At 57.5% G+C, this 134,700-nt stretch overlaps 9 protein-coding genes across 17 annotated transcripts in view; 5 read left to right on the top strand and 4 right to left on the bottom strand.

The window, feature by feature from the left end:
- ZNF526 (zinc finger protein 526) overlaps positions 1-3,488 on the top strand; it is a 4,811-nt gene extending 1,323 nt beyond the window's left edge. For 2 of the 3 annotated variants that reach the window (XM_079906506.1, XM_079906507.1), the window contains exons 2-3: positions 636-736; positions 826-3,488. In XM_079906506.1, the coding sequence (XP_079762632.1) occupies positions 843-2,876 (2,034 nt within the window). In that variant the 5' untranslated portion in view covers positions 636-736; positions 826-842 and the 3' untranslated portion in view covers positions 2,877-3,488. The remainder of the gene's footprint in view (positions 1-635; positions 737-825) is intronic. The other variant, XM_079906508.1, reaches the window with a different exon arrangement.
- Positions 3,489-5,564: 2,076 nt separating this feature from the next.
- GSK3A (glycogen synthase kinase 3 alpha) lies at positions 5,565-15,389 on the bottom strand. 2 transcript variants are annotated; one of them, XM_079907589.1, is made up of 11 exons: positions 14,804-15,389; positions 12,837-13,024; positions 11,430-11,513; positions 11,150-11,260; positions 9,374-9,504; positions 9,169-9,275; positions 8,118-8,215; positions 7,944-8,039; positions 7,371-7,557; positions 6,940-7,032; positions 5,565-6,354 (listed from the first exon to the last, which is right to left on the bottom strand). In XM_079907589.1, exons 1-11 carry the CDS (start codon positions 15,084-15,086, stop codon positions 6,281-6,283), a joined length of 1,452 nt encoding a protein of 483 aa, XP_079763715.1. In that variant the 5' UTR covers positions 15,087-15,389; the 3' UTR covers positions 5,565-6,280. The 2 variants fall into 2 exon arrangements, with proteins under 2 accessions (XP_079763715.1, XP_079763716.1); XM_079907590.1 differs by having other exon boundaries at positions 9,374-9,456.
- A 4,166-nt stretch (positions 15,390-19,555) lies between these two features.
- ERF (ETS2 repressor factor) lies at positions 19,556-27,176 on the bottom strand. The gene is made up of 4 exons (XM_079908249.1): positions 27,024-27,176; positions 22,369-22,603; positions 21,875-21,990; positions 19,556-21,768 (listed from the first exon to the last, which is right to left on the bottom strand). Exons 1-4 carry the CDS (start codon positions 27,043-27,045, stop codon positions 20,465-20,467), a joined length of 1,677 nt encoding a protein of 558 aa, XP_079764375.1. The 5' UTR covers positions 27,046-27,176; the 3' UTR covers positions 19,556-20,464.
- An 8,734-nt stretch (positions 27,177-35,910) lies between these two features.
- CIC (capicua transcriptional repressor) lies at positions 35,911-62,851 on the top strand. Its single transcript, XM_079908181.1, has 22 exons — positions 35,911-36,018; positions 36,101-36,355; positions 39,176-41,965; positions 53,838-53,987; positions 54,075-54,309; positions 54,394-54,523; positions 54,619-54,801; positions 54,882-55,047; positions 55,888-56,090; positions 56,186-56,411; positions 56,882-56,985; positions 57,260-58,487; positions 58,579-58,766; positions 59,134-59,255; positions 59,353-59,519; positions 59,621-59,911; positions 60,008-60,330; positions 60,598-60,851; positions 60,950-61,101; positions 61,179-61,310; positions 61,611-61,742; positions 61,831-62,851. Exons 3-22 carry the CDS (start codon positions 39,187-39,189, stop codon positions 62,196-62,198), a joined length of 7,533 nt encoding a protein of 2,510 aa, XP_079764307.1. The 5' UTR covers positions 35,911-36,018; positions 36,101-36,355; positions 39,176-39,186; the 3' UTR covers positions 62,199-62,851.
- Positions 62,852-63,660: 809 nt separating this feature from the next.
- On the bottom strand, positions 63,661-67,870 carry PAFAH1B3 (platelet activating factor acetylhydrolase 1b catalytic subunit 3). 3 transcript variants are annotated; one of them, XM_079907297.1, is made up of 7 exons: positions 67,618-67,870; positions 67,404-67,480; positions 65,779-66,199; positions 65,483-65,572; positions 64,683-64,799; positions 64,482-64,604; positions 63,661-64,016 (listed from the first exon to the last, which is right to left on the bottom strand). In XM_079907297.1, exons 3-7 carry the CDS (start codon positions 65,854-65,856, stop codon positions 63,726-63,728), a joined length of 699 nt encoding a protein of 232 aa, XP_079763423.1. In that variant the 5' UTR covers positions 65,857-66,199; positions 67,404-67,480; positions 67,618-67,870; the 3' UTR covers positions 63,661-63,725. The 3 variants fall into 3 exon arrangements, with proteins under 3 accessions (XP_079763423.1, XP_079763424.1, XP_079763425.1); XM_079907298.1 differs by lacking the exons at positions 67,404-67,480; positions 67,618-67,870 and adding an exon at positions 66,397-66,417 and having other exon boundaries at positions 65,779-66,259; XM_079907299.1 differs by lacking the exons at positions 64,482-64,604; positions 67,404-67,480; positions 67,618-67,870 and having other exon boundaries at positions 65,779-66,426.
- Positions 67,871-68,807: 937 nt separating this feature from the next.
- On the top strand, positions 68,808-70,446 carry PRR19 (proline rich 19). Of its 2 annotated transcripts, XM_079906533.1 has the most exons (4): positions 68,808-69,038; positions 69,200-69,463; positions 69,701-69,824; positions 69,911-70,446. In XM_079906533.1, the coding sequence occupies exons 2-4, from the start codon at positions 69,206-69,208 to the stop codon at positions 70,381-70,383; spliced, it is 855 nt and encodes a 284-aa protein (XP_079762659.1). In that variant the 5' UTR covers positions 68,808-69,038; positions 69,200-69,205; the 3' UTR covers positions 70,384-70,446. The 2 variants fall into 2 exon arrangements, with proteins under 2 accessions (XP_079762659.1, XP_079762658.1); XM_079906532.1 differs by having other exon boundaries at positions 69,200-69,824.
- A 1,934-nt stretch (positions 70,447-72,380) lies between these two features.
- TMEM145 (transmembrane protein 145) lies at positions 72,381-80,244 on the top strand. The gene is given in 16 exon segments (XM_079908248.1): positions 72,381-72,549; positions 73,315-73,389; positions 73,506-73,583; positions 73,666-73,752; positions 73,845-73,946; positions 74,047-74,131; positions 74,238-74,309; positions 74,423-74,491; positions 74,819-74,899; positions 74,988-75,066; positions 75,213-75,306; positions 76,056-76,228; positions 77,101-77,221; positions 79,267-79,822; positions 79,825-79,862; positions 79,947-80,244. Coding segments are annotated over 16 exon segments (2,082 nt in total). The 5' UTR covers positions 72,381-72,426; the 3' UTR covers positions 80,196-80,244.
- A 969-nt stretch (positions 80,245-81,213) lies between these two features.
- MEGF8 (multiple EGF like domains 8) lies at positions 81,214-122,831 on the top strand (the record flags this gene model as incomplete). 3 transcript variants are annotated; one of them, XM_079906720.1, is made up of 41 exons in its annotated part: positions 81,214-82,102; positions 87,069-87,232; positions 87,472-87,678; positions 88,507-88,687; positions 88,769-88,857; positions 89,455-89,870; positions 90,293-90,438; positions 90,567-90,689; positions 92,799-92,953; positions 93,290-93,409; positions 93,752-93,896; positions 93,979-94,142; positions 97,512-97,712; positions 98,105-98,305; positions 98,752-98,988; positions 99,843-99,961; positions 100,051-100,182; positions 100,271-100,384; positions 100,890-101,138; positions 101,647-101,846; positions 102,167-102,377; positions 102,475-102,724; positions 103,242-103,374; positions 104,879-105,126; positions 105,217-105,327; positions 105,479-105,597; positions 105,972-106,179; positions 106,710-106,890; positions 107,448-107,611; positions 108,371-108,515; positions 109,735-109,966; positions 111,128-111,251; positions 111,393-111,606; positions 111,757-111,971; positions 116,628-116,835; positions 117,029-117,188; positions 117,615-117,807; positions 118,273-118,443; positions 118,605-118,735; positions 119,237-119,369; positions 121,563-122,831. In XM_079906720.1, exons 1-41 carry the CDS (start codon positions 81,916-81,918, stop codon positions 122,829-122,831), a joined length of 8,370 nt encoding a protein of 2,789 aa, XP_079762846.1. In that variant the 5' UTR covers positions 81,214-81,915. The 3 variants fall into 3 exon arrangements, with proteins under 3 accessions (XP_079762846.1, XP_079762847.1, XP_079762848.1); XM_079906721.1 differs by lacking the exon at positions 98,752-98,988; XM_079906722.1 differs by lacking the exons at positions 102,167-102,377; positions 102,475-102,724; positions 103,242-103,374.
- A 5,188-nt stretch (positions 122,832-128,019) lies between these two features.
- CNFN (cornifelin) lies at positions 128,020-130,254 on the bottom strand (the record flags this gene model as incomplete). Its single annotated transcript, XM_079907625.1, has 4 exons — positions 128,020-128,964; positions 129,061-129,197; positions 129,655-129,762; positions 130,218-130,254. The coding sequence occupies 4 exons, from the start codon at positions 130,252-130,254 to the stop codon at positions 128,875-128,877; spliced, it is 372 nt and encodes a 123-aa protein (XP_079763751.1). The 3' UTR covers positions 128,020-128,874.
- Between the last annotated feature and the right edge of the window lie 4,446 nt (positions 130,255-134,700).

The following is a 134,700-nucleotide window of genomic DNA, read 5'->3' as shown; positions in this document are numbered from 1 at the left end:
CTGTCCTTGGTCAGTGGCTTTGTTGGTGACAGCAGCCCCTACAATAAATCAGACCTGCCCTGCCGGCAGGCTCAGTCTGGTGAGAGGAGCACAGACTCTATCCCAAGTTCATGATATTTGCTGTGATGGAAGTGGCACGGTATACTGTAAGAACCCCAAGGAGGAGGGAGTGGCCACCACCCTGTGGATGTAGAGTTTGCTAGAAAAGAAGAGAGAACTTCGTTGGCAGAAGGAATAGCAGCATCAAAGACTTAGGGTTCAAAAACAACATTTCTGGAGAATTACAAGTAATGGTTCTATCTAAGCATTACAAAGTACCAGGGACTTTGTGGTCAGTACTACTTTTAGTCCATTTCACAGATGAGAATGCAGTCTCTGAGAGATGAAGTAAGTAGTGGAGTTCAGATTCAACCCAAGGGCAGTCTTGTCCAGAGCCTATGCTCTTAAACACCTTGCTACATCTTTCTGTGTACAAGTAGATAGAGGAAAGATGCTGCACAGAGAGGAAACTGCACAGGCCAAGGCCAAGAGACCCCAAAAGACACATTCTGTTCTTGGAAAGGGTGTGACCAGCCCTCTGGGTAAGGAGGGTGGCATCAGAGGCCAGACTGAGAAGGGCTGTCTCTCTTCTGCAGATACCTGGCTGCCATGGGGTGCAGTTCAGCTACAGGGTCACAGGCTCACTGAAGACTGAGATATAAGTATTGGATCCAGACTTGCTGATTGTTAGAGGCTGGTGAGTGATGGGATGGGCAAGGGAACTCCTGAGACATCCCCCCTCCCCTTGAGTTCCTGGTCTCACTAGGCACTCCCTTCTTTCTCCAGGTACTGCCTTTCGCACAATGGCAGAGGTGGTGGCTGAGGCAGCTGAAGTGGCTGAGATGCCAACACAGATGTCACCAGGGGCAGTGGAGATGTCAACACCGACGTTAGGGGAGAAAATGGAGATGTTAACGGAGGTGACTGAGATGACACCTGGCGAGGCCCTTGCCTCATCCCTCTTCTTCCAGTTCATGTGCTCTGAATGTGGCAGCCTCTACAACACACTGGAAGAAGTCCTGTCACACCAGGAGCAGCATGTGCCCACTGTCACAGAGGAGGAGGCGCTGACCACCCAGGACACTGGCCTGGAGCCGGAGCTGGTGCCAGGCACTGAGGATGGGCCTTTCCAGTGCGGTGAGTGCAGCCAGCTCATCCTCTCCCCCAGCGAGCTCCTGGCCCACCAGGATGCCCACCTTCGGGAGTCTGCAAGCCAGATCCAGTACCAGTGTGGAGACTGCCAGGAGCTGTTTCCCTCGCCTGAGCTGTGGGTGGCTCATCGGAAGGCCCGGCACCTTTCTGCTGCTGCAGCAGCTAAACCTCCGGTGCCGCCTCCTCTGCCTCCCCTCCCCTCCCCACCTCCACCCCCTGCTCCACCCGAAGTCAAGATGGAGCCCTATGAGTGTCCTGAGTGCTCTGCCCTGTGTACCACCCCTGAGGAGTTCTTGGAGCACCAGGGCACTCACTTTGACTCCCTAGAGAAAGAAGAGCGCAATGGGCTAGAGGAGGAGGAGGAGGGTGAGGATGAAGAAGATGACGACGAAGAGACAGAGGACGAGGAAGAGGCAGCAGCAGAGGTTGGTGATGATGCTAAGGGAGCTGACAAGTCCACAGCCAGCGAGGCCCAGGGCTGTGGGGATTGTCCTCAACGCTGCACCTCAGCAGGGGCACGCCGGCGCCACCGGCGGGCGTCCCGTGGCCCAGCGTCAGTGGCTCACCCCTTCCACTGCAGCCAGTGCCAGCGCAGCTTCAGCTCGGCAAACCGGCTTCTGGCTCACGGGCGGGCCCATGTTGGTGGCACACACGAATGTACGACCTGCTCCAAGGTCTTCAAGAAAGCAGCCTCACTGGAGCAGCACCTGCGGCTGCACCGCGGCGAAGCCCGCTACCTCTGCGTGGACTGCGGCCGTGGCTTCAGCACAGAACTCACGTTGGTGGCCCACCGGCGGGCCCACACCGCCAACCCACTGCACCGCTGCCGCTGCGGCAAAACATTCAGCAACATGACCAAGTTCCTCTACCACCGGCGCACTCACGCCGGCAAGAGTGGGGCACCTCCCATGGCGGCGGCGGCGGCGGCGGCGGCTGCCTCCCCGGCTCCTGCCGAGCCCACGCCCCCCGCGCTGCCCCCTGCCCCACCTGCCCAGCTGCCCTGCCCGCAGTGCACCAAGTCCTTTGCCTCCGCCTCCCGGCTCTCCCGGCACCGGCGTGCGGTCCATGGGCCCCCTGAGCGGCGACACCGCTGTGGTGTCTGCGGCAAGGGCTTCAAGAAGCTGGTCCATGTGCGCAACCATCTGCGGACGCACACGGGCGAGAGGCCCTTCCAGTGCCATTCCTGTGGCAAGACTTTTGCTTCTCTGGCCAACCTCAGCCGCCACCAGCTGACCCACACGGGTGTGCGTCCCTACCAGTGCCTGGACTGTGGCAAGCGCTTCACGCAGAGCTCTAACCTGCAGCAGCACCGGAGGCTGCACCTGCGGCCAGTCGCCTTTGCCCGTGCGCCCCGCCTCCCCATCACCGGTCTCTACAACAAGAGCCCCTACTACTGCGGGACCTGCGGCCGCTGGTTCCGTGCCATGGCGGGCCTGCGACTGCATCAGCGGGTCCACGCCCAAGCTCGGACGATGACACTGCAGCCTCCCAGATCACCCCCTCCTGCCCCGCCCCCGCCCCCCGAGCCTCAGCAGACTATCATGTGCACCGAGCTCGGGGAGACCATTGCCATCATCGAGACATCCCAGCCACTGGCACTTGTGGACACGCTGCAGCTGTGCCAGGCGGCACTGGGGGCCACTGAAGCGAGCGGGCTGTTACAATTGGACACGGCCTTTGTGTGACACAGCTGAAGAGCAACAATAAAAGAGTTTGGTTGCAGAATCAAGTGTGGGCACCTCTGGGGAGAAAGGGGGCCACGCCCTGGCAAGCCACTCTGGCGCCCACCGGGTGCCAGCATTCACCCACCCTGGCCTCTTACCCACTCACTCCTCAGAATGGCCCCACCAGGCGTCACCTTTCTCTGCCTGAGGGGACGCTGAAGCTCTGAGACACGATATGATGTGTCCCGGTCACCCCACTGCGTTGCAAAGCGGGGTTCTCCAAGGCTCTTTGCATCACCCTGGTGCCCAGCAACATCAGGTAACCTTTCCTGAGCCCCAACCATGTGCCAGCTCTGCTGGGCCCTGTCACATACCTCTTCACATCCTCTGCTTGTCCCCCCAGCCCTAGCCTTCTCTGGACTCTGGGCTCCCAGGACTTGGCTCTGCCTGGTGGAAGAAGGCACTTGACTTCTCTGGGCTTCCTTGATCTCACTTTTGACAACGTGGAGGGCAATCTGTAGGTACCCCGGTATTCAGCTGCAGGTGGGTGATGTTGGAAACCCAGGAATAAGTCAGACGTGGGCTCTGCCCCAGGAGCCACGCAGTGTGGTAGGAGGAACACCCACAAATACAGATGGCCTTGCTCTCTGAATGTCTTGTTGATTTATTCAGCCTGGGTGTTCTAAGGCCTCCCTCCCGTGTGCTGGGGGCCAGAGACGAATCAGGCCTCTGCCCTGCCCAAGTGGGGGCAGATGGATCTCAGCCCCAGGACCCTCAGAGCTGCAGCGGGGATGTGCAGGGACAGTGGGATCCCAGAGCAGGGAACAAACCTCCATGGTAGATCAGGAGTCAGAGACTTCCTAAAGGAGTTAATCTTTGAAGAAAAAGTAGAAATCTGCTAGTGGAAGACGAAGAAAAAATTCCAGGCAGGCAGCACCGCAAGGAGGGTGAGTTCTTGCTATACTTGGAGGTCGTCCAGTTATTGACAGCTACAGTAACAGCAAACATTTGACTGCCCGGCCGTGGCAGGCACTGCAGTTAGCACTATACATGTATAATGATCTCAGCAGGCCTGTGAGGTGATCTCAGTATTATCCCAAGTGAGAAAACGGGGACAGAGACTCACCCAAGATCTCATAGCTGGGCAGAGGCATTGGCCAAGATTTGAATCCATGGGGTCCTTTTAGCCCATATCTGTAACTGATACAGCTGTGAACTGACTGTGACCTGAAACCACTGCAGGGGGCGGGGGCTCAGAGGAGGAGTCATGGTAACTGGAGGAAAAGTGAGCCATTGTCACAGAGCAATTGGGGTTTAAGGGGCCTCAAAAGATAAAACGTCTTGGCAACAGGAAGGAATCCCCAACCTTTTCAAAGGTTACCTGGGCTGACAATCCTTCCCTCTCCAAATGAAATTAGGTGATTTATGGCAGGTCCATCGGGAAGGCTTGTCTCGGGCCTCTGCAGACCAGGGTACTCAGACAGGTGCAGCAGGACGTGGCTGCAGCTGAGCTGTCTGGGAGGGAGGCTGGGCAGAGGAGGGGCGACAAGGCAGGGAAGGAGGGAAGCCTAGACCTGGGAAGGCCTTGAAAGCCAGGCTAAGAAGTTGGGGCAGTGTTGGGGATGGGATGGGGTGAGGGTCATAGGTGGGGTTAGGGCTCCCTGGCATCAGGGTCGGGCAGGAGAAACTGGAGATGGTCCAGGAAGTAGAGGATGGGGCCAGACCTGGGCAGAGGCCATGGGGGTGGGAGGAGGGTGTAGGACACCCTCAGTGACCTCATGGCCCACTGGGTGTGAGCAGCCGGAAGGGGTCCCCAGGAGCCCGAGGTTAGCCCCTTGTCCAGACCAGCCCTCCTTCTCTTACCCAGTTTACTTGCTCTATGTGTTCATCCTACAAACAAGGTGACATCTGGATGGCGTTGAGCAGGGCGGGCCAGGGTTTGCTCTGGGCAGTATACAGATGCCCCTGGGGCTTGCCTACGCAGACAGCGGAGCCCAGATGCTACAGAACAGTCCCCGAACACCCTCTGGGATATGTTCAAAACTCTTCTCCCTTTTTCTTCACAAATGGAATCCAGTGGAGGACACGTCAGTTGCTCCTGTCCAGGCTCCCTTTTACTTCTAGGGCCTCCTGCCCTCGCCTACCATTGGCACCATGTGGAGGAGATGCCATTTTCCTCTGCCCATGGCCCCACCACCTGGCCCCAGCATGTTTTCAAAGCAAGAGAAAAAACCATACTCTCTGCGACACCCTTCCCAGGGTTGTCACTTCCCAGCATCCCTAAAGAGGTGGGCCAGGTGGGGCCTCGTTTAAGACGGATATGAAGGCTTGGGGAATTGCTAGGGTTTGGGGACAGCTCCTCTGCCCCCATCCATGCCCACTAAGAGTCCATACCAAGGTTGTCTTGGCCTGAGTGACCCACCTCCCATCATCCTGTGTCCCCCTGAAGTGGCAGGTAGCTCAGGCTATAAGATAGGGAGCCCTTTGTCCAAACCTTGACTTTGCCACCTATACTCTGTGGCCTTGACCTATCTGATGGCCAGTTCTCTCACCAGTCACCTGGGAATGACAGTGCTTCCCTCCCTCAGTGGAAGCAGATGATTTGTGCTGCAATGGATAAGCCAGAGCTAGCTCATCACATGTGCAGAGGAGGGCTGGAGCACAGGAAGCTTGGGCACTTGAGCCAGGGCCAGCCTGGGTTCATCCCACCCTGTTCCCCTGCCTGAGATGCAGCCCACTCCTGTCCCAGGAGAGCCCCCCAGGCACCTCCCTCACCTCTGTGAAAACAGGTGTCCAGACAGCAAGCAGGTTTTCATGCCAATAATTTATTGAACGGAGGTCTGTACACAGGCAAACCTTACTGTGGAAACTAAGACATCAGGGGCTCCCCCACTGCCCCTGCCCTCCAGGATGGGGAGAGGAGGGAGGAGGCCTTAGGGGCAGAGGACAGGACGGGGGGACACAGCTGTTGGAGGGGAAAGGGCCAGTTTGGACGGTGCGAATCGACATTTTCTTTAAGAAAAAAATTATAACAATCTATTTACACCCGGGGGCCAGGGAAGGGAAGAGGAGGAGAAGGGCTGGTCTGGTTCTATTTACAAGGGATACAGGAGGGGAGGGGGGTTGGAGGAGGTGGAGACCTGGGGGGAGGGGAGGGAGCTGAGGGGGTAGGAGGTCCTCATGCCGCCCCCCCCCCAAATCCCCGGTCCTTCCTTCTCTTCCCTCCCCACAACCAGTTAAAATCCTCTTAAAAAGCCCACCACAGGGGTGAGGCTGGTGAGGGAGGGACTGGAGGTGGGGATAGGGACTCATTTACCTCTGCCCTCTAGTCTAGGGGCCCGGTCAGGGCAGGAGCTTGACAGGCTATGGCCCCCCTTCCCAGCCCCACTGGGGGCTCCCAGATGGAAGGGTAGTTGGTGGCGCCCTCAGGAAGAGTTAGTGAGGGGAGCTGTGGCATCGGTCGACTGCCAGTCTGGGCCGGTCTGAGCCTCACTTAAAGCTGAGGGGGAAGGAAGGAGCAGACAGTTAGCCTTTGCCTTTTAGCCACCGCCCACCCCCCCCCAAGAGTAGGAAGCTGGTGTGAGATGCTACATTAGAAATGGAAAGCTGTCACTTTAGGTCTAGGGTTGCAAACTCAAATGCCAAAGGGCCAGGTTGGTCATTGAGTGACTCACCAGAAAGCCAGGCCCCACAGAACAGGGGCAGCTGGAACTCAGCTCCAGCTGGTAATACTGCCCTGAGCAGAGGCAGGCCCAGTGCTGCCCAGTCTTATTTTCTTCCCCAAGAGAAACAGGAAATCTGGATTTGTACATAAAATGGCCCCTGTTTTTTACTGTGAGCAACAAATTTAACTTTTTGTTTGTTCAGGCTAAACTTATGTCTTTGGTTTTCCAGTTTGCATTTAAACACAAATACAGGCTATAATGCCTCACAAAGGTGGCCATTCACATGTAAAATACACTTTCTGTCAGAATGTCTACAATTTTGCAGGAAACGCAGTGGTTGTGAGAACAGAGAACAGACCCATCCCCACCCCTGGCAGAGAAATGCAGCTTTAATGCTCAGAAGATGGCCCCCAACTTACCTTGTGAGGATGGGGTAAGGGAGGCAGTGCCCGCCGGGGATCTCAAGTGAGGAGGGATGAGAATGGCGTTGAGAGATGGTTGGATGGTGAGTTCTAGAGACAGGAATGGACATGCCTAGTCAGGGGACAGGGCACCTGGAGACCCAGTCGGGGTTAGAAAGGGGCACCAAATAGGGACCCAGCTCTGGGCAAGGCCAGTTGCCTGGGACACACGTAGCCACTGAACACTTTAAATGAAAAACTGGCAAGAGCCTAACACAGGAGGATTGCAGAGTGCAGATGAAGTCGGTTTGGGTCTCCCGGAATCGGGGGTATTTCCTGAGCCCCAGGACTGCCTTGCAGCCCACCTCCCCACTCCTGTCTTCGACACCAAGCTCTTCACAATCTTTGGCTGCCCCTCCAACAACCCAGATCCCAGGCTGTGCCCTCACCGCCAGGACTGAAATTGAAGAGAGGGGGAAGCGGGCGGTTGTTGGGGAGCTGGGTTCCAGGACATCGCAGTTCATCAAAGAAGCTGTGGGCACAGGCTTCCAGCGGGGAGAGCCTTGAGGACGGTGTGTACTCCAGCAGGCTAGAGCAGAGCGCGATGGCCTCAGGTGGCGTTCGGGATTTGAACACCTTGGGGGGTGGAGGGGGCAGAGGTGACAAGGGTGAGACGCCCTGGGCCCTGGTATACTCCTGCCCACCTCCCAGAAGCCCACTTTCCACATGAGGCAACTGAGGCCCGGCCTCTGAGGGGAGGTCAGTTTGTATCAGATGAGCAACCTGCTCAGGTCCCATGACTGTATGGGCCCTGCCGTGAGCATGTTTCCCCACCAGAAAAACAGGACTCTTGCATTTACTGTGGGTCCTCGACTTTCAGAGTATGGGACATTCCATAAACTTTGAAATGTGATGAAATTTACTGACCCACTACTGAGCCATGACTCTAGCCAAGTCCCCAGACCGGTTGGCCTCCAATGGGGACCTCAGCCATGCTGCCTGAGCCGCTAGCCCTGCCTCACCTTTGTCCAGGGGTGAGCTTTAATCTGGGGGAACTTGAACTCCGTGTAGTTGGGGTTCATCTCTCGAATCTGTTCCCGGGTTGGTGTTCCCAGCACCTGTAGGGAAAGGGAGGGGTCTGAGCCAAGGCCCTTAGTGCTTAGCCCAATCCCTGCCCACCCTGGCCCTGCCCTCACCTTGATGATCTCCACCAGCTGGTCTACCCCACTGTCCCCAGGGAAGATGGGCTGGCCCAGGAGGAGCTCGGCCAGTACGCAGCCAGCTGACCACACATCTGAAGAGGAATGGGGCAGGGTCAGAGCTACCATGCCCATCCCCTGGCATACATTTCTGTCCTTCATGGTCATCCTGAGAGATGCCCGGGAGCCCCATTTTCTCAGCTCAGAGAGGAAGTGCCTTGCTCAAGGTCACACACAGCTTAGGAACACAGGAGCCTGACTTTGAACCTCCAAGTCTACCTGACTGCACTGTACTCTCCAACCTAGATGTTTCCATTGCCTCTCTCCACTCTGTGACCCCAATAAGCCTTTTCTCTGCCTCTAGCTTCAGAGGACAGATCAACAGGCCAAGAACAGGTACCTGTGTTCTTTGGGCCTCAGGAAGGTAAAGCATTATGTGGGCTGCCTTACTCACTTCTGGCCTCTATCCTGCCCTTGGGAATAGCTATAGGCCGGTAGTCACCCCTCCCTGGTCTGAACCTTGACCGCCACAGCACAAGTTCACATCTAGGGACCATGAAGTTTCCTCACACTGCTGATGACTTCTCTTCCAAACACTTTCACACCCTCTCCTAATGCCTGGAAGTTGGCGCTGTCATCCCCAGCAACAGGGAAGGACATGGAGGCCCTGTGAGCAGGTCACACCCTCATGATGGCAAAGCCTTACCTCCCGATTCTCCCAAGGTCACCGTCAGCCCCTCCCCCTGCCTGAGAAGAGAGGACTGACTGGGAGGTTCCAGAGCTGGTATGGACTCTGGAGTCAGGTCAGCTTTCAAAGCCCGGCCCTGCCCCGTCCCAGCAGTGTGACTGCGGGCAGGTGGCCTCACCACTCTAAGCTTCAGACTGCTCAACTGTAAAATGTACGCATGACAGCATCACCTTCCTGAATTTGAGGACTGGCTAAAAGAACAGATGTTAAGCTTTTATCACCGAGCCTGGCAGACACACAGAAAGAACTCAAAACCTGCCATGACTGCTATTCCCACCCCCACCCTCCCTCAAATCTGACCGATGGACGAGGTGTAATCAGTGGCTCCGAAGATCAGCTCCGGGGCCCGGTAGTAGCGAGAACAGATGTAGGAGACGTTGGGCTCTCCTCGGACCAGCTGCTTTGCACTGTGGGAAGATATGCGTAGGCGGGAGTCAACACAAGCCAAGGGCCGGGATCCCTCCTCGCCCCTTCAGCCACCCAGCATACCCCGGGTCAGGCCCACCTGCCAAAATCGCAGAGCTTGAGGACAGCGGTGTCGGGGTCCACCAGCAGGTTCTGGGGCTTGATGTCGCGGTGACACACACCCTGGGAGTGGATGTAGGCCAAGCTCCGGAAGAGCTGGTACATGTACACCTGGGGCAGGCAGGGGACAGCAGAACTCCAGCCCAGCTCTCCCCGCAGAGCACATCCCTGCTCCACCATCTTGGCCTGAAGAGCCCTTCCACCCACTCTCCCTGACTTGAAAACAGTTTGCTGCCCCTTGGTTCTCAAACTTTAGCGAGCACCAGAATCACTTGGCGGCCTTGTTAAAACAGGGACTGCGGACTGCTGGGCCCCACTCTCAGAGTTTCTGATTCAGTCGTTCAGGATGAGGCATTTGCAACAAGCCCCTAGTGCTGGTGCTGGTCCATACTTTGGAAACCATTGCTTCAAGCACACACTTCAGCAGAAGCCTGATGAGTAAGACAGATACATCAGGAAGGCCTTCTTTTAAAGCAGGCCGGGGAGCCTCACCAAATCCACCGGCTATAGGAAAGGCTCAGCCTCCTCTGCCCACCAGTCACAACCACCCACGAGCCAGCCCCTCTCCAGCTGGATTTTCCTGCCACCCTCTTCCCTACTGACGAGGATGTAAGTGCCAAAAGAGCAGGGATCTTTGTGGTTCCATCACTGCTGCATCCCCCAGGGCCTAGACCAGTGCCTGGCACATAATATCTGCTCAGGGATGCTTCTTGGGCCCCCTCCTCCTCTGTTCCCAGTGCCCTCGGCCAGAGATGCCACTTTCTTTCCCTGTGCCTGGTCTCCTCCCAGAAGACTTCCTTGATCCTTCTCACTCCCAAAGCAAGCAGGGCCTCTGTTTCCAGAATCCCTTGTGCTCCTTCCAGTACGGCAGTTGCTAGTAGTTTTATAGTTCTCTGTGATGACACCTGTCTACCCTGTTAAACTGAGAGCTCTGCAGGAGCAAGGCCTGGGTCTCAGTCAACTGGGCCTCTAGAACTGCTCAGTGCTGGCCCCGGAACACAGGCAGCCACAGGACACATTCAACAAACCACACCACTGCCTCCCAGGAAGCGAAGTCCCACAGCTCCCACCACTGGTAGAGCCCCAGGGCTCACCTAGGCCTGGGGTACTTAAAGCCAGCGGGAGGAAAAATGGGGCCCCATGCAACCTCCAACGAACTCGCACCCAACCTCCGCCTTCCAATGCAGCTGGCTGCTCCAGCCTTGTTCTCTACAGACAGCATCCCTAGCCCATACACTCATCCATTCGTTCAAACACCTCCTTACGGATAGTATCATACAGGGCACAGCACCCAGCACTGGGGAATAAGCCTGCACAGGTGATGAATTAAGACTCATGCGTTCCTGGCTCTGTGGGCACTAACCTTTCCGCGACCCTGCCTCCTTCCCATCACCCCTCTGCCAAGGCTCCAAAGGCCAAGACTCTGAGCTCATCGTCTCCCCTCTGCATTCTAGTTCCCCACCTCGATTCTGAGCTAACTCCACCAACACTAACTGGTACCAACGGGCTCCCAGTATGGACCCAAGCAGCCTCCCCAGCCTGGTCAGCTGCCTCCCTGATTGAGTCAGGCCTTGGGTGGGGCTGCCCTGCCTTTGGCGAGCTCCATCTCTGGGGGTATAGGGACAAGGGCAGGGAACGTGAGGCCTCCAGAGACCAACGTAAACTTGGAGATGAGGGAACCCACAGAGGCAGGAGTGTCTGTCTGGAGCTCCTGGCTTTGTGAGCCTGGGCCCCAGCAGCCTGCCTGCCTGCCTACCTTGACATAGATGATAGGGATGGTCAACTTGGCCTTGGTAAAATGGCGGGCCACCCGGTACACCGTCTCGGGCACATATTCCAGCACCAGATTTAGATAAAGCTCGTCTTTCTGCAGAGAGCAAAGAAGAGGTGTGGGGCATTGTGAGAAAAGAGCAAGGAACCGGGGAAGGGAAGGTTTGTGGGGAATAACGGGGGAAGAGGCCAGCAGTCATGAGGAAGGCAGGCAGGCAAACGGGTGGAGTCAAAGTGGAGGACTCCTCCACACACTGAGGTCTCACCTTCTCCCCACTGGAGTAGAAAAAGTATCTCAGCCTCACGATATTGCAGTGGTCCAGCTTACGCATAATCTGCAGCTCTCGGTTCTTGGGGGCAAAGGAAGGCAGCCTCAGAAAACCACCAGCTCTCCCTGCCTCCCCTCCCTAGCACCCCTCACCACAGCTCTACTCCCCGACTCCTGCCAACAGAGCCAAGCAGCTGCTCCCTGTGTCCCAGCTCCAAGGCCCCATGGCGCAGCCCCTAATTCCTCACCCCCAGCCCACTCCCCTCACACACAAGCTGTGGGCTAAACTCAGACCACTTCTATGTGCTTTCTGCAGCCTACTTTTTAAAGATGCTTGATTTTTTGCTGAGATTTACCATTCAAATGACTTCATATATCATCTAAATTTTCCAGCTTCTCTTTAAAACTCAGACGATGTGGCCACATGAGGCCCACCTCCCTGCCTGGCACAAGCAACAACAGACAGGAAGTGGCCATCCAGTTCACCCTGGTCCCCACTCCTCCCCACTGCTTTCACTAGAGGCATCTGAGCCCTTGGACCCCGGCTTGGTTCCAGAGTCCCAGACTCCAAGCTTCCAATCCTCATCTTCCCAGTGGGGATCCAGCCTCAACCTCTTCCCAGGAGACCCAGTCTCAGCATTCTTCTCTATTCTCTGTTCCCCTCAGGGCCTCACAGCTCCCTATCCTCAGATCCCTCTCACTTCTGGGACTCAACTATAATCAAATTCTGAGCAGCACCCTGGAGCTCCCCTGAGAGTCCTCACTGCCCGGGACCTAGGCTCTGACCTGGTTCCCTTCAGCCTAGGCTCAGTTCTCCTACATCCAGAGTAGCCTAGGATCCAAGGGGCCTCTAGCTCACAGGGCACCTCTGTATGAATGAAGAAAGGGTACTCCTTCCTCAGACAGGACAGAGCCCCAAACCAAGGCATGTGCAGCACAGGCAGGACGTCTCCCTGCACCTGTCAAACCCTTAGGGCAGAGCTTGACCTTCGCAAACATACTCATTAGCCCCACCAGCTTCCTTTCTCCTCTGGACAGGGGTGTAACTTAGTGGTTAAGGTGAAGGGCTTGGGAATCAGATTCTAGTCTTGACCTTGGGCAATTCTCTCATCTGAGTCTCAGTTTCCAGTTTCTGCTTACTTAGAATGGGAATAACAACAGTACCTACCCTCAGAGAATCTTTCCATAAGTTAAACTCACCTATAAAACACTTACAGCAAAAGCCCAATAAAGTCAGCTCTGGACTCTCCTGGAATCCACATTCCCATCTTCCACACAACTCACTCCCTTCTCCTCTGGCCCATGCTCAGGCCCCCCGTGGAAGCCCAAGTCCAGCACTCTTGCTGGAGTTCTCTCACCAGTCATGTGCAATCAAACCTCCTTGTCCCCGTTCCCCCCAAGCTACCTTGAACCTCTTGTCCTGGAGAACCTTCTTGATGGCCACCAATTCCCTCGTGTCTGCCAGCCGTGCCTGGTACACGACCCCAAATGAGCCACTGCCAATCACTTTGATGTCTGTGTAAGCCACCTCCTGGGAGCGCTCTGGGCCTTGGCCTAGAGTGGCTACCACTGTGGTCACCTTCCCACTGTCACCTGGGGAGCAAAGGGAACACAAGATCTACTGACCTTTCCCCTCTGGCCACCACCCCATCGTGGGGCTGTGAGAGGGAGGGGAGTCACTACAGGAAGCTCATTGGGGGGGTTCTTTGTCCCTTCCCCAATCTTCAAAGATGGCTACTGGATGCCTCCCAGTGCCCTTTCCCCTCTACCCTTCATGGAACCCCAAATCCTGACTCCTCCCATAGGGGAGGATACTGACACATAAAACCTCTTGCTGTTCAAGGGTTGGTGACCCCTAATTTCCACTTCTAGTAAGCAGCAAATGAATGGTCCCTCCTGATCTGAGGAGGCACCAGCACTGCCAGATGTTGAATCCATCCACTAAGAGCTAACTGCCTTGTGGCCACTCCTCACTGAGGGAAAGCCTGACCTAACCTCTTCTGCTTGAGAGCGGTAACCCTGAGGTAATGCTACTTTAGGAAAGCACTAACCTTTCTCACAGCTCAGGGTATAGTGATCTCTTAAGTCCTCCCTAAGTGGTACTGGTAACTTCACCACTGGTTTCTGGTGACAGAAATGAATGACTCCTCCAGTAAGTGCTAGTACCCTAATTCTCACGTTAGGGGGACAATTAGCTCTTACCCAAATACTTTGGGGCTAGAAAAAAAGCACTGGCCTGACCTCATCTGTGAGGTCCAGAGCCCCAGACCCCATCCTGTGTGTAACTGGTCCCTAATGAACAAACACTTAATAGTGAGAATGGTGAACCTGATCTCTATCACCAGGGGGCTATCCCAGCCTCAGTGCTTTCAAGGAAAGCTATAATTCCCAACTCCATTCTGTAAATGGCAACAAAATTTGGCGGCATTCTTGGGGGATAGTGATCCCTCTTCTTTGGGTAACTGATGAAAGGTTCCCCAAAGAAAAGGGGTCAATGATGAATCAAATCCATTCTGAGGGGCCAGTGACACCATCTTTTGGAGGGAGATGATCCTACATAGCTATTTTTCCAGAGCCAGTGACATCATTTCTCAGAATAATGAAATAGGTATAACTTCACATCCCTATTCTATGGGGTGGAACTGGGACCCTCCCCTGCCCTCATTCCATTTCTGTGAAAGGAGACCCACTGACTCATCTTTTTTGAATAACACTATGGACTTGGTCTGAAAAGTATGCTGACTTCCAATCTATCCTCAAGAAGCAGCAATTATTAATTTCTACCATTGGGGGTACAATTCTACATATTACGGACAGATAATGATAGTAGACATCGTCTTTTAAAACAGAAGATGACTATATACCAGGTTTGGAAAGCCCTGGCCCTGTTCTTTGGGGACACAGCAAACCCAAATCGCTGTTTCTAAGTGATATTCACTCCAAATCCCTATGCTCTGAAGGGGAGCACATTCAGATCGCTCCTTCTGGATGGTGATGATATTATTCTTCTTCTCTTAGGAAACAATAACCCTTGAGCCCCATTTGCAAGCGACAATAACCCCTGATCCCGTTCTCGAATGATTGGCAACATCGGATCCCTGTTTTTAAGGCTCACGGACCCAAGACTTCGGTACTGGAAGAACAGGAACCTGTGACCCCTGTCTTTTAGAGGATTACTAAATCTAATTCTAAACTCCAAGTGATGGTAACCCCCCCAAATCCCTTTCTTTGGGATGGGGGAGAGCTCAGATCCCAGTTTGGGGAGGCACAGTGACCTCGAGCTCCTCTCTAAGCATAAAGAAAAACCTGATCGACGTCTAAGTGACTTCAGGGATCCGATCTCCACCCGCCACGGGCGACGCTAGTACTCACGGCCCAGCTTCACTCCGGGCGGCGGGAAGCTGGTGCCCGCGCCGGGGCCGCCGCTGCCTCCTCCGCCGCTGCCGCTGGGACCACCCCCGGAGCTCGAGGCCCCCACGCCCCCGCCCATGGCTCCGACTGACGTCTTCCCGCCGCCGCTGCCGCCTGGGCCAGAGGCCGAACCCCCGGGGCCGCCACCGCCGCCGCCGCCACCGCCGCCTGGCTCCGCGAATGAGCTGGTCCGCGCCCGGCCCGAGCCCCCAGGGCCGCCCCCCGAAGGCGCGCCACCGCTCATGGCGCCGAGCGCAGGCCCAGGCCGCGGGGCTCGGGCTGCCCGGGTTGCCCCCGCCGCTGCCGCTGCTGCCGCCTCCCCCGGGATCCGGCCTCTTCCAGGCCGCGCCGCTCGGGCTCCGGCTCCGGCTCCGGCCCAGCGCCCGCCGCGCGGCACGCCGGGAGATGCAGTCCGCCGGCTCTGCGCGCCGCCGTCGCCGCTGTCGGCCCTCACAGAGAGCCGCGCGGCACGCCGGGAAATGGAGTCCGCAAAGACCTCAGAGTGGACCGCGGGGTTGATAGGTCGTTCTGCACCTCGGGAAACACAGTCCTGGTCAATAAGTTGGCCGACTGTGCCCACAGCGGACCCTGAAGCACTTTCGGAAGTAGGATCAGAGTCGCACACTCACTCCATTGCGGCAACCGCGCGTCCCTAGGTGTGGCTCAGAAATGTAGTACTCCATCAATGAGCTATGTAGACGTGATGCAATCCGGGAAACGGAGTCCAGTCGCTCACTTAGTATATTGGCTGTATGCCGACCAGCGCCAGGTGCCCTCTGGGAAATTGAGTCGGAGGCCGCGGACCCGCCGCAATCGGGCCGTGAGGCAAGCCGGGAAATGGAGTCATCGCCACGCCCTCACCGCATTGCAGGTGTGAAGCTACTCCCAAAGCACGCCGGGAAATGGAGTCCCATGTGATTCCCTAAGCCCCAAGTGGATACTGCAGTTCCGGAGATAGGCTAGGAAATGGAATAGCATTCCTCCTCCCTCTTTCGCTAGGCCGCAGTCCCCGCTGGAAAATGTAGTCAACACCGAGGCTTCAGAGCAGTTGCTACAGCGAGCCTTTGTGTCTTCTGGGAAATGGAGTTCAAGGCAGCCTTCCCACTGACTTAAGGGGAGGGATCTACCATGATCCTGAAGCATGCTGGGGAATAGTCCAGACCGGATCCCGACCCTTTGTGAGACGAGACTGCAGAGGCTTGCCGGGAAGTGTAGTCTAATAGGTACCTTCGGGAGAGCGTGAGCGAAAGGTGAAAGACAGCAGTCGCCCAGGGGAGACTGAAGAAAGTTTCAACGCCTCCTGCCCCGCCGCCAGGTCCCAAGAAACAGCCGAAGTCTATCAGAGGCTGCTGGAAAATGGAGTGCAAACACTCCAAGTTCCAAGTTTCCACAAATCCGGAAGGAAAACCCTCCCCGCAAACGATTTAGGAAACAAAGTTTCCGGTGGTTTCTCAGGACAATACAGTCTTCGGATACTGTCTAGCTTTTTCTAGCAATGTAGGTTGCACCAGCAGGCTGAGCCGAAGTTTGAAAGAAATGAAAATATAATTTTTCTTGAACCCCCATTAAGCTTATTGCATCCTCACGCTTCCTAAATCACAGGATCCTGAAAGGCCCAAAAGAAGGAAGCCGGCTGCTAGGAGTAGCCTTGGGTTTTGTGCATGCATTATATCGCCCCACTTATCGATTCATACCCGGAAGGACAGTAGCCCCAAAGCGCGCTGGGAAAGAGAGTTCGTGTGTGTGTGTGTGTGTGTGTGTGTGTGTGTGTGTGTTCGTGTGTGAGAGAGAGAGAGAGAGAGAGAGAGAGAGAGAGAGAGAGAGAGAGAGAGAGTGTGTGTGTGTGTGTGTGTGTGTGTGTGTGTGTGTGTGTGTGTGTGTGTGTGTGTGTGTGTGTGTCCCGGAAGTACTTGGAACTAGAATGAAATCACCCTCCGCCCCTCCTGCCTTGTGGAATGATGGGAAATGGAGTCTCTAGACTTCACTTTAATCAGATCCTGTGATCACACTAATTGTCCTCTCCTTTCTGAAGCCTGCAGAAAGTCTCGTCCACTCGGTCTGTAGCTGACCGCAATTCCCAGCGGACACAGACCACTGGGGTAGGACAGACGGTAGCGCTAAAGCCTTTTCAAACTGCATTAACCAGAAGGCAAAGCGCAGTCACACTTCCGCTCTCTTCTCAATGAATGAGGCTGCATCACGCACAGCCCAGAGCGGGCGCTTCTGGGAATTGTAGTAGTTTCTCAGTCAAACAGTGTCTGCTGCCCTCTGGCGGCGGCTCGGAGTCCACAAGCAAAAATCCGAGTCAAGCTCCAAAACCTGGGGAATGCTAAACTGGACCAAGAAGGTCTGCAAGGGCAGAAGAGCAGGGCGGAATAGCAGCGGTTACTTAAGGGCCAGAACCCGTGGGACATGCGCAGTGGGCCGCGCGTGGGCAACCGCCAGAGGGGATTGGGGTCCGTCGGAGTCAGAGGGCGTCAGTCTGAGGGAATCTTACCCGAATGTCTGTACGAGCTGAGAACGTTTGTTGAGGGGTGCTAGAGCGGGTTGTAAGTGGTTATGAGGGGCCTATGGGTGTCTGGAGGTGCTCAGGGGAGTCTTTGAAGAGGTGAACTGGTCTTCCTGGAGACCAGTGAAGTCAGAGAGGACTTGGGGTGTCTGTAAAAGGTCTGTGGGAAACTGTGAGAAACTACTGGTGACTGAGGGGATCTCTGAGGGATGGTTGAGAAGCATAAGGAAGGACCTTTGGGGGACTGTGGGAGTACTGAGATTATCGGTAAGAAGAGGGTCTCTCATGGGATGAATTAATTGATGAAGTGTCTTGAGATCTATAAAGGGCTTTATAGTTGGTTATCAGAGATCCCGGAGGATGTAGAAGGGAGCAGGGGTATGGTCTTGCAGAAACCGTGAATAAATTTAGGTGGGTCATTAAAGATTAGAGGAGCCGCTGGAATTTTCAAGACCGGATGCCACCTGTGACATCCCACGCAGCCAGAATTGGGGGCAGGAAGTCTGCTGGGGCTGTGGAATAACCTGGAGAGCAGTTCTGAAGCTGAGTGCTTTTAAATCCACGATAGACCCGGTTTAGAGGTGCTTTGAAGGCACTAGAATCAGGTGCTGAGACTACTAGTCAGGGTCCTCCCTCCTCCCTCCAATGATGACATCCCTCTTTCTCCATCACACCACCACCACCACCAACTCAGCTGCATCTATGTTGCCAGGAGACAGGCCTCATCCCAACTTCCAGAAATAGCCCAGCGGCCCCCACCCTAAGGGAATGACTTACATCACCCAGGAGAGGGAGCAGTTGCCCATAGGCCGCCACGGGAGCCTCAGTTTCCTGCCAGTACCCCAACCCTGGATCGTCTCTTCACTGCCAACGGGCATCATTTGGGACCACCCACCCTGGGCTGGCATGAAATGAGGATGAAAGGAGAGTGGGTAGGAGTTTCCAGTTCCTTTCCCCTCAGAGTTACACAGGGTGAAGTTTCATGGTGAAGCCAGTCCACAACAGGCCCTGAGCCCTCAATTCTCACTCCATCTCTTAGCAGCTGTGTAGCCTTGGGGAACTCCTTCCCCTCTCTGGGCCTCCAGCACCTCACCTGCACTGAACGGGTTGCGCTGTCTCTAAGGGCACCTCTAGCTTGGATTCCTCCTCTTGATTCTTTCATCTCTGATTCAAGCTCTCCAACTTGGGCTTCTAGCCTTATAAGCTCACCTCTCAGATCCTATGATATTGAGATCCTGGTCTAGATCCAACGATCCTGGCTTTAGGAGAACGCAGTTGTTGAAAGAACATGGGGTTCAGAGACAGACTTCATTTAAAGTCCTAGCTGGGCTTAAGGTCTTGGGCAAGTGATTTACGTGAGCCGCTTGCCCCTACCTTGCTGGATGTTGGAGATAAAGCGCTGCAGCTCCCAACTAGGTACCTGGCACACCGTAGGTCAATCAATAGCAACTATGATGAAGCCAGTCCCTTCTTTTTTTTTTTTTTTTTTTTTTTTGCGGTACGCGGGCCTCTCACCGCTGTGGCCTCTCCCGTTGTGGCGCACAGGCTCCAGACGCGCAGGCGCAGCGGCCATGGCTCACGGGCCCAGCCGCTCCGCGGCATGTGGGATCTTCCCGGACCGGGCACGGACCCGTGTCCCCTGCATCGGCAGGCGGACTCTCAACCACTGCGCCACCAGGGAAGCCCTAGCCAGTCCCTTCTTAACTTGCTGGCAGAGAGTGTTTCCATGGTTTGATGAGAAGATCACTAAGGTACCTTGCAAGGTCTACATTTCAAGAGACCCTGCAAGCCTGTTGCCAAAGGACTCCCAGATTAATTCATAAGCGCCTCTAAGGAGAGTGATGTGTGGGAGAACACCAGACGTAGCGCAAAAGGAGCTCCAAGGAGGCACGACTAGGAATTCACAGAGAGGAAAGGCATTGTAGGCAGGAGAGCAAGGGCCATGGCGTGGTGTTGAAGAGCCTAAGGGGCTCCCAAGGATGAGCAGATCCCCCATGGAAGAGGGGAGCAGACAGAGGGCCAGAGCATGCCTGAGACCTTCACCATCAGGCCCAGGGGTTAAGTGCCGCCCCAGGTCAGTTCATTTCCCAGACCTGGATTTGCCCCATTCAGATGGGGTTAGGCCCTCTGGCCATAGGTCCATTTGGGGGTCCAGCCTAGGTCCCTGTCCTTAAGAACCAAGCAAAGGCTGTTGCCCTGCAGTGGCTGCACCCAGCACCCAGGACAGATCACTGCATCCAAAGGTCCAAAGTTTTATTATTTTGAATACATTCTCCAGCAGCCCCCAACTTCCCTCCCCCCAACCCTCCGTCCCCAATACAGAATAAGGCTTGACCACAGACCCCCAGCCCAGGGGCCCCAGCTGGGAGGCAGAGGGGGCTTCCAGTTTGGTTTCAGGGCACCCCCTTCCCACCTGCCTGCCTATGGGCTAGTCCTAGGAGCAGCTGGGGGTGAAGGGGTTGGACTGGCGCTGGGGTGGGGAGTAGGAGAGGGATAGCAGGCACTTGTAGAGATTTGTGGCCTATGGGCGGCACCCCTCACCCTCCTCCACCCCCAACCCCCCCCCCCACAGAATTTTTGGTTCATCATAAAATGTTCCTCCCTCCTCTGCTGCAACCCTGTGGGGGGGTATGAGAAACCCAGGCACTCATGGCCCCTGGAGGGGCAGGGAAGGCAGGATCGGGGCTGAGGATGGCCGGGGGTGGAAAGGGAGAGAGGTACAGGAGGCAGAGAACAGGGAGGGAGACAAGGCTTTACTTCCTAAGCGATTGTAATAAAAAAGTTCCTGGGCTTTGAGGCCAGAGCCTCAGTTCAAATATAAATTCCCCAGAATGGAGGTGGCCCCTTAACTCCCCCCTCCCCCCTACCACTCTGCCCGGAGCTTAGAAACCCACAGAGACAGGGGACAGCCCCCAGCCCTGGGCACCCACCCACCCTCACAGTTAAAAAAAAAAAAGAAATTAAAAGTTTTATACAAAACGTGGGGGAGGGGAAAGGGAGGAGGCAGGGAAGAGACGAGAAAGCTGCCCTCACCTCCAGGGAATGGGGGGGGTTAAGGCAGCAAAAGAGGCATGGGGGGGGTGGAGGGAACGGGGGTCCCCTGCCCACAGCCCTCAGGAATCTCGATGCTCCAGAGAGAGCTGGGCTGTAGCGTGCTGGAGGTCAGAACTCACCCGCCTTGGGGTGAGGGGGCCCCCTGCCTCCCCAGGCCCCTCCCCACGCACCTTCTTGTCCTCTCCCTCATCCTCGAGGCCCCCAGCGGGGCCCCCACCCCCCTCCAGGCGACAGTCTTCACTCCAGCGCCGTTTAAAGCGCAACTTGAGGGGCATGCATTGGGCTGCCCCGGGTGCCTCGCCGGGGTCGGGCTTCGGGGGTGCAGGGGGGGCACGAGGCGTCTTGAACACTTCCCCGTCTTCCTCATCCTCGTCGCTGATGTCAGTCACCTCCACCTCCTCTGACTCGCCTTCCGAGATAGGCTCCACCTTGATCTGGGGTGGGGGGGGCGGGGGGGCGGGGGGGCCCAACACCCCGGCCCCCTCGGCCAGCCCGCCTGCGCTGCCACCACCACCGAGGGCACCGCCACTGCCCTTGTCAGCGCCCACCAGAGCCTTGTCCCCAGCCGCCCGCTGCCGGCGTCCCAGTGGGGGCGGCTGGAGCTTAAACTTGAATGGAGAGGAGGAGGAAGAAGAGGAGGACGAAGCTGAGGAGGGGACTGGTGGGGTCTCGGGTGCCATGGGCGGCAGCGGGCACTTGTCAGCGCGCTGGGGCTGCGGCACCACCAGCCCGGGGTAGTGCAGGAAGGCGCGGGGGCTGAGGTGGTAGTTGTAGACGCTTTGGGTGTGGGCCTGCAGGTACCGTTTCATGTCCTCAGGGCTGAAGGAGAAGTGGGAGCCTCCCCCCGAGCCGCTGGGGCCCCCGCCACCACTGGGGTACATAGGGCTCAGCGTGGGTGAGGGAGTGTAGGCCAGGTGCGTGGGTGTCATGGGCAGAGCCGGTGAGAGCTGAGGGGGCAGCAGGGAGCCAGGCCCGGCTAGAGGCGACACAGGGAAAGGGCTGAGGGGCTCAGGGCCACCCCGGGGCCGGGGGTAGACACGGAAGACACCAGGGTCATGGGGCAGGCGGGCCAGCGGGGGCCCGCGGAAGGCACCCAGCTCCGGGGGGCCAGGCGGTCGGGCCCGGGGGTCCTCTCCCAGTGGCTCTTCCAGCTCTGACGTGCCATCGCTACAGTCACTGACAGAGCCTCGGCCCAGGCGTCGGGCCACCACAGCCGAGAAGAGGGAGGATGAGGACGAAGAGCAGGCCGGTGGAGAGCGGGGGTCCTCGGTGGGAGACAGCACCTCGGAGGGCGTTGAGGGAGGGAAGCGGAAGTGGCTGCCGCCTGTCGGCACTGGCGGGGCGCTCTGGGGCACCGCACCCCCTGGTGGGAGAGGGGAGACACGATGTCAAGGCCCCCAGCCTCGCCTGGACATTCAGACAGACCCTGCCGTCCCTCTGAGGCCATGCTTACCAGCCCTTGTACTCACCAGCCAACCCCACATCGATGAAAGGGTAATTAACCAGCACCAGTTTGTTGAAGTTGAACTTGTAGGTGAACCGTTTCCCCTTAGTCTTATGCAGAATACGTTTGTTGTAATAATAGCTGTGGATGTAGAAACACCATCGGACGGTCAGTCACGCGGGACCCAAGTCCAGACCCCGAACCTTGACACGTGTGAGTGCTGCTCGCAAAGGGTGACTGAGAAACACGGGCCACCCGAGAGAAATCAAGGTCCAGAGGGTGGAGACCAGCTCTCCCCTCAGTTCTGGGGCCAGACTAGAGGCCACGTCCCTGGTTGTATTCTCTCCTCAGGACACCTCGGTGTGACAAATGGTCTCAGAGAGGGGCTGGGACTTGCCCAAGGTCACGCAGCTGTGATCTGGACCCAGAGGGCAAACCCAAAGCCTATTCCCGTGGGCCAGGGGCTCCCAACCAGTGGGGCGCTGTCCACATCTGCCCAGGGACCTCTGCCCTCCTCACCGCAGGGCCCGGCTCAGCTTGTCATAGTTCATCTGGGGCTTGCACTTGCGGACGCCCCAGAGCCGAGCCACCTCGTCGGGGTCCTTGATGACGAATTCCCCGTAGTCCCCCTGCCAGGCGATGACACCCTGGTACTCCTCCTTCCGCAGCAGCTCCAGGATAAAGTGCCACAGCTGGATCTGCCTCGAGCCGGGGGACGACTCCGGCTTGTAGGCCCAATCCGGGAAGGCAAACCCTGGGGACAGGAGGCAGGGGTGCGGCCTCGGGTCAGGGCGCCAAGTCTGGGGCCCTGGGGCCCATCCCAGGGTCCACCCCCTACCCCGCCCTTAATGTGGGGAAATCCGTCTCCCCCTGCCAAGCCAGGACCTGGTTAGAGGGAGACAGTGTGTGTCTGTCTGTGTGTGAGGGGGGCTAGACAGGAGCTGGGGGGAGGGGAAGCTGGAGCCTGCTCCAGCGACACCGGGAGAAACAGGAAACCGTCGGCGGCGGGTCCCGGGGCCAGTGCCAGGGGGCCAGGCACCAAGCCAGGCCGGCGGGCAAGGCTGCCAGTGGGGGAGGGGCAGGAAGGGGCACACGTGGCCAGACGGGTTGGGGCGAGCCCCCCCCCAGCCCACCCGCACTCCCGTTCAGGGTCAGTCACTACCACGCCGGCCCCCCGCCCCCACCACACGACCGTCTCTGTTCCCCTCCTAGGAAGGTACACTGTCTCCCTCCCAAGACCTACCGGAGCCCTTACTCCCACCCTAGGCCCCGAAAGGAGGATTTTTTTTTTTTTTCTTAAAAGGACCAGGAGGGGTGGGGTGGCTGCTTGACGATGAGGTCAGCGCTTGCACACACAGAGGCTTCTGTCTTCCCTGGAGAGTGAAACCCAGACTGTCTGAGAGCGCGCCCCCCCGCCCCCCCATCAAGCCCTGGACCCTCTGTGCTGCACTGCCCTACCCAGACCCGGGCGCACGGACCCAACCTGGCTGGAGGGCCTCAAGACTGAACAGTCACCGCTAGCTGTAGCCTGCTCCCCCTTCTGCCTTCTCATCCTCAGCTTCTTCCCTGCCCACCTACCTACCCGCCCCCAGCATTAACCTTGGGTAGAGGTTGGTGGTGGGCTGGCTGGTCCCTAGAGGTGATGGGCAGCCTGGGGGGGAGAGTTGGGGGGGCTGCGGTTGTTGTCATTTCCCAAACCCCCGGGTAATCAGGGGTCATCAATAATTCAGCACTAGGCAGCCGGTAATGGAGGGGCGGGAGGAGGGAAAGGGAGGAAGAGAAGGGGGGAGGCAAGACAGAAGCCCTGGTGCCACTAGAGGGAGAAGGCCAAGGTGGAGAGCTAAGGATGGGCGGGGTCCCAAGTCCCAATCAGGCTGCAAGGGTCAGCCTCCCTCCCCTGGCCCTGGCTCACACCACAGCTCAAGCAGGTACCAACCAGGCCTGGGGCAACATGGAACCTCCCCCAAAGACTCCACCCAAGTCTGGAATCCAACAGGGGATCCTTCCCCATGGGGACACAGGGGATCAGCAGTTCCTATTCCCACAGGGGCCACTCCCTCTAAATCAGAGCTGACTCTAACCTCTACTGGGACCCAGCTCCCTGACCCCTGGCCTTGGGTAGACTGGGATGGCCAGCATTCCCCACCTGGTCCCTGCCTCATTCAGAAATTCCAGCCTCAAACCAGCCCCCCGGGGCTCCAGGGATATGACCATATGACCTCCAGCTGGTCGCAGACCCAGGGTACTGTATGTACCAGCAGCCCCTGCTCCATTCAGAAGTGACAGCCCCTGACAACACCTTCCATGGACCCCGGCATCCACAGACCCATCCCTCTCTTGGGAATCCAGGTGTTCACCCCTTTACGCTCACCCTGCTAGAGAACCCAGGTCCGAGGGTCTTGTTCAGGGCCCAGAGGTCCTTGGGAACCCAAGAGTCCGCCCGCTCCACGTACCCTCCAACCTCCTCCAAACTCCTGTCTCCCTTCAGGGCACCAAGCTTCGCGCTCCCCCCCACCTAAACCCCAATCTGGCTCTCCGACTCGGGGTGGGGGCCGAAGCCCCTGAGACATCAGTCTAGAGCTGGGGTGTGTACTGATTTCCACCCTCCCCCCAAAATTAAAGCCACCCTTCCCAGCCCACCCGCCCCAGCCTCCTTGTCCCGGTAACCAGGCAACGTGTGTGCAGCGACAGTCCTGGGAGCGGGGGAGCAGGAGGCTAAAAATAAACTTTGCAGAAGAGAAGGAGTGAGAGAGACTACATGCAACACAAAGGGAAGGGAGGTGGGGGGCTCTGGAAAGGCCTCAAGCTGCATTCCGGGGACTGACCCAGGCCCCCTAGTTAACCCCCTCCCTGAACAAACCCCCTCCCGGGCCAGAACCCTGGCTCCCACTCGTGGCAAGGGCCCTCCCTATTCCCAGGCCCACCCCAAAGCCAGCTTTCCTCATCGGACATGGCATACATGAGGGCCTGTTCCCAGCTTTGGGGGGAGAAGGAAGATGAGGGGTGACGTCAGGGTGTCTCAATGGGGCTCTGTTCCCCAGGCTTTGGAGCCAGGAGCCAGGCACGGGCAAGGGGAGCATGTGTGAGTGTGTGTTGTGTATGGGTCCACGTGCTTAAAACAGGGAACCACCCGGCTCGCACCAAGAAAGCTTGGGGGTGCAGGACCTCTGGAGCATGGGAGGACAGCGAGGCAGAGACAGAGCAGCTGACACTGAGAGAAGAGCTGAGGACATTGCCAGACAGGGTGGAGAAGAGGCAGCAGACAGGAAGGGCTGGGATGGCGGGGTCCCAGAAGGCACACCTGGGTCCCACGGAGGCGGGGTAGGGAATCTCCCAGACAGACTGTGGAAACCTGGGAGCAGGGTCTGCAGAATTCTTGGGCGCCCCTCAAATTCACATAACTGCCCAAACTTTTTTTAAAAGGACTCTGGGGTCGGAAGGGAGGGGTAGTGGTAGAGGAAGAACACGCCGGCCTCCTGGGGGGCCCCGCCACCTCCCCCAGTCCAGGCAGCCTTCGGTGGCGCCAGAGCCGGGAAGAAAACAGGAAGTGGGAAACAGCCGCGGCAGAGGAGAGAGGGGCCGGGATGGAGGATCGGATGGAGGGGCGCGCAGCGGCCAGCCAGGAGGCAGAGGGACCCATGGACCGACTGGGAGACCAGTACAGGCCCCCGCCCCTTCCCCCAGCCAGAGAACCCACACGGCGCGGCCCCAAGACTGGGTTGGGGGAGCTGCCCAGCCGGTCCCACCAGGCGAAGGCCCGTAGCAGGGAGGGAAGACGAGGCGGGGTTGTCTGGGTGCCTCGGCCCCCTCCTCCGGCGAGGGGAGGCTCCTGCTGCCCCCAAGGCCCAGCGGCCCTGGAGCCTTTGGGAGCCAGAGAGTATGTGGGACGCACGTGACTGACCCTACAGCACTCCGAACCCCTGCCCCACGCCCAGCCCCCTCCTCGGTCCCAATCCCCAGGCGCCGGAGCCCGGCTCGGAGCCCTTTAAGAGCCGCCCCCACCCGCCGAGCGACGGGGGGGCGGGGTGGGTGGGCCGGTCGGGGCACACACCCTCACACAGGAGCCCTAGCCGCGGCCGCCGCCGGGGGAAGGAAACAAGTTTGAACAGCGGCGCCTGGCCCCCTTCCCCCTCCCCCGTCCCCGCCCCGGGCCGGATTCCGACGGGGTAGACGGGCAGGGGGCGGCTGGGACCCCTCCCCCAGCGCGCTCGGGCGCAAAGTCCAGCCAGCGAGAGCCCGGGGGCGGCGGGGGAGGGGAAGGGGGAAAGTCCGGGGGGGGTTAATCCTGCTGCCCCCCGCCCGCCGACCGGGGGGGGGAGGGGAACCTTGGCCCCTTAAGGAGGAGCAAGTTGGCGGGGAAGAGGGGGGCGGAAGGAAAAGACGGCCGGTTGAAAGAGAAGAGCTGGATGAGGGAGGGGGTCGAGGGGGGGAGCCTCCGCGTCCACCCCCACCTTCCCCACCCTCCCCAACCCCGGGTCCCCGGAGGCGAGGGAGGAGGGTTCCCAGGTCTCTCCCGAGCGACCTTAAAGCCGCGCGTTCTAAGGTCGGAAACAAAAAGTTCCTTTTTCGAACGTTCGGGCTGCGCTTTGGAACTTTGCGACTCGGCGCGGGCGGGGGAGAGAGGAGCCGGCGGAGACGGGCGGGGGAGGGGCGGTGCAGCCCGGTCCCCGAGTCCCGGGCTCCCCACTCACGCCCTCCTCCTAGAGGCCATCCTGTATCCCCCTCTAAGCCGGTGCGGGGCACGCATCGCGGTGAAGGTCACGGGCCGGACCGCGCAGCGCGGAACCTGGGATAGCGGGCCCTGTGGACAGCCCCCCCGCACACACACGCCCCGCACACGTCCCGGCCCCCAGAGTGCAACGTGACAGAGCGGCGGGGAGGAACCCAGCCACCCCCGTGATCCCGGGAGTGAGGGAGAGCCGAGCTTTCGGGGTCCAAGCAAGGAGAGAACCAGGACTCGCAGCACCCATACCACTGCGCCCACAGCCAGGAATTGGGGGTCCGGTGCACACCCCCGCTCGCGCCGCAAGAAGCAACAGGTCTGGAGTGCTTGGGGGTCCCCCGGAACTGGGGATCACTCGGGCTCCCCCAGAACCCTTCAGCCCCCCCAAAGTTTCTCCGCCTGGTTTCCCGGGGCAACAAGTCTCCCCCACACGTGCTGCCCCCGCCCCCACCTGTGTCCGCCGGGGTCTTCATGCTGGGGGGCCCGGGGCGAGGCGCCCCGACTCCGGGCCGCAGCTCCCGGCGCCCGCGCTGCCCCGTCCCGTCCCGAGCCCGTCGGGCCGCCCTCGCCGATTCACCCGGCCTCGCCTCTCAGAGCCTCTCCCCTCCCCGCCGCCGCCTCCCGGGTTAATATCGCACTCCGGGGCCGGGACGCCCACGCCCCCCGGCCGGCGACGTCACCGCCGCGTCGCCATGGAGACACTGCGCCCGCCCCCTCCCCGCGCACTCACACACACACGCACGCGCGCGCACGCACACACACACACACACACACACACACACACACACACACACACACACACACGCACACACACACTCGTCGGCGCGCAGCCACTGAGGACCGGCCGGCTCTAGGCTTAAAGGGGCCGCGCGACGGGGGAGGAGGGAAGGAGGGGGTTGGGGTGGGATGGGGTCCGGGGGGTTATGACCCTTCTCTGAGGCTCCAAGTCTGAAGATAACTTAAGTCCTCAGGACTCGCGACCTGCCGCCCCTCCTCCTCTCCTGCCCACTGCGGGGTCCAGATTTTCTTTGGAAGCCTGTAAGAGGGGTTGGGGGGTACCTTCTGATGAGTGTCAGAAACTTTTGTGAGGAGGAGTATGGACCTTTGGGGAGGAGGCAGAATTTTCTCTGCAGGGGGGCCGGGTCAGGACCTTGGAGGATGATCCAGACCACAGCATTTCCCAGGCTGGGCTCACCATGTCCCCCCACCAACGATCCTGAGCCTGAATGGGGGCAGCTGTCCAGGGGTGGGGTGGAATGGGTGGGAAGCATTTCCCAGCATCGGAAATAGGGAGGCGGCTGTGCCCTCCATTCCTTCAGGGATGGGGTCTTGGCCTTCCAGATAGCCCCAGTCCCAACTGGGGAGGAAGTGACCAGAGAGAATGCACGCGGGAGCCCGCCCCCCCATCCCCAGACTGCAGCTGTCCTGGGGACACGGCTGGCGCCGGAGGTACCCCCACCTCCACCTCCAGGGCAGGGGGTTCCGGGGATGGGGTCAGGATGCGAGGGGGTGAGCAAAGTCGGAACAAATGTGCTCCCAAGGGGCACTGGGGGGTCGCCAGGAGAGAGGAAGGCAGGGCTTAAGGATGAAGGCCAGCGCGTAGGGCAGTGTTAAGTCTGTTCTCTGCAGCTGGGAGGAATGGATGAAGCCTGAGGCTTTGGGAAACAGGAAATCAGCAATGATCCGATGGCCAACAGTAGAGGGCAAATCGAAGCTATAGTCACAGAGTCTCAGAAAAGACTCTGAGGTACCAAAGGAAACGAAGCGGGGAGGGCGGGGGGAGATGCTCAGAGAGAGTGAAATCAAGAAGACAGAGACGAACAGGCCACAGAGAGGGAAGGCCTGAAGGGTCAGGCTCTGGGTGCTTAGGGCTTCAAGCCCAGCCTCTGTTGCTGGGTTCCTACTGGCGTTAGAGCAGATCCTCACCAGTGCCTCAGAAGTCTCAGGCCTCTTCCACAGGGAGACCAAGTCCTCCCAGGAAGCATCACCCCCCTGGGGAATTAATGTAACCTTGCCTAGGGACAGTGCAGCTCCCCCACAGATATTGTAACCCTCTGGGAGCAGTGTGGTCCAGCAATGATAATCATCATCACTGTTATTATAACAGCTCCCTCCCGAATTGCTAACGCTCAAGATGTGCCAGGCACTGGGCCAAGCATTGTCGGGACATCTTCTCATTCAATCCTCACAAAACCCCAAAGAAGGGAATTACTATTGTTCGCCCCATTTACAGATTAAGAAAATGAGGCTCAGGAAGCGTTGGAGCCAGGATTCAAACCCAGCCTATCCAATTCAAAATCACCACCCTTAACCACTATATTTTACTACCTGTTTTACTGCCCCCCCCTCAGAAAAAGATGATGCAAAGTTTAAAAGATAATAGGTCTATAACAGCCTCAGTGACCTCCATACTCCCACCAGCAAGACAGAGACTGGGGTGGCAGCCCAAACTCTGCTATTTCCTGTACGTGACATAGAGCAAGTGAATTTATCTCTTTGAGCCTCAGCTTCCTCATCTGTAAAATGGAGATATTGATAGGCCCTACATGATTAGGTTGTTGTGAGAAATCAGAGATTTGAGGTAAGTACACAATAAATACTGGTAATAATTATTAGAGTTACCTCTGTGGATGAGGTAAGCACCCCTCACCCTACAGACTCCAACTGTTGGCAATAAACCACCCCCAGGGATGGTGAACCCCACCATTCCTATGTGAAACACCTAGATGTTGTGAACTTGTGATGGAAACTGTCCATCACCACTGGTCATTCCTTGAAGATATACCATCCAACCAAGGCCATGTGAACTCCAATGAGCAAGGATCACCCCGCCCCCTTTCCTCAGTTCACTATGGAAAGCCTCCACAAATGCCCCTGGGGCTGGTAAAAAGCACAGCCTCTCGCAGACCTAGGATGTGCCTGGGATGAATAGTGTAACACGCCATGGAGAAAACAAGTCTGTCTGCGCAGTAAGGACACCCCAACTCCCATGGACCTAGTAGTTCTTGTTCCAGTTTACCGTCCTGACACATAACTTTTATCCTATTGTTGTCAGGCAAAGGCATGGACAGAACCTATCCCCACAGAAGTCACAACTCTTCACAGACTTCACACCTAGAAAGGAAACTGTGTGGACGATAAAAATCATAATGGCAACCCACCCATTACCCATATAAGCAATAATGAACCACTACTACTCTATTGTCATTCCCTTAGAAATAGTAGGACCCACCCACACTGTTTAGAGAGCAGAGCCACCTAAGCAGTGTAACCATTGCCAAACAGAAAATGTAACCCCTTTATAGTATCACCCTTCCTCATCTCCCTGACTTGAAAAGCTGAAGGGTCCCAGAGCTCAGTCCCAGGTCCTCTTCTCTTCTCCATCTACACCCCTTCCTTTGACAATCTCCACCAGGACCACGGTTTCATATACCATCTCTATGCTGATTACACCCAAATTTCTATCTCCATCTCAGGACTCTACCCTGAGCTCCAATCTCACATGTTGAACTGCCTCATCAGTGTTTCCATTTGGATTTCTCGAGTTTTCCAAGTCATAATGGTCTTCTGGATCTCCCCCAAACTATCCCCCCACCTCCAGTCTTCCCCATCTCAGGAAAATGCAACTCCATTTTGCTGGTTGCTCAGGCTGAATAGCTTGGAATCATCCTTAATTCCTTTCTCTCATCCTACATCCAATCTGAAGGGAACTCTCATCGGCTAGCTCTTCCTTCAGCTGTTTCAGAATCAGCCACCCTCCCCTGCCACCACCATCCTGTGCTCTATCGGCAGCCAGACTGGTTTTAGTCAACTACATGACATCCCTTTGCTGCCCCAAACCCTCCAATAGCCCCTCTGCTCGCTGGGAGTAAAAGCCAGCTCCTTGCTTTTACAGCTCCTTGCCTGCAAGGCCCTTCCTTCCTGATCTCACTTCCCACCTTTCCCCTTCATTTCTTTTCCAAATACGCTCCAGCCTCTTTGCTGTTTCTAGAATATGCCAGGCATATTCCTCCCTCGGGGATTTTGCCCATGCTATTCCATCTGCCTTGAAGACTTTTCCCCCAGAGGTCTGCATAGCTCTGTCCCTCAACTCTTTCAGGTTTTTACTTAAAAATCACCTTCCCGGGAATTCCCTAGTGATCCAGTGGTTAGGACTCCGTGCTTTCACTGCTGAGGACACGTTGGGGAACTGTGATCCTGCAAGCCACGCAGTGTGTGGCCAAAAATTAAAAAATAAACAAACCTCCTTCCCAATACGACTATGTCTGACCACTATATATACATATACATATATATATATATATATATATATTTTTTTTTTTTTTGCCACACCATGTGGCATGCGGGAATCTCAGTTCCCTGACAAGGGATCAAACCCCTGCCCCCTGCAGTGGAAACGTGGAGTCTCAACCACTGGACCACCATGGAAGTCCCTGACCACTATATTTTAAATTGGAGCCCCCTTCCTAGATCCCTGTGTCCCTTCTATGCACTGTTTTTCTCCATAGCACTTAGCATCATCTGACATATATTTCCATAATGTATTTGCTTGTCATTTGAATCCCTCCTCCATAATATCAGCTCTAAGAGGGCACGGATTTGTGTCTGTTTTGTTGCCTGTAGTATCCCCAGAGCATGGCAATCAATAATGAATGGATAAGCTCATCTTTGGACAGTGAACTCCCTTATGCCCAATGTAATACCAATAAAATGCAGCTCCATACACACAGAGAAACCCTCCTGGACAGTCGATGCCAGTGCAACCCCCTAAAGAGTGTGAATCCCGACGTGAATCTCGTAAACAGGGAAACCTCTATACAAGGTGAACTTGTCCTACTCAATGTCAGCTCCACAAAGACAGGGACTTGATCCGTATTCTTCACATTCTTCATTGCTTTATCACCAGTGCCTAGACCAGGGTCTGTCATAGAGTAGGCTGGTGATATGTATTTGCTGAAGTGAACTGAGTCTGCATACAGCTGGTATAACCCCACAACCAGATCCCATAGAGACAGTGTCCATACTGATGTAAACGCCATATACAGTGTGACTCTCACATGGACAGTGTAAACCCCCAATAGACAGTGTAATGCTTAAAAACAGTGTGAACCCAAATATAGGCAGCATGACCCTCATAAACCTTGTCCAGATAGGCTAGCTCTCATAAATGATCTGGGCCTCATCCAAAAGTACTTCATAAACTGTGTGGACCCATATGACAGGGCAACCCACATAAACGGTGTAAACCCCACATAGGCAGTGTAACCCTCAAAAACAGTGTGAGCCTCATATAGATGGTGAGAAAGCAAATGAACAACGTGCACCCCCCCATACAAATGGCTTGTCTCCTCTTTTTTTTTTTTTTTTTTTTTTTTTTGCGGTGCGCGGGCCTCTCACTGCTATGGTCTCTCCCGTTGCGGAGCACAGGCTCCGGACGCGCAGGCTCAGCGGCCATGGCTCACGGGCCCAGCCACTCCGCGGTATGTGGGATCTTCCCGGACCGGGACACGAACCAGTCCCCTGCATCGGCAGGAGGACTCTCAACCATTGTGCCACCAGGGAAGCACCCCCCCTCCTTTTTTTAAAATAAATTTTTTTATTTTTGGCTGCATTGGGTCTTCGTTGCTGCACGCAGTCTTTCTCTAGTCGTGGCAAGCAGGGGCTACTCTTCGTTTCCGTGCATGGGTTTCTCATTGCGGTGGCTTCTCTTGTTGCGGAGCATGGGCTCTAGGCGCGCAGGCTTCAGTAGTTGTGGCTCGCGGGCTCAGTAGTTGTGGCTCACGGGCTCTAGAGCACAGGCTCAGTAGTTGGTGGTGCACGGGCTTAGTTGCTCCGCAGCATGTGGGATCTTCCCAGACCAGGGCTCTGTGTCCCCTGCATTGGCAGGCGGATTCTTAACCACTGCACCACCAGGGAAGCCCTTGTCCCCTCCTTAGTGTGCGCTACCACAGAGGCGGCATAAGTTGTTTAACGTTGTGTTGTGTGAATTCCTCTAGCAGTAGGGTCAATTCCCACAACCGGGTAAACCTCACATGCATAGTGTAGTGCATGTGAACAGGATTACATATAGTGCATATAAACAGGATTACCTCAGTAAGCAGTGTGAGCCTTCATGGGAATAATGTAGCCCCGTAGTCAGCATGACCTCATGCAGGACATTGTGCCCCCGCGTGGACAGTGCCACCTGCCCGGGTGGACCACTCTGTGAATAGTGTAGACTCAACCAATGGGTGTAATAAACCCCAATGTCACTGTCAGTTTTATTAAGTCATGGATAACGTAGCCCTTTCCCGTAGACAGGAAGAAATTCCCTGTTCCAGTTAAACCCTCTGGGCTCAAACAGAGGTGGCCAAATAACACACCTGGCGAATAAGATGTAAGAAGTACGGGTTGAGTGGGGCTTCCACAGAAGCTTCCAAAAGGTAAAAGATTCAAAGTGTCAAACCCTTATGTCCCATATCGCTGCTTGGAACTTGGAGTGGGTGGCAAGAGCTCCAGCAGCCACTGAGGCAGAGGAGCTAAGTATGACTGAAAAGACCAGAAGGTGATTCAATCTCTTCAGAGGTAAGAGAAAAATACATCTCTACTTTATTTAAGCCACTGTTGTTTGGATTTCTGTTACTTTTGTCTGAAGTGAAATCTAACTGATAATAGTTATTAAAAAATTCACTAAAGTTGAAAGACTGTTAACATTAAAAAAAAAAAAACAACCCTCTGGGCTTTTGTAATTTTCATACAATTATACTAATCCCCCCCAACCCGGAAAGTCTTAACTCTCCAATAAAAAGTTACCCAACTCCCCTTCAACACACACGTATTAGGATAGTATGACTCCCTGAAGGGTGGTGTTACCCATCATCGACACTAGGCCCCAAATAAAGGCCAAGAATTGGTGACTTCTTGAATGGCAGGGATTTCCCAGAGTCCAGTGCAGGATAGGGCATATAAAAATCACCGCTCCCATTTATTGAGCACTTACTATACGCAAGGCCCTAGATTCAGCATCTCATTTCATCCTCACCTCAACTTTATGAGATAGATATTCTAATGATCCTCATTTTTCAGATGAGGAGAGTGAGAATGAGAGAGGGTACAGGCCCAAGGCTACACAGCTAAAAACTGTTACAGCTGGGACATCAAGCAGTAGACCATAATGCCTCCTGATGGATTGATAAATGCCCCACAGATATGCTGAACCCTGGAATCCTTTCAAAAAGCACCACCACCAGCACCACTACAACACATACAAACTATACCGACAGGTTACCAGTAAGGTTGTGACAGCATAGACTCTTCAGGCAGTGATAAGCTCCTTCTGAATAATAATAATCACAGCAATAGTTAACATTTTTGAGGATTTACCCTGCTAGAGACACAGACCTAAATGCTTTGCACATCTTAACTCATTACATCTTCATAACAACCCTATTCCATAGGATTAAAAAAAAATTATCCATTACAGATGTAGAAATTGAGGCATAGAGGGATTAAGTGATTTGCCCAAGGTCACACAACTGGGAAGAAGCCCAGCTCAGTTTGACCCTGAGCAACCTGGCTAAGCCTGTGTTATTCTTCCTCCTGCAACATCACCCCCACCCCACATGAAAGTTTAATTTCAATGAACTGTGTAAGTTAACTACATTTTATGTAATTGTTCCAGGGACAGGTGAAATAGGCCTTGGACTGTGTGGACTCCCACAGATGGGTCTCCTTTATGCATGGTGTAACTCGAATAAGCAGTGGACATTAAAAACACACCACAGCCAGAGACAATCCTGAACAGACAGTAGAGACCCTCTTTTACCGCCTGTACTTCCTAGGCAGGGTGAATTCCTTCATGGAAAGTACAGATCTCCCCATTGAGTCTAATTCGCCCTCACACCCGACGTGAACTGACTGTGGAACATGAAACACCATCCCAATCAATGGAAATCCTCCCCCCCCCCAACACAATGTAAGTTGTCACGGGCAATGTGAACTTTCACGCAGTATGAGCCTCCCCATGGCCAGTATAATTAATCTCTTTCATATCTGTGACAATGTTAACATGGACGGTGAACATGTCCATGCATGGGGAACTTTCTGTGGCTGCTGTGAACCCCTTGTGGGACAGCACAAACCATTCTCCAAGGGCCTACCTAAGTAGGCTGTGGGAACTCTCTGACGAACATAAACTTTGCTCACACCCAACCCCTACCCAATGGGCACAGTGTAAACAGCCCTGTAAAATTTCCCTCAACTCAGGGCCCACTCAACGTGGAAGTGCAAACTCTCTTTTAGAATGATATTAAAATAGTAGTTATAATATGACAGTATAAGATAGTATGTCATAACATAATAGCATAAGTAACAGTGTAAGATTCCTCTCCAGTGTGAACTTGTAGACAGTGAAATTTCCCCCCCTCTCAAGGCAAACCTTCTGTGGACAGTGCATAATGTGAATCTCATGGTTAACATGAATCTCCTTCATACTCAGCGAATCCCATTGGACAACTGATACTTCCCTCTAGCCCAGAGTGAACTGGCCACGTCACAGTATACTCTCTCACCGGTAGTGCGAATGTTACAGGCATTAAGAACCTGCAGTAGGCTGGTGGCATTTTCCTCACACCTGGTGTGAATCCCTTGTGGATACTGCGAACCCATCAGACGCAGTAGGTGAGTACGGCCCATTACCGGCTAGCCAGGGCAAATGCAATGTGCAGAGTACGGATGGAGGCACTGCCAACAGGTTCACAGCTGGTGTGAATCCCGTATCTGGGCAGGAGGAATCTACTACTGACAGGACATATTCCTCTCCTCCCAACCCCCAGTGTGATCACCCCACCTTAAAAAAAAAGAAAAAAATCTTGCTCCCGCCAGGTGTGAACACCTACAAAGTGTAGCTCTTCACTGAATGCAGTGTGACGCCCCATGAAGCACTGTACTTCCCCATCTCGTGCCTCCCCCCACCCCATGTCTAGGGGGGCTGTCAGAAAACTGCGCCGCCCTAAATGTCAAAGTCTTGGAGGAGGTGGCCTGTCCCCAAGGCCACCAAGCCCCAGGCCACGCGCGTAGACTACTCTGCAGCGCGCGCCACCCCTCAAGTGCTCGTTCTCTCCCCTCCCGGTGGCAACAGGGCTTTCCGCGGGGCCGCGCCAGACTTTCCGAGACTGTTGATTGGTTGTAGTCCCCGCCACCCGGCAGCCAATCAAGCGGGGGAAAGGTGACATCACTTATTCTCCTCCCCTCCCCCCCAACTTCCCTACTCCCGGCTACCGGCAGCAACAACCACGTGGGGGAGGGGTAATAGAGTAGAACCCGGTGAGGTCATTGCGCCGCCCCGGCCGCTGCTGATTGGCCGCGGGCCTCGCGGGTGGCGGTTGGCTGCTCCTCGCACCTCCCCCTTGTGCCGCTACCGCCGCCACTGAGAGGAGCCAGCAGCGACGCCAGAGCCGGGAATCCGGGTGAGTCGGGGCCCTGGGTCTAAGATGCTCCTGGCGCCCAGTGAGACTCACGAGGAACTGCCCTTTCGACTTTTTCTCCTAGCACGGGTTCTTCGGAGCGCCAGGCACTCTGTCACATGGGAGTTGTAGTCTGCCATGTACTGTCGACTATGGGCCGGAGACGTAAGAAGACTACCATTCCCAGCAGGAATTGCGACTAGCCGGTCAACAAACGCTGAGGCCACGCCTTCTGAGCTTGCTCATTGGAGAGCCTGTCCCTTAGCCCCTCCTTCTTGCATTTCATTGGCTACTGTCCCTCGCAGAGGCTGGGTTCCGGCCTAGAGTGCAAGACGACAGGGTACTGTATTCGTCATTCTGCACTAAAACGGTCTGCGATTGGTCAATGCTGGTGTCCATTACTTATTGTAAGGCAGGACCCTAGGCTGATCAGGCGGTCGTAGGCTCAGGTTGGTGTCGGTCCCAGAGGGAGGCCGATCTTGGACTTTGGCCCCTCCCCCTAGCGCTGCCGGGTGGGCGCGATTGGTTGTGGCAAGCGTCGCTCGTCGTTGAGAGGCGGAGCCGACTAGGCTCCGAAAACCTATTGGTCTAGGACGGCGCCGGTCAGCGGGGTTGTGGCCGCTGATTGGCTGGCTGCTCCAGCTGTTGCAGGTCCATTCACCATTTTGTGTGTTGGAGTAAAAAAAAAGGGAGAAACGAGAGGGAGAGCCGGAGGGGGGCGGGGAGGGACCGGACCGGACCGAGCCGGGGCCACGGCCCCCCGCCCCGTAACCCCGCTGAGCCCGAGGTGAGGGGCGGGGCCAGGGTTGACACGGGCAGGGGGGATTTGGGGTGCTGGGGGCCGAGAGGGGACAGGTGGCAGGGACGGGGAGGGGGTACAGGGGAAAAGGGGTGAGCGGGGTGGTGGGAAGGGGGGACAGAGTGGAGGAAGTGGTGGGGAGGAGGAGTGACAGAAAAAGGGTGACAAGGAGGGGGTGGTGGGCAGAGAATGGGTAACAGGAATGGAGGGGTGACAGGACTAGATCAGGGTGACAGGGAGAGGGAGGGGACAGAGTTGGAGGGGGTGACAAGGAGAGGTGATGGGGAGAGAAGGTGACAGGTCCAGAGATGGCTGACATGAGAGTGACTGGGAGGAGGAGGTGACAGAGATAGATGAGGGTGACAAGGAGGGGGTGACTGAGGAGGGGGCCTAGGGCCTGTGAAGAGAGAGCTAGAGATAGAGATGGTGACAGGGTGGGAGAGAGAGTGGCAGAGAAGCTGGTGCCAGGAGGCCTGTTGGGAACAGAGGACATGAGACCCTGAAAAGCCTGGGCCAGCCTGGGCTTCAGGAGTTACTGCTCAGATCCTGAGGGAGGTGAGGGCCCACAGGGCCTTGGGTGGGAGTTATCCAAAGAGGTGTGGACAGGAAGAGAGTAGGCCCCAGGGGAAAGAAAGAGGCTTGGCTTCTGGCGTGAAGAGGCTGGGCCGGGCAGCAGGGTCCAGGGGTGCCAGGCAGTGTGGTTGTAGGCCCTGGGTGGGGTATGCCCAGGATGGTGGCCCAGCAGGTCAGTGGGGAGAAGGTGGTGGCGGCTGCCCAGCTCCCGGGTACTTGGGTGACTGCCCCAGTGTGAGAAGCCCCGGGCCCTCCAGCCTTTGCCTGTGAGGACCCCAGGATTGGCCCAGAGAAGGGGCATCCTGGGACTGCAGGATCCTGAGGAGCAGCAGGCCCCGAGTGGGAGAGGTCACTCTCCCATGAGGTCAGCGGTACCATGGGAGCCCGAAGACGGCGTCGGGGTGCCTCTGATGGTGTTTGGCTATGGTCCTGGATCCCCCAACCCTCCCAGAGGCCCATTTTTGTCCTCTCAGGTTCTCTTAGTCACTTCAGAGTAAAGTTTTTTCCCTTCTCTTAGGGCAGCTTGAAAGGGGGCGGGCAGTAATGACTGTTCAGGAAGTGGGTGAGGTTGGCCCGCTGGGCTTGTCCTGCTTTCTTTGACCTTCTCCCACTTACCCCACCTGGAGTCTGAGGGCATATTTGGGGGCCAGGGGGGCCCAGTCGGCTCAGCCACCCTGTTAGAGCCAGCCCAGTCAGGGCGGGGATGCAAGCAGACCAGAAGGGGGGTGGCTGGGCTTTTGGGTATCATGCTGGGTGCTGTGGGGGGAGGGGCAGGCTCCCATCCAGTGGGACAGTGAAACCCTGCGGTGTAGCTCTGTGTCCCACTGTGTGATGACGTGTGTGTGCCGTGTGTGTGTGTGTGTGTGTGTGTGTGTGTGTGTGTGTGCGCGCGCGCGCGTGTGCGTGTGTGCTTATGCACGGCCCTGTCATAGCACTGGGTATGAGCTATTGCCCCAGACGTGCCCCTGCCTGTTCCCTGCCAGGATCTGGGGAGATGGCTATACCTGGCAGGCCTGGGGTGCAGAGCAGAGTGGGCAGCTGTCCCTTGGGACTCTTAGCTGCCCACTCCTTCCCACAATGCCTGGCCATGCCAGGCTGCCCGGGCAGGGGTGGGGGGTGGTAGAGAGAGGCTCACATCACAGCCCAGTCATCTCCCTTTCTGTGACTGTGTGCCTGTGCATGTGTGTGTGTGTTCTCTGGACAGTGACAGCACAAGGATCATGTGACAGGCAGCACACTGAAATGGTTAGGAGCACAGACTCTGGAGCCAGATTGCCTGGGTTCAGATCTTAGCTCTGCCATTTCCTAGCTGGATGAATTTGGACAAGTTGCTTGATCTCTCCGTGCCCCAGTTTCCTCGAGTGTAAATGGGACTGATAGTAGCATCTGCCTCTTAGGGCTGTTGTGAGGATGACATGGGTTAATAAAGGCAAGTTTAGCCCAGGGCTCGGCTCCAAGTGAGTGCTCCAAAGACGTGAACCGTTAGTGCTTCTCACGTCCCCTTGGGGCAGTCAGAGTGTGTGCATGCACCTACTGTCCTCTGCAGAGGAAGCAGATCATGTGAGGGTCCCCAAGGACCCAGAGCGTATAGCTCAGGGGACGCGAGTGCCAGTCTGTGTCTGGGTGCTGGCCAGAGGCCTACGTGAGTTGAAGACAGCCAGGAAGGAGAGCTTGGGGACCGTGGCGCTGAGGCAGTGACCTCAGCAAGTAGGAAGTCTTGGGGGCAGTGGGTGTGGAGGTGTTCCCGAGTCGCTCCCAGTGACCCGTGTCTGGCCTCTCACCCTGCAGGTGGACGAAAGATGAAACCAATGAAGAAGGCGTGCGCCGGCCTCCCAGGTTCTGGCAGCGGTGGCAAGTCCCCCCCAGCCACCAGGGCCAAGGCCCTGAGGCGGCGAGGGGCTGGGGAGGGTGACAAGCCAGAGGAGGAAGATGATGAGGCTCAGCAGCAGCAGCCGGGGCCAGAAGAGGCTGAGGAGGGTGAGGAGGAGGCCGAGCGGGGCACAGGGGCTGAAGGGCTGCCCCCAGAGCTGCACCCCGACGACCCGGCCCCAGGCCCAGCCGAGGAACCCAAGGGGGAGGGGGAGGCAGGCCGCTGGGAGCCCTCACTCAGCCGAAAGACGGCCACGTTCAAGTCACGAGCGCCCAAGAAGAAGTATGTGGAGGAGCATGGGGCCGGCAGTGGCAGCAGTGGGGCGGCTGGTGCCCCTGAAGAGCGGGCACGGACCCCCGAGGAGGCGGGCACCCCAGGGGTGCCTCCGCAGCCACCCACCTCTGCCCGCTCCTCCTCCACCGACACAGCCAGCGAGCACTCGGCCGACCTGGAAGATGAGCCGGCCGAAGCTGGTGGTTTAGGTCCCTGGCCCCCTGGCAGCACCAGCGGTGGCTATGACCTGCGGCAGCTGCGGTCCCAGCGGGTGCTGGCTCGGCGTGGGGACGGTCTCTTCCTGCCGGCTGTGGTGCGCCAGGTGCGCCGAAGCCAGGACCTGGGTGTGCAGTTCCCTGGGGACCGGGCCCTGACTTTCTACGAGGGGGCACCTGGCAGTGGTGTGGATGTGGTTTTGGATGCCACGCCACCGCCGGCTGCGCTGGTGGTGGGCACAGCGGTCTGTACCTGTGTGGAGCCCGGTGTGGCTGCCTACCGTGCCGGGGTGGTGGTGGAGGTGGCCGCCAAGCCAGCTGCCTACAAGGTCCGCTTCAGCCCTGGCCCCAGCTCCCAGCCGGGCCCGGCGGCCACCCCGCCGCAGCCGCCGCAGCGTGAGCCCGAGGACGCGGTGTGGGTGGCCCGCTCCAGCCTGCGCCTGCTGCGGCCCCCGTGGGAGCCCGAAGCCCTGCCGAGGAAGCCCCCGGCGGGTCCTGAGGAGGGACAGGCCGAGCCGGGGGCTGCCCTTCCCCCCTGCCCTGCTGCCCTGGATCTCAAGCAGCCCGAGGATGCCGAGGTCTCCAAGATCAGCTTTGGTGGCCACCTGGGGGCTTGCGAGGAGGGTGAGGAGAAGCACCCGCCAGCCCTGGGCACCCCGGCCCTGCTCCCACTGCCCCCGCCCCAGCTCCTGTCACCGCCACCCAAGTCCCCAGCCTTCGCCGGCCCAGGCCGCCCTGGCGAGCAGCCCTCGCCCTGCCAGGAGGGGAGCCAGGGTGGCAGCCGCAGCAGCAGCGTGGCATCCCTGGAGAAGGGGGCTGCACCGGCCGCCCGGGCCCGCACGCCACTGACAGCAGCCCAGCAGAAATACAAGAAGGGAGATGTGGTCTGCACACCCAATGGAATTCGAAAGAAATTCAATGGCAAGCAGTGGCGACGGCTGTGCTCGAGAGATGGCTGCATGAAGGAGTCCCAGCGGCGGGGCTACTGCTCCCGCCACCTGTCCATGCGAACCAAGGAGATGGAGGGCCTGGCGGACAGTGGCCCAGGTGGGGCTGGGCGGCCAGCTGGTGTGGCGGCCCGTGAGGGCAGCACCGAGTTCGACTGGGGTGATGAGACGTCTCGGGACAGTGAGGCCAGCAGCGTGGCAGCCCGGGGAGACTCACGCCCACGCCTGGTGGCCCCTGCTGACCTGTCACGCTTTGAGTTCGATGAGTGTGAAGCGGCTGTGATGCTGGTGTCACTGGGCAGCTCTCGCTCGGGCACACCCTCCTTCTCCCCTGTCTCTACGCAGTCACCTTTCTCGCCGGCCCCGTCACCCTCACCCTCACCACTCTTCGGCTTCCGCCCTGCCAACTTCAGCCCCATCAACGCCTCGCCAGTCATCCAACGCACTGCTGTTCGCAGTCGCCACCTGAGCGCCAGCACCCCTAAGGCAGGCGTGCTGACGCCGCCAGACCTGGGCCCTCACCCACCCCCACCTGCCCCCCGAGAGCGCCATTCCTCTGGCATCCTACCTACCTTCCAGACCAACCTGACCTTTACTGTGCCCATCAGCCCTGGGCGACGGAAGACAGAGCTGCTGCCCCACCCAGGGGCGTTGGGGGCCCCTGGTGCAGCAGGCGGAGGAGCCGCCCCAGACTTCCCCAAGAGTGACAGCTTAGACTCTGGTGTGGATTCGGTGTCCCACACACCTACACCCTCCACACCGGCTGGCTTCCGTGCTGTGTCGCCCGCCGTGCCCTTCTCCCGCTCCCGCCAGCCCTCGCCGTTGCTGCTGTTGCCCCCACCTGCTGGCCTCACCTCGGATCCTGGGCCTTCCGTGCGCAGGGTGCCTGCCGTGCAGCGGGACTCACCCGTCATCGTCCGCAACCCCGACGTGCCGCTGCCCTCCAAATTCCCTGGGGAGGTGGGCGCTGGCAGTGAGGCACGGGCCGGGGGACCTGGGCGGGGCTGCCGAGAGACTCCGGTGCCGCCTGGGATGGCCAGTGGGAAGCCTGGCCTGCCTCCACCTCTGCCGGCCCCCGTGCCCATCACTGTGCCTCCAGCTGCGCCGACGGCCGTGGCCCAGCCGATGCCCACCTTTGGCCTGGCTTCCTCGCCCTTCCAGCCGGTGGCCTTCCACCCCTCACCTGCTGCCCTGTTGCCCGTCCTGGTGCCCAGCAGCTACACCAGCCATCCTGCCCCCAAAAAGGAAGTCATCATGGGCCGGCCTGGGACAGGTAAGAGGTTCAGGTGGATGGGCTGGGCGAGGGCTCATTTTGCACAGGGCCCCTTGCAAACTGGCTCTCAAGAGAGGTGAGCTCCCCACCTTGGGTGGGATTCAAGGGGAGGCTGGCCTCCTCTCTGCACAGATGTTCCGGTGGGAATTCACGTGTTAGGCAAGGGCGTGGAGTTCTTCTTTTTTTTTTTTTCCGGCCGCACCGTGCGGCAAGCAGGATCTTAGTTCCCCGACCAGGGATCGAACCCGTGTCCTCTGCAGTGGAAGCGCGGATTCTTAACCACTGGACTGCCAGGGAGGTCCCCGGGCGTGGACTTTGAAGGCTCAGTGCAGTGTTTCCAGAAGCCTCCTGTTGGGAATGTACTCTGAAGGGGTCCATCAGTCAGCACACCTTTCCTGAGTGCAGGCTCAAAGCCAGGCCGCCACAGAGCTGATGGGGTAACAGAGATGATAATCATGTTGACAGCTCCCACGCCTGGAGGACTGGCAGGGGTATCACTGTGATAAGCACTGCAAGTGGGTTATCGCACCTAACCCTCACACCCACCCCTTAACGTAGCACTCACAACATACTGAACCCTGCTATGATTATGCTCATTTAGAGGAAACTGGGAATTTCCTGGTGGTCCAGTGGTTGGGACTCCGTACTTCCACTGCAGGGATCCGGGTTCGATCCCCGGTTGGGGAACTAAGATCCCACAAGCCGTGCAGTGCGGCCAAAAAAAAAAAAAAAAATTAGAGGAAACTGAGGCCAGGTTAGTAACTTGCCCAGAGTCACATGGCTAGTAAATCCTGGAGCCAGCCTTCAAACCCAGGCAGGTTGGCTCGTGACCAACCTGCCTGGGTTACTGATGGGAAGACTGAGGCTCCAACAGGTCCTTCTGCCAGGTGGTGGCAGGACCAGGACTGGAGCCCTCATCTTCACCACTGCACCTGGTAAATAGCACAGGTGTGGTCAGTGCCATGGCGGGGAGCTGAGCGTGAGCTGGGCATGCTTCCAGATGTGAACCTAGTCTGGCTGCCCTCAGGAAAGGGCGTGTAAGCTGAGAGTTGAAAGATGAGTTGGAACTAGCAACCGTGGGACAGGAGAACCTCCTAGGAGGCCGTTGGGAAGGCTCCGAGGCCAGAAGGAGCACTGCTGAGCACAGCCAGAGTGGCTAGAGGGCTGAGGCCAGGGGTGGGGGGAGAGGCATTTCTGAGATGGTGCTGGAAAGCCAGCTGGCCTGGACCTTGTCAGAGCAACTTTCATGGAGGGTGACAGACCCGTCACCAGCCCCTTCCCTAGCATCTTTTTCTTATTTACTTATTAATTCACTGTTGACTGAGACCCCCTCTCTGTGCCTGGCCCTATGCTGGCTGATGCTAAGGACACAGCTTTGTCCTCAAAGGGCTCATGGTCCCTGGAGTAAGACAGACCTGTCCCCAGATAGTAGCTGTCCAGAGTGGTCAGGGCTGGGGTGGAGGAAGCCCAGGAGGCCATGTGAAGTCAGGGAGGGCTTCTTGGAGAAGGGGCCAGTGAGACCTGCAGGGTCTAAAGTGAGACCTGCAGAGTCTAAAGTGAGACCTGAAGGGTGTGCAGAGGGGAGCCTGGCAAGGCCGGCAGGAGGACCTTCAGGCAGAGGGAAGAGTGTGCAAAGGCCTTGAGGCGAAAGCAAGAATTTGAAGGAAGTTGAATCTGCTAAGTCAGGGGCTCTAGACAGTGGGTGAGTGTTGGGATGTGTGGCTGTGTTGGTGAGCAATACATCAAGGGTCAGATCATAGAGGGTCCTTCTAAGACTTGGGAACTTTATCCTGAGAGCCATGGAAGGTTTTGAGCCGACCCAACCACGGCTGTACCATGAAGGGTGAGTTCCAGCCCCTGAGACCAGAGGCAGGGAGACCAGGGGGGAAAGAGTCTGGGCTGTGGATCTGGGTAGGAGCTGCTGTGTCTTAGGCTGGTGCAAAGACCAATGTAGGAAGGGGCCCAGACCCTGCCCTCACTGAGATCCAGCCCAGACCCGGGCAGAGGGACACAAAGACTACGCTTGCCCCTCATGCTCATATACTGAGGTTGTGAGCTGTGTTTTTTGCCCCACCCCCAACATTTTTTACATTTGTTATCGTCGTTGATATGAGCAAAATTCCACAAAGTGGGCACAGCGGGGATTCCTATCCTTAGGCAGATGAAGAAACTGAAGCAGACGGACTCCTACCATCCCCCTCAGCCCCCACCCCCGCATGCCTACAGCCCCCGACATTGCCCTCATACATAGCATCGGTCAGTCATGCCCCTCACTGCTGCCCTGTGGGGAGGGATGGCACGATGCAGGTGACCTGAGACCTACCAGGGTGGTCGGGGGTGGGGGGTGGGGTTCCTGCCACCATTTTCCAGATGAGGAAAATGAGGCCCTGACAGAAAAAGAGTCCTGATTAAGGTCACCCAGCTAGGGAGGGGCAGGACTGGGCCTTGAACCAGGTCTCTCAATCTCTAGATCACAGGACTCTTCCTACTAGAAGTAACAGTAATAATAATTTATTGAGTACCACCCATGCATGTGCTTGGCACACTGCTCAGTGAGCGCTGACTGAGCCTTTACTCACTGAATCCTCACAACAACCCAGGAGATCAGCACGATTATTAGTTCCAGTAGACAGAGGAGGAAACTGTAGCCCGAGAGGCAAAGTGACTTGCCCAAGGTCACCCAGCTAGGAAGAGGGAGAACCAGAGTGTGAATCCAGGCTGTCAGGCTCCAGAGCCCAGGCTCTTAAGCACTCTCAATTAGAATAATGAAAACAATAATAGTAGCCCACTTTATTGAGCATTTACCATGCGCCCAGCCTCATCGCAACGTCCTGATGCTATGAAACAGGGATTACCAGCCCTGTTGTCAGGGGGAGGGGGGGAACTGAGGTTCAGGGAGGGGAGGCCCCTTGCTGGAAGCCACCTGGTCGTCAGAACTTGTCCAGTGCCTGTCCTGGCGGTTCTGAGCAGCGCCTCCCAGACTACACCCATGCTGAGGTATCCAGGCTGCCCTCAGGTTCCCAGGCAGCAGGCCCTTTTGTTCTTCTCTCAGAGGCCTCCCTAAACCCTTGGGAGGTAGGCACCTTGGGGCCTTCTCCCTCTGAGGCCCAGATAGGGCAGACTGTGCCCAGTGGAAGAGTGAGGCTATAGTCCTGGCCCCTTCTGCCCGCCCATGCCAGGGCCTGACCCTCAGTCAGGGCAGCAGGTGTGAGGGGGTGGCCCGGGGCAGCCTGCCTGCTTCTGCCCCCCCGCCAGGCATTTGCTTCCGCTGGGGGACTTGCCGGAGCAGGCGGGCCGGCATTCTCTACATTCTGTGCATGGCCGGGCCAGCCAGCTGCCATTGCCACCTCCCTCTGACTCTTCCCGCCTGCTCCCCAGGAGAGGAAGCCGCCCCAGGGCCTGCAGCCCTGGCCCAGGAGGCCAGATGTCTCAGCCCTGTTTCTGGCATGGCCTCCCTTCCAGCTCCCAGCTTCCGCCTGGTTTCCCCATATTGACAGGCAGTGCCCCTTCTCCTGGGCCTGTCTGCCCATCTGCCTGTTTGAGCCACTGTATGTTTATCTGTCTCTCTCTTGGGTTCCTATGTCTGTCTCTGTCTAGGGCTCTGTTTCTGGCCCCGAGTCTCTCTCTCTCTGGACTTCTGTCTGACTTTCTCTGAGTCTGGCTCTCTATGCCTTTCCAGGTTTGTACCTCCTTAGACATCAGTTCTGGTCTGAGGCTTCATTCCACCTTCTTTCTGTTGTGATTCCCCCATCTTGGAATCCTGTCTCTGGTCCAGCCTTGGCCTCTCCTCTGGCCCTCCTTCTCCCATTCTTTAGACAGACATGTTTCCCCCATCCTAGCCCCCACCCCACTCTGTGCACATCAGGTACTCTGTTCCTTCAAGTCAGTGGATAGTTGCTAAGCACCAGGTCTCCTGCTCCTTGGGGAACAGGTGGGAGAATGGGGAGTGTTGGGAGAATGTCTAGGCCTGGGAACCCCCGCATGTCCCTTGACAAATTAAATGCCCACTAATGTCCCTGAAACCTGCTGAGAGGTGTTGGGGGCCATCCTGCAGACTCATCAACACCCAAGCACCTGTTCCCAAGACAGGCAGGAAGGCGGGGGCTTTTTGGGCCAAGCTAGGAGATCCGGCTGTGGGGGAGAAGCAGGAAAGCAGCTCCTGTGCCCACCCACCTGCTCGGGGGCATGACCCAGATCACCCCTACCACCACCACCCCCATTGCCTTTCAGGAGACACTTCGGTGCCAGCCCCATTTAATTGAGTCCCACGTGCAGTCCACCCCAACCAGTAGGACCTCAGAGACCAGGCGGCATCCACCAGCTATGCTTGGGTGCGTCGGGAAGATGAGGCCCAGAGAGGAGCCAAGGGTGTCCTGACTCCCCAGATCCAGATCCAGATTCTGCCCACCAGAATTTGTTTTGTCTCAAACAGTGAACCCCTTCTCTCCCACCAGAAGTCACTCCTCATCCCTCTACGAGGTCCAGGCTGAGCAGCCCTGGGATAAGTGGGTGGGGAAGGCAGATGTGGATACAGGCACCGGCAAGGATGAGCAGAGGGAGATACAGAGCCTGGGGAGGCCCGAGGAGAGAGAAAACTCTGTGGCTTAATGCGAGGCGGTGAGGAAGGTTCAGGTAGGCTTCTCACTGGAGGTGACATTTGACCTGAAGCAGGAATGAGTGGATTTCAGGGTAGTGAAAGAAAGGGAAGGGCCATCCAGGCTTAGCCACAGGAGCAAAGGCCAGGAGGGATGAAAGTGCATGACCTCTGAGTGGCCAGTTAAGGCTGGAGCTGACATGAGCCTAGTCTTGGCAGAAGGGTGCCAAGGAGGACAGGTCCAGCCAGGCCATGCTTGAATGTCAGCCTGTGAAGAGCCGAGAAAGGGTTTAGAGCAGAGGGCAAGGGTTGGATCAGGGTGTCAAAGATCCCTGGAAAGGAAGGAGACCTAGGCTGGGAAGAAGAGGATGATTTGCGGGAGAGAGAAGAGGCTTTTTTGAGGTAGCAGGAGTGAAGTGAGTCTTGGAAGAGCCCCCAGCGCCAGGCACTGCAAGGGGTCAGGCTGCCTCCTGCTGGCGGCGGGTGGCGGGGCTGCTGGCGCGCGCATGCGCAGCGGCAGGGTGGTGTGTGTGGCCCTCAGCCCCCGGCGCCCGGCATTAATGGCTCCATTAGTGGCCGAGAGGGAGGCGCATTAGCGGCGACGACGGCGTCTGGCTCCCATTACCACCGGCGGCAGCGGCTGCACCGCAGGCGGCTGGACCCTAGCCTGCCGCGCCGCCGCCTCCGCCCGCACCCCGTCCCCTGCCTGTTCCCGCTCCGCTTGGGGGCCTGGGACTGGGAACCCCCGTCTCCCCATTTCGGTGGAAAAGCTGATTTCTGAAGCCAGGCAGACCTGGGCTCGAATCTTGACCGTGCCACCTCCTGACTGCGAGATCCTACGCCCTTCTGAGCCTTTTTTTTTGCGAGGCAGCCCGGGAAACAGGGTGTACCCGGGGCTTTGTGGATCCAGACGGGCACCTAGTCAGCGCCGCGCCCATTCTCGCGCCCCAGGGGGTAGGCCCGGGGCGTCGGGCCTCCGGCCTTCCCATTGGCCGCTGTCGCGCCCGCCGACGGCGATTGGCTGAGACTTGCTACCCTGGCCCCTGCGTCATTAACCCTTGCGCGGCCGCGTCCTTGGGCAGGGTGGGGGTACCCCCCCCCCGCAGCAGACAGTTCGGGTGCCAGCTGACCCGCGCACCGCCGCTGCCCGCGTGGGTGTCAGGCCGGCCGGGTGCCCGCCCGCTCTCCCAGCACAAAGCGGCTTTGTGGGGCCCGACGGGAGCTGGCTGGGGGCCAGGCGGCGAGTGGAAAATCTCGTGAGCTCGGGGCTGGGGAGGAGAACGCAGGGCGGCGCCCCCTCCTCCGCCCAGGCAGTGGCCCCTCCCTCAGCCCGCGGGGACCAGCCCTCGCAGCCCCGGCGCCTGTACACGCCCCCTCAACCCCCTCTTCTACCCCCAAATCCATATCCCGCCCTCCATCCTATCCCGCCCATCTTCCAATCCCTGGGGAGCCTCCCCCGCACCTCTCGCTTGCCTCTCTTTCCCTTCTGGTCCCCCTGCCTACCCCAGCCCCACTCACTGACTCACCCTGGCGCTATTTTTAGGCCCCCATCCCTCCCGAGCAGCACCAGTCCAATCCTGGGCTCGTTCCCCAGGCAACCCTGGCCGTCTCCGACGCCGCCCGGGGTGGGTGGGTGGGTGTGTATGTGGAGAGCGGGTGAGGGGAGCTGGGGACACTGGGGTGGTGAGCCGAGGCGGGGGACCCGGGCCTGGAGAGCAGGGTGGGGAGCCGCAGGCGGCGGGGCACGGTGCCTCTCGTGCTCAGTAAACGGGGGCCCGTGAGTTCAGAGCATGTCTGCCTGTCCCTCAGCTTGTCGGCATCCCTGGCTGTGCGCCCCAGGCCTTTGGGCAGGGCCTCAGCCTGTGCCACCCTGGGTGGCACTTGCTGTCTCCATCTGGGCTCCCTGTCCCCAGGCTGGGGTGGGGTGGTGCTGTGCGGGCTGTTTGGGGCCAAGCCTTTTGTGGAGTTGGCTATGGGGTCGTGCAGGGGGTGGCTGCACCGTAGTTCTGCCTAGTACCTGCTCTGAGTGAAGGATGGTGATGCACCCCCTCTCTGATGGGGCTGGGGCCCTGGTTTGGGGAACCCCCCTCAGACTTTTCCAACTAGGGAGGCCCCAGTTAGGGTTGGGGGTGGCTAGAGATATGGAGCTGTCTGGGGACAGGACCTGCTCCCTCTTCTCCACTCCTAATCACCCCCACTCAGGGTTCCTCCATTCCAAACAATGGAAGCTAAGTATAGGGCTGGCCCAGTGCCCAGGGCAGGGGGGCCCTTCCCGCCCAGATTCCGGCCCCTCCCTGCTAGGCTGGGCCCCCACTTGGCTGTACCCTGCCCTGTAAGGGGCCTCTTCCCATCCCTCCTATGTGGGCACTGTCTTCTACCAGATGTGCAACCCTCCCAGATGTCTGGGGCCCTCTTTCCCTACTGTGCCAGGCTTAGCTCTTTTTCTCACCCAACAGAAGTGGGGGAGCTGGCGGCAGGGCTCCTCTGAGCTCAGTCCCTGGGCTTCATTGCAGTGGGGAAGGGGTTAACTTGCCAGTAGGTGACTCACCGGTGGGGAGAGGAGGGGGCAGCGGTAGGGAGATAGAGCAGGCCACATTGATTTCAGCCTTGATTTCTGCTTCACATTGCAGTCCCTGGGGCAGTGAGGTAATGGAGGGTCTGAGTCTGGGGCTGCATAGGGAGGAGGGGGCAGTCACCTAATAGTCCCTCTGTTGGTCTCTCCAGGCTCACAGCCAAGTGTCTGGACCTGTAGTCTCTGGAGGTCAGAGGGCTACAGACCTTACCCTTCCCTCTGGGCCCAGGTTACCCGGGTTTTGCCCCCTCTCCATGCCTTCATCTCTGTCTGTAGCTGCAGAAGGCTGGGAAAAGGGTTTGTCTGTGCCTATCACTGATCCCACCGGTGAAGGACCCTAGTCTTGGTGCATCTGAGCCTGTGCAATCTTTACCTGCCCAGGTGTGACCCCAGGCCTCTGCCTTTACTGGATGTGGCCTCAGGGCCCTTCTTGGGTGATCCAAGGCCTCTGCGTCTCTGCCTGGTGGGCCCCAGACCTTGCCCGTGTCTCCGTGTGTACCCTCTGACCTTTCTATAGTTCACCAGTCCCTCTGATATCATTGTCTGAACATATTCCCAGACCTCTGTTGGGAGTCTCTCTGCCTGTGTCCACCCTGAGGTGAAATTTTCAGTAGTGGAAAGAGCACTTGAGTTGGAGTGCTGGGCTGCTATGTCCTGGCTGCATGATCTTGCACAATTTATTCAATTTCTCTGAGCCTCGTTTTCTCATCTGAACAACAGGCATAATAAAGTGTACTTCCCTAGTGCCTGTGAGGATTCAATGCACAGGGTTATACATACAAGCGCCCAGCATGTAGCAGCCCCAGTGTTAGTTTCCTTTCTTCCTCTTTTGGAAAGGGTGGCTCCCAGCCCAGAGTGGTGGCCCCCTGCCTTACACTGTGAGGTAGAGGGTCCCAGGTGGCTGCTAAGTGTCAGGCAGGGTAGCTGAATCAATGGGAATGGCCATGGCACTTTGTTTACCTCCTGAGCCAGGGTACTGAAGTAGTTAGTGCTCACCAGGGCAAGTTTACATAGTGTTTGGGGTCAGTATGATGGCATTTGTGAGAGTTACCTGTGTTGGGGTTGGGGGTTGCCAGGAAGGCCATATGAGTGTGTGGTTGTGTTGGAGGGATGTAGGGTGTGTGCTGTGGACAAGCAGTGGCTGTGATGAGGTGTATGAGATAATTCTGCCTGTTTGATATGCTGTGTGTTTGTATGAGTCACATGGGCTGGTGGATATGTATGAGGATATGCTTGATGAAGCACATATGACAGGGCATGTATGAAATGGGTGATGTGAAAAAGATGGGTGAGAACAAGTGTGTGTGATGGTGGGTGGGGAGTGATGGACGTTTAGTGTGGGAGGTAGTACATTTGTGTGAGGTGTTCCGGGTGTGTGACTTCTGACTTCGTGTGTAAGACCGAGGGTACATGTGACCCTGGATTGTGTATGAGATAATGGGTGTGGTAGGAAAGTCTATGAGGAGTGTGTGTGTGTGCGCGTGTGTGTTTGTGACTGCTGTTGTGAGAGTTGGTGAGGGCTCAGGGGGTGGCTCGCCCAACCCTACACGCAGTTTGTCTGCCCTGCGGGGCCGCGCGTGCCCAGGTGGGCGTGAGGGAGGTGGGCCGAGCCGCGCGTGAGCGTGTTCCTCGCGCGGACTGGACACACAAGCACCACCCACAGCCCCGGGCCTCTGCAGCGCGGCGCCCCGAACCGCCCCCCTGGCTCAGTGCCTTTACTGCAGTGCGCCCTCCCTGCCGCCCTCCTCCCACGGTCCCGCCCCGGGCCGGCTTGGGTCCAACCGGAGCCCGCCCCGCCCTGCCCTTATTTGCATATGACTGACGTTCCCCCGGGGCGGCCAATGGGGGCGGGCGCGGCGGGGCCTGACCCGCGCGCGGCGGCGGCAGCCAATGGGCTCGCGCGCGGTGGGCCGGGCTTGCGCGGAAGGCCGCGGGGGAAGCGGGGAAGGGGCGGGGGGAGGTGCGGCGGGGGGAGGGGAGCGCGTAGTAGTGGCGGGGCGGGGAGGCGGCGGCGGTTCGGCGCGGGGCTCGCTCGGAGCGCACGGACGCACGCACGCTCGTCCGTCTGCCCGCCTGGGGCCGGAGGCCGACCCGGCGCTGAGCCGCGGGCCCCAGGCCCGGAAAGGCGGGGCGCGGCGCCGGCAACCGGGGCGCTCGGGGCCAGAGCCGTTACCCGCCAGAGCTGCGAGGGAGGGAGGGAGCGAGCCAGCGAACGGGGAAAGGGAGGGGGCCGCCCCCGCGCACGCGCGCCGCGCCCCGCCCCACCTGCCCCGCCCGCCCGGCTCCGCACGGGAGGAGGGAGAAGGAGGGGGCGGCGCCGATGGCCTGGGTGCCGCGCGCCCCGTGACGGCCCCCGCGCGCGCCGGGGGGCGGGGCGGGGCCGGCGCGCTCTGACCTCCCCCCGCCCCCCGGGCGGCGGGAGGCAGGCGGCGTTGTGCGCAGGCGCGCCCGGCTGAGACCCCCCGCGTGGGGCGGCCGGAGTGGGGGGGCGGTGGGGGGGGCATGCGGCGACGGCCTCCAGCTCCCCCCGGGCCCGAGCGGTGGCGGCCGAGGAGCCGGCGGCGGGCGGAACGGCGGCGGCCGCTGAGGAGGCGCGAGCCCCGGCCGGGCCACCCCGTGCCGGACCATGTACTCAGCCCACAGGCCCCTGGTGCCCGCGTCCGGCGCGGCCTCCCGTGGCCTCGGCATGTTCGGTCAGTAGCGCCTGGGCCCTGGGACTGCAGGGGTCAAGGTGTCGGGGTGCTGAGTGCGAAGTAATGGTGATGGGGTTATAGTAAGAGAACGGTGGAGGCAGAGTAGAGGGGAAAGTTACAGAGCTCGGCTGGTCTGAGTGGTTAGTGACGGCAGGTGGGAGTGTAGTGGAGGGATGGGAGTGCAGAGTGGGGAGTAGCTGAGGACAGCTGTGGTGTTTAGGTGTGGGGTGGGAAAGGTATGTTGTCATGGGAGGTGAGGAGGGGTGCCAGAGTACCTGGCATGGATTAGAATAGGGGCAGCGTGAGACCTGCTGGTGCCAGGTGTGGAATAGAGGGAGAAGGGACTAGGGGCTGTGATTGAGTAGTGGGGCTAAGGACAGGTCTTGGGAAGGGAGTGAGGCACTGTTTGCTCAGAACAGAGTGATGTGTTGGTGGTTTGCTTTTCAGAGAGAGGAAGAGACCCGGGAACCTGGAGGGTAGTGCACTAGGGAGGAGTTCAGGAGGGACAGGACCAAAAGACTGTTCTCCCATTGTATACTGGGCCCCTTCTTTCCCACCCAGCAGAAGATGAGGGGGCCTGATGGGAAAGATCCTTGTGAAGAGAGGGACAGGTCCGGGTCTCTGAAGGCTGTCATGGGTTTGGAGGGCCCAGCAGGCTTTTGGGGCTCCAGTGCCTCCGTGGTAGTGGATGGGATCTTCATAGTGTTTTGAGTCCTTTTTCCAGTGTGGGCTTCTTTGTTCCTCTCCTGTTGCCTTGATATCTACTTTTTTGTTTTGTCAGCACCTCACAGAATCAGGTCTTGAGGCCAGTGCCTCACATAGGGGCTCCGCTAGGCCAGCCTTCGGAAGGCATTGGCGGGGGGAATCAGCCTAGGTCAGATTGATCCAGATCAGGGGGAGCCTGGAATGATGGGGACCAGGGCTAGGGCGTTTCCCTCTTCTCTTCTTGGTCTTCCCCTAGCAGGGGCCTCCTCTGCTGCTTCCACTTCCCCCAGGGAGCTGGCAGTGAGTAGGAAGCCCACTCCCAGCCTGGGCCAGCCCCAGGAGTCCAGCCAGGGGTGGGACTCAGCCGTAAGGGGTGGGCTGGCTCCCTTACCACCCAGCTCCTGGAGCAGAAGGTTGGACCTCTAGGACCAGCGCCCTGGTGAGGGAAGTACCTTCCTGTGCGTAGCCTTAAGGAAACACCTGGCCCCTTTGCCTTGCCTGGGCAGAGTCTTGTAATAATTCTCTCGTCTGTCCCATTGTCTGTGCCTTTTTGTCTGAAGAGTTTACCACATCCTCCCATCTTTTTGGGCAAGGGGGCTGGACACTACACTGGAGATAAGCTGAGGGGTATAGAGTGAGGGAGGCTGGGAGGTCTCTTCATGGGCAGTAGGTTGTCTTTGAGGAGGAAAGAGATGCTGGAGCCACCTGTGCCCAGCCTGGGAAAGGCAGGTCTGGCTCCTTGGGGTCTGTGGTAGAGGGAGGGAGGCAAGGAGAAAGGCCTGAGACCCCATGCCCTGTGAGTAGTGGGGAGGGAGGAGAGGGTAGGGGGACTGGGCCGTCTGCCTCAGGAAAAGAGAAAGGGAGTATGAGGCCAAGGTGAGGGGCACTGTCAGACGGCAACACGGTGATGGGAATTGACTGAGGGAGGGTCTGCAGCCTTGCTAAGGTCTAGGGGCCTTGAGGGAGTGAGTTGGCAAGCAAACATGGCCTGGTTGGCGACAGGAGCCAGTCGTTTCTCTGGCCTGGTCCCTGGTGGCAAGGCTGGTGGAGGTGGGGGTGGAGGTGGGGGAGGGAGTGGGGTGTGAGGACCGTTTCCCTGCTTCTGTTTTCTTTCTTAAAAATCTAGAACTCTTTCAGGGAGGAGTTTTTCCTGAGTGATGTCGCATGCACGAGCCCAGGGGGCTCTGGGATTGAGGAAGGGGGTGTAAAGAAGGGGTGGAGCCACCTTGTCCAGGGTGGAGAAGAGTTTGAGTTGGGGGTCAAGGCCAAGCTCTCCTGCCGCACAGCTCAGCTGACTCCTTCCCACAGTGTGGACGAACGTGGAACCTCGCTCTGTGGCCGTGTTCCCCTGGCATTCCTTAGTCCCCTTCCTGGCCCCCAGCCAGCCTGACCCCTCCGTGCAGCCAAGTGAGGCCCAGCAACCTGCTAGCCACCTAGTGGCCTCCAACCAGAGCAAAGGTGAGGGCTGGGAGGCTCTGGGAAGGCATGGGGATGGGGTCGAGATGGCCCGGGAGCCCTCTGACCTGCCTGCCGCTCTGCCCCCAGAGCCTGCTGAGTCGGCAGCTGTTGCTCACGAGCAGCCACCAGGCGGGACGGGGAATGCTGACCCCGGGCGGCCCCCTGGAGCTACATGCCCTGAGAGCCCAGGGCCTGGACCCCCCCACACTTTGGGGGTGGTAGAACCTGGAAAGGGCCCCCTTCCCACGACGGAGGAGGAGGCCCCTGGTCCTCCAGGAGAGCCCCGGCTGGACAGTGAGACAGAGAGTGACCACGACGATGCGTGAGTGCCCTGAGGCTTGGGACTGGGGAGGAGGGTGGAGTGGCCAGAGACATGGCTCTCACTGCCCTGCCGCTCCCGCCACAGCTTCCTCTCCATCATGTCTCCTGAGATCCAGTTGCCTCTGCCGCCTGGGAAACGCCGGACGCAGTCCCTCAGCGCCCTGCCCAAGGAACGAGACTCATCTTCAGAGAAGGATGGACGCAGCCCCAACAAGGTGCCTCATCTCCACCTGTCCCCAGCCCACCCTGTGGCCGCCCAAGCCCGTCTCCCCAGTCCTAACCTTCCTGCTCGGGCCTGTGTCTACTGCAGAGGGAGAAGGACCATATCCGGCGGCCCATGAATGCCTTCATGATCTTCAGCAAGCGGCACCGGGCCCTGGTCCACCAGCGTCACCCCAACCAGGACAACCGGACCGTCAGTAAGATCCTGGGCGAGTGGTGGTACGCTCTGGGGCCCAAGGAGAAGCAGAAGTACCACGACCTGGCCTTCCAGGTAACTCCGCCTCCTCTCAGCTGCTCAGCTTCCTCTGGCAGGGTGGGTGAGTGAAGGGTCTCCCTGCCCTCTCCTGCCAGGTGAAAGAGGCCCACTTTAAGGCCCACCCAGACTGGAAGTGGTGCAACAAGGACCGGAAGAAGTCCAGCTCAGAGGCCAAGCCTACAAGCCTGGGGCTGGCAGGGGGGCACAAGGAGCCAAGGGAGCGGAGCATGTCGGAGACAGGCACCGCCGCTGCCCCTGGAGGTTAGTGAGCCCTTTGGCTCTTCTGCCCTGACACCGACCTCCCCTTTGCTTGCTCACCCCCTTCCCCAGAAGCTCTTCTCAGCTTTACCTCTTTTATCTGAGGACCCTTACTCACAAAGGAACTGGTACTTATCACTTGTGAAGGGGTCAGGGAGGTCCAAATAGATAAGGTTTCTGAGCAGAAGTCTTACTGTCAAGTGTCATTTGCTGAGCATTTACTATGACAGGCGGCAAGAGGAGCATAATCTTCAGTATTCAGAAGCGTGCCTAACCTTGCAGGTGTGAGGAAACGGGTTAGAGAGAAAAGAGCACTGGCGTGAAGTCGCTAAAAAACTAGAAAGTAGCAAAGGTTGAATTTAAACCCCAGCTCATCTGGCTCTCAAGACCACAGTTGGAAGCCCCTCGTTGGCTGCTTCTACTGACTGAGGGTGTTCAGTGTGCCCGGCACCATTCTGAGGCGCTTCTCTGGAGTGATCCTGTGGGTTTGGGCCCACGACTCTGTGAGGGAGGAGACGTTCCTTCTTCTCTGAGATGAGGGAGTAGAGGCTCAGATAGTCCAGCAGTTATTAGTTAGGCAACGCCACACATACCTGTCTCCAGGCTTTCACGCTCTCAGAAAGGCTGCCTCCCAGGGAGCAGTGGGCTTGCTCCTCGCAACCCAAGAGGGCAGGAACCAGGGAAAATGCTGGCCTGGTGGGTGGTATCTCTTTTCTGCCAGGTGGCCCAGGAAGTCCAACCTGCTTCTGCCTGGTATCTAGAAATATCTGTGGATGGCTTGGCCAGCCTGGGCACTGGGAGGAGGCTTCCTGACTGTGACACTTTTTTCTTTCCACCCTACAGTGTCCTCGGAGCTCCTGTCCGTCACAGCCCAGACGCTCTTGAGCTCGGACACCAAGGCTCCGGGGAGCAGCTCCTGTGGGGCAGAACGTCTGCACACAGTCGGCGGACCTGGCTCAGCCCGGCCCCGAGCCTTCTCCCACAGCGGGGTCCACAGCCTGGATGGCGGGGAAGTAGACAGCCAGGCACTACAGGAACTGACTCAGGTCTGGAGTGCAGGCCATGGGGGTAGGGGCGATGTGCAGGGAGGGCTGACCACGGTGACAGCACTGGCTGAACTCTCCCTGCACTTCTCCTACAGATGGTGTCTGGCCCTGCATCCTACTCTGGCCCAAAGCCTTCCACCCAGTATGGGGCTCCAGGCCCCTTTGCGGCCCCCGGTGAGGGAGGCACTCTGGCAGCCAGTGGGCGGCCCCCACTGCTGCCCACCCGGGCCTCCCGTTCCCAGCGTGCAGCCAGTGAGGACATGACCAGTGACGAGGAACGCATGGTCATCTGTGAGGAGGAAGGGGATGATGATGTCATTGGTAAGCAGTTGCAGGGCCCGGAATCCTATGCAGGGAAGCAGCTGGCTAAGGTTTGGAGGGTGGGCGGAGATTTGGTCCAGGCCCTTAGGCCCCTTCCTTTTCTTCCCTTCCATGTTCGTGTGTGATTGCGGGCATGTTCAGTTCAGGCCCTACTGAGTAAGCCCAGCCCTGCCCGCAAGAAGCCCCAAGCCAGACAGGAAGCCGGGAGGACACGGGCATGGCCGGGCCATTGGACACAGTATTAGGTGCTGTTACCAGTGTGCTCTTAGGGTCTGCTGGCGGGCAGGTGGGCAGAGCATTCCTGGACAACACTTGGAACAACACTTGTTCCTGGGGAGGAACAGCATTCCTGGACAGCACTTAACTGCTGACTCGGGGCAGAGCCGAGGCCAGAGCCAGGCTCCACACTGTTCCTCCTGGGCAGCCCTGCACCCAGCCCTTTACCAGCACTGTTCCCTCTGCTCTCTCAGCTGACGATGGCTTCAGCACCACTGACATTGACCTCAAGTGCAAGGAGCGGGTGACCGACAGCGAGAGCGGAGACAGCTCTGGGGAGGACCCAGAGGGCAGCAAGGTGAGAGCTTGGGACTTGCTGCTGTCTGGTCTCACGTATCCTGGGAAGTGGGGGGAATGTTAACTTCTCTGTACGTTGACAGAGGGGGAGATTAAGGCACAGAGAGGGTGAGCTACTTGCTTCGTGGGGAACTGGGTCTCAGCCTGGATGAGTGGAGGCCTTCGGCTGGCCTGGTTGCCAGGCGGGACGGGGAGGTTGGGATGGGCAGGATGGGCAGGGTGTGGGTATCCAGGCTCCCTTGACATGCTTGTGTCTCCCTTCTCCTGCCACTCAGGGATTTGGTCGGAAGGTGTTCTCGCCTGTGATCCGTTCCTCCTTTACTCACTGCCGTCCATCGCTGGACCCTGAGCCCCCAGGGCCCCCAGATCCACCTGCCGGCTTCGGCAAAGGCTACGGGCCCACCCCATCCTCCTCATCCTCGCCTGCCTCCTCCTCGGCCTCGGCAGCCACCTCCTTCCCGCTGGGCTCAGGGACCTTCAAGGCCCAGGAGTCAGGTCAGGGCAGCACAACAGGTCCCCTACGGCCCCCACCCCCTGGAACTGGGGGCCCAGCAACGCCTAAGGCCACCCGGTTTCTCCCCACGGATCCTGCCACCTTCCGGCGCAAGAGACCTGAAAGCGTGGGGGGCCTGGAGCCACCAGGCCCCTCAGTCATTGCGGCACCTCCCAGCGGGGGAGGAAGTGTTCTGCAGACACTGGTCCTGCCCTCAAACAAGGAGGAACGGGAGGGCAGCGGAGCTCGCATGCCCTCGGCCCCAGCCCCGTCGCTGGCCTATGGGGCCCCAGCAGCCCCCCTGTCCCGCCCGGCCGCCACCATGGTCACCAATGTGGTGCGGCCTGTCAGCAGCACTCCTGTGCCCATCGCCTCTAAGCCTTTCCCCACTTCTGGCCGGGCAGAAGCGCCTCCAAATGACACGGCCGGTGCCAGGACTGAGACAGTCGCTGGGTCCCGGGCGCCTGGGGGCTCCCCACTGGGCGTCAGCTTAGTGTATTCAGACAAGAAGTCGGGAGCAGCCACGTCAACAGCCTCACATCTGGTGGCTGGACCCCTACTGGGCACTGTAGGGAAGGCGCCTGCCACTGTCACCAACCTGCTGGTGGGCGCCCCGGGCTATGGGGCCCCAGCGCCCCCAGCTGTCCAGTTCATTGCCCAGGGGGGCCCTGGCAGCGGGACGGCTGCGGGCTCAGGAGCAGGTGCTGGGAGTGGGCCCAATGGGCCAATGCCCCTGGGCATCCTGCAGCCAGGTCCCCTGGGCAAGGCTGGGGGAATCACCCAGGTGCAGTATATTCTGCCCACGCTGCCCCAGCAACTTCAAGTGGCGCCTGCCCCAGCACCAGCCCCTGGGACCAAGGCAGCGGCTCCCAGCGGCCCTGCACCCACCACCAGCATCCGTTTCACCCTCCCGCCGGGCACCTCCACCAACGGCAAAGTCCTGGCTGCCACCGCACCCACTCCTGGCATCCCCATCCTGCAGTCCGTACCCTCCGCCCCGCCCCCGAAAGGTGAGGCCTGGGCTGGGCAGCATACAGAGAGGGTCCACAGGCTTATTCAACTCCTTTGTAACCACCTGCTCCCTTGTCTCTCAACTTGCAGCCCAGTCAGTTTCTCCTGTGCAGGCCCCGCCCCCGGGTGGCTCAGCCCAGCTGCTACCTGGGAAGGTACTAGTGCCCTTGGCCACCCCTAGCATGTCAGTGCGGGGAGGAGGGGCCGGCCAGCCGCTGCCCCTGGTGAGCCCACCCTTCTCAGTACCTGTGCAGAACGGTGCTCAGCCACCCAGCAAGGTAAGGGCACCTTGGTGGTGGCCCGCCTGTTTCTTATTCTTCTCTTCCTGGGTGTTAGCCTCTATGTCCCGTGGTTTCTGCGTCTGTCTGTCGTTCAGTCTTCTCCTTTTCTCCCTTTTTGTCTCTTGGTCTCTGTCTTGCTCGACATCTGTGCATATCTTGATTCTGCCCTCCGTGTTTGTACCTTGTTCCTTCTCTGTGTTTCCTATCTGTCGCTGTCTTCTTTGCTTTCGTTTCTCCCTTCCCGTCCCCATCCCAATTTCTCTGTCCCATGTCTCTGCTGAGGTCCAGCCTCCGAGGTCTTGGTCCTCCCCTGCCTCACTCTGGGTCCCCAGCTCACCTCAGCCTGTGGTGCCCTTGCCCACAGATCATCCAGCTAACTCCGGTGCCTGTGAGCACACCCAGCGGCCTGGTGCCGCCCCTCAGCCCAGCCACGCTCCCCGGACCCGCCTCTCAGCCTCAGAAGGTTCTGCTGCCCTCCTCCACCAGGTAATGGCAGTTGAGCCCTCATCTGGAGGTGAGTGCAGGGAAGGGGTTAGGTGGGGCCAGCTCACCTACACCTTCCTCTTTCCTCTCCCTGCGGCAGGATCACCTACGTGCAGTCAGCAGGCGGGCATGCGCTGCCCCTGGGTACCAGTCCTGCCTCCAGTCAGGCTGGAACAGTCACCTCGTACGGACCCACGAGCTCAGTAGCCCTAGGCTTCACCTCGCTGGGGCCCAGCGGCCCCGCCTTCGTGCAGCCCCTGCTTTCAGGTGAGGGGTGGCCTGGCAGGCAGCTGGGGACCAAGGGTGGGGCTGAGGCAGCTCCGGCCCTAACTCGGTCCCCTGCCTCTCCTCTGTCTTTCTCTCTGCAGGCCAAGCCCCATTGCTGGCTCCTGGCCAGGTGGGCGTGTCACCCGTGCCCAGCCCCCAGCTGCCTCCCTCCTGCGCAGCCCCCAGTGGTCCCGTCATCACAGCGTTTTACCCTGGCAGCCCCGTACCCACCTCCTCAGCACCCCTGGCCCAGCCATCCCAGGCTCCCCCAGGCCTGGTCTACACCGTGGCCACCAACACCACCCCACCTGCTGCCACCATCCTGCCCAAGGGCCCACCGGCCCCCGCCACTGCCACCCCGGCCCCTACCAGCCCTTTTCCTAGTGCCACAGGTGGGTGCCGGGCCAACCGAGGGTGGGGTGAGTGGGGAGACCCAGGGGATGGGCTCTAGTCAGGCCTGGCTCAGCAAATACTCTCTTTACCAGCAGGCTCCATGACCTACAGTTTAGTGGCCCCCAAGGCCCAGCGGCCCACCCCCAAGGCCCCCCAGAAAGTGAAGGCGGCCATCGCCAGCATTCCTGTGGGCTCCTTTGAGGCAGGTGCCCCTGGGCGGCCAGGCCCTGCGTCCCGGCAGCCGTTGGAGCCCGGCCCAGCTCGTGAGCCCCCTGCATCTGAGTCAGAGCTTGAGGGGCGGCCAACAACACCAGCCCCTCCGCTGCCCCCAGAGACCTGGGCTCCCCCGGCCCGGAGCAGTCCCCCGCCGCCCCCACCTGCTGAGGAGCGGACCAGTGCCAAGGGCCCTGAGACCATGGTGAGTGTCCAGCAGGCCTGGGGGTTCCCTGCTGCTGGGCTTGGCCCCTCAGTCCCCTGCCTGCCCTTCTGTTCCACCCCTCTTCCGTCCCTGTCCAAACTGTGCCCTTGTGGGTCCTCCTCTGTCCTCCTGCCTGTCTGTCTGCATGACTGGGTCTTCCCCATGGCTCTGTGTCTTGGCCGTCAGCATTCATCTTTTGTATTTCTGGGTCTTGCCCAGGTGAGTCTGAACCCAGTGTCCTCCATCTCCCTGCCATCCTCACCCCAGGCCAGCAAATTCCCCAGCTCATCTTCAGACTGGCGTGTCCCCGGGCTGGGCCTGGAGAGCCGAGGGGAGCCTCCCACCCCTCCCAGCCCGGCCCCGGCTCCAGCCCCAGCCCCTGGTAGCAGCGGCAGCAGCAGTGAGGGCAGCAGTGGGAGGGCAGCTGGGGACACCCCCGAGCGCAAGGAGGCGGCTAGTGTCGGCAAGAAGGTCAAGGTGCGGCCCCCGCCCCTGAAGAAGACCTTTGACTCTGTGGACAAGTGAGCATGGGCTGGGGGACTTGGAGTGTGTGGGTTGGTGGCAGAGGGGGCAGCTGCAGGCTGGGGCAGAGGAGGTGACCCTGCCCGCTCTCCAGCAGGGTCCTGTCGGAGGTGGACTTCGAAGAGCGCTTTGCTGAGCTGCCCGAGTTTCGGCCTGAGGAGGTGTTGCCCTCGCCCACCTTGCAGTCTCTGGCCACCTCACCCCGGGCCATCCTGGGCTCCTACCGCAAGAAGAGGAAGAACTCCACTGGTAGGCGAGCGCAAGGCACCCAGGGTAGGTGGGACAGACTGGGGCCATCTCCACTGAGCCTGCTTCTGTTTGACCAGACCTGGACTCAGCCCCCGAGGACCCCACCTCGCCCAAGCGTAAGATGAGGAGACGCTCCAGTTGCAGCTCGGAGCCCAACACCCCCAAGAGTGCCAAGTGCGAGGGGGACATCTTCACTTTTGACCGTACAGGTGCCGGTGTGGTGGCAGGCAGAGCTACGGGGGTCCTAGGGCCTCCAAGGGGGGTGGGGGTCCCAGGAACGGGGTTAAAGATGGGAGAGGTGGGGTGGGTGTTGCTGAGAGGAAGGACAGCAGGTCAAGGGTGGGTTCTGATATTCAACAGGTCCCTAAGTTGGTACGTGACCTTGGGTGGGTTCCATCTCTAAACCCCACTGTGAAATAGAATTCAGTGAGGGCGGAGTGGCCCCTCGGACAGTGGTGGAGGGCCAGGCTGCTGCGGAGGCTCGACTGTGCTCCCTGCGCTGCTCCCAGGTACAGAAGCTGAGGATGTGCTCGGGGAGCTGGAATACGAGAAGGTGCCCTACTCGTCGCTGCGGCGCACCCTGGACCAGCGCCGGGCCCTCGTCATGCAGCTCTTCCAGGACCATGGCTTCTTCCCATCAGGTAAGCAGGTGCGGAGTCTTGGGGGGCACTTGGAGGGGGCCTACCCACTCATCTCACCCTGCCCTCCGCACCACCCTTCTGTCCACAGCCCAGGCCACGGCAGCCTTCCAGGCCCGCTATGCAGACATCTTCCCCTCTAAGGTCTGTCTGCAGCTGAAGATCCGTGAGGTGCGCCAGAAGATCATGCAGGCGGCCACTCCCACGGAGCAGCCCCCGGGAGCCGAGGCCCCCCTCCCTGGACCGCCCCCCACTGTCACTGCTGCTGCCCCTGTCCCCACTCCCAGCCCTGCTGGGGGCCCTGACCCCACCTCACCTGGCTCGGACTCTGGCACGGCCCCGGCTGCCCCGCCATTGCCTCCGCCCCCAGAGCCGGGGCCCGGACAGCCTGGCTGGGAAGGGCCCCCCCAACCCTCACCACCCCCCTCTGGTCCCTCCACAGCTGCCACAGGCAGGTGAGGGGCTCCTGAGAAGACCCCAGACCCACAGTACTCCCCTCAGGACACGGACAGTATGTAGGTGGCAGGAATGGGGGGGCAGGATGGTTACCTCCTCCCCAGCAAAGCCATTGCGTCCTTTCCAGTTTGGGACGGAATGAGGCCTGCTCCTCTTGTCTCTCCCCCTCCCCCCACAGCTCCCTCCCTGTGATGGGGGGCAGCTGAGGGGAAGCAGGGGGCACAGTCTCCCTTCACCGAGCCCCTGTACATAACCTGGAGTGTGTTACCTTCAGACCTTTTCACTTGTACTTTATGCAAAATGGCTCGTGTGAGGGCTGCAAGCTGGAGGGTAGTGTGGGCCTAGGGCCACAGGGAGGCGCCTGTGGAGTAGGGGGAGTTCATGTACCCCTTTTTTCCCCAGAGGGGCTGGACTCAGGTTAGTTTGGGGGTGGGGGCTCCTGCACTTTGCCACAGGCACGGGGAGGGTTCTCTCTCCCCACCCCCTCTGCCCTCCCAGCTTGGGTTGTACTTTCTAAGAAGGTGATTCCCCCACCCTGTCCCCATCCCCAGAACAAAACATGTTGATCATGTGCAATATTTCTTACTGTGCTGAGAAGCCGCAATGACCGAGATTAAAGCTGTTTAACACACCTGTGTGGCTGCCTGCTCGGAAGGGAGAAGGGATGTTGGCCGTACCAGTCCGCCCCCCAGCTGGCAGTGGAGCTGGACTTCTCCCCCTAACCACCGTGAGGTGGGGGGTGCGATTCCAGGACCGTCCCTTCCCTACATCAGGGGGACGTGGTGGGCAGAGTCAAGATGCCTGTTAAGCCGTCTAACACGCACAAGGTCGGGAAGGCCCGTGATGTGGTACTACATGAAGAGCAGTTCACCTCTGACGTTCCAGCTGAACGAGAGAGGTCTGAGCCAGGGGTGGCACTGGGTGGGGAGGCCAGTCAGCCCAGAGTACCACGCTGTCCCCAGTGACCCCTGCTGCCCTTGTGTGGACTGAACCAGCACTGCAGCCAGGCCAGAAGGAACCTCTCCTGGTTTACGCCTCTGTCACAGCCTGTGGACAGTGCTTCTCTGGAGAGAAAAATACCCATACGCTGTGTGGAGGGATGACTGCTAGGGGTGGGAAGGTCAGGAAGCTTCCACAGGAAGTCACATTTAAGCTAGAACCAGAGCACCAGAAGTTCCAGTCAGGGGGAAGAGCATGTGCAGATTGGAGGGCAGCTCTGAGTGGGCTTTGACCGTTGGGTCACCCAGAATTCTTGCTTGACCATGATCCTATAGGGCCATGTTAGAAAACCAGTTTCACTTCGTGTTGTACTGATTGGTCGTGCCTGCCTGGAGCACCACTGTGATGACAGAAATCTGCCTGACTCTACAAGAGCCAGAGCATCTTGATGGATTGGTGCGGCCTGCCTTGGGCAGAGATGCAGGGTCACAGACATTGGAGTTGAGATTCTGGTACCCACACGGGATTGGCCATAAAGCAGAGAATGGGAGACTGAAGAATGAAAATTTAATGTTGCAGGAAGGCAGATGCTTAGGGTGTGGGTTCTGGCAGGGGAGCACTACCCTGTCCCTGGTCTTGGGCGAGCAGACGCAGAAGCAGGGAGTGCAGGGTCCGGCAAACAGGTGTGTACCCCAGCCGGCTGAGATGCAGGTAATCATACATGTCATGGTGACTTATGGTACCATCTGAGTGCACAAAGCCAGGGTCTGCATCCAGGAAGTGCGCCCGTGGGTGGCCAGCCAGTGCTGCCCGTACCAGCTCATTCACCTGTCGGTTTTTCTCGCGAAGTGGGTTGGGGTGCTGGCCCCGAGGAAGCAGGCCCTGAGGAAGGCAAGAAGAGTTGTGAGGAGGCATCCTACCAGCCTCTGGGTATCCTGTTCCCTGTGCCAAACTGTCCCCCACCCCCCATCAGTAAGTCCCCAGCTGCAGAATACACTAGGGATGGGAAGATGATGGTCTGAGACCTTATTCTAGAAGTGAGACCTTCTAGAAGTGATGGAGGCAAGATTAACCCTGGGAATGCCTGACAACTTTTGGCTATTTAAGTGTCTTGAATTTCTCAACACCCTGAGAATCTCTAGCAGTCTCTTGGGCAAAAGGGGTTAACTGGTCCCTGAACATGTCCTTAACCACAGCCCTTCTGATGGGTGTAGCAAGCTTCAACATGAGATTCTGCCTTCAACCACTGCTCTGTGCTAAGCTGCCCAGAACCGTGCAGCTGTGGCTACACGTGAAGGGGTCCCAGAACACTGCCATTCTTCTTTCCCCACCCTCTCACTCTCTCACCAGCACCACGACCCGGGCCTGGGGCTGCCGCTGGTTCACCAGTTGCACGATGGCCTTGATGCCTCCAGCCACCTGCTCTGCGGTGTGCCCGTGGTTATTGGTACCCACCCAGACCACCACAATCTGTGGAAAGAGAGGCATGAAGCAGTGGTGAGGGGGCAGGCTAAGGGTGCTCTAGCTGCCCACCCAAGCCCTGCTCACCTTGGGCCGGATGTGTTCCAGTTCCCCGTTCTCCAGACGCCACAGCACGTGCTGCGTGCTGTCACCGCCAATGCCAAAGTTAAGTGCATGAAGAGGGGAAAAGAGCTCCCGCCAGATCTGTGGGCAAGAAGTGGTGTGGGCACAGGGGCACTGTCAGCATGGACCACCACTCTCTATCCAAAGGTTAACCAAATGTCATCATGGAAGAGCCTTGCTTTACGGAAGCAGTCTGGTTAAATCTCACCTTGAGCAAACCCCAATATGGTCAAACCTCACTTTACGCAAACCCATTATAGTCTCACTTCCACAAAACCCCATGGAAGCAGGACTCCCTTCACGGAAGCCTATTCTACTTGAGCCAGGCATCGAACCAACAGCATTCCAGTTGAACCTCACTTTGAGGAAAGCCATGGTTTAACGTCGCTTAATGGAAAGATATCATAATTGAGCCCCCTTAGTAGAGACCTATTACCGTTGACCTTCACTTTGTGGAAATAACTATAGCTCTGTGGAAATCCATTAGGGCTGGGCACTAGTTTAAGCAAACAAAGAGCCTCATCCTAGGCAGTCTTGCACGAAGCCTCATTTTAAGTCTCACTATACACAGACCCAGTACGACAAAGCCAGGACACACACTTCCTTCTCAGTAGAATGTGGCACATTATACTGAGATTCTGGGTGCCCGGCATTACCTGAGGCTATTTCGGGTACCCCATACACCGCCTGGTCTGGGCTCTGGTCCAGGTCTGTCACTGAGGGCACAGGCCTGGGGGGGGCAGGAAGAGAGGGACGGGCCTCACCTCGCACTGGTGCATTAGCTGGACTAAGGAGTCCCCGATGAAGACGACTTCGGGTTCTTTATCTTTGCTGTCGGCTACGAACCGATGGTGCTTTGGGGACGTAAAGGGGGAGTCAATGGCACGCGCGCTGCTGGGCCCGCCCCGCCCCGCTTCCTTAGGCGGCACCACGCCAACTACCCTCAGTTTCCCAATCTCGTAATGAAAGCGGCGCAAACCAGCTACTCTCTCAGAGCCTTCCCCCCCCATCCCCCGCCCCCAGCCCCGGACTCCAGAGTATCGCGGGCGGGGTCGCTCACCAGGGACATCCAGCGCCCGTCGCCCTGCACGTCCTGCACCGGCGTGGGCTTGCTGGCTGGGTTCTCTTCTCCACTCATCTTGGCGCCGCGGCTCCAGCAGGACGAGCGAGCGCGGTCAGCCGGGGAGTGTTCCTGAAGGAGGCGGCGCCGCCACGCCCACCCCTACCCCTCAGGCAACAATGGACTGTCCCGAAGCCCGCACTCTAGCGGAGGGCGCGGCCGATCCCGGGCGCCGCCTCCTCTCCGGGGCGGAAACCTTCACTTAGAGGAATTGGCCTTGCTTCCCCCACGGCGGCCGCGCAGTGGGCTCGTCCGGCGCTTCCTGCCCGGGCCGCTCACTCTCCGGCAGCGGCGGCGGCACGGGGCGTGGGGGGAGGCGAGACCATCCGGCACCCGTGGAGGGGAGGAGGGAGAAACCACCCTACCGTGAAAGCAGAGTGGGGAAAATCTAGCGCCCTTCCTCGTGGGAAGAAACCATTTGCTGTAGGGCGAGAAATGTGGGGAAGGAACCACCTACTGTGTGTGGGGGTGTGTGTCTGTGTGTCTCATTCACGTGGTGGTAGGGGAGTGAGTGGACGAGTCCATGCTTGGATCTTTGAGGGGGTGGCTCAAACGCACCTGGCAAGGAAGGGACGCTCCCATTTTCTTCTGACGTGGGGGAGAGAAAAGGAGGATGGAAATGTGAAAATTAGAGGCTCAGCTGTAAGGAGACACTCACGCCAAGGCAGTGCCAGGACTTTAGTGAGCCTATCTGCTCATGGGCCTCCCCTGCTCAAATTATGCCAGTTTTTGTGGCATAATTTCTAAACTATATGTCTTTGCATTACAGACATTACCCTGCAAAGAGGGTAGTAGAAGATGCAGAAAGATAAAGGAAATTAGAGATGCTGCAAGGCCCAAGTCCAGCCTGGAGCCCCTCCCGCGCAGCTCATCTTACAGATCTGTGGCCTCTGCTCCCCTCCCTAAACCTATGGCTGACCAACAACTTCAGTTGGGTGTGTCTGAGCTCCAAAACCTACATCCACAGCCAAGGCCACCTAAGGTCGCTGCCCCCCACCTCCTGCCCCAAATTAATCTCAGTCCTCAAGTCTTCCCAGATCTCCCTGTTCTGGGGGACCAGGTGGGGGTCCCACACCACCCTCAAAGTCCTGCTCATATTCCTGTAGCTCCACTCCCAGATGGGATCTTCCTATCTATTCATTCCTTCTAGGTAGGCTGATACTGAGATACAGAGATGAATCTTATTTATTGTGTTTGTGTTTTGCCTCAATCCACTTGCCTGGAACAGGGCCTGACTCACAGTATTAATACCAAGTACTATCTATGGCTGTTCACAAGTACTTGCTGAATGAGTATTAAAGGAATGGGTCAGATCCTGGCCTTGTCCCAGCGTGTTGGGGGAGGTAGATCCAGACACAAAGCTGAGGGAGCGATCAAGGTTGTGATTAAGGAATGCACGGGGGACCTCTGTGGGAGAAGAAAGAGAAGGACTCAGGGTGAGGGATTTCCTAGAAGGAGTAGTATCTAAGGAGTTCGGCTTTGAAAGATAGTGAAGGTTGGGCAAGCAACATTACCAGGTAATACAGAATATAGCTTATTAGGGTATAGGGAATACCCTGGCATACCTTGATTTTGGTGGCCTAGTGGTTAGGATTCTGGGCTTTCACTGCTGTGGGCCGGGGTCCAATCCCTGGTCAGGAAACTGAGATCCCGCAAGCCACGCGGTCAAAAAAAAAAAAAAAAAGTCTGAGGGGACAAGTGTAGTGAGAAACAAAATTTACAGGCATCCATTCACCAAGCGCTGTTTTCAAATTGTATGTTGGCTCATTTCATACTTACAGCAGTTATAAGAAGGAGAAGATACCAACTCCATTTTACAGATTAGGAAACTGAAGCTCTGAGCAGTTACATACTTTTCCGAGGTCACAGAGCTCAAATGTGCCTGGGCATTTGAACCTAGGTAGTGTAGGTCTGGAGCCTAGCTCTAAATGACGACACTATACTGACTCTCTAGGGATAAAGCCTGTGACTGCTTGGAGCCTGGCTGTGTGTAGGGCTACCGTAGCCCTTCTCCCTCTTGGCTTCGCCTATATCTCCAAGCTCCAGAGAGAAAGTCCACGATAGATGTCTAAACCAATCAGCATTGAGGAAGGGGGCGGGCCTAGTGGACCTCACAGCCAATTGGTGGATAGGAGGTGCCTAAGGACAAATGAAAGAGGTTTCCGAATGTGAGGTCGGGAGGGGCGGGGCTATAACCTGCGCTCTGGGCAGCTGGCACGTGCCCCTGGGCCTGTGCCTCTTGGGGTGGGGGTGGGGAGCCAAAGGGCGTGGGAGGGGCACGCGCATGCGTGCTTGCACGAGGCCCTGTGTGAGACCCGGAAGAGTATCAGGCACGTTGAGAGCTAGGGTCACCGCGGAAAATAAGCCATTGTACCCCACAGCCACGTGGAGTGGGCGGGTGGGGGGGGCGGGGTTCGTTGGGTACAGGAGAAGGTGAGGGGCCCTTCCCCTTCCCTGCCCCCACCAACTGTACTCCCTTCCCTACCTCATCTGCCCCACGCAGCCTTGTTTCCTACCCCGTTCTATGACCAGGCCCCAGTCCCTGATAGCTCCTCTGTTGCCCTTTCTGTCCTCCCGAGTTATTCTCTGTTTCTCCAACTTCCATTTTCTTTCCTGCCTTTCTCTCTCTACCATCTCTCTCCACTTTCTACATTCTCCAGTACCTCCTTTACCCCTGGATTTCTCGTCTGTCCAAAGTCCCTTTCTGGTTCACCAGATCCCGCCAATATCATGATCCCTTTCCCATCCCCCATTTTTTAGCTATTTCTTCATATCCCTGTTCTCTCTAACCCTTTCTCTATCCCCTGATAAATCTTCCCGTTCAGCATGACTCCCTTGACCTCATCCTACTCCTATGACCCTGCTTTTTTTTCTGACCTTACCCTGACCAAGCCTTTTCCAGTTGCTCTCTACCAATCCCTTTGTCTCATCTTGTGTCTCTAAATAGTACTCCCAGCGCACCCCAAACCATCTCTTCTCACTACTCACTTCTAGGTCTTTGAGTTATCTGCATGCTGATGACCACCCTGTCTTTTTTTTTTTTTTTTTACATTTTATTTATTTATTTATTTTTGTCTGCGTTGGGTCTTCTTTGCTACGTGCGGGCTTTCTCTAGTTGTGGCGAGCGGGGGCTACTCTTGGTTACGGTGCACAGGCTTCTCATTGCGGTGGCTTCTCTCCTTGCGGAGCACGGGCTCTAGGTGCGCGGGCTTCAGTAGTTGTGGCACACGGGCTTAGTTGCTCCACGGCATGTGGGATCTTCCCGCACCAGGGCTCGAACCCGTGTCCCCTGCATTGGCAGGCGGATTCTTAACCACTGCGCCACCAGCGAAGCCCAACCACCCTGTCTTTTATCTTCCAGGGCACCATGGACCCCAGGGGGCCAGCCCTCAAGCCTTTCCAGCAGCCTGAGAAACCTGGTCGTGTCCGCCGTCGGAAGACCAGGCGGGAGCGTAACGAGGCCCTGGTGGGCAGTCGCCGGTCATTGGCCCATCAGGATCCTGCCGTGGCCAGTCGGGATCCACATGTGGTTCTCCGGAATTCTGTGGCGCCTGCTGCCCCCAAGCTCGTGGTCATAACCCAGGGGCGCCTGAGCCGGGAGCACCGGGGTCTCTTCAGCCACGAGGTGAAATCTCTGGACGTGGCACGGCTGCTTAGCAGTGGGTCCCTAGAGTCAGGCACCCCTGTACTCCCCACCAAGTCCTCCCCAAGCCCAGGCAGGGCCCAAGAACCAGCCCCACCGTCAAGGGGCAAGGAAAACCAAGTGCCTGGAGCCTCGGGCCCAGGCCCACCCAGTCCCCCCCAGCTCCCTGGCTTGGGGCAGCTGCTGGGGGAGCTGCAATGCCAGCTGATTCTGCCACAGGCCTTCCCCAGGAGGAACCTAGTACAAGAGGCCAGGGATGCCATCGTGGGCACCTTACAGGCCTGCCATGGCTGTGTGCCTGACCTTAGTCTGGTGCTCCGGGGCTGCCAGCCACACTTGCCAGGTGAGCTCACCTCCTGCCCCCTGAGCTTCCTTTTCTTTTGTCTGCTCTATCTCAGCTGTGCCCCATGCTTCTTTCCTCTGTGCCAGGGACCAAGCCTAGGGGCCCTGAGAGACAAAGGATGACATCCTCCTGGATCAACAGCCCTGAGGAGGCCCCAGGGGAGGGGAGGCAGAGGAGGCGAGAGGGGACAAAGGAGCTCACCTTCGCCGTGCCTCACACCTCCGGCACTCCTACTGAGTACCCGGTGAACCTGGCACCACCTAAAGGTCCCTGGCCACCCGCATTGTCCTCGTTGCCTTCGCCATCTGGGGCGGCCTGCGGCCCCCCAACAGCCTTTGATCTGCTGAAAAGCATCTGGCTGGTAGACACACCTCCCCCTCCCCGGCCCTGGGGGATTGGCCCGCCACAACCCCTGCCTCAGCCACCATCACCCTTGTTGTCCCGAACCTCTGCCCTGGACTGGAGCCCCAGCCCCCCTGCCCCACTGCCCAGCCTCTCCTGGGTGGTGGCCCGGAGCAGCCCAGAGGCCTGGTGCTTTCCACCCATGAGGCTGTACTGAGCAGGCTGAGGCTGGGTTGGGGGAAGGAATCCCATACTCCGATCACTTCAATAAAGTACCTTCCTCATGATCCTCTTGGTTTTTAGTGAGTGGCTGGCCCAGGAGAGCAGCTTTTCCTAGCTCTGAGTTCTGGGTCCAGGGTGGAGGGGAAGGTACTGTCACTTGTCGCCTTCCTAAGGCCCAGGGGCCTTCAGTCAGTCTAACACATCCACCCACTGAGGCCAACTATGTGTTCAACTCTGAGCTCTGATAATGCTGGGGCTCCAGAGTGAGTGAGACTGAGGCTGTGTCCCCAGGGGACTCCCAGTACAGTGGTGAACACAGACAGTTTCAGCCCTAGTGGTTGCATCTGGGAGAGAGAAAGGTGCAGGGGCTGAGGGAGTCCAAGGAGGGAGTCATGACTGCCCTGCTGATGAGGGAGTTGATATAAGACCCTTGTATTTTTTAAGTTTGGTAGAAACTTGCTAGTAGAGAAGGAAAAGAATATTTCAGGCAATCTAGAAATGCTCTTCTGTGGAACAGCACGTGCAAGGCCTGGTGGAGGGCAAATAAGGGATGTGGGACCATTTTCATTCACCCTATATCCCTAGGTCATGCTGGGATCTAGAGTGAGTCACGTCTGGGCTCTGCCTATGAGAGGCTTCTGGTCTGGTGGGCACAGGAACAGTGTGTGTGCAGGATCTGGGCAGGAATGGCACATGAGGCCTGGATATGGCGACAGACTTTTTTCTTTGGGCTACAGTATATTTAACATTTTAGAATCAGTTATGTACTGTTACAAACCAGTGTGCTTGATTTGAAGAAAAAAAAAAATTCTGGCTTCTCTCTCAAAATAAAAAAAGAAAGAAAGAAAAGAGAGAAAGAAAGGAAGGAGAAAGGAAGGAGAGAAGGAAGGAAGGAGGGAAGGAGGGAGGGAGGGAGAGAGGCGAGGAGAGGGAGGGAAGGAGGAAGGAAAGAAACCTGGCAGCAGACCTACTATCCCTCCTGTTAACAACTGGCTGAAGCCAAGTAGCAGAGGCTCCTTTTTTGTGGGGTCCACACTCTCCTTTGAAAGCATTTCACACATTTACGTTTCCTGCTTGGCCTCCTGACTTAGAAAGTTTTTTAAAATGATATTTTGAGGAGCAGCAGATTTTCTGCAGTGGAGGGGGAGGGATGAAGCTGGAAATGTGTTGGAATCTGATCAGGAAAATGAAGCTGAGGGGCTTGGACTGTACTCTGTAAAGCTTTTCCAGGGCTCCCTATTGCCCACAGGGAAACCATAAAGTCAGTACCAGGGTGTAGGGGACTGGACTGGGAGGTCACGCAGCTGTGACTTGGCTGAGGTTTTATGGGGAGGAAGTGGCAATGCTGGGATTTGAGCCCAAGCAATTGATTTCAGAGTTTGCTTGTGGGTTTCTCACAATACCACCTCTTCTGCCTCACAGCAGCTGGTTTCAGACCCTGGTAAGCAGTGACAGGGCAGGGTCAGGCAGCAGGGTGTAGTGGTTGTGGCTGAAGGCTCTCTGCCACCTCGGAGCTGTGTGACCCAGAACAAGTGGTTTGCCTACTCTGTGCCTCTGTGTCTCTGTAGGCACTTCACAGAGTGCATGGAATTTGTGGTGGTCACAGATGGTGATGGCTGTTATGGGGGCGGGGCTGGGCAGTCAAAGAGCAGTTTGGGGACTAAACTGGGGGGAGGTCAGGACAGAGCTGGGGCCTGGGGGTTGTGGGCCATCCTGAGATGGCAGTCTGGAGGAGGATACTTGGCTTGGGGGAATGTGAGTTCACTTTAGGACACGGGGAGCTGGAGGTACCAAGGAGATTCCCAGAGGGGAGGACTGAGGCTGCGGAGGCGTGGAGAGGACGGGAAAGGGGCGTCCCCTCCCACGGGGATTGGGAAGGGTCCAGGCCGGGTCATCCTGGAGGAGGGGGCAGGGAACGCGGCTCCCGGCGGCCCCTTTAATCGGGGGCGCGCGCCAGCCGGCCCGCGCGCTCTCGCCGCCGTCGCCGGGCCGGAGTGGGAGCCGGAGCGGAGCCCGAGCCGGGGCCGGAGCGGGTGGAATGGAGCCCCCGCGCGCGCCCGCTCTGCGCCGCCTGCTGCTGCCGCCGCTGCTACTCCTGCTGCTGCCACTGCCCCCCCGCGCCCGGGCCAAGTATGTGAGGGGCAACCTCAGCTCCAAGGAGGTGAGCGCGCCGGGCCCTCCCCTGCCACCCGCCGGGCCCCCGAGGGACGAGAGGGAAGGGAGGGGGCAGGTCCCGCCCCGCCCCCTGCCGCCTCTCCCGGGCGGTCTCTGAGTGCTGCGCGGGGGGTGGGGTGGGAGGTGGGCAGGCACAGTGCGGGACTGGGTCTGGGTTGAGGCTGAGGGGGGGCCATTGGGTCGAGAGGAGACTCGGGGACATTGAGGTCAGAGTTGGGCGAGGAGGGGGGCCGGGTTGGGAGAGTCGGAGTTTGGGGTGGGGGTGGGGGACGCCGAGGTGGTGCTGAAGGGACAGCACTTTCACTGCGCATTGAGCCTGAGTTCACACTCCTGTTCAGGACTAGGAGAGGGCCGTTTGGAATACTCCCCAGCAACTGATGGTCTCTGGGACCACCGTGAGGGCGTGTGTGGATAATTAGAGGAAAGCCAGTGGGACGGTATCCCAAGGGACGGTATCCCTGATGCAAAATCCCCAGGATGGGGATCTGGCCCTCCAGGGTCTTTCTCAGGCACCTGGCAAATGGGAGAAGTGTTTGAAAGGAGGTGAAGAAACGGGGGTGGGGGCATCTGAAGGAGGAATCCTGGAACCAAGGTGAAAGGATCACAGAAGAATTTTGGAGGTGACTTGGTCCCCTTATGCTTCTTGGGAAACCAGGTATTCCAGGGTAGGGAAGAAAAGTTGAGGGGGTGTCTGTGGAGTCGAGAGTTCTCAAGGGACTCAGAAGAGGGTCTGAGTGGGCCCCTTTTCCAGGACTGGGTGTTCCTGACGAGATTTTGCTTCCTCTCGGATTACGGCCGACTGGACTTCCGTTTCCGATACCCTGAGGTGAGCCTTCCCCAAGCACTCACCATGCTAAGGCTGGATGCTCCCTTGGCTTCCCAAGGCAAGGGTTACCCCAGCTCCCTATGCTCCCCCAACCCCCCGACTCTTTGGGTCTGCAGGCCAAGTGCTGTCAGAACATCCTCCTCTATTTCGACGACCCATCCCAGTGGCCAGCCGTGTACAAGGCAGGGGACAAGGTGAAGTCTGTGAGGAGGGTGTAGGGGAGGAGGGATAAGGTCGAAGCTAGCCAAGGAGTGACCATGACCCTGCCTCCCCTAGGACTGCCTGGCCAAGGAGTCAGTGATCAGGCCAGAGAACAACCAGGTCATCAACCTCACCACCCAGTATGCCTGGTCAGGCTGTCAGGTATGGGCCCAGTCTGGGGGAATGGGCAGGTGCTGGAGGTCAAGGGCCAGGGGGAGGCACAGGCAGGCTTCAGCCTTCTTGCTCCTCCCCAGGTGGTGTCAGAGGAGGGAATACGCTACCTGAGCTGCTCTAGCGGCCGCAGCTTCCGCTCAGTGCGTGAAAGGTGGTGGTACATTGCACTCAGCAAGTGTGGGGTAAGGGGCTGGGCCGGCCACTGGGGCCTGCCTTCTCCTTGCCTTCCTGCCGACCCCCTCCCTGCCCAGGGCCCCCCTTAGGCCTCCACACTCCCCACAGGGAGATGGGCTGCAGCTGGAGTATGAGATGGTCCTCACCAATGGCAAGTCTTTCTGGACACGGCATTTCTCTGCCGATGAGTTTGGTGAGCATATGGGGATCCAGGACCTTTTGTGGGAGCCCAGAGCTGGGAGCCTGTTGAGGCACACCCATCCTGACTGCATGGTTTCCTCCTTCCACCAAATTGGCAGGGATCCTGGAGACAGATATGACTTTCCTTCTCGTCTTCATCCTCATCTTCTTCCTCTCCTGTTACTTTGGATGTGAGTCCAGCACATGGGGTGTGGGGGAGAGATGGGGGAGGGGAAACCAGGTTGGAGGAGATGAGCTGCTCTCCCTTCCTGCTGTGTACAGCCTTCCCCTACCCTCCTTCCAGATTTGCTGAAAGGTCGTCAGTTGCTCCACACGACTTATAAAATGTTCATGGCTGCAGCAGGAGTGGAGGGTGAGGTTTAGAGTATTGTATCGTTTGAGTTCTGTGGGAGGAGGGCCTTAGGGCTCACATACCTGGGCCTAAGCAAGGAGGGGCTGGGGACCTGGACTCCTGGGCCCTGGGAGAGGAGGGGCTGGGGGCCTGGACTCCTGGGTCAGAGGGAGGAGGGGTCTGGGGCCTGGACTCCAGAGTTTCCTAGGAGGTCAGTGAGAATAAAGGGTCTAGAATCCTGATGGGGGTGAAGAAAGGGTTTTGGTCATCTGGATCATAGTGTTAGGGAACAGTGATGCCCTAAAGCTGCTTTCTGTCCTTTCCTCTCTCTGCCCATCCTCCCCTCAGTCCTGAGCCTCCTGTTCTTCTGCATCTACTGGGGCCAATATGCCACTGATGGCATTAGCAATGAGAGTCTGAAGATCTTGGGTGAGAATGAAGTGGACCCGGGAGGGTGCCGGGGCTCCTCTGCAATTTGAGCCCTGTGTCTGAGCTGCCCTCTCCTCCCTCCTACCAGCCAAGCTGCTCTTCTCCTCCAGCTTCCTCATCTTCCTGCTGATGCTCATCCTTCTGGGGAAGGGATTCACGGTGACACGGTGCCCAGGCTGGGGCGGGAGGGACCACTGTCGGGGGGTGGTGGCTGGGCTAGGGAGCAGGGCAGAGATTGGGCTGGGGGGGTGGCTGCCCCCTCCTCTCTTGACGGCCCCCACCCCTGCTGTCCCCCCTCACGGCCTGCCGCCAGGGGCCGCATCAGCCACTCGGGCTCGGTGAAGTTGTCTGTCTACATGACCCTGTACACCCTCACCCACGTGGTGCTGCTCATCTATGAGGCCAAGGTGAGTCCTGCCTGCCACTGCTCAGGCTCTGCCCCATCCTCCTCGCCCTTCAAAGCTTTTGGTGGCCTCTTCCACTTGTCTGCTAGCCCTTCCCCACATCGCGCTCTTCCTGGCTCTCTCTCTCCCACTCTGTGGTTTTCTGCCTTCCCATCTGTCTAAGTGCATTCCTCCCCTCTTCACCATCTCTGCGTAGCTCTCTTCCTCCTCCCTCTGTCTCTCACTGTCTGTCACATTTAATGCTCAGTGTCGTGATTAAGTTCGGGAGTCACACAGACCTGGATTCCGCTCTGGTTCTCCCACTTCCCAGCTGGCTAACCTTGGCTGATGGCCCCCCTCTCTGGGCCTGTTTCCTCTTCTGTAAAATTAGGAGGATCTTACCTACCCCAGGGGACTTCTCTAAGGCTTTATATCACCTTGACTTTGGCCGAAAGTCTTCCTGCTTAGCTTCAGTTTCCCCTTCAGTGAAGTGGGGTGAAAATAAGACCTATTTCATCAAGTTGATGCAAATGGAAAAGCTTACACGTGGTGCTGTTTAGCCCCCTGTGTTGGGCCCATGGTAGCAGATATATTCTCTATCTTTTCGCCCTCTCTCTCTACTTCTATATGCTTTCATCTCTCTCTCTCATTCTCCTGCTGCTTCTCTCCCGACCAAGTACCTCTGCCCCTTGGGTACCTGAGGGTGGGGTCTGGGGTCCCTGTGTGGAGGGTTGGAGGCCAGGGCTATGACCAGCCTTCTCCCTTGGGTCCAGTTCTTTGACCCGGGCCAGGTACTGTACACGTATGAGTCGCCAGCGGGCTACGGGCTCATCGGGCTACAGGTGGCAGCTTACGTGTGGTTCTGCTATGCCGTGCTCATCTCCTTGCGCCACTTCCCAGAGAAGCAGCCCTTTTATCTGCCCTTCTTTGCTGCCTACACCCTCTGGTGAGACGTGCTGGGGCCCCAACCTGTCCCTGCCTTCCCTGGCTTCTCAGAAATGGCTCTTCCCAGCTCAAACCCTCCTCTTGGAGGCAGACGGGCTTTCAAGTTAGGCAGCTGTCACCAGAGTCTGCCACTTACTCACTTTGTAACCTGGAAATAATTACTTTCCCATAGTGAAAAAAAGAGTGCCTCAGGTTACTTGCCCATAAAGAAAGGTTGTCAGGGGTATCTCCTGCAAAGGGTTATCTTGAGTCTGCATAGGGCAACAGATGAGGGCTTCGAGTCCGGCACATAGTAAATGTCCAATAAAAGCTAGTTGTGATATTTTTTATTCAACATAACACAGCAGTAAAGTAGATGGATTCTAAGCCAGATTGCCTGGGTTTAGACCCAGTTCTAAAGCTTGTAAACTGTGTGACCTTATACAAGTCAATTAAGTTCTCTCTGCCTCGGTTTCCTCATCTGTTTAATGGGGATGGAAGTTGTACCTGCCTTATAGAGTCACTGTGAGAGTTAGATGAGCGTATATATGTGAAATGCTTAGAAACAGGTCTGGCATGCAGTAAGTCTTTAATTGTTTTTATCATATGTTAATTCATTCATCAAACATCTATAGATTTCCTATCAGGTGCCAGGATTGGGGTGGGATAGAACTGAGTTAAATTCAACCTACTCCTTGCTCCCCCCACCCAAATTTCCCATGCCAGTGGGATTCCTGTCTCCTTTTAACCTCTGGCTTCTGAAGGTCACACTGGCTTCCCTCCAGTTTGGGACCCACTTGGGACCTATGTGTGTGCATAGCAGGGTATTTGGGGCCATGGGGTGGGGTGGAAGGCAGGGCCAGTGACTCTACAGACCCAATACCTCCCCTTCAGGTTCTTTGCAGTTCCGGTCATGGCCCTGATCGCCAACTTTGGGATCCCCAAGTGGGCCCGGGAGAAGATTGTCAATGGCATCCAGCTGGGGATCCATTTGTATGCCCACGGCGTGTTCCTGGTGAGGCTGGGCATCCAGTTGGGGATGGGAAACCCATGGGTGGAGGATGCATGAGGCTCTCCACGCCTGAGCTGCCTGAACCTTCTGTTCTGAGCTCTTGATCCATTTCCTTCACTTCATCCCTTTAGTCATTCAATAGACACTTACTGAGAGCCTGCTGGGTCTGGCAGGCTATTCCACTGTATCCCCCAGAGTCCACCCTCTTCTATTCCTCTCTCCCACTTTTGTGTCCTGGCCTCTTCCCCCAACCCCACCCTCTTTCTTTGCCCCCCTCCCCATTTCCATCCTGACCCTGTGTCCCTAGACTCTCACTCTTCCCTTCTGTATCCCCACTGCCTTCCCTAAGCCCCTTGGTCTCTCCTCCCCCCCCCCATTCTTCCATCTCTGCTGCTCTATCACAGGAAGAAGCAACTGGGGTGGGTCAGGCTGGGGCTTCAGGGGGCCTAAATCTGAATGGCAGCAGAGGGTTTGAGCACCAAACCTCTTCTTTGCCTTGGTTTACATCCTATCTGGCCTTCTGGCTGACAGTTCTTCTATCCATCTATCCATCCATCCATCCATCCATCCATCCATCCATCCATCCACCATTCAATGGACACCTGTCTCAAACCAGCCTCTGTTTCATGTTGGGAACACTCACGTGCATTTATTTCGTCCTCTTGTTTAAATGGCAGAGCAACCCCAGACAGGATGGATAACCATCACTGAACCCACTATACAGAGAGGGGAAACTAAAGCCCAGAGAAGGGAGGTGACCTGCCAGGCTCCATGGCCTTTGGTGGTGGAGGGCAGGGGGACTTTGAACCCAATCCTTCTCCAGCAGACCACAAGATCTGGCATAAGAAGGAACCACACAGGGAAATAGGCATTGCTGAAGACCCCGGCTCCTGACTCAAGGGGTCCACCATGTATTCTTTGCAGGGAATATACTGGGCCACTGATGGAGGGGGCCAGGTCCCGCATGTTCTACCCTAGAACCTTAGGTACAGACTCACTTTCCCGGGACAGTCCCTCTTGAGGCTCTGTTCCAGGAAGTCACAAAGAGACAGAGAGAGGAGAAATGCTGAGAACCCACCATGTGCCAGGCTCTGCACCAGTGGTTTTCATTTCCACCCTCTCTTCATCTTTCCAAGTAGGCACTGTAACCCCTTTTCTGCAGTGAGGCTCTGGGAGTTTAATCAATGTGTCCCAGATCCCACACTCAGTGAGCTGTGGGGCTGGGAGGTGGGGTGCCCTTTCTGTTATACTTAACCTTCAACCAGTTTCCTTCCTAAAAATGCTCGTGTTAGCTCAGCACAGCTCCACCTCTGGCACTCTGCTGTTCTTCGGTTTCAGCTCCTTGTTCACTTATTCAGCAACTACCTTAGAGGGACTGTGCTGGGCTCCCGTGTTGCAGTGCTAGGGTCACACCCGGTCCCTGTCCTCATGGCCTGCCAGCTAATTCAGGAGACATCTCCGCATTCAACCAGTATTTCTTGAGAGCTTGTATGTGTCAGGCACTGTTCTAAAGGTATTGGGGATTCAGCAGGGAAGAGAACAGTCAAGTACCTGCCCTCATGGAGCTAACATTCTGGAGTCTGTCAGTTGCTGTCCAGTTGAACTCCCTGTGTTTATGAAAATATTCTACAATCTGTGCTGTCCCACACAATAGCTACTAACTACATGTGGCTATTGAGCACTTAAATGTGGCTAGTGTGACTGAGAAATGAAAGTTTCAGTTTAATTTTGATTAATTTAAATTTAAATAGCCACATATAACTAGTAGCTATCATACTAGACAGAGTAGGATGCTGACGCTTAAAGTGATAACTGGCTGATCAGGGCTCTGATGGAGGAAGCATCGGCAGAGTAGTAAGAGTTGTGATGGATGGGAAAGGTTAGAGGCCAGGGTACTGCGAGAGCTCAGAGGAGGCGCCTAAGCCAGTTGAAGGGTTTCGGGGAAGCGGGGATGTCAGGTGAAGGGGAATCCTCAGGGCCTCATGTTTATGGAGGCAGCCTGAGGCCTGGACAGTCCTTCTCCAACCTGCGCCTGCCCTTCGCCCCAGATCATGACACGCCCTTCGGCGGCCAACAAGAACTTCCCGTACCACGTGCGCACGTCGCAGATCGCCTCGGCCGGAGCCCCAGGCCCCGGAGGAAGCCAATCCGCAGACAAGGCCTTCCCGGAACACGTCTACGGGAACGTGACGTTCATCAGCGACTCGGTGCCCAACTTCACGGAGCTCTTCTCCATCCCCCCGCCCACCTCCTGCGTAAGCCCCGCGGCCCCGGCGCCGGAGGAGCTGCTGGCGCCGCCCCTGGAGTACTTGACCCCGCTCCCGGCCCCTCCACCGCCCTCCACGTCCAGGCGCCTGAGCCCACCCCCTGCCTTTCGCACCCCCAGCGCCCCAACGCCGCGCCGCGACCATCCCCCGGCGCCCGCGCCCACCTTGCCAGACTGGGTCCTGGCGCTGTTGCGTACGCCCCCTCGGACACCCCGCGCGGTGCCCCCGCCACCGGCGGCCTTCCGCGGTTCTCCCCCGCCTCCCCGGCCGCCGCCGGAGTTCGACCGGCGCACCCCGACGCCGCCCCTTGAGTACCTGGCCCCACTGTCCAGGCGCCCCTGACTGACACCTGCGCCCACACCTCGGGAGGGGGGATCATCGGGGGAAGAGGGACGGGCCTTCGGGGCCGCATCTGCCCCCCGTGGGTCCTGGACGGCCTCTGACCCTGACCCCCCTCCCAGGCCGGGAAGCAGGTGGAGGAGACAGCGGTGGCGGCGGCGGTGGCCCCGAGGGGCCGCGTGGTGACCATGGCCGAGCGGGGCACGGCCTCCCCGCCCCCTTCCTCTCGGTTCCCCAAGGCGGCCGACCCGAGCTGGGATGGCCCGACGCCACCCTACCAGCCGCTCGTGCCCCAGACAGCGGCGCCGCACACCGGCTTCACCGAATACTTCAGCATGCACACGGCCGGGGGCACCGCACCCCCGGTCTGAGTACCCCTGCCCGCGCCTGCCCCATGGGCCGCGCGCCGGGCCCCGGCCGGGCTCCGGATCCCCGCTCTATCCCGGCCCCAGGGCTCTGCCAACCCCGGCCTTCCCAAACCTCCCCACCCCGCGCGCCCAGGTAGGGGTGCGTAGTGTCCCGCTCCCGACCCCTTCCCCCGACTCTTGTGCCAAACGGTCCCGCGGGAGCCGCTCTCCCCGTCCCCTCCCTCAGCCCCTGCCCCGAGCGGCACCGGATTCTGGGCTCCCGCTGTTCCGTGACCTCCGGCCCCCTGGCCCCCTCCGAGACCTCTGACCCCGCCGGACCCCGGAAAACCAGTGACGATCGCCGGGACCCTGCCTGTGACTCTCCAGGACTCCGCGACCCCGAGCCACCGCTCCCGGGACGGATGTTGTGAAGCTAGTCTCGACTCATACCTTCCCTTGGGATCTCTGTGACCTAGCACCCGTACTCTGTTCACCCTATCTCCATCCCGAAGGCCCTCCCTCAGGTCCTTGGCAGAAAGACTTTTCCCCTTCTTGCCAAAATAAAGAGGATTCGTTGAGTTTTTATCTTTAAGATGGGCTCTTCTACATCTTGACAGTGCTCAGAGACGGGGCTGAGCAAGAACCGTTCCAGGCTCGGGACCACAGTGCGCCCAACTGTGAAATGGTATCTTGGGAGGGGCCTGCATAACCTGACCTTTTGTTGACCCAGAATCTGGGAGCCCTGAAAATATGAATCATCATCTAGCAGAGTCCTCTTATTGTACGGCTTCTTTATTTTTACCTTCTCTTCCCCAGTTAGAGGTAGAGGCGCCCTCCAGTGGCCGACGGTTCGCTCAGCCACCTGCGCCGGGAGTTCGGGTTACGATTTTAGCACTGCGCATGTGTGATTCTCACTTCACTAGCCAAGGAGGTCACTGCTGCGCATGCGTTTAGGAACAAATGGGCGGGGAAGTTTCCGGAAGTCTCCCTCTGTGGAGGGGTGGGATTGGGTGCTTCGCAGTCCTCCCAGGGCCGCTCTGACCTGCGTCTCCGCAACTCTCGCCTCCTTTCCGTAGTCCCTCCCATCGCGGCCACTCGGCCCCCAGCCTCTCGCCCTCCAAGCGGGTCTTCCCGGGGCCGCTCTGGCCCGAGCGTCCCTTCATCTTTCTCATCTGGCTCTTCCGGATCGGAAGGGAGGCGCGGGTGGGTGAGCAAGGGAGTTCGTCTGTGGTGTCCAGGCCTGAGCCCCTGACGACTGACTCTGCCCTGGGCACCCCTCGCGCCCCGCCCCTGGCTGGAGGGGCGTCTCTCCCGGAGGACCTTCCGGGCCAGGCCAGGCCCGCACTCTATGTAGGCCCCCGCCGAGCTGTAGAGCCCTTCGCCCACTGGGGACCCAGTGGTCTGTAAGGTCCATTTCGGCCTGCAGCGGCCCGTTTATGGGGTCAGCCAGCGTATGGGGGCCCATGTCTATAAGGGACTCCCGTGGCCCCTAGGGGTCTGCCCCGTACGTAACGACCCCATTTACAGGTTTTTCCATGGGTCTATAAGGGCCCACCCCTCGGTTTCCAGAGCCCACCAACAGCGGCGGTTCCCTTCGCGGGGACAGCGACTCCTGGACTTCCCTGCTCTACAAGGCCATGTCCCATCTATAGAGGTCGCGTTTGCAGGACTTCAAACCGGGTGGAGGGGCTTCTCCGGGTCTTTAGGACCCGTCCCTCTGTAAGGGTCAGTGCTGGAGGCAGCGATGGCCCTGGGCCGGGCTCTGGCTGCGGCGCTGGCTCTATCTTTTTCCGTGCTGTGGCCACTGTCCCCTGGGGCCCGGGCAGGGGACTGCAAGGGACAGCGGCAAGTGCTGCGGGAGGCGCCAGGCTTCGTGACAGATGGTGCGGGCAACTACAGCGTCAATGGCAATTGCGAGTGGCTCATCGAGGGTGAGTGGGGCCGTGTGGGTCACACACTGGCTGGTGTGCTAATTCATTCATTTGTGCAGTCTTGCATCCACTCACCATGTTCCCAGAACCGGTTCTGGTGCAGGCCCTTTGCTCTAAAATGCAGCCAGCCTAGGCCTTGCCTTGGAAGGCCTTGAAGTCTGATGGGGGAGTTGCACCCGGACGCAGATGGACAATTACAAGCCAGAAGCATCAGTGAGGGGTGTTCTGAGTAACTGTTAGAAACTCAGGCTCTGAGCCCAACCACCTGGCTTCACATTTGGGTTCCACTTCTTACCAGCTTTGTGAATTTGGGCAGGTGGCTTCCTTCCTCTGAGGTTCGGCTTTCCCTCCCCTCAGGCTATGATAGTGATAGCACTCCCCTCATAGGGCTGTTGGACTTAAGTGAGAACAGGTATTTACTGTGCCTGGCACATAATAAATGCCCAGTAAATGGTCTTAGGGTTATTAGTGTTGTCCTTTTTAAAGTACTTCAACAAAAGCATTTTTTTCAGTCATTCATGTGCCAGACATTGTCTTTGCCTCTGGGACATAGCAGAGACCTCCACAGCCCCAGCAATCCCCGATGACTTGGGGCTTGGAATCCAGTGGGGGAGGCAAACATGTTAACAGACAGTCCAGTCCAGAGTGGTAGGGGCTGTGATAGAGGAACCCCACGGGCCTGGGGAGCCCAGAGGAGGTGCCTGACCTGTTGGGTGGGAGAGAGCAGAGAAGGCTTCCTGGAGGAGATGTCTGAGCTGAGACCTAAAGGACCAATAGGAATCAGCCAGGAGGAGGAGAAAGTCATTCCAGGAAGCGGGAACAGCCTGTGCAAAGGCCCCATCTCTACCCTCCTGGGATCCCAGTCTAGTGGGGGAAACAAACCCACCCCCAAGGAGTGGGAATCCCAGAGATGACAGATATCTGACTTAGCCTGGGCTATACCTGAGACCAGAGGCATGTGCAGGAGAGAGCAAAAGGGCATTCCAGGTAAGGAGAATAGCCTGTGCAAAGGCCTGGAAACAGGAGGATATGATGCTTTTGAGGAACTAGAAATCCGTATGCTAGGACACAGAATCCAAGAAGACAAACAATGAGCCAGAGGCTGGAGGGTTGGGAGGAAGCAGGTGGTATAGGACCTTGTGATTTTTTTTTTTCTCTTTTCTTGGTACGTGGGCCTCTCACTGTTGTGGCCTCTCCCGTTGCAGAGCACAGGCTCCGGACGCGCAGGCTCAGCGGCCATGGCTCACGGGCCCAGCCGCTCCGTGGCATGTGGGATATTCCTGGACCGGGGCACGAACCCGTGTCTCCTGCATCGGCAGGCGGACTCTCAACCACTGAGTCACCAGGGAAGCCCTGACCTTGTGGTTTTTGAGCTGTGTCCTGAGGGCAATAGGGAGGTGGAAGAGAAATCCAAGGCAGTGGCTGGAGAAGTCCAGGAAGGCTCCCATGGCAGTGGATGAGGAGCTGGCCTCCAGGGAGAGGTGGGAGTCCCCCAGAGGAGGTCCTGGGCAAAGACCAGAGGTGTGACAGGGTCTGAATCGTGCAGGGCCTCCTTTTGCAGCCTTTGGAGATTGGTCTTTGTCTGGGGACACTGGGCATCTATGGAAGGTTTTGAGCAGGGGAAAGACATGATTTAATTTACGTTTTAGAAGATCTCTGTGGCTGTTGTGTGGGGTATGGATGAAGCATGTTTTTTGGGGATGAGTGTGTTTGTCCCCATCTTGGGGGCCATTCCTGTCTAGGGGGTGAGAAGAGGATGGGAAGTGTGTATATGTGTTAAAGGTATAAATCATTCTCTGGCCTTTAAGAGCTCCAGCCTGGTTGGGGATAGACACAGACATTCTGCCCCCGGTGTGCTCAGGGCTGAGACGGAAGGAGGTGCAGCGTTGGGTAGTCGGGCCTAGGGGAGTGAGAAGACTCTGCTGGGGGTCACAGAGGAGGAGCCACCAGAGCAGTGTTCTGAAACATGCATAGGAGTTTACCGGGTGAGAAAAGGGAACAGCCTCTAGGAAGACAAAAGAGGGGCTGGTGGGTCTCCGAGCCATGTCTAGGCTTGTCTGGTCTGGCTAAACTTGTTGGCTGGGAGGAGCGGAGGGCATCAGAAGGAGGGGAAGAAGGGCCTTGAATGTCGTGCCGAGCATCTTGACTTTTCTCTTGGGATTGATGGGGAGCCAAAGGGGGATTTTGAGCAGGAGTGGGGCGTTGCTCTCAGGCTGGGTGGGGGGTAGACTGGAGACTTGGTGTGCTAGTCTTGTGGGAGAGGATGAGTTCTGAACTGGGGCAGCAGCTAAGCGGGTAGAGAGGCACGGAGAACACTGAGAGATTTGTGAAGTTTCACCAGTGAGACTTGGGGGACCGATTGGTTGGATGTTGGGGAAAGAAGGAGTCCAGGAGACTACTGGACGCCCCTTGAGCTCCCATCCTTCCCAATGTCCATCACCTCTAAGAACCAACATGCTCCCCCATCTATTAAAAAATAAGCAACTGACCCACTTACTTCTGTACCGTGTTTGCACTTCATTGTGCCCAGTCCTCATAACATCCTCGTGAATAAGAGCCAGCTGTCTTTGAAAAGCAGGGGCATTTAGGATCAGATCTCTGTCCAGGATGGCTTGGGGGTTAGGCCCATGTTGGGCAGAAACAGGAGGACTTGAACTTAAGGTGGAACTTGGGGAAGGCAGATGGTGAGCCGGCCCCTGGTGGGCACTTGGCAAAGATGTGCTTGTTGTGATTCTAGGAACAGAGCTTTATAGTTTGGTTGAGGCTGGTAAGAGTCGGGGAGGTCTGGTTGCCTGGCCTGGCTGAATTGTTCTGCGTTCTCCAGACCACAGCTCGGGGTCTATGTGTGATGTTCTTGGGGGCTCTGGCCAGAGCCTGAGGGAGAGCTGCCAACTTCAGTATTCTGTCTTGTGCATCTCTTCCTTCCTTCATCCAGTATTTCCTGAGCCCTTGCTCAATACCAGGCCCCGTGCTGGGCAATGTCAGGGAGGGATCCCCAAGATGAGTAGGCCCAGGCCCTGTCCTGTGGGCCTCCTAGGCTGCAGGGGAGACACACCTGGACACAGGTGGTCCTGGCCCAGAGGAATGAAGGTCGTATTGGAAAGTGAGAACCTAGAGGGGCACCTAACCCAGCCCGGGGGCATCAGGGAAGGCTTCTTGGAGAAGGTGGGGAAGTTTGCTGGCAGGAAGGGAGAATGTGCTCTAGACAGAGAGAGGAACTTCTGCACAGGCCCAGCTCCTGATAGAGCTGTAAGCCGTGGGGTGATGTGAGACAAGTTGAGACTCCAAACGCCAGGTTAGGGAGCTGGACTTTCTCCTGGAGATGGTAGGGAGCCATGGAGGGCTTTTGAGCAGGGGAGGGTAAGGGCCAGATGTCGAGCTGGGGAGATCCCTCAGGGACCCATGTCAGCACAGGCCACGAAAGAGGCTGGATCAGTGGTCCTGGTGAGGGAGGACAAGGCCTGGGCTGGCATGTTAGAGTCACCATCTGGGATCTTCACACCAGCCTTGACGGCTGAGGAGAATTATCCCCATTTTACATCAAGGAAACTGAGGCCCAGAGAGCCCATGGAACTGGCGCAAGATCCCACAGCTCGTGAATAGTGGACGAGCATCTCCGGTATGCAGATGGGTGTACTGAGGAGCATGGGTAGAGGGGCTGGCCTAGGGTCAGGAGCAGAGCTGGAACCCAGGTCTCCTAGTCTCCCTAGCCCACAAGCCTTCCCTGAGCCCCTAGTGGGAGATGTGGGATGAGAGAACCTTCTGCAACCAGGACCTGGCAGAGAGCAGGAAGAGCGACAGTGCTAGGAGTAGTAGTGTTATGAAGTGCTAGGCCTACCGTAAGCACTTCAGGTGCATTATCCATTACGGCCTCCCATGCGGTCGCAGTCAGACCAGTGGGGACTGCAGTCATCTGAACACTCACCTGGGCCGGGCGTCCAAGAAGGCTCCCTCACAGGGAGACGGTTGATGCCGGCTGTCAGCTGGAAGCTCAGCTGGGGATGACAGCTGGGACGCCTACGCATGGCCCCTCCATGTGACTTTTCATAGCATGACAGCTGGGTTCTGAGGAGTATTCTACGAGGCCCAGGTAAAAATTGCAGGCTTCCTCTGATCTAGCCTCGGAAGTCCCAGAGCATCACTTCTGGTTTGTATTGGCCAAGCTAGTCTCTGAGGCTCTTCCAGATACAAGGGGCTGGGAGTCAGCCATCATCTCCTGATGGGATTAGGGGCCAAGAAGTATGAATCGACCATAGTGATTATATCCCTATTTTACGGATGAAGAAACAGATCCAGAGAGGTTAGCTGACTTGACAGCTAGTGGCTAGTAAGTGGCAGAGCCAAGATTGGAGCCCAGGCAGTCTGGCTCCAGAGTCTGTGGCCTTAGCTACTTACTATTCAATACAATAAACAGAGAGAAGAGACCCTGGGTGGGGGCAGAGAGGAGCTGTGGTGCTCCAAGTTTCAGTCTTTGGCCAGGGGGAAGAAAGGGACCTCTTCCCCTAGAGCTCTGTTGAGCCTGGAACAGAGGCCCCTCACAGAGGCCCTTTTCCATCTGGGAGTATGCCTCTCTGCTCACGCCTGGACTGACCCTCAGGCTTGGGCATGTCTGAGGCTCAAGAATAAATGGGAAGTTCTGTGTGACCACTGGGATGGGGTTCCTCTCTCTGCACTTCAGTTTCCCCATCTGAATAGTAGGCGGTGTTCAGCCTGATCTCAGGGGTCCTTTCCAGGGATGACACTGTAATTTCTTCTTTGAGCTTCTGTCCCTCTTGCTGTCGCAGCTCTGACCTCCCTGGGCTGGGAGCCTGGGAGCCCCTTGAAGGCAAGGCCCAGGTCTGACTCATCTTTGGGCCCCCATCCCAGCGTTACGAGGAGCAGGGCTTGGTGTTTGTGGGGGGGGCTGCGTGGAGGCATGGGGAGAGGGTCCGCACCTGAGCCTGGCCCACCTGTTCTCACTGCTCAGCCCCGAGCTCCCAGTACCGGATCCTGCTGGACTTCCTTTTCCTGGACACGGAATGCACGTATGACTACCTGTTCGTGTATGATGGTGACTCCCCCCGCGGGCCCCTGCTTGCCAGTCTGAGTGGGAGCACCCGGCCTCCGCCCATTGAGGCTTCCTCAGGCAAGGTTGGTGGGGCCTGGCTGCGGGGCTGTGGCTGGAGGATCTGAGTGGAGTGTGCAGGACGGGGGGTAGATACACAGAGGGGAACAAAGGGCGGGGGGACTTGACATCAGTCAGAAGGATAGAGGGACAGAGAGAGGTGGAGAGAGACAAAGAAAGGAGATGGGGACCCCAGGGTGGGGTGGGGGCAGGAGTGGACCCTCTCCCAGTCCAGCCCCAGAGCCCCACCCACCTGTGCCTGCAGATGCTGCTGCACCTCTTCAGCGATGCCAACTACAACCTGCTGGGCTTCAATGCCTCATTCCGCTTCTCCCTGTGCCCGGGGGGCTGCTACAGCCATGGGCAGTGCCAGCCCCCAGGGGTGTGTGTCTGTGAGCCGGGCTGGGGGGGCCCTGACTGCGGCCTGCAGGAGTGCCCAGCCTACTGTGGCAGCCACGGCACCTGCGCCTCGGTGAGCCTGGCCCCAGCTGTGTTCCCCTGGGGCCCTGCCCTGTGGTCACAGCCACCACTCGCATGTCCTAGACCTGACTCTGCCCCTGCCTGAAACAACCCCTGCCATCCCATCCTCTCCCATGATGCTGACCCTGCCAGGGACCCTGCTCCCTCCTACAGTTCTCTCTCTCCTTCCAGATCCCACTCCCCCAACCTGTTACTCCACTTCCACTCCACCTTCACTGGGGGCCCCTCCTCTGCCTGAGCTCACTCCCAACCTCACCTGTAGCCCACTTCTCACCTGTGAAGCTGCATGCCTTCCTCGTGCCAGGCCTGACTCCACCCTCACACCCAGCTGCTCTGTCTGGCCTTGGGCCCCCAGCCATGACTTCTGACTTTTGACCACTGACCTTGGGCCTAAACCATGCATATCCAGCTTTGGGCCTGGGTCATGCCTTGAGCCCTCCCTGCCTTGACCTCCCCGGATCTGAGCTCTTCCAGCCCAGGCCGACATTGACTTCATCAGTTTTTTTTCTCCAACCTGTCTTTCTGTCTTGTCCTCATTTTCCTTTCTGGGTCTTTTTCTTTTCTGTTGGTCTGCCTTCGTTTCTCCTCTTCTCTGCCTCCCTCTGATTGTGTCTCTGTGTCCATCTCTTCCTCTGTCTGTTGGCCTGTCTCCTTCCTGTCTCTTTCTTTGCCTCTCTGTCTTTATTTTTCCATCCTCTCCTTTCCTGTCCATCTCTCTCCTCCGTTTTGCTCCATCTGTCTCACTCTGGCTCTCTCTCTGCTCCCTGTCTGTTTCTTTCTCTCTCTCTCTGTCCCTGCCTTTGTGCCCCCTTCCCCCCAGCCCCTGGGACCATGCCTCTGTGAGCCTGGTTTCCTGGGACGCGCCTGTGACCTGCACCTTTGGGAGAACCAGGGGGCTGGCTGGTGGCACAACGTGAGTGCCGGGGACCCTGCCTTCTCCGCCCGTATCGGGGCGGCTGGTGCCTTCCTGTCCCCACCGGGGCTGCTGGCTGTTTTCGGAGGTAAGCAGATGGGATATGAGTCTGGGGTCTAGAGGCCTGGCAGCCTGTGGCCAGGGCCTGAGACTGTCCACCTCTCCACAGGCCAGGACCTCAACAGGGCCCTGGGTGACCTCGTCCTGTACAACTTCTCTGCCAACACCTGGGAGCGCTGGGACCTGAGTCCTGCCCCGGTATGGACCCCACCTCTGCCCTGCCTGGAGGTGCCTGTCCACTCTGTCAGACCCAGCCAGGGCACCCCAGAGCGACCCCATCATCCTGCACACCCCTAACTCCCGCAGTGTGTTACATGACCACCTACACCTCCCGCTTCTGCTGTTCTGTCTTTGATTTTCTTTCTTCTTCGTTTATCTGCCTTTCTGCATCTTACCTTTCTGTGTGTCTCCTGTCTCTCTTGGTCCATCTTTCGGTTTTTGTTTCTGACTCTTGGTCGTCTGGTCTCTCTCGGTCTCTGTGTCTCCTTCTCTCTGGGTTATACCTCTTACTCTCTACTGGTCTCTGTCATTTCTCCCTGACTCCGCCTTCTCTTATTGTGTTTCTCTGTCACACCTCTCTTTTTATTTGCATGTGTCTGTCTTTCTGGGTCCGTCTCTCTTCTTTTCTCTCTTTGCATGTCTCTGTCTTTATCTCTGTCCCTCTCTCACTTTCTCTTTCTCTGTATCTCTGTCTCTCCTTCTTGCCCTGTCTCTGCATCTCTCTTTGTCTTTCTCTTTCTCTGTGTCACCATCTGTTTCCCTCTCCATCTCCGTCTCCTGGTCTCTTCCTCACAGGCTGCCCGTCACTCCCACGTGGCTGTGGCTTGGGCCGGCTCCCTCGTGCTGATGGGTGGTGAGTTGGCTGACGGCTCCCTCACCAGTGACGTTTGGGCCTTTAGCCCGCTGGGTGGTGGCCACTGGGAGCTTCTGGCACCAGCTGCTTCCAGTTCCTCAGGGCCGCCAGGCCTGGCAGGTCACGCAGCAGCCCTAGTGGACAGCATCTGGCTCTATGTGTCTGGTGGCCGCACCCAGCACGACCTCTTCTCCTCTGGCCTCTTCCGTTTCCGCCTCGACAGCACCAGTGGGGGCTATTGGGAGCAGGTGATTCCGGCAGGTGGGCGGCCCCCTGCCGCCACTGGCCATTCCATGGTGTTCCATGCCCCGTCGCGTGCCCTGCTGGTTCACGGTGGACACCGGCCCTCCACTGCCCGGTGAGTCACCTGCCCCACACCCCATGCCTTGCAGGGCCAGGCCTGGCCTAACACCCTGGGCCTTTATGCTTTAACGGTCTTTGCCCACTGATAGACCCCTGCAGTCATTCAGTCACCCCGTCTGTCATTCATTCACTCATTTGTTTATTCACTCATTTACTCCCCGACTCACGCATTCTCTAGTCTGTCATTCAATCTCTTGGTCACTTGCTTCCCTACGCACTCCCACTCATGCAGTCATTTAACCAACCCCTGCTTGGTGTCTAGCCCTGGCTAGATTATGCAGGGAACCCAGAGATCAATCAAACCTGGGTCCTGCCCACAAGGAGCTTCTAGTTCTGAGGGGATATAAATCCAGTAAAGCCAGTCTCAACTGTGGGCCCAGAGGAGCCTCAAGCTCCTCCTCTTCCCCTCCCCTACAGGTTCTCTGTGCGGGTGAACTCCACCGAGCTCTTCCACGTGGATCGGCGCGTGTGGACCAGCCTGAAGGGCCGGGATGGGCTTCAGGGCCCACGGGAGCGGGCCTTTCACACGGCCAGTGTCCTGGGCAACTACATGGTGGTCTACGGTGAGGAGGCGCCCCGATCCCACCTACGTGCCTGCCTGCCAGGGGCCCAAGGCTGAGCTGAGGCTCCCTGCAGGGGTGTCCTCACCTCCCCCAGGCTTGCCAGCTGTGCCCCTTTGCTCCTTTCCCAGGGGGCAACGTGCACACCCATTACCAGGAGGAAAAGTGCTATGAAGATGGCATCTTCTTCTACCACCTTGGCTGCCATCAGTGGGTGTCGGGGGCCGAGCTTGCCCCTCCAGGAACTCCTGAGGGTGAGTGGCCCCTCTGTTTCCATGAGGGGCTCCTGAGCGTCACGCTTGCTCCCACAGTGATCCTGGGCTTTGGGAAGGAGCCACCCCGGTCCTTGTTGGGGTGAGCCCAATATCCTATCGGAGCTGGCCTCAGGAGGCACACCTGCACTAGAGATAGGACCAGGGCATTGTTGCTATGGAGATGGGAGACATTTTCAGAAGCATCAGATCTAGGTTCCAATCCAGGTTTTGCCAATTATCAGCTGTCCCAGGGGACTGCCTACGAAGAAGCAACTTTTTCAAGGTCACACAGTGGGCAAGTGGCAGAACCAGGATGGCCATTCCTAAACAACCTTTTGTACAAAAACCATCATTTAATCTCTCTGTACCTCAACTTCCCCTCTGTAAAATGTAATAACACTTAAACCACTGGGCTGTTGTGAGAATAAATTGAGTAAAATGAAGTGAAGAAAGAAGACAGTCCAGTGAAGGGCCCAACACATTGTCCCAATAGCGCAAGGCCAGAGGGCTCACCTGGAGGGAGTGTGGAGAAGCCTTTCAAGCTCATTAGATCAGAGACTGCTTTGTGAATGGGAAGAAAGTCACAGGCCCTCTCCTCAGAAAGACACTTGTGTGCACAAACTGGGCATATCCTTTCATGGGACTGTGGACTTCCCAGAGGCCCATCTGTTCTCCCCACCCTTCTGAACAGAAGAGTGAGGACAAAGGACAAACATAAAAGAAGGGACAGTAACATTTAAGGGGTGGGCAAGAGGAAGGGTCCCCAAGGAATCCTGTTTGACCATCAGGAATGGGGCTTCCCTGGTGGCCCAGTGGTTAAGACTCCACGCTCCCAATGCAGGGGGCCCGGGTTCGATCCCTGGTCAGAGAACTAGGTCCCACATGCATGCTGCAACTAGGAGTTTGCATGCCATAGCTAAGGAGCCGGCGAGCTGCAACTAAGGAACCGGTGAGCCGCAACTAAGGAGCCTGCTGCAGCTGAGACCCAGCACAACCAAATAAATAAATAAATAAATATTAAAAAAAAAAAAAAGGAATAAAGCCTCAGCCTAGCATTGGAGGCCTCCAATCCAGGGCTCCACTGCTGCTCCTGTCCCTCCTTCAGACCCCTTCACTGGGTAGGCCAGAGTGTGAGGTTTCTGGAGGCCGCCTCCTTCTTTGTAGATTTTGATGCCCTGGGCCAAGTCCCATACACTTCCAGAGCATACGGGTCAGTAAAAGTGTGAGGGAGTCACCAATCACTGACCGCTTACCCGTCAGTCAGGACTCTTGGTTGTAAGTGACAGAAACCCCACCCGACCAGCTTAAGCAAAAGGAAGAATTTCTTGACTCACTTGAGTGAAAACTGGCTGCAGGCTGGCCTGGATCCAGGTGCTCACATAATGGCACGAGCCATTTCTCTCCCCAGTTCTCAGCTGGATTTCCTTCAGTCTGTAGCAGGTTTGCCTTTTGTAGATGGTCACCAGCAGCTCTGGGATTATATCCTACCCCTTTAAAATGCCCAGAGGGAAGACAGTACCTTTTTCCCAAGACTTGTAGCAATTGGGTCCCCTCCCTGAACTAGCCACTGACTCTGATAGGCCTGGGCTCAAGCCCTGCTGCTGCTAGAGGCAGGGACAGCTCGACTTGAGCCTTGTGGACTGGGGGTGGGAGGGGTGGTTTTCCAGAGGACAGTCAGAGGCTGTCACCAGCAGGGAGGCTGGTGTCAGACAGACAACAACAGGTGACAGCCGGGCGGCCTGCCTCACCGCTCCCCGAGGGCAAGGTTCCATGCACGGAGGAGGAAACCAAGATTCAGAGAAGTCAGGTCTCCTGCCCAAGGCCACACAGCTAGTCAGTAGTTGATCCGTTATTTGAAAGCAAGGAAATGGTTGGTAGATCCAGGATTTGACCCCAAAGGTCATGCTCTGTCTGGAAGGTGACTTGGGCAGCAGTGTGGGAACTCCAGGAAGTGAGAGAGCTAGGACTAGAGCAGGGCCAGGCAGGCGGGGAGGGTTTCCTTGGGCAAGTGGGGTTGAGGCGTAGGAGAGTCAGGGGTGGTCCTCAAGGTGGGAGCCACGAAGGGGGGATGGGGGGTCACATGTCCTCGGGGCATCTGTATTCTCCTAGGCCGAGCAGCACCTCCCAGTGGTCGGTACTCACATGTGGCGGCTGTGCTTGGTGGCAGCGTCCTGTTGGTGGCAGGGGGGTACAGTGGCCGGCCCCGTGGGGACTTGATGGCCTACAAGGTGCCTCCCTTTGTGTTCCAGGCGCCTGCTCCAGATGTGAGCACTGGGGTGATAGGGAGAGGGTGGCTGGGGAGGAGGTAGCATGTTTCCCATGGTTAAGGGAGGAAGTTGGGGGGCGTCCCTGGGAGAAGGAGGGGAGGTCCCTAGGGCCGTGAGAGGAGGGAGGTCAGTCCCCAGGTCCAAGGGAGGAGGAATGGTGGTCCCTGGAGCTGAGGGCAGAGGGGCAGTGGTCCCTGGGGCTGGGGGAGAAGTGGACAGGGGTCCTCAAGGTTCTGAGCAGTTGGGGTTCCCTGGGCTCATCAAAGTGAGCGAGGACGTGGGAGCAGGCCCCAGGTGTGAGGCGCCCCCTCCTCCCTGCCCATCTCTCTACAGTACCACCTGGACTATTGCTCCATGTACACGGACCACAGCGTATGCTCCCGAGACCCTGAATGCAGTTGGTGTCAGGGAGCCTGCCAAGCTGCCCCACCTCCTGGGACTCCCTCGGGGGCCGTGAGTGACTGTCCTAGTACTCTGCCCCTTAGCACGGAGACCTGGTCCTCCGTGTCTTCTTCTGCCCAGACCTGCGCTTGGGAGACTCGTTTTCACACCTAAGATCGGCATTCCTGACTACTGACCCTTGAACCTTTGACCCTCTTCCCGGTCCTTTTGAACTTATGTCTCTGTCCCTGGATCCCCCACCCCTGTCCTCTTGATCTTTCTCATTCCAACCCAGCTTTCAATTCCCTTCTCCAGTCCCCTGACCTTTCCACCCCAAGCCTCCTGAATCCACAGCTTTTCCCAGGTCCCTTAAGCCCCAGTGGATAGTGACACCTGTCTTTCCCCTCTCTGCAGTGTCCGGCTGCCAGCTGCCTGGGCCTGGGCCGCCTCCTGGGTGACTGCCAGGCCTGTCTGGCGTTCAGCAGCACCGCCGCTCCTCCCCGGGGGCCCGGCGCCCTGGGCTGGTGCGTACACAACGAGAGCTGCCTCCCTCGGCCTGGTGAGTGTCCAGTGGCATTTTGGGAGGGGGCAGCATAGCACCCCACACCAACCCCCATCTCCCGACCCTCCTGTCCTCACAGAGCAGGCCCGCTGCCGAGGGGAGCAGATCTCAGGCACCGTGGGCTGGTGGGGGCCCGTACCTGTCTTCGTTACCTCCCTGGAGGCCTGTGTCACCCAGAGCTTCCTGCCTGGCCTGCACCTGCTCACCTTCCAACAGCCGCCCAATGCCTCCCAGCCTGACAAGGTAGGGAGCCAGGGGATGGGGCCCAGTGTGGAGTGCTGAAGGGCTTGGTCTTAGAGTTTTCATTTTTCAAATGGATCTTTATCACTCTTGCGTTTACCCCTTAAGTCTTTACATGCAAGGGTCTGATTTTCCTTATTGGCCTAAGAAAAGTTTTAACTGTGGTGAAATGCCCATAACATAAAACTTACCATTAGTGACATTCATTTATCACCTTCACAATACTGTGCAACTATCACCACTCTCTAGTTCAAGAACATTTTTTTTTTTTTTGGCTGCACCGTGCAGCATTCAGGATCCTAGTTCCCCAACCAGGGATGGAACCCGCGCCCCTGTGGTGGAAGCGCGGAGCCCTAACCACTGGACCACCAGGGAAGTCCCCAGAACTTTTTTTTTTTTTTTCTTAAGCTGCTACGGGTCTTAATTGCGACCCACAGGATCTTCGTTGAGGCATGTTTTTTGTTTGTTTGTTTTACATTTATTTATTTTATTTTTATTTTTAAAAAGTTTTTTGGCTGCGTTGGGTCTTTGTTGCTGCACGTGGGCTTTCTCTAGTTGCGGCGAGCAGGGCTACTCTTTGTTGTGGTGCTCAGGCTTCTCACTGCGGCGGCTTCTGTTGTTGTGGAGCACGGGCTCTAGGCGCGCAGGCTTCAGTAGTTGTGGCATGCAGGCTCAGTAGTTGTGGCTCACGAGCTCTAGAGCACAGGCTCAGTAGTTGTGGCGCACGGGCTTATTTGCTCTGTGGCATGTGGGACCTTCCCGAACCAGGGCTTGAACCCATGTCCCCTGCATTGGCAGGCGGATTCTTAACCACTGCACCACCGGGGAAGCCCTGTTTTTTTGTTTTTAGTTGTGGAATGTGAACTGTTAGTTGCAGCATTCATGTGGGATCTAGTTCCCCGACCAGGGATTGAACCCGGGCCCCCTGCACTGGGACCATGGAGTCTTACTCACCAGACCACAGGGAATGTGCCCCCCCAGAACATTTTTATAACCCCAAAAGGAGACCCCATATCCATTAAGTAATCACTCTCCATTCCCCTCTCCCCTTGGCCCCTGGCAACCACTAACCTTTTTCTTTTTCTGTATCTGGATTTGTTAACACTGGATAGGTCATATAAATGGAATCATATAATACGTGGGCTTTTGTGTGTGACTCCATTCACTTAGCATAATATTTTCAAGGCTCATCTGTGTTGTGGCATGTGTCAGAACTTTGTTCATTTTTTAAAAACATTTTATTTATTTATTTATTTAGCTGTGTCAGGTCTTAGTTGTGGCACATGGGATCTTTAGTTGCAGCATGAGGGATCTTTAGTTGCAGCATGCAAACTCTTAGTTGCGACCTGTGGGATCTAGTTCCCTGACCAGGAGTCGAACCCGGGCTCCCTCCATTGGGAGCACAGAGCCTTAGCTACTGGACCACCAGGGAAGTCCGAGAACTTTGTTCCTTTTTATGGCTGAATGACATTCCATTGTATGGCCATGCCATGTCCATTCATCAGCTGATAACATTTGGGTTGTTTACACCTGTTGGCAAGTTTTTCCTTTTTAAAAAAATATTTTATTTATTTACTTATTTATTTATTTATTTATTGGCTCTGTCGGGTCTTAGTTGTGGCACGTGGAATCTTTCGTAGTGGCGCGGGGGCTCTTCGTTGCGGTGTGCGGGCTTCTCTCTAGTTGTGGTGTACAGGCTTCATAGCACATGGGCTCTATAGCCCACGGCACGTGGCATGAGGGCTCTCTAGTTGTGGCGCATGGGATTAGTTGCCCTGAGGCATGTGGGATCTTAGTTCCCCAGCCAGGGATTGAACTGGTGTCCCCTGCATTGCAAGACGGATTCGTAACCACTGGACCACCAGGGAAGTCCCTCTTTTTTTTTTTTTTTTTAAATTGAGGTATAATTGACAAACAACCTTATATTAGTTTTAAGTGTACAACATAATGAATTGATATTTGCAAATATTGCAATGAAAACCTATTTTCAGTATGAGTGGAATTGCTGGGGTAATCCTATGGTTAACTTATTGAGAAATCATCAAAGTGTTTTTCCACAGTGGTTCCTTATTAATTTAAAAAATAGGTATTATAGTCACATGGTTCAAAAACCATAACAATGGGGACTTCCCTGGCATCCAGTGGTTAAGACTCTGAGCTTCCAATTCAGGGGACAAGGGTTCGACCCCTGGTCGGGGAGCTAAGATCCCACATGCCGTGCAGTGTGGCTAAAAAAAATAAAATAAAATAGAATAAATGAATCCTATATAGTTAAAAACAAAAACAACAACACAAAAAAAACCGCACAACAGTGTAAAAAGTTGTTGAGTGAAAAGTCTCTTCCATCTACCCAGTCCTCACCCCTCAGTGTGGGAAGCTGGCCTCAGCATCCCCCTAACTCAAGACCACCCTAACTCTCCCCAGAAGGTCTATTTAGATTTCTTACATATCCTTCCGCTGTTTACCTATTCAAATACAAGTAAATGTGACATTTAATTATTTTTCTTTCTTGCACCAAAAGTAATATATTATCTACACTGTACTACCACTTCCCTTTTTTTCTTTTTTCTTTTTTTTTTTGTCTTTTTGGTGGTGGTGGTGTTTTCTCATTCTCCTTTTTTTTCTTAACGTATCCCGGCAAGCTTCCCATAACAGAACTTAGGAAACACCCTCTTTTTTTTTTTTTTTTTAAACAGCTTCATAGTGTTCCATTTACATTCTGATGCCGTAGTGTTACAGTTTATTTAAACAGTCTCCCATGATGAACCCTTGGGTTGCTCCACTCTTTTACAATTACAAGAACACATGCTAGCAGTAAATCACGAAGTATGTGCGTCGCTTCAAACGTTGGATTTGGATCTGGGCTCTTTTTTTTTTTTTTAAACATATATACTGGTTCATTATATAACAAAGAACATGGTACATAGGATGAGGTCCAGAAGGGGCCTGAGCTTCTGTCCCTGTGGAGTTGGGGTGTGACACCCTCCTGGCACATGAATGTGTTTACTAACCTGGAAGGTCTCCAAGCCCCCTAGTTAAGGGATCTGGACTCTTAAGGGCTTAGGTGGAAAGATGGGGTGTTGAGGAAGAAGATGCTGAAAGGTCCAGGGTCTTGGAGTTTAATGAGAGGTGGAGATGAGCAGGGGCTGGGACCCTGTTGTCTGCTGTCTGAGTCGGAGTCCAACTCTTCTCCCAGAGTAACCGTGGGCGAGCGATCCCCCCTGCTTCTGGCCTCAGTCTCCCATTTAGTAAACTAGGGAAGGAGATTGGGTTGCCTGGTCTTTTCTAGCTCTGATGTGGCTGGAGAGGTGTGAGGACCATGGGGCGATGCAGAGAGGTCCTCATGCACGCCTCCCTCCTTGGCTGGCACAGGTCTTGATTGTCCGCAGTACGACCATCACCCTGACACCTAGCTCAGAGACCGACGTGTCCGTGGTCTACCGTGGCTTCATCCACCCACTGCTGCCAGGAGGGCCTGGAGGGCCAGGGGCTGAGGACGTGGCCGTGTGGGCCCGGGCCCAGCGCCTGCACGTACTGGCCCGGATGGCCCGTGGCCCTGACGCAGAAAACATGGTGAGGGTGCCTGGGACATGCAGGGGGCTGTTTATGGTAAATATGGGGGCTTGGATGTGTGGTGGGGAGGAGGAATGGGGAGAAATCAGAGGCGTGGGATCTATCCTTAGTGATGGGAGGGCCCTGGGGTTTTCAGTTGTGAACAGAACTGGGTGGGGGGCGGATTTTGAAGAAAGGGGAAGGTCTGAGTTACCAAGTCAGACTCCCCTGAGGAGGACGTGGGTTGCTGGGAGGTTTAGGGGTGCTTGGAGGTTTTGGGGGTCTAAGAAACTGAGGCCCTTCTGGGAAGAGGAGGGGTGGGCGCTAGGTGGGTTTGGGGCTCTTGGGGGTTTCAGGGGTCAGTGTGGGTGGAAAGTTCTGAGGCCCCTGTCTGCCCCTCACCCCTACTTCAGGAGGAGGTAGGGCGCTGGGTGGCTCAGCAGGAGAAGGAGACGAGGCGCCTGCAACGTCCAGGGTCCGCTCGCCTCTTCCCACTGCCTGGCCGGGGCCACAAGTACGCGGTAGAGATCCGGGGCCAGCTCAACGGCTCAGCGGGCCCTGGACACAGCGAGCTCACCCTGCTGTGGGACCGGACTGGCGTGCCAGGTGGCAGCGTGAGTACCCAGGTCCCCAGCTCTGACCCTGCCCCAGCCCCTGGCCTCAGATGCCCTGGGCCACAAACTAATTCCCTTGACCCTGACCTCTTACTCCTTGACTCTTGAACTCTGGGCCTCACCTTGAACCCCCCCTGGACCCCAACATCTGACCCCCAGAGTCTGACCTGATCTCGTATTCTGACCCCTGCCCGCGTCTCTGACTCCTCCTGCCCTGATCTTGCTGACCCTGACCTCTGCCCTCCATACTTTGACCTCTCATCTCTGGATTTTCTCAAACCCTGATCCCCTTTTGTCTGCTGATGTCCTAAATCCTGACTTTCTACGGGCCTGAGTTCTCAACCTTGTCTCCAGACGCTTAAGTCTTTAGCTCCAAACTCTAATCCCTATCCCAAACCTTGACGTGGAGCGTGGAGCCCCGACCCTCATGTGACCCCCGCCCCCAGGAGATCTCCTTCTTCTTCCTGGAGCCCTACCGCTCGTCGGCCTGCGCCTCCTACCCCTCCTGCCTGGGCTGCTTGGCAGACCAGGGCTGCGGCTGGTGCCTGGCCAGCGCGACCTGCCACCTGCGCCAGAGTGGGGCCCACTGCGGGGACCGCGGGGCCGGCGGCTCCCTGCTGGTGCTGGTGCCTGCCCTCTGCCCACTCTGTGAGGAGCATCGAGACTGCCACGCCTGCACCCAGGTGCCCACCAGGCCACAGCGGGGAGGGCTCGGCACGGAGTCAGCCAAAGCAGGCGACTGAGCGAGGGGGTGGGCCCCCCAGAGCTGGCACGGGTAGCCGAGGGGCCCTGTGGGCGGCGTTGGGGTAGACAGTCGGGGCCCTTGGCGTTTGTGAGCAGTGGAGAGGGGCTGGAGAGTCAGCTCCTGGCAGGCGTGACTCTGCATGCTGCAGGGATCAGAAAACCCAGCTCAGCACCTCTGCACCAGAGGAGCATTTATCCCTTTAGACAGCAGAGTCCAGGAGTAGGTCTTTCGGCCTGCTCGCCCCAGAGGTTCAAACCGCGTAGTCAGCTGTTCACCTCCCTCCACTCCATGTTCTCGTTTTCCCTGGAGGTTCATTCCTTGGGAGTGGCAAGGGAGCCTCAGGGGCTCCAGACTTTTATCCCCCCACCCAGCCACTGGAGCCCCAAGGGGAAGGAGAGCACCTTTCTGTCCCCACCTCACTCACCGGTCAGTTCAACAGAAGTCTCAGAAGTGCCTTTCATTTGCTCTAATTGGGGCTTGTGCCAGCACCTGGACCGATCAGTGAGGCTGGGAGGAAGGAGAGTGTCCCGCTGCCCATCTCTGGACCCCAGGGATTGAATCAGCGCCACCTGGACCACATACAGTGGTGCTACTGCCCAAAAAGGGAGTGGGTGCTGGTCAGGCAGAACCCATGGATGTCAGTGGCTGTAGGAAGGAGCTGGGCTTGGAACAGGGGTCTGTGGGCCCTGGCAGGCAAGGGAGGCAGCTGCCTGTTGAACTGGTGCTGGGAGACTGGCGCTGGGAGCCCCAGGGAGAAGGCTAAGCTGGGCTCTTATTCCTCCAACCTCCCAGGACCCCTTCTGCGAGTGGCATCAGAGCACCAGCCGCAAGGGGGACGCAGCGTGCAGCCGGCGGGGCCGGGGTCGGGGTGCCCTGAAGAGCCTGCAAGAGTGTCCCCCACTCTGCAGCCAGTGAGCCCAGCTGGGCCCAGGGAGAGGGTGTGTGAGGGTGTGTGGGGGCCAGGCTGTGGGGTGACCCTGTCCCTGCTCCCCGCCCCCAGGCGCCTGACCTGTGACGACTGCCTGGCCAACTCAAGCCAGTGTGCCTGGTGCCAGTCCACCCACACCTGCTTCATGTTCGCCGCCTACCTGGCCCGGTACCCGCACGGGGGCTGCCGAGGCTGGGACGACAGGTGCGGTCCGGGTGGCAGGGTTCCAGGAGGGGAGGGCGGAGACCAGGGTAGGGGTGGCTCTGACAGCCCCACACCCATCACCCTGCAGCGTGCACTCAGAGCCGCGGTGCCGGAGCTGTGACCGCTTCCTGACCTGCCACGAGTGTCTGCAGAGCCACGAGTGTGGCTGGTGTGGCAATGAGGACAACCCCACGCTGGGACGGTGAGGCGGGGCGGGGGCCTGGGGGCGGGGCCGGGTGGAGGCTCTCCGCCCACCCTAATTCTAACGGCCTCTGTTTCTCTGCCCCTTTGCCTTTTTCTTACCATCATCTCTGTTTTTCTCCCCCCCTTCTCCTTCTCTCTGTTTCGCGCTCTCTTTTCTCCCTGCCAACTCTTCCCCTGTCTCTGTGACTTGTTTTCTCTCATCTTTCCTTCTGTTTTCTTTCTTCTTGTCTGTTTCTGTTTCTCTTCTGTCTCCCTTTCACTGTATCCCTCTCTCTCTCCTGTCTTTTAAAATCCTTTTTTGTCTGGCTTCTCTGGGTTTTTCTCTGCCTCTCTTCCATCCCTCTTTCTGTCTTTCTCCGTATTCATATTTCTTTCTCTGTCTCTGATTGATCTCCCCTCTCCCTGTTACTGTTTTCCTGTCTCTGTCTCTTGTTTCTTTATCATCCCCCCGCGCCCCCCCACCCCGACCCAACCACCTTCTTCAACCTTGCCTCCCTCCCCAGTTGCCTCCAGGGGGACTTCTCCGGGCCTCTGGGTGGGGGTAACTGCTCCCTGTGGGTCGGGGAGGGCCTGGGGCTGTCTGTGGCCCTCCCTGCCCGCTGGGCATATGCCCGCTGTCCGGATGTGGATGAGTGTCGCTTGGGCCTGGCGCGGTGCCACCTGCGGGCGACCTGCCTGAACACACCCCTCAGCTATGAGTGTCACTGCCAGAGGGGCTACCAGGGTGATGGCATCACATACTGCAACCGCACGTGAGTAGGGCATGGGTTTCCATGGAGATGTCGCCCCAGGGCTGGTGCATGCGGAGATGTTGGGAGGAAGTGATCACAGTGCTGGGCTGCCTCCCATGGTGCCAGCCTCTCCAGTGAGCCTTGGGTTTTTACCTTGCAGAGCAGGCCCTCATTAGAGTGATAGGGTCCTCAGCGTAACACTAGTTAACTGTGGAGACAGGTCGCCCGTGGACTGCAGGCCACAGGCTTCAGCGTTGCCGTAGAAATGGAGGAGGATCAAGTTGAAAGGGGTTTTCACAGGGAACAGATCACCAGTGGTGATATTTGGTTACTATAGAGACAGGAGTTACTACATGTGATGGGGTTGCCTTGGAGACACGGCCACCCATGGAGTCCAGGATCTGTGGAACAGGCAGTAGCTTATGATGGTGTTGCCATGGAGATAATGGGGTGGAGTGGGATGGGGGGGGATGCCTTGGGGGCTCCAGGCCTACCCAGTCCTTCCCCCACCCCTGCCACGCCCCCTCAGGTGCCTGGAGGACTGTGGCCATGGCGTGTGCAGTGGCCCCCCAGACTTCACCTGCGTGTGTGACCTGGGCTGGACATCGGACCTGCCCCCTCCCACGCCTGCCCCAGGACCCCCCGCCCCCCGCTGTTCCCGGGACTGTGGCTGCAACTTCCACAGCCACTGCCACAAGCGGGGGCCTGGCTTCTGCGATGAGTGCCAGGGTGAGCAGCCCTCATCCTGAGCTCCTCGGGGCTGCCTCAAGGGAGCCTCCTCGGGGCTTCTGTTTTCTTTTGTCTGTGTGGGGTTCTGCGTCCCCTCCCCAGCTCTGAGTCCCTCTGTCCCATTGCCTGCTCCTCACCCCAGACAGGTTTCAGTGCCACCCACCCCTCTGGCGGGCCTCAGTACTCCCTCTTGGGATTTGCAGTTGCTCCCCAGTCGGGGTTCCAGTTACCCTCCTTTGAGCCAGGTGGGGTTGGGGAGGGTCGGGCTCCTTCTCGCTCTTGCCGCTGACTCTGCATCCTGGCTGCTGGGGCCTCCACAGACTGGACGTGGGGGGAACACTGCGAACGGTGCCGGCCGGGCAGCTTTGGTAACGCCACAGGCTCAGGCGGCTGCCGGCCCTGCCAGTGCAACGGGCATGGGGACCCACGCCGAGGCCACTGCGACAACCTCAGCGGGCTCTGCTTCTGCCAGGACCACACTGAGGGCGCCCACTGCCAGCTCTGCTCTCCTGGCTACTATGGGGACCCCCGGTGAGCCAGGGGCCACCCAGGCGGGGCAGGGTGGGGTTAGGGACATGGTGGGATAGGGCAGGACTGGTCTGACACTGGCTCTCCTCCATCTCCCCAGGGCTGGTGGCTCCTGCTTCCGGGAGTGTGGGGGTCGTGCCCTCCTCACCAACGTGTCCTCCGTGGCACTGGGCTCACGCCGGGTTGGGGGGCTACTGCCTCCAGGTGGTGGGGCAGCGAGAGCTGGGCCAGGCCTGTCCTATTGTGTGTGGGTTGTCTCAGCCACCGAGGTGCTACAGCCCTGTGCCCCTGGGACCCTCTGTCCCCCACTTACCCTCACCTTCTCCCCCGACAGCAGCACCCCCTGCACGGTGAGCACCAAGGGCACTGATTACAGGCCCACGTCTCCCCCACCCAGTCTGAATCTTCAGACGAACCCTGGCCCCCACGTCCGTGTTTTTTCATCCATCAAACTCCCAGATCTGTTCCTCAGACTCCTACCCATTTGTTCCTAAGCCCACAGACCCTCCCATTTCCCAGATTGCCTCCTGTTTCCTGGACTCCAGTTTCCCATTCCCCAGTCCAGGTATGGTAAATATTGGTACCTTGTGTGCCAACTCTGATCGATTGGTGGTGGCTGCCAGGATCTGTGTGTTGAGAAAGAGCCTCCATGCAAGAGTGCCTGATTGATTAACCATGTCTGTTATGAACACAGGAGTGGGAATGGTGGCCTCCATGCCACAGTTTGACAATCTGCCCAGGTGGTTCAAGCAGCCTTTTCCCCAGTCTCAGATTGCCCTCTCTGCTTGAGCTGCACCTCCTCCCAGACCCCAAGCATTCCTCTTTCTCATCCTCATCATCCCCTGATCCTACTCTACACCTCTCCAGCTGAGCTATGTCCTGGCCTTTGATGGATTCCCACGCTTCCTGGACACTGGTGTCGTCCAGTCGGACCGTAGCCTCATTGCTGCCTTCTGCGGCCAGCGGCGGGACAGGCCTCTCACTGTGCAGGCCCTGTCTGGTATGGGGACTGGGGGAAGTGGGACCTCTGTCCTGGGCTGTCCCTTGTCCCTATACCTTGCTACCTGAGGTGGGCTCAAAACCCAGCCTGACTCTGCCAGAGACTTGCTGGCAGTCCCTTGCCACCTCTGGGTCTCAGTTTCTTCAGCTGAGAGGCGAATAGAGAGGATTGTACTGGCTGGGTTGTGTCTCTGGAAAGAAGGGCCACGTGGGACATGTTTTTGGGACACACAGAATGTAGCTGGTGCAAGGGCCCCTGAGCATCTATCTCCTCAGCCCGCTGGTTCTCAGCCAGGAGTGACTTTGCCCCTTGGGTCATTTGGCTGTGTCTGGAGACATTCTGATTGTCGTGATCGGGGCTGCTACTGGCATCTCGTGGGTGGAGGCCAGAGATGCTACTCTGCATCCTGCAGTGCATAGGCTATAGCCCCCACAACCAAGAATTCCCAGGCCCCATTACGTCAGCTGTGCTTAGCTGATGGAGATGCACTAGAAATAATTTGTTACCCATGGCAGTTAAAGGGCCTAGGTTTGGAGATGCTTCTCTTCATATTGTAAATCAGAGTGGCTCCAAGGCTGTGAGAGAGAGGGCAGAGTTGTAGTTGGCCTGACGGCGATTGCACACGAGCCCAGACCCTTCACAGTGAGCAACTAGAGCTGCGGGGCCCTCGATTTCATTTCACTCAGCAAATGTCTACCTGCAGTAAGCTGGGCCTGAGCTAAATTCTGGGCATGTGGCAGTGAACAAGGGACACAGGCACTGCCTTCATGGGCTCACAGCAGAGGTGGGGAGTGACAAACAGCAGGGAGCAAATTGTAGGCAGAATAGTGACACTTTTGGTAAGGGACAGGAGGAAATGGAAAGGAGTGGGGAGCCTGGCTTGTCTGGGGAGTTGGGGAGGGAGTCTTTGCAGCAGGGAGATTTCACGGTGTGGGGAAGGGGCAACTAGTTCAGGTGGAGGAATAGCAGATGCCCAGGCTCTGAGAACAGGAAGCGGGTTGGTGGTGCTGGAGCGGGGAGGGCCGGGAGAGAGGGAGGTGATGAGGTCAGAGGGCCTGCAGGCCACCCCTCTCTTTTTTTTTTAAATAAATTTATTTATTTTTATTTATTTTTGTCTGCGCTGGGTCTTTGTTGCTGCATGCAGGCTTTCCCTAGTTGCGGCGAGCGGGGGCTATTCTTCGTTGCGGTGCACAGGCTTCTCACTGCGGTGGCTTCTCTTGTTGCGGAGCCTGGGCTCTAGGCGCGTGGGCTTCGGTAGTTGTGGCCCGCGGGCTCCGTAGTTGTGGCCTGCGGGCTCTAGAGCGCAGGCTCAGTAGTTGTGGCGCATGGGCTTGTTTGCTCTGCGGCATGTGGGACCTTCCCGGACCAGGGCTCGAACCCGTGTTCCCTGCATTGGCAGGTGGATCCTTAACCACTGTGCCACCGGGGAAGCCCCACCACCGCCCCCTTTTTAAATATCACTTTACTGAGGTCTTGTGACAAGCCTCTGGACTCTCTCCAACAGGGCTGCTGGTGCTGCACTGGGAGGCCAACGGCTCCTCGTCCTGGGGCTTCAATGCCTCTGTGGGCTCTGCCCGCTGTGGGTCAGGGGGCCCCGGGAGTTGCCCTGTCCCCCAGGAGTGTGTGCCCCAGGACGGGGCCGCAGATGCTGGACTCTGCCGATGTCCCCAGGGCTGGGCAGGCCCACACTGCCGCATGGCTCTGTGTCCTGAGAACTGTAATGCCCACAACGGGGCAGGGACCTGTAACCAGGTACAGGTGAAAGAGGGCAAGCTGGACGGGACAGGGAGCCGGGTGGGGGTAATCAGGGCTCCTCCCAAGCTTCCTTCTGCTGTTCCCCAGAGCCTGGGCGTGTGCATCTGTGCTGAGGGCTTCGGGGGACCTGACTGTGCCACAAAGCTGGACGGTGGGCAGCTGGTCTGGGAGACCCTCATGGACAGCCGCCTCTCAGCCGTGAGTTGTGGATGCCCCTTGGCGGGGAGGTGCCATGCAGCCCGCCTCCTGGATCGTTCTCCCCATTCCACTCCCGAGACTACCCACTAGGCCCAGCATGCCACTCTGTAATGCCCTTACCTGAGCCCTCACGTCTGCACCCCACCCACAGGACACAGCTAGCCGCTTCCTGCACCGCCTGGGGCACACTATGGTGGAGGGACCTGAGGCCACCTTGTGGATGTTTGGGGGCCTGGGTCTGCCCCAGGGGCTGCTGGGAAACCTGTACAGGTGAGGACTGCCCTGGGGAGGTAGGATGCCTGAATGAGAAAAGGTTACCTCAGGGGACACTGAGACGTCTCTGACATAAGAGTCCCCTCGGGGGGGTGCAGGACAACGTCTACAGGTGAAGGATACCCCAAAGGATGCTGGGACACTTGTCGCAGGAGGCTGACCTCAGGGACTGGGACACTTATTTGGGTGGTGCTACCCCAGGGGATGGTAAGGTGATTGTTATAGGAGGGTCACCTTAGGGGTTTTGGGATACCTGCCAAGTGGGGGGGGTGATCCCAGGGGTTGCTGGGATACCAGTGTGTAGGGGGGTCACCCAAGGGCATGCTGGTGTGACTGTATAGTGAGGCTGCCTTTTTGCATCTTGGCCCCAGGTACTCAGTGAGCGAAAGGCGGTGGACACAGATGTTGGCAGGAGCTGAGGACGGGGGCCCAGGCCCCTCACCCCGCTCCTTCCATGCAGCTGCCTATGTGCCTGCTGGCCGTGGCGCCATGTACCTGTTGGGGGGGCTCACGGCTGGGGGCGTCGCCCGGGATTTCTGGGTCCTCAACCTCACCACCCTGCAGTGGCGGCAGGAGAAGGTGAGCATCTCTCCCCTCCCCTAGTCCCCACAACCAGGCTCTAGCAAAGGTGACCAGAGCAGCTCCTGCCAGCTTTGCCCCCAGAGGAAGAGGATTCCTCCCAGGGCTTCAGCACAAGCCCCAGAACTGAATTTCATTGGCCATTGTGGGTCACATTTCATTCCTGAGTCAGTCCCTAGCCAAGGGGACATGAGGCTCTGGTCTCCAGGCTGGGGCACAGCCCGCTGTGGAGCCGGTACAGTCAGCCCCATGCAGCCAGAGAGCAGAGGAGCAAGGGCTTCGCAAAGGGTCCCCAGGCTACTCCTACCTGAAGAAGTGACACTGAGCAGGCAGAGACAGCAAGAGGTCTGCTGCTCACCTGCCGGGACCACGGCTGGCGGGGAGGCCTGGGGTCTGACCCGCCCCAGGCAGCTCACGACCTCCTTAGTGGTTCAAGGGGAGTTCGGGGAGCTCTGAGCCTTGCTTCTACCCACAAGATGACCCCTGACCTCTGCCCCCCACCCCCATGACCTCCACCCTTCATCCCCAAGGCCCCGCAGACCGTGGAGCTGCCAGCAGTTGCTGGTCACACCCTTACTGCCCGCCGAGGCCTGTCTCTGCTCCTGGTGGGTGGTTACTCCCCTGAAAATGGCTTCAACCAGCAGCTGCTTGAGTACCAGCTGGCAACCGGCACCTGGGTGTCCGGAGCCCAGAGCGGGACACCTCCCACAGGTGGGCCTGGGGACAGGGCATGGCGGGGAGGGGGCACTATGCTTTTGACTCCCAGCCATCCTCTCTGTCCACTCCTGTAGGCTGTGGTCACTGCCCCCCCTACCTGTTGTCTCCCTGTCTACCCCCATCACCCGCCCACATTCTCAGGATGCTGCCTTTTGAGAAGTTCAGTTTCTATACCCTTCCCAGACTTCATGAGAAGCTGCCTACCTCCTGCCCAGTAGCAGTGGGTCACTGTTTCCCTCTTCTAGGTCCTAGATCAGTGCCCCTCAGGTATTTTCCTTTCTCTCTCTCTCCTTCTACATTCTTTAATCACCATCCGCAAGGTCATTCTGGTCACCCTGTCTCCCTCTCTTGTCTTTCCCAGGGTCTCTTTAATGGTTGTCCTTTAGAACCGAAGGGAGAAGGAGGGGTTGAGAAAGGCTTCCAGGTCTCTGGCATCAGGGCCTGGTAGGGTGGTGGTGTGGTCATGAGAGGGGGAGCCCAGGAAGACGGGGAGTGTTCCTGATCACCAGCCCTTCCCCCAGCCTCTGTGCTCACTAATCCTTCACCCCCAGGTCTATATGGTCATTCCGCTGTGTATCACGAGGCCACTGACTCCCTCTACGTGTTTGGGGGCTTCCGCTTCCACGTGGAGCTGGCGGCCCCATCCCCTGAGCTCTACTCCCTGCACTGTCCTGACCGCACCTGGAGCCTGCTGGCCCCTTCTCAGGGGGCAAAGGTCAGGAAAAAAGGTCCAGACAGATGAGTGTAGGGGGTAGGAGGGAGGGGGGCCCCCCCTTTCCCAGTGCCCCAGGGACTGGCTCAACCTTGGATTCCTACTCTGCCTCCTTTCTGGTACCCCAAGTCTCCCCTCCTTCTCTCTGTGACTTGGAGGTAAGAATCCTAGACCAGGAGGTCAGAGGCCTGGGTTCTGTCCCAGCTCTGCCACACTCTGGGCGTGGCCGTGACAGGTCCCTCCCCTTCCTGGCCTCTCCAGCTGTGAAACGGGACACTGAGGCTCCTTGTGCTTCTGCCTTCAAGGCCAAAGGAGACAGTGGGAGAGCAGGAAACCCCGGGTATGCTGTTTAGAGACAATTGCATTTGCCATCCACACACATATTCCCAAGCCCTTCTTGGGGCTGGACCACAAGGGAGATGGAAGTAAGAGCCCCAGCAGGATACACCCCGGTCCAGCTGGCGAGGTCACCCAAGAAATGTGGGGCTCATCTCAAGCATCTGAGGCTGGGTTCCTGAGGACCAGCATGGGGTTTGGGGGTTCTGGGAGTTCAGGGAAAGGAGATGGCTGTGGAGACAGCTCTGAGGAATGAGGGAGGCTTCCCGGAGGAAGGAGGTGAGATTTGAGGAAGGTTAGGATTGGGTGGGCTGGTAGGGGCTGGGGCGTGGGGAGGTTTGGAGTGGCGGGTGGGCTGAGAGGGAGCACGAAGAGCGGGTGACCGTGGGCTCTGACAGCCCGTCCTGCCGTGTGTCTCCCCATCAGCCCCGCCCCCGACTTTTCCACGCCTCAGCCTTGCTAGGAGACACCATGGTGGTCCTTGGGGGGCGCTCGGACCCTGACGAGTTCAGCAGCGATGTCCTGCTCTACCAGGTCAACTGCAACACCTGGCTCCTGCCTGGCCTCATCCGTAAGTCCACCACTCTCCCTGGGAGGCCGCGGGACAACCAGGGGGAGCGCTGGCCCTGTCCTGCGACTCTCACTCATGAGGGGTCATTTGGGTCCCTTCAGGCCCACAGGCAAAGCTCCTGTCCTCTCCACATTATCTAAGCACCCACGGAGACACCCTCCTTCTTTTTCTGTCTTAGAAAAATTTTTAATTCTGTTTATGAAGTAATGATGGTCATTGTAGATAATTTGTAAAATAGGAAGGAAAAAATCCCCCATAATCCCATTCTCTAGAGGCAACGACTGTCATATGTGAGGGTGCTTCCTTCCAGTTCATAGGCTGGAAAGGGATTGTATCTTGCCGTTTTATTTCATTTGACAGTCATTGTAAATGACTGACTGTGTGTGTGTGTCTCCGGGCCTGTCTCCTTTGCTTTTTGTTGCTTTCTCTGACCCTCTGTCTCTAACTCTCTTTCGCTTTTAATCTATTTTTTCCACTGACTCCTTTTTTTTCTTGAGGATTTAAAAAAATTTAGGTGAAATTCACATAACACGATTAGTCATCATAAAACGAACAATTTAGCGACATTTAGTACCTTCACAGTGTGGTTCAGCCACCACTTTAGTCTTGTTCCACAACATTTTTTTTTTTTTTGGCCACGCCACGTGGCATGTAGGATCTTAGTTCCCCGACCAGGGATTGAACCCGTGCCCCCTGCAGTGGAAGTGCAGAGTCTTAACCACTGGACTGCCAGCGAAGTCCCCGGGTTCCACAACATTTGTCTCTGTTCTTTTTTTTTTTTTTTTTTTGGCGGTACATGGGCCTCTCCCGCCGCAGAGCACAGGCTCCGGATGCGCAGGCTCAGCGGCCGTGGCTCATGGGCCCAGCCACTCTGTGGCATATGGGATCCTCCCGTACCGGGGCACGAACCCGTGTCCCCTGCATCAGCAGGCAGACTCCCAACCACTGCGCCACCAGGGAAGCCCATGTCTCTGTTCTTATTCCACTCTTTTCTGTTCCTTTTTTCCGTTTATGTGTCTCTCTCCCTCTCTTTTGTCTTGCTGTGTCTGATGCTCTTGTCCTATTTGGCCTTTTCTGTCTTCTCTCTGTCTTTCGTTGTCTGTCTCTGCTCTCCTTAGACTGTCTCTCCTCTCAGCATCCCTCTCTGACTGGTACCTTTGTGTGAATCTCTTCCTCGAGTCTCCTGCTCTCTCTCTCTGAACTTTCTGTCTTTCCCCAGGCCCAGCCTCTGTGGGACCACCAATGGAGGAGTCTGTGGCCCACGCTGTGGCAGCGGTAGGGGGTCGCCTGTATATCTCAGGAGGCTTTGGGGGAGTGGCCCTGGGCCGCCTGCTGGCCCTGACCCTGCCCCCGGACCCCTGCCACCTGCTGCCCTCGCCCGAAGCTTGTAACCAGTCTGGGGCCTGTACCTGGTGCCATGGGGCCTGCCTGTCCGGGGACCAGGCCCATAGGTAACCATGGAGACTGACAGCACGTGGGTGGGTGGGTGGTACTGGTGCTCTCCGAAGTGGGTTCTGTGCCAGGCCAGGCTTGTGGGGGAGGCCTCAGCAGGGTGTGGTCTGGTTAGGAGACCAGCTCACACGGGAAAATGGGCAGCTTATCACAGGCAGGGGCAGGCTCGGGGACCTCACTGAGTGGGGAGCCCTGTTTGTGGGCTGGAGTTAGCTGGGTCTGAACTGGGCCGTAAATGACCGGTCAAGTTTAGACCATGAGGGTTCAGAAGCGGGGCTGTATCTGGTGTATTTTAGAAACCATCTGAGCTGGGGAAGAATGAGATTGGAAAGGTGGGTGGGTCAGCTCAGAAAGGGCTTCCGGTGCCTGGCTGAACTGCGCTCCGTCCAGCTCCAAGACTCCTTGTCTGGAGTTTGGGAATCCAAACATATCAGGAGGCTGAAGGCGCTGTCCTAGGTTTAGCACAAACTAACTTGACTGCGCAGTTATCCTGCACTGGTATGAGGCTACTAACGTGGTATGAGGCTACTAACGGGCTTTATTTTGTCCCATTAAATGTGTCACCATGTTTACTACAGAATATTAAAGGGTTTGATTTTTAGGGTGCTCCCCCAGACTCTGCTAGGGGTATTATGTAACAGCGGGTACACCCACTGCTTTTCTGAAACCTGGAAAGTTCTGAAACAGGTGTGCCTTCAAGGATTTTGAGTGAGGGATTATGGCCCTCCACTGTGGGTGATGGGGAGGCACAGAAGGTTTAAGCAGGAGAGGGCAGGGGCAGGCTTGTGAAGGAGGGGGTGGTGAGGGGAGGCTGCAGGTGGAGGCCTGGAAGGGGGAGGCTTGAACTGGGCGGGGGCTGCAGGGCTGGAGGAGGAGGGGATGGTCAGAGAAGAATTCAGGAGGCAGAGGCCTCGGTGGCTGGAGGGCCAAGAGGCCATGGGATATCGTCCAGTGTCTCTGACCTGGGTGATAGGTGGACGTGGGACCATCACCAAGGGAGTTGGGGAGGAGCAGGTTTGGGAGGCCTGTGCTGAGAGCACTTGGGAGTGCATATGTGGGACCTGCAGGCCGGTGTCCACGAGGCACCAGGAAGAGGCGAGGGTGAGGAGGAAGGGTGGGGCCTGGCTGAATGTGATGAGCCAGACCTCCTATCTCCCCAGGCTGGGCTGTGGTGGTCCCCCCTGCTCTCCAATGCCCCACTCCCCCGAGGAATGTCGACGTCTGCGGACCTGCAGTGAGTGCCTGGCCCGCCATCCCCGGACCCTGCAGCCTGGAGATGGAGAGGTGAATGATGGGGGTGGGGGTGGGAAGGGGGCGTGGCTCAGGCACCACTGAGCTCTTCAGCTGGGATTGGGTGGCAAGACCTGAGGCTGGAGGGATGCTGGGGGCCCTGACAACCCCGCTGAGCCCGTATCCCCCCGCCAGGCATCTGCCCCCCGCTGTAAGTGGTGTACCAACTGCCCTGAGGGTGCCTGCATCGGGCGCAATGGGTCCTGCACCTCGGAGAATGACTGTCGCATCAACCAGCGAGAGGTCTTCTGGGCTGGGAACTGCTCGGAGGCCGTGTGTGGGGCGGCCGACTGCAAGCAGTGCACAAGGGAGGGCAAGTGCATGTGGACGCGGCAGTTCAAGAGGACTGGTGAGCGCTGAGGCTTGCTCCCCGAGAGGAGAGTTTGGGGGCCTGGATTCCTGCTGCAAGGACGCAAGGGGCTCAGGGGCCTGGTTTGAGGGAGGAGGGGAGGGGCTGGGGGCCCGGACCTGCTTCTAATCCGTGTGCCCCCAACCCCAGGGGAGACCCGCCGCATCCTCTCGGTGCAGCCCACCTATGACTGGACGTGCTTCAGCCACTCTCTGCTGAACGTGTCCCCGATGCCGGTGGAATCATCGCCCCCCCTGCCCTGCCCCACGCCCTGTCACCTCCTGCCCAACTGCACCTCCTGCCTGGACTCCAAGGGTGCAGACGGGGGCTGGCAGCACTGTGTCTGGAGCAGCAGCCTCCAACAGGTACTGACTGCCCCCAGCGGGGTGTGCTGTGGCCCTCCTCCCTGCTGCACACTGACCTTTCTCCAACCCCGCCGCCGCTGTCCTATGTCCGCCTCCATTTCCTTAGGGCTGGTCCCACCATCACACTTTCTCTTTCTTCCCACTTTCTCTTCTCTCGCCCCTTCCAACATCTCTTTCTTCCCTCTTTGCCTTGTTCTTGTTGTTGGTTTTTTTTTTTTGGCTACGTCGCACGGCTTGGGGGATCTTAGTTCCCTGATCAGAGATCGAACCCGCGCCCCCAGTGGAAGCGTGGAGTCTTAACCACTGGACCACCAGGGAAGTCCCTCTCCTTGCCTTGTGAGTCTCCCTGTCATGTCCCAGCACCCGCTTCCTGACTCCTCAGCCCTGGTGTCTCTCCAACTCTCAGTTAAGCTCTCCTCGCCCCATCCTTCCCAGGACTCAATACCATCTCCCTTCTCCCTCTCACACCTTTCCACTTTCCTCCTCCATCTCTTTCTCTCTCTACTTTTAGAAGTTTTGGTTGTGAGAAACAGAAACCCACTCGAGCTGGTGTTATTATAAGGAACCGGGGGTATTTGATGTTGTCTGAAGGTAGGAAGTACTGTTGCTTCATCCTTCTTGGGCCGCCTGGTCTCTGATCTCAGCTGTTTTCTGCGCGTCTCCATCCTCTGGTTTCTCTCGGCTTGATCATCAACACACACCACCTCAACTGGCAGACCTTGACCCTCAGTCTGTGTGACTTCCTTTTTTTTTTTTTTTTAAATATTTATTTATTTACTTGGCTGCGTTGGGTCTTAGTTGCGGCCTGTGGGCTCTTCGTTGCGGCGTGCAGGCTTCTCTGTAGTTGTGGCACACGGGCTCAGTAATTGCGGCACGCAGGCTTAGTTGCCCCACAGCACGTGGGATCTTAGTTCCCCGACCAGGGGTCGAACCCGCGTCCCCTGCATTGGAAGGCGGATTCTTAACCACTGGACCACCAGGGGAGTCGCTATGTGACTTTCTAATTCCAGAGACTACAGTCATCTCTGTGTTCTTCTGTTAGTTCACATTCTCAGGGAAGACTTCAGCTCAGCTCACGAGTTAGATGTCCAGCCGTGGTCCAGTGAGGTGTGGCCAGGGAAGGGAAGGAGCACTGCTTCTGACACAGCCATTCAGACCCACCCCTCATCTATGGCTATGGTCTAGAGAGATGATTCTTGAACATGGGCATGGTCTGGGGAGGTACAGTCCACCCTTTGGCTGCCCAGTGCGTGCTGTCTCATAAGGTCCATTCCAAAGACGCCTCTGGGGGGAATTCCCTGGTGGTCCAGTGGTTAGGACTTCGCACTTTCACTGCCGAGGGCCCGGCTTCAATTCCTGGTCAGGGAACTAAGATCCCACAAGCCGTTCAGTATGGCTGAAAAACAAAACAAAACAAAAAAACCAAAGATGCCTCTGCCTGGCATGATTTAGCTGTCCCAGTGGCAGACACAGGCAGTCAGCCCCAGCCCCACCCCAGCAGGAGATAAGAAAGCTTCAGCTACTGCTGTCATATCCAGAAACAGTGTCACTGGGCCAGAATTGTGAGTCTGTCTACTCCTCATTCATCTTTTTTTTTTTGGCGGTATGCGGGCCTCTCACTGTTGTGGCCTCTCCCGTTGCGGAGCACAGGCTCCGGACGCGCAGGCTCAGCGGCCATGGCTCACAGGGCCAGCCGCTCCGTGGCATGTGGGATCTTCCCAGACCGGGGCACAAACCCGTGTCCCCTGCATCGGCAGGCGGACCCTCAACCACTGCGCCACCAGGGAAGCCCTACTCCTCATTCATCTTTATTGTGCAAGATTGTGCAAGACCCAACTGAGGTGTGATTACTCACCATCTCACAACCCAAGAGCCTACACGAGTCTTTGGTAAAATAGGAGTGCTGTCAACAGACCCTGTCTGGGGTGTTTTCCAACACCAACAACCAATTCTCCAGTTCTCTGGACGCCAACTATGTGTTCAACAATTCAGTTAATTTCTGACACTATCTACGTGACATCAGAGTCACATCCCACAGGTTAAAGTGTTCAGTTCCACAAGACTGCTCCCCCTTCAGATGGCAGTCACAAATCCAGGCTAACTGGCTGTACATTGGGGGTTCCCACCATCCCCTCTGCAGGGCTGATAATGTGCTAGAATGGCTCACAGAGCTCAGAGAAACGTTTACTTACTCACACTGGTTTATTATAAAGGATACAGCTCAGGAAGAGCCAAATAGAAGAGGTGAATCGGCAAGGCATGCAGTTTCCATGCCTTCACTGGACATGCCGCCCTCCCAGAGGATGCACTCATCAACCCGGAAGCTCTCTGAATCGCATCGTTGTTGTTCTTTTTTTTTTTTGGCCGTGCCGCGCGGCTTACGGGATCTTAGTCCCCCGACCAGGGATTGAACCCCAGCCCACAGCAGTGAAAGCACAGAGTCCTAACCACCGGACTGCCAGGGAAGTCCCCTGAATCTCATGGTTCAAGTGTTTTTATAGAGCTCAGTCTCTCCCCTGACCCCCTGGTGGGTGGGTGGGGCTCTAATCGCTTGGTTTTTCGGCTGACTCCCCTAAGTCACCCCGTAAGCATAAACTCAGGTGTAAAAGGGGTCCCTTATGAACAGCAAAAGACGTCCCCACCGCTCAGGAACCCCTATGTGTTTTAGTAGCTCAGTACCAGGAACCAGGGACAAAGGCCAGATACATTTTTGTGTCATACCACACCGTCCCATAGGAAGGTCGTCCAAGTTAGATGGGAGAATGTATGTAGAGCGTGGAGCCCGGCCTGCTATTCAGTAAAAACTCAGTAACATCCCCATGTTCCACCCACTGGGAGGATTCCCAGTCTCCGCTGTCTGGGTCACACCAAGAGGGTCAGTGCAGCGGCTGGGAGTGGGGGGTGCTCCCCATGGGGCTCTCAGCGTGGCTGCAAGGGCAGAGGTCCCCTGCGGTGGCACCTCTAACGAGCAGAGGCCTCTCGTCCTCAAGCCTGGGGTCCTTCCGGTGATACACGTCCTCCCTAAATATTATTGAGATTTCCATTATTTGTTTTTATTGGGATCCCAGGAACTGGAAGGCAACACCAGAGAGCCTGCAGGCAGCTCAGGAGGTGTGAGGCGGGAGGGGGTGGTGGGGCGGCTGAATGGAGAGCGCGGAGCTGATGCTGCGTGGGAATGTCAGAGGGCTGCTGCCAGCTCTTCTGATTTCTGGGAAAATCAGTTAAAACTGTTGGCTCGAGTGTTTTAAAAACACAGATCAATCATAACAGGTGCGCAGACCAGACCTGTTGTGATTTCGCTCAAGGGCAGCCGTATTTTAACAGTCAGGCATTGTTCTTCTAAATGCCTTTGGCCTCAGAGGCTGGGGCAGACAACAAGGTGCTCCCTTCCCTGGCTGGCTGGCTGGCTGGCTGGCTTTTTCCCTCCTTCCCTTTGTCCTTTTACCAAATTCTTCATAGAGCACCTTCCTTGCGCTGGGCACTTTGCTAGGCTGTGGGCATATGTCAGCAGGTGAGCTAGGATCCTGCATCTCTTCCAGGAACACAGGAAATGCAGTTTATGGTCTTGGGCAGCAATCACATTTGGCCACTAGGGGGGGTCCCAGCAGAAAGTGCTGAGCAGACTGGAGCCTCGGGCTTCTCTTGGCCCCCTTCCAGGTTGCCCCTCTGTGTGTCAAGGGGTGCACTAAATTCAGATCTGGAAGCCTAACCTGGAGGAGCATTTGGCTGTGGCAGTTCAGCCAGGCTCGGCTCATCACCGGCGTAACCCACAGGGACTCAGAGCTCCGGCCACAGCTTTCAGGGTTTTCTATTTCAGGACTGCATGGTTGCTTTGTTTCTTCCTAAGTGCTTCCAGACAGCCAGCCTAGACTAATCTCTTTCCTCTTGTACTTTACTTAAGGCCCAAGCCGTAAATAAAATGCTCTCATACACTGAGGTAAGTTTCCAGGAGTGTGAACCTCGTTGAGCACCGTGTCTGGGTCCCAGGACACAATAAGTGATGGTGTGTGAGCTGCTGAGTCCTGACCACGGACTCCTCAACTTCCCAGCCAAGGGCGGGCGGATCCTGTTGCCCCAGCAGCTGGGTCCATGTTCTAAGAGGCTGTGGCTGGCAACCCCCCTCCTGATGCTTGTTTCTTTTTCCACCTGGGATCATTGCCTTTCTTTGATTGTAAGAAACAGCTGCATCCCAAGCCAGGTGGGTAAAGGGGCTCATTAGACCAACACAGTGGTGCCTCTTGTAACCCAGGTAGAAAGTGCAGCCAGGCCCTACCAGGGACTGGAGGTGGAGCCTGGAAAGCTGCCTGTCTCCCTGTCTTTGGGGTGTGTGATTCTCATCTCTGCTTCCTTCTGTCTCTGCTCTTTTCTTGCCTCTCTCTGTTCTCTTCATTTGCTGTCATTCGTTCATCCAAACGGCCCAGCCAGCCCTAGTCTACACAATCTAGTTTCAAGGATGTCCCTAGCCTGACTTCTGGTCTGAACTGCTAGTTACAAATGCTGAGGAGGGAGAATGTGATGACCCCAGCTGACGTCCATTTTGGTCCACCCGGTTGTGGCCAGCAGGGGTGAGATCTCTGAGAAGAGGGTGCAATCCAGGAAGACACCCAGGAGGTGTTTGCTTGATCTTCTTTCTCTGCCCTTTCCCCTCCCCTGTAGTGTCTGAGCCCCTCCTACCTGCCCCTGCGATGTATGGCTGGAGGCTGCGGGCGGCTGCTCCGAGGACCCGAGAGCTGCTCCCTGGGCTGTGCTCAGGCGACACAGTGCGCCCTGTGCCTGCGGCGGCCCCACTGTGGCTGGTGTGCCTGGGGGGGCCAGGATGGGGGTGGCCGCTGCCTGGAGGGTGGACTCAGCGGCCCCCGCGATGGTGAGACGGGTTTTTGGATGGGGTGAGTGGGGCTGGCTCCTGTCTGCGTTCTGACGTGGGGTTGGTTCAGGGAACGTGGAGGGCCGCCGGGGGCTCTCACAGGTGGCGCTCAGGGGAAGGGGGAGCAAGGGCCCGGGTGGCTAGGTGAGTGGTTCAGAGGCCTCCACAGTGAAGCCCTGTATCCTCGTGCCAGGGCTGACATGTGGACGACCTGGGGCCTCCTGGGCCTTCCTGTCCTGCCCCCCTGAGGACGAGTGTGCAAACGGGCACCACGACTGCAATGAAACACAGAACTGCCATGACCGGCCCCACGGTTACGAGTGCAGCTGCAAGACGGGCTACACCATGGACAAGTGAGGCTACAGGCCAGACGCGGGGGCTTGGGTGGGGTTGAGGGGAGCAGGGCCAGGCAGACCGTGGGGTGGGAGAGTCTGTGGGGAGCGGTAGACGACGGGGCATGGATCAAAGTGGGACGCAAGAAAACATAGTCCAAGGTGTGGAGGAGGGTGTGAGGGCGGGGGCTAGGTCGTGGAGGGCAAGGTTGGTCAGTTAGTTTAACAGGATACCCTGGGAAGGGGGTCATCGCCCCTGGAGGAGGTGCTGGGCTGGACCCGGGGCAGGGGAGTGATGCAGCGGACGGGGGGGTGGACTAGTTGCGAAGAGGGTGGGCTGGCCGGTGGTGGCCTCAGAGGTGCGGTGAGGACCGTGCTGACGGCTGGGTGTGCCTTTGGGAGGGAGCGGCCCGCTACCCTGCGCTGACTCCTGCCCCACCCCTGCAGCGTGACGGGGCTGTGCCGCCCCGTGTGCGCCCAGGGCTGCGTGAACGGCTCATGCGTGGAGCCCGACCACTGCCGCTGCCACTTCGGCTTTGTCGGCCACAACTGCTCCACGGAGTGTCGCTGCAACCGCCACAGCGAGTGCGCCGGTGTGGGGGCCCGCGACCACTGCCTGCTCTGCCACAATCACACCAAGGTGTCCGTCCGGGACCTCAGGCCCTCGCCCCGGGCCTCTGTGCCTTCAGCCTACACTCAGGCATCTTGAGCCTCCTTCCAAGCCCCAGTGAGCTAGGCACAGGGAGGAGGGGGCCTAGCCCTATGCCAAGGAAGTACGAGAGGACCCTGGGGACACCATCTGGGTCTGTACCACAGAGGGGCCGCCCTGGATAGCGGGACAGAATTACTACTGGACCAGGGAGGGGGATCCCGTGGAGGAGCATCTGGGATCCTGCGGGGAAGGGCTTTCTGAACGCAACACTGGGGCTGAAGGGGAGTGAAACCCCATCACTGGAGGTGTGCAAGTGAAGGCACAGGGCTCAATGGCAGATGGGCTGGGACTGCCCAAGCCAAATGCCTGAGCTGTTGCTGCCCTCCCCTGGTGCTCTCAGAACCTTCCCCCAGCTCTCACACCCCCTCTGACCGCCCTGTCCCTGGTTTCCAGGGCAGCCACTGTGAGCAGTGCCTCCCCCTGTTCGTGGGTTCAGCCGTGGGGGGCGGGACCTGCCGGCCCTGCCACGCCTTTTGTCGGGGCAACAGCCAGGTCTGCGTCTCCAGGAAGGAGCTTGAAATGGCCAGGAGGGAGCCGGAGAAGTACTCGCTGGATCCAGAGGAGGTGCAAGAGACTGGGGTCCCGAGCTCCTGGGTCTGAAGGAGGAGGGGCTGGGGGCTCCTAGTCTGAGGGAGGAGGAGGCTGCCGGGCTCTGGACTCCTGGCTCTGAGGGAGGAGGGGCTGGTCCATGCATTTCTGTGATCACCCTGTCCTTCCTCGGCCAGATCGAAAACTGGGTGACAGAGGGGCCTAGTGAAGACGAGGCTGTGTGTGTGAACTGCCACAATAATAGCTATGGGGACAAATGTGAGAGCTGCCTCCATGGCTACTTCCTCCTCGACGGGAAGTGCACCAAGTAAGTGGAAGGGGGGCCAGGAACCCTTGCCCCGCTCAGTAGGAGCAGCTCTGGGAGCCAGGCTCCTCTCCCCAGTCCTCTGCCCTCAGTCAGGAAAGGCTGAGATCCCCTGAGGCACGGGTTGGGGGCAAAGAACTAGACTCAGGTGGGAGACCCTCTCCCTCAGGCCAGTGCTGAAACGCAGGCTACCGAGCAGCCCTGGTGGAGACTCTTGGGCAAAGAGAGAGAGCGAGGGCCCTGAGGGAGAGGCCTCAGGACAGCCTCCCCATTCCACCCCCTTACTTCTGCATGGTCAGTAAGCCCTGGAGTTCGTCCATCCTGGGTTCTAATCCTGACTCTGCCACTTACCAACACTGTGGCCTTGGGGTAAACGGCTTGACCTCTGTGAGCCTCAGTTTCCTCTTCTGGCCTCATGGGTTGGAGCTCACGTTTACAGCATCCAGCCTGGGCCCCTGTAGGTCGTGGGAGCTCTATAACCCCCGTCTTCTTCCCTCTCTTCAGATGTCAGTGTAATGGCCATGCAGACACATGTAACGAGCAGGACGGGACAGGCTGCCCGTGTCAGAACAACACAGAGACGGGCACGTGCCAGGGCAGCTCCCCCAGCGACCGCCGAGACTGCTACAAATACCAGGTGCGGCTGGAGAAGCAAGTTATGGGCCAAGGGCCCCGTGCCCAGAAGAGGTCAGGGCTGGGATGAGGTAGCCTGGCCCGGGCAGGACTGACAATGTGGTTCCGATATCAGTGGTCATGGGGATCAAGGTCAACTTGATAGACTGTTCCTGAGCCCTAGTCAGTTTCAGGACCCGGGTGGTGTTGCTGGGATCCCAGAAATGAGCCTCTTGTGGGCGGTGGAGGTGAGGAGACGGACTCCTGTACGGATAGTCACAACTTAGAGACTGCAGATGCCAGAAAACTCATCTCGTAGTAGCTTAAGCAAAAAAGAAAATGTGTTGGCTCTTAGCACTGAGGTCTGGAGTCCACTTGAGGAATGGGCAGATCCGGGTGCTCACACAGTGCAGTCAGGAGCCTTTCTTTCCCTGGGTCTTGACTCTGCTCTCCTCTGGGTTGGCTTCATTCTCAGGCAAGTTTTCGCTCAAGTGGTGGCCCTCACCTGATCACTTGGGGCCAGTAGGGGATCTCATATTATTACTAATACCCATATGCAAATTCCCCTTGAGTCCATATCCCCTTTCTTCAGCTGGGGGGCTCCTGGAGCCCCTGTACTGACTACCTGGTTGGTTACTGTGTTGCAGGCTCACCTCCCACAGAGGGGATATTCCATGTTCCTTCCTTGGAGTACAGCTCCTACCACCCCACCCACCTACCTTCTCTCTAGTTCCAGAAGGAAGAGAGAATCCCTTGCTCGCCTCAGTCTCCCTACCCGTCTATTGGCAAAGATGTGACCACGCCCAAAATGGCGACAGAGCTTCACAAGCCTTACCCCTAACATTTCCATCCAAGACCAGAATTTTTGCTTTCTTTCTTTCTTTTTTTTTTTTTTCAGCCTTGCCGTGCGGCATGCATGATCTTAGTTCCCCAACCAGGGATCGAATCCGTGCCCCTTGCATTGGGAGCTCAGAGTCTTAACCACTGGGCCGCCAGGGAAGTCCCCAGAATTTTTGCTTGCTTGATGCATAATCAGAAGGCCCATTGGTCTTTGTCAAAACAGACAGCTTCAGAGCTTAATTCAGACCTCCTCCGCCAGCAGCTCTGTTGGTAGCTCTGAAACAGCAGTTTCTTTACCTTCTAATGATAGCAGTAGTGGTTAGTATGTCAGGAGTGCCTGCCATAGATACAGTGGAGACAGCACAGACACGGAAGGCTCATGAAGGCTGTGCTAGGGCCTCGGTGAGCTGTGGGCATAAGAGCAAAAGGAGGCTCAGAGACTTGTCCCAGGTCAGACAGCTGGCTGGGTTTGGAGCTTGGACTGACCCTGGTCAATCCCAGAGGTTGAGTGGTTTCCACTGGACTACAGGAATCAAAATAGCTGTTATCCAGCCAACTCATTCACTCGACACCTCTTTACTGAGCACCTAATATATGCCAGGCACTGTGCAAGGCATTGGGACACAGTAGGGAACAAAACAGGCAAAATGTTCTGTCCTCAGGGAGTTCATGGAGGAGTCCAGCAACCAACAAATGAATATGTCAGACATGTAGTGTGTTAGTGATGAGCAGTAAAGAGGAAAATTAAGCAGAAAGGAGGGCTAGGAAATGTTGGGAGCGGAAATGGTAGATACAGTGGCCAAGGAAGGCCTCAGTGAGAATGTGACACTTGAGTAAAGACATTCAAACATGGGGCGGGTGGTGCGGGGCAGGCAGGAGAGCGATCCAAGCGGAGGCTCAACCAGTGCAAAGGCACTGAGGCAGGACCTACCCAATATAGTCCAGAAACAGCAAGACTAGCAGGCAAGGCTGGCTCACCTGTGCTGGTCCTGTGATTTCAGTAGTGTTTACTCTCTGTGTACAGAGGAAGAATCTCCAGTTCAGCACTATTCCAAGGCCACACAGCTAGTGAGGAGGTAGAGCCAGGATTCAACAGAGCTCTTCATTGCTGTGCCTCAGAGTTCCAGAGGCCTTGCCACTAGGATGCTCTGGTCACTGGGGTGACACCAGGATCAGCAGTGCTGGAGTGTAGGATGCTGTTAGTGTCCACACGGTGTCAGGGAAATCCAGGGGGGTCACAAGGAAGCTGCTGGGACACTGTGGAAACCCAGGGCAGGGGCTACTTACCAGTAGGTACAAAATGTCAGTCCTCCTTGGAGGAGGGCTGGACCCTGAGTTCAGCTCTGATGGCCGCTTCCACTCCCTACCCTGCCCGCAGTGTGCCAAGTGCCGGGAGTCATTCCACGGGAGCCCGCTGGGTGGCCAGCAGTGCTACCGCCTCATCTCCGTGGAGCAGGAGTACTGCCTGGACCCCACGTCCCAGACCAACTGTTTCCACGAGCCGAAGCGCCGCGCTCTGGGCCCCGGCCGCACTGTCCTCTTTGGCGTGCAGCCCAAGTTCACCAATGTGGACATCCGCCTGACGCTGGATGTGACCTTTGGCGCCGTGGACCTCTACGTCTCCACCTCCTATGACACCTTCGTGGTCCGTGTGGCCCCCGACACTGGCGTCCACACCGTACACATCCAGCCGCCACCGCCTCCCCCAGCCCCTCCACCCCCTGCTGACGGTGGGCCCCGGGGGGCTGGGGATCTGGGAGGACCTGGGGCCGGAGGTGGGCCGGCCACCCCAGCGGAGCCACGAGTGCGGGAGGTATGGCCACGGGGCCTGATCACCTACGTGACGGTGACAGAGCCATCCGTGGTGCTGGTGGTCCGTGGCGTGCGGGACCGGCTGGTCATCACCTACCCGCACGAGCACCACACCCTCAAGTCCAGCCGTTTCTACCTGCTCCTGCTGGGCGTGGGAGACCCAAGTGGGCCCAGTGCTAATGGCTCGGCCGACTCGCAGGGCCTGCTCTTCTTCCGGCAGGACCAGGCCCACATCGACCTGTTTGTCTTCTTCTCCGTCTTCTTCTCCTGCTTCTTTCTCTTCCTCTCACTCTGCGTGCTGCTCTGGAAGGCCAAGCAGGCCCTGGATCAGCGGCAGGAGCAGCGCCGGCACCTGCAAGAAATGACCAAGATGGCCAGCCGCCCCTTCGCCAAGGTCACCGTCTGCTTCCCACCCGACCCTGCTGCCCCGGCCCCCGCCTGGAAGCCGGCCGGGCTCCCACCACCCACCTTCCGCCGCTCTGAGCCCTTCTTGGCACCCTTGCTGCTGACGGGGGCTGGCGGGCCCTGGGGACCCGTGGGAGGGAGCTGCTGCCCACCAACCATCCCTGCCACCACTGCTGGCCTGCGAGCCGGGCCTATCACCCTCGAGCCCACTGAAGATGGCATGGCCGGCGTGGCCACCCTGTTGCTCCAGCTGCCTGGCGGGCCCCATGCACCCAACGGCGCCTGCCTGGGGTCAGCCCTTGTCACTCTGCGGCACAGGCTGCATGAGTACTGTGGGGGGAGCGGGGGTGCTGGGGGCGGTGGGCACGGGGCTGGTGCAGGCCGGAAGGGACTGCTGAGCCAGGACAACCTCACCAGCATGTCTCTCTGACCCATGGTGGGACCCTCAGCCACAGCAGTCGAGTCCCCTGAGGGGGCGCCCTGGACTTGGGGCCCCTCCACCTGGGACACTGTGTCCTCAGAGACCTCTGGTTTCCTTCCCCTGGGCGGGGTGGGGTGGGGTGGGGGGGGGTCCCCAGACAGGCCTTCTTTGTTCTGCATTCAACAATTATTTATTGAATACCTACTATGTGCCAGGCACTGTTGAAGGCACTGGGCAGAGCGGGAACCAAGACAGCCAAGGTTCCCTGATCTCGTGGGATTTAGGTTCTAGTGAAGGGATCCCGTTGGCATGCGCGCACATACGCACGCACACACAGACACATGAGTCAGGCCATGGCGAATGGGACAAGTGCCGTGAGGTAGCAACGGAACATGGCTGTGAGGAACCTTGGGGTAGTCAGTTGGTCCCTGTGCAAAGCTAGACTTTAAGAAGGAAACTGGCTGTGGGAAGAGCTGTGGGAAGCGGGATCCAGGCAGAGGGAACTGTTAGGACAAAGGCCCTGAGGCGGGAACCAGCTTCTGTTATTGGAAGGATCGGAAAGCTGGCCAGTGTGACCCAGACCACGTGTGAAGAGGAGATGAGGTCAGGGTCAGGCAGGGGCGGATCACCCAGGGCCTGTGGGCCACACATAGGGTTTGGGGTTTTATTCTCAGGGCATTGGGCAGCCATCGGACAGTTTTAGGAGGGAGAATGACAGGATCCGATGTATTTAAGAGGTCACTCCGCTCTGTGGAGAGTGGACTGGGGACGGTGAAAGAGAGGCAGCAGGGGGACAAGAGATGGGCCAGATCAGGGAAGTGGCCGTGAGAAGAGGAGTCGGGAACAGATGCAGGCTGTGGGTGGAAGGATGTGACGATGGTGTGGACGTTGGAGTGAGGGAGGGAAGGAGTCCAGGCTGACCCCAACTTTGTGGCCCAAACTGTGGGTGGAAGGTGGGTTTATAAAGACGGGGCAGACTGGAGCTGTGGGGGGAAACCAGGAGTCCAGCTTTAGACCTAAGATCCCCTTTAGAGACATCTCTTCGGGTAGGTCCAAGCAGGGAAACACAGTCACCCGGAGTATTTTCAGCAAAGGGAGCTGAGTGCGGGGATTGGCTCTACTGGTGAGGGATGCTGCCGAGAAGAGATGGGACAGTGAGGCAGCCCAGGGGCGAGCCAGAGCAGGATGCTACTGCTGCCACCGCGAGGCTGGAGGGACGAGGCTCAGGTGGTGGTACCTGACCCCAGGTCCAGGGTCACTGTGCTCAGAGGGGTCATAAGGAGACAAAGCCCCTGCCTGAGATGCAGCCCCAGGAAGGGCAGGGTTGGGTGGGGGACACCAGGGTTGGGAATAGAAATGGCAGAGTTTTCAACATACAGCTCTCTTCCCAGACAACGCTGCCTTGAAGCAGCATCTGGCTTTTCCCCAGGGCCTACCCTCACCCCAGCCACCACCTTGCTGAGCCCTTCTGCCCCTTGAGGACCGCCTCTGCCCCCCATCCCCACCCCATCCTAACCATCTTGAACTTGGGACTTCTCCTTTCCCAAGACTCCATCCCTCAGCTGTTTTTTTGGACCTTGGAGAGCTGGGCCCCGTGTCTTCCTCTCCATCTGAGGCCATGTGTGCCCTCAGAGGCCGTCTGAAAGAGGGGGAGCGATTAAAGCAACAAATAGTGTGGGGAAGATCCAGTGTCCAAGTGCTGTCTGTGTGCAGCAGATGGGCCGTCTTGGCTTTCTGGTGCTGACCCAGCACCTGAGAGCTGGTTAAGTCAGATAAATGTCCTTATCTTGGTGCCCCCTCCAAGCCGCGTGGCCTGAGCCTGGCTCTTCACTGTGTCTCCTGGCGGGGGTGGTGCCACTACAGAAGCTCTTGTTCCCCAGGAGGGATGAACTGAGGGGACATGAGGGCAGTGAGGCCTTTGACCCTTGCCCAGATCCCTGTCACAAGGAGACCCCTGCTCGTCTCAGGAAGGAAAGCAGACTGCCTTGCTCCCAGGTTTGGGTTTTATTCTGGCCCCTGACGTAAGAGAATTCAGGCAGCGCAAAGACTGAGGTGAGGCCCTAGCACGGTGAGCTTTCTCTAATTCAAGTAGATTCTCACAGCCCAAACCAAAAGCATCATGGGAGCCTTTATCCACCAGTCCCCTGGCCAAGCAAGAGTGCTTTTGCGAGGGAAGGTGGGAGTGGGAGATCTCCATCCCGTCGGTGGGCCTCGCTCAGCGTGGGAGTCTTGCTGGGAGTGTTCCGCAGTGTACTTACAACCCAGCCCCTAGGCACAGGCCGGCTGCTTCATCTGCTTCTGAGCCAAGGACATGACGATGTGTTGGATTTAGGGGCCTGTGAATATCATGGTATCTTCAGACTTCATGAGCAACTTAAGGAGTTTTCAGGGATTGCCCTGCCCACACGTTCTGCCTTTATGAGCTGATGGTCGTACCTAACCTCCAAGACGTGACTGTGAGCTTACATTTTACTGAATACCAATGCTAGATGCTCGCTATTATGATCTTTCCAACAGTCAAATCTATGAGGTAGGGACCATGTAATCCCCATCTTGCAGATGAGAAGACAGAAGTTCATAGACACTGTTTAGCTGTTGAGCGACAGCTGCCATTTGAACCCAGACCTGACTCTCACATCCATGTTCCTGACCACCAGTCTCTTCCACTTCCCAAGGAAGGACTGCTATATTTAGCATAAGTTGACCTAGCTGTCTCAGCACAGAGTGGACACTAGGAGTAGGTGTTCAAAATGGTCAATATCTGCTCAGGATAAGGCAGAATTTCCCAACTGGGGAGCCAACTAGCAGTGGGACACGCTGCCTCAGGGAGTCCTGAGGCCAGTGGGGTCATCCCACATAACCAGAAAGGAGTTAAGGTGGTTATTCAAGACTCCCCCATGGGGGCTTCCCTGGTGGCGCAGTGGTTAAGAACCCGCCTGCCAATGCAGGAGACATGGGTTCGAGCCCTTGTTCGGGAGGATCCCACATGCCACAGAGCAACCAAGCCCGTGCGCCACAACTACTGAGCCTGCGCTCTAGAGCACGCGGGCCACAACTACTGAAACCCGCGCATCTAGAGCCCGTGCTCCACAACAAGAGAAGCCACCGCAATGAGAAGCCCGCGCACCACAACGAGGAACAGCCCACGCTCACCGTAACTAGAGGAAGCCTGTGGTGCTCGTGCAGCAGCGAAGACTCAACACATCCAAAAATAAATTAATTAATTAAAAGTGCTGGCCCTCTGCCAGGTCCTGCTAAATGCTTAGGGGAAAGAAAAAAAAAAAACGACTCCTCCATGTTGTGTTTGGACCCTTTGGTAAGGTCTCTTATTAGCAGTCACCCTGTGACTTTGCCTTCCTGAGCAGCGCGTTTGCACTCTGACTGGACTTTTCCTCTGGGGCACAGAGCCACCTTCTCTTCAGCTCCTGTCACTGCTATGCAGATGCCCCTGTACCAGTGCCCCACAGCATGTGTTCCTCGTTTTCCACGTCAAACCCTCAGCAGTTGCCTCTCCCTGATACCCACACACCCGAATGCGAGGGGCTTGTGGTGAAGTGAGAGAAAGCCTGGACACGGGATGCTAGGGACCTGGATTCTAGCCCATGTGTGGCCACTGATGGCCTAGGGACTTCAGGAGAAGGGGAGAAATTTTACCAAGGGCCTACAGCACTCCAGCGCTGTGCTGGGTGCTTGGCATGAGTCTTTTAATCTTCCCAACGTCACAGCTGGGAGGTATGGGCTTGTTCCCCCATTCTGCAGATTCGGAAATTAAGTCCCTTGCCTAAAAGTCAGAGCAGATTAGTAGACGAGTCCAGATTCCGAAACAAGCCTGTCTGACTTTCCATTGCCCCCCTGTATTACCTCTAAAATCTCTTCCCTTTTCTAAGCCAACGTCTCCCACCTGTGATCACACATTGTCTCCACCTCCACTGGGCTCCGCACTGTTCTGGACATACAGCCGTCAACAAGGTCCCTGCTCTCATGGAGCTGACAAGCCAGTGGGGAGCCAAATAATAAAAGATTCGGTATGTTGGAAAATGACTGGATAAACGAGGCAGTGAAGGAGGGGAATGGGGAGGTAGGTACTTGCTCTTTAATGTAAGGTGGAAGTGGGGGGGGGGGTCACTTTTTTTTTTAATTTATATTTGGCTGCGTTGGGTCTTCATCAGTGCGTGCAGGCTTTCTCTAGTTGCAGCGAGCTGGGGTTACTCTTCGTTGCGGTGCAGGGGCTTCTCATTGCAGTGGCTTCTCTTGTTGCGGAGCCCTGGCTCTAGGAGCATGGTTTTCAGTAGTTGTGGCTCACGGGCTCTAGAGTGCAGGCTCAGTAGTTGTGGCGCACGGGCTTAGTTTCCCTGCAGCATGTGGGATCTTCCCGGACCAGGGATGGAACCCATGTCCCCTGCATTGACAGGCGGATTCTTAACCATCTGCGCCACCAGGGAAGTCCTGGGCCTCACTCTTAAGATGACATGTGAGCAGAAGTGAAAGAGTGAGCCATAGGGACATCTGAGGAGAGAGAGTTCCGAGTTGAGGGAACAGCCAGTGCAAGGATCCTGACGTGGGAGCGTGCCTAACATCTTAGAGAAACAACCAAGAGACTCGTGGAGTAGAGAGAATAAAGAGGAGGTAAGGTCACAGAGGGAATAAGAGGAAGATTGTGCGGGTCCTTGAGCCACCGTGAGGACTCTGGCTTTTACTACGAGCAGGAGGAGCCAGCAGAGGGTTCTGAGCACAGGAGGCATGTGATCTATTTCAGATGTCCACAGGGCTTCTCCGTGGGGAAGAGACTAAAAGGGTGGAGTTAGGGCAGGAAGCCCAGTGAGGAGCCACTGCATTTGTTTAGGCCGAAGAGGAGGGTGGTTGGAACAAGGAGGCGCAGTAGAATGGGAAGAAGGGAGATTCTGGATCTGTTCTGAAAGTAGAACCAACAGAATTTGTTGACAGTTTGGATACTGGGTGAGAGAGAAAGTGGGCAACAGAAGGGATGGCGTTCGCTATTTCCTGAGATGAGGAAGACTGTGGGAAGAGCAGACGTGGGGCGGTGGGGAATCAGGGGTCAGGTCTTAGACACGTTAAACTTAAGATGCCTATTAGACATTCCAAGTGAAGAATGTCACTCGATGGTTGAATACACACAGAGAGAGAAGAATAGCAAATAATACAAATAATATATGAATATTAGAATAGTTATACATTATTACATAATAATAATATTAACAACAGTTTGTTAAATTGACTCTGGTCTTTCCATCTGTTCCATCTCTTGCTCTCACAGTAGCCATATGACATATTAGGGATTATCCTCAGAGGGAGAAACAGACTCAGGTGTATTAATTTACTAAGAGAACACAGCTGGTAAGTGGCAAGAGTCAAGATTGAATCCCAGGTCTGTCCAACTTTGAGACCCAAACATTTCTAATCTGCTAGTCGCTTTTCAATAAAGGGGGTGGATTGAATTGTATGATCCTTGAGTATGCCTTTCAGCTCTAGAGAGTTTTAAACCTGACAGTTCTGTGCTTTGAAGACAAAGAGCCTCCGCATCTGTTAGGATTGTGTGCAGGCCAAGAGTCCACAGGTATTGAGTGAGCAGGGGGGCTCTCCTAATTTTTTCTTTGAATGGTTGGTACCCGGACAGTCCTCAGACAGCCTTTCTGGTTTGGCTAATTTTCAGGCTCTGGGCGGAGCTTCAGGTAGGCAGCTAGGGAGTTGGTGGTTTTCCTTTGTTAGTGAGGACTCCCTGGCTTAGTGAGGGAAGAGACTTGCCAATGTCGCACACAGCAGAACCGGGTCAAGCATCTGACTCGACTCTGGAACTCCTTCCACACCTAGGCATGTTCCCTGTGTCCCCGCCTCCCTCACCAAACCTCCTTCTCCACCCAGATTCCTTCCCTGGGACAAAAAAGGATGTAGGCGGAGTTGGTTTTTAGGTTTTTTTTTTTATTGTGGGTGCATTTCTGGTAGCGGGATAGGGCGGAGGGTCAGGATCTCCCAGGAGAAGGCAGAGGAGGGCAGGCGTGACGGGTGGAAAAGGAAAAAGGTGAGGGGAACGTCTTTACTCTCGGATCTTCAGCTCCCGCGCCATCTGACAGAGGGCGCAGGGCAAACAAAAGGTGAGGGCCGCCCAGTCTTTCGCGATAGAGCCCTGGAGGGTGGGAGAAAGAGGTTAGCAGTCCTAACTTGCATCCCAGGAGGCCCGTCCCCAGCCCTCGGCTCCTGCGGTCCCGGGCCCGGCGCGTACCTGGATGTGGTAGCGCTCGCGCATGCCGGTGCGCAGGGAGTTCAGGGCTCCGGGCAGGCAGGGAGTGCCGCAGCACTCGCCGAAGTCGTCGGAGATGCGGCAGGCGAGGCACAGAGGGACGAAAGTGCCGCACAGACCTGCAGGGGACGCGGGGCAATAAGGGCGGGGCCCACCGGGTGCCACCGGCCGGCTCTGCCTCGGGGAGGGGCTAGGCGGGGTCCGCGGCGCGCGGTTGAGGGGCCCAGAGGCAGCTGAGTGTTGGTGGAAGTGAGGGTCCCAGAGGGAATTAGGGGTCCGAAGAGTGGGCTTTCAAGATTGGGAAATAAGGTTTGAAGGGGGAGTTGGGGACCCAAGGAAGACAAGTGAGGGTGCAAGGGGGACGTTGAGGGTCCCAGTGGAAGTTGGAAGGTGTGAGGCCGGGATCCTAGGGAGTGTCGGGCGTCCCAGGAAGGCATGTGGGTTAGAGACTGGGAATTCAGGGTCCAAGGAAGGAGATGGGGAGTGGGGCTAGTAGGGCGAGGAAGGGGCTGGGGGTGACCTTCGCTCCCCTCCCGCTCTTTCCCCGGGCCTGGAGAGGGAGCGGCGGGCACTCACAGATGGGCATGTCACTGCAGCAGTCCATGAGAGTGGTGTTCCAGTCACTGAGCTGGCACTGGTAGCTGCTGGCACCCTGGGGCTGGCTGGTCACTGGGTAGGACATGGCTGCGGAGGGGAGAGGCGGGGGTCAGCGGGCAGCTTCGCAGCACCTCTTGGGCCCTTGCACCTATGCAGCCCCTCCCTCTGCCGGGCTGTCCGGGCGAGGCCACCAGGCCGCCCACTGAGGGGACACCACTGTGCCTCCCGCGTTCTTTATGCCACATCTGGGCATCGACACCCCAGTCTGTCCCTGTTGTTGGTGTCTCCTGCACAACTGGTTCGGCTGGAGGTGGGGTGGGTGGGGAGCCTGCAAGTCTAGGGAAGGTTGGCGCCACATGTGGGCGGGGCAGGGACCTGCCGCCGGTTCCTCCACGCCTGGGCCTGGGGACCTGGGTCCCTGCACGTCGGGGCATCTGGGGTGCAGGCAGGTGCCGTCTGTCTTCGAAGCCAGGGTGCCCAGGGGAAGGAAGTGGCCATGTTCCGGGGACTGGAAGGTTTGGGGTTCCATCCAGCGATCCCACCTTTGCCTTTCACGTTGTCGTGCATCTCAAATTGCATCTTGCTGGCCCTGAGGAGGTGGCCGTTGGGGACAGCAGATGTGGCAGTGGTGACAACGTCAGAATCTGTCCAAGGGATGCTGGATACTGGGGGAGGTCAGGGCAAGGGGCAGGGGCACTGGGGGCTGGGTTCTCAGGGGTAAGGATGCTGGGGAGAAAGAGCCATATCAGCTTGCCAGCTAGGAGAGACGTGGGATAGGGTTGTATGGGGTTGGGGGCGAGAAACTCGCCCATCTCTGTACAGCTGCCCTCCTCATACCAGAGGCAGAGCTGGAGAGAAAGACCAAAAGACAGAGATAGGCAGAGTCAGAGACAAGGGGAGAAAGAGATCAGAGGTAGGTGCCTATAGAGATGCCACCAGTAACACTCACACCTGCCCAGTACTGTTTTTCTGTAAGCCCATTTCACAGACAGCACACTGAGGCTCAGTGAGCTGAAGAGAAACGCCTCACATCTGATGGCCCAGCCAAGAGGGTTAGTAAAGGGGGTACTGGCCCCCAGAACTTCCAACTTCAACTCAGTGCCATCAGGTTGAGAAAGGGGGGTGGGTCACAGGGGGCATTGAGAAAGACAGGGATGTCCAGAGAGGTAAACAGTCAGAGACATGTAAGGGGGCAGAGAGACATGAGTGGAGTTGGGTGGGGGGAGAAGAGAGCAGAGGCACCAACCTTTGAGTAGAAGACTGTGGGCAGATGCTCCTACCTGCAGGACTGCTACAGCGACGATGGAGACAGAGGTGTGGGTGACACCTGGGAACTGAGTTGCTTATATCTGGGCGGGCCACGTGGCCCTGGGTGGGGCTCTGACAGAGATGCCCAGGGAGCCAAGCCGGTCTGGCTGACCCTCTTCCCCACATTGGGACTTCCCCTTCCTCCTTCTCCATCCCTCATTCCCCTCTCCCGCCTCCTGCCTGGCCTCAGAGGACCAAGGAAATCGTGGGGGAGGGGGTCCAAGGATGAGGAGCTGGGAGTAGAGATCTAAAGGGAAGTGGGCAGAGAGACCAAGAGAGGGAGAGAGAAGGCTGAGGGGAGGTGCAAGGGGCACAGCTGTACAGACACCAAAAGAGAGGAAGAGACAAGAGAGATAGGGAGGGAATGGGAGACAGAGACAGAAGGAGAGGCCCAGAGGGGAGAGAGAGACAAGGAGATTCAGAGAGATGGAGAGAGATAAGATGAGAAGACATGGAGAGAGAGAGAAAGAGATGCCGAGACAGAGAGGCACAAAGATCTGGGGAGAAATAAAAAGAAAGGGGGAGAAGAGATTCAGAAAAAAGACACAAAGATAGAAAGGTGGAGTGTCAGGTGAGTGGAGGTACCAGCCACTGGCCATGCCAAGGCTTAGAGGGAAGGGAAACAGGGAGAGGAGAGAGGCTGGTGGTGCAGGAGAGTGCAGAGTGGGCTCCCACTGGGCCCTCTCCCACCATCCTTAGTGAGGCCCCGACTTCCCGGGCAGAAGGGGCTTTATGCCCCCATTCAGGGCCACTGGGCACATGGGGGGCAGTGTGTTTTGGGGGTGACCCATGCTGGAACCAAAGTAAAAAAACACACCTCACCCAAATCCAAATTGGGAAGGGAGGAGGCTGGGGACTGAGAAACTTCTGGTTCCTGAGGGAGGTGGATGTGGTCTAGGACACTTGAGTCCTAACAGAGCAGAGGACTGGGGCCCTGGACTCCTGGGTCTGAGGGAGGAGGGGGCTGGGCATCCAGACTCTTGGGGTTAAGCTAGGCTGCATCCCTGAGTGGGGTAGGGGTCCTGGGATACCCAGACTGCTGTCTTCCTGGGAGATGAAAGAGCTGGGGGCCTGGAGGCCTGAGTCACCAAAGTCTCCCCTCAACAGGTCTGGCGGGGTTGGAGGTGACTCAGTGAAGGAAGCAGAATTAGAGCTGGGTGGGGTTCCCACCACGGGTGTCACTCCAAAATTGTACGAGGCACCGGAACACTGGGGTGTCAGCTGCAGAGAAGGTGATGCTGTCACCACACTGGGTATGAGTATGGGGTGATGAGGTGGACCACCCTGCTGGTCTGGGATCCCAGCTTTCCCCCCACAATCCTTAATTTCCTGACACCACCCAGATGGCTTGCTGTCCTTGTCCCCAGACCTAAGGGCAGCACGCAACATCTTGTCTGTCAGTGTCCATCACTTGGTCCGGGATCCTGAATGTCTGGGAAACATCTTCTCCCCGCTTCTGTTCTACGGTCCCTGTCCCCCACCCCGCCCCCACCCCCGTCTCCGCATCTTTGTCTCTCTGGCTCTGAATCTCTCCTTTCCTTCTTTCCTCATCTCTGCAGATCTGTTTCCAAATTTCTCCTGGTTCTCTGTCTCCTCATCTCTGAGTCTCTCTTCCCAAGCTCTGTGTCTCAGTGTCCTTATCCTGGAGCCTCTGCGTCCTTTCTCAGCATCTCTCCCCATCCTGAGGCTTACCCCATGGAGGCAGCCACAGAGCCCCATCCCCCAGCTGTCCAGACCATGGGCTGCAGGTGACTCAGGGTCAGACCCTAGGTCTTCCAAGACAACAACCTGAGTTGTCCTCAAGTTTCCTCTCCCAACTCTGACACAGCCTGGGGGCCCCAATTAGATAGATACAGAAACTCATGTACATGAGGAAATCAGGACTGGGAAAGCTATGAGGTGGCCTGCTTGGGGGTGAGGAGGAGGGAAGTGGCAGGAAGAGGAGAGCTGGGGGCTGAGGAGTGAGCATGGCAGCGTCTCCAGGTTTCTGGCCTGCATCCCCCTCAAACAGGGTTGCCAGATAAAATGCAGGATGTTGGGATTCCCTGGTGGCGCAGTGGTTGAGAGTCCGCCTGCCAATGTAGGGGACATGGGTTCGTGCCCCGGTCCGGGAAGATCCCATGTGCCGCGGAGCAGCTGGGCCCGTGAGCCATGGCCGCTGAGCCTGCGCGTCTGGAGCCTGTGCTCCGCAATGGGAGAGGCCACAACAGTGAGAGGCCCACGTACCGCAATAAATAAATAAATAAATAAAAATAAAAAAATGCAGGATGTCCAGTTCAATTAGAATTTCAGATAAACAGCAAATACTTTTTTAGTATAAGTATGTCCCAAGTATTGTACGGAACATACTTATACTTAAAAAGTATTTGCTGTTTGTCTGAAATTCCATTTTAACTTGGTGTCCAGTATTTTTATTTGCTCAATCTGGAAACTTACCTTCAAAGAGGGGAATCCAAGTCCCTGGGTCTTTTCCCAGAACCCAGGAATCCCTCCTCAGAGTCCAGGTCCCACTCCCACTCCTCTCCTCCCCTAGAATCCATGAATGAGGTACCCAGCCCCTACTCCCTCAGAACCCAGGAGTCCAGGCCTCCAGCCTCTTTCTCCCCAGAATTCAGGTGTCCAGGCCAGGTCAGGATACAGTTGCCCAACGTGGGTTTCACAAGGCGGGTGTTGCCATCTATGGCACTGGCGGAACCGGTCTGGCTGAGCAGGCAAGTGAAGGGGCCCCCTTCCCATTGTAAGCCTGCTGCGTCCTCCAGGGCCAGCCCAACGGGGCTGGGAACGGAAGAGTAGGGACTCAGAGCTCTCGATGCGTCACCGTGTCTGGGTTTGGGTGTGTTGTATAGAGACATATCTATCTCTTTGGTGTGTGCTTCTCTAGGTGCTGTGCATCTGTGTGGGGTTTGTCACGATGTGCCTCTCTTTGCGTGTTCCTGTGTCCTGGGGTGTGACACGTGAGGACGTCTTTTCTATGTGCGCGTCTGTATTGCCCTCCTGTGATTCTCCCTACTGTGCATCTGTGTTTGGGTGTGGTCTCGGTTGTGAAAATTCCCTAATTCTGACTAGATTAAGGCAGGAATTAGTTTTTGAGTGGTTGCTTTGTATGCTGGACTCCAGAGCCAGAAAAACTTAGTTCAAATCTTGATGGCCTCTGAATGGCTATGAAACCCTGGGCAAACCACTAAACTTCTGTGGACTTCAATTTTTCCATCTACAAGATGGGTTGCTGGGAATAGAGTTGCTGAGAGGATTAAACGAGTTAATCCATGTAAAGAATTGCACCTGGACCATAGGAAACATTTTTCTGTTTATGGGGATGATGATGATGTTCTAGTTGCTGGAGATACAATAGTGAATAAAACCAAGTCTTTGCTCATGGACCTAGTAGGGATTAGATGAATGGCCTCTCTATGGCTGGGCATATAACTGCATAACTGGGGTGTCTGTTTTGCATGAGGAATGGGATATTTCTGTGTGTTGTCAGTGCGAGTGATTCCACGATTGTGTGCCTATGTGTGTCTTTGTAGGTAATTGCACATGCCGTGTGTGGATTCTCTGCTTGTGTGGGTGTAAATGCAAGATCACACCAAGCAGGTGTTGTGAGGACACATGGGGACAGAGGAAGAGCTGCACAGAGAGATGTGGATGTTTGTCCGTCCATTCCATAAGCATTTGCTGAGCCCCTGCGATGTGCCAGGACCTCTGGCAGGCATTGGT

The sequence above is a fragment of the Stenella coeruleoalba genome, assembly GCF_951394435.1.
Source record: "Stenella coeruleoalba genome assembly, chromosome: 20".
Classification (NCBI taxonomy): Eukaryota; Metazoa; Chordata; class Mammalia; order Artiodactyla; family Delphinidae; genus Stenella; species Stenella coeruleoalba.
The sequence above is the reverse complement of the archived record's forward strand: the minus strand, read 5'-3'. Positions and strand labels throughout refer to the sequence as shown.

What these genes read in the sequence shown, in the direction of transcription:
- PRR19 (XM_079906532.1), top strand. Translation starts at nt 69,206, where the DNA reads ATGGACCCCAGGGGGCCAGCCCTCAAGCCTTTCCAGCAGCCTGAGAAA. An exon ending in CTGCCAGCCACACTTGCCAG is followed by an intron (nt 69,825 to 69,910) that starts GTGAGCTCACCT and finishes CCTCTGTGCCAG; the next exon opens with GGACCAAGCCTAGGGGCCCT.
- ERF (XM_079908249.1), bottom strand. Translation starts at nt 27,045, where the DNA reads ATGAAGACCCCGGCGGACACAG. An exon ending in AAGCTGAGCCGGGCCCTGCG is followed by an intron (nt 21,991 to 22,368) that starts GTGAGGAGGGCA and finishes CTACATCCACAG; the next exon opens with CTATTATTACAACAAACGTA. An exon ending in CATCGATGTGGGGTTGGCTG is followed by an intron (nt 21,769 to 21,874) that starts GTGAGTACAAGG and finishes CTCTCCCACCAG; the next exon opens with GGGGTGCGGTGCCCCAGAGC.
- GSK3A (XM_079907589.1), bottom strand. Translation starts at nt 15,086, where the DNA reads ATGAGCGGTGGCGCGCCTTCGGGGGGCGGCCCTGGGGGCTCGGGCCGG. An exon ending in TCTACTCCAGTGGGGAGAAG is followed by an intron (nt 11,261 to 11,429) that starts GTGAGACCTCAG and finishes TGCTCTCTGCAG; the next exon opens with AAAGACGAGCTTTATCTAAA. An exon ending in AAGCTCACCCCTGGACAAAG is followed by an intron (nt 7,558 to 7,943) that starts GTGAGGCAGGGC and finishes CCACCCCCCAAG; the next exon opens with GTGTTCAAATCCCGAACGCC.
- PAFAH1B3 (XM_079907297.1), bottom strand. Translation starts at nt 65,856, where the DNA reads ATGAGTGGAGAAGAGAACCCAGCCAGCAAGCCCACGCCGGTGCAGGAC. An exon ending in AGCTAATGCACCAGTGCGAG is followed by an intron (nt 64,800 to 65,482) that starts GTGAGGCCCGTC and finishes TCTTGCCCACAG; the next exon opens with ATCTGGCGGGAGCTCTTTTC. An exon ending in TGGAACACATCCGGCCCAAG is followed by an intron (nt 64,605 to 64,682) that starts GTGAGCAGGGCT and finishes CTCTTTCCACAG; the next exon opens with ATTGTGGTGGTCTGGGTGGG.
- CIC (XM_079908181.1), top strand. Translation starts at nt 39,187, where the DNA reads ATGAAACCAATGAAGAAGGCGTGCGCCGGCCTCCCAGGTTCTGGCAGC. An exon ending in ATGGACGCAGCCCCAACAAG is followed by an intron (nt 54,524 to 54,618) that starts GTGCCTCATCTC and finishes TGTCTACTGCAG; the next exon opens with AGGGAGAAGGACCATATCCG. An exon ending in CACCGCCGCTGCCCCTGGAG is followed by an intron (nt 55,048 to 55,887) that starts GTTAGTGAGCCC and finishes TCCACCCTACAG; the next exon opens with TGTCCTCGGAGCTCCTGTCC.